The following is a 136660-nucleotide window of genomic DNA, read 5'->3' as shown; positions in this document are numbered from 1 at the left end:
CAACCCCTCCCAAACTCAGCCCACCTGTGCCCCCAGCCCTGTGGGCCACTGGGAGCCACCACAACATGCCAGCCCCACTGCCCAGGGCTTTCACTGTCCACACACGTTGCCCAGGACTTGTGATCTCTTTAATTGCACACAGGAGAGCTGCTTAGTTTGCAGATTAACGGGCACTATTTCTGACAAGGTCAAGGGGCCACGTGAACTGCGACCTTCCCACTGGCAGGTGGAAGAGGAGGAGGAAGAAGAGGGGGAAGAGGCAGCCCCACCTGGCTGCCCGCTGGCTGCCCCCAGAGCCGTTCCTGGAGCGCCTAATCCCCAACCTTCTGTTTGTGGTTCTTCGTTAGGTGCTTAATAAAGCCCTCGAGTCCGGTTCCATTCACAAGGGCTGTGCTCATAGGGTCTGTGACTGCAGTGAGGATGGGGAGCTGAGTTTATTGTGGGAGGCTTGAGCTCGGTTTGATCCTGACTGGGCAGATTCAGCCAGAGAGACCATGCCCAGGTTGGGGGGCAGATACTTCTCCCCACAAAACGATGGCGAGATGGACAGACCACATCCCTTCCCACACTCACGCTATGCTCAGAACCAAGAGACAGGGAAGGAAGCTGGCTGGTGGTAAAAATAATAGGGAAACATGAGAGGCCTTCTTCCTTTTTCCTGTTTAATAAATGGCCAAAGGCTCCTCTGAGCTGCCTCATCCCATCCATCCCGCCAGGTCCGTGTGCTTTGTCTGCAGGGTCTGCCCTCCAGAGGGAGCCTGGCTGGATCCGGAGCCACCGAGCTCGCTGGCACCACTGAACCCCCAGTGCCTTCCGAAATATGAGTGTCCCAGGTGCTGGCCAAGCTGTCCGGTGCTGGTGCATCTGGCACCACTCTGGCACGGCAGCCACATTATGTAAACACCCACAGCCAGCACCACTGATTGCTCAAAGCCCCTCAAAGCTCCTGGTCTTCCTCCCCTGATCCAGATTAAGCGGTGCAGACGGCATTAATCCGAAGCCTGGCGCTGGGGAATTATTGCTATGTTGTTAAATAATGGGAGGGTCTCCAGAGCCCCCATTGCTGTGTGTTCCCGTGGTCAGAGATGCAACTGCTGCTGTGTGGCCCAGAGCCACCAGCCCAAAAGCAAGGGGGCTGTCTGACTTCTTGGTGGCCCCAGCCACATGTTCCTCTTGAGGCCAGGAGCCCAGGGGAAGCCTCGGCAAGGGCTTTTGACATGTCTGGTCTGGTGGTGGGATTGGTACCTTTGTGCTGGGCTCATGGCTGCAGGGGACAGCTTGTGATGCTGAGGGTGGCAAACAGCCAGGAGAGCAGCTTCACATGGCACTCCATCCTCATCCTCATTCCCCATCCTCATCTTCATCCTCATCCTCCTCTGGCAAGAACCCGCTGTCCTGTCTCTCCCCAGAGCAGCCCTGGCACTCCTGAGCGGCCCAGCAGCAGACGGTGGCAGCTGCTCATCTGTAATTAATCGGTGCTAATCACCATGGCACAGCTCGAGCCAACCACTTGCCTGCCGGCACGTGCAGGTCTGCTCCCTACGACCACGAGGAGCAAAACTGCTGGGGCTGCACCCAAGAGCTGCAGGAACCCCAGTGCTGTTTGCAGCTGGGAAAACAGAATCATAGAATTGTTCAGGTGGAAAAGACCCTCACGATCATCAAGTCTGATCATAACCTAACTCTAGTGCTAAAGTATGTCCCTAAGAACCTCAGCTATATGCCTTTTAAACCCCTCCAGGGATGGTGACTCCACCACTGCCCTGGGCAGCCTGTTCCAATGCTTCACAGCCCTTTCTGTAAAGAATTTTTTCCTAATATCCAAAAGGACGTTAGGATGTTTTTCCTAATATCCAAAAGCTTTTTTCCTTCCCTGACCCCTTCCCGGGAGCCCCTGAACTGGACACCCACCGGTAGGGTGACACGGATGTGATGACAGCTGCCCGACTCTCTCTACAGCATCTTTCTCCGTGCGCATCAAACCGCGAAGCCCCGGTGCGGGCAGCAAGTTCCCCGGGAGCGGGCAGCTCAATTGCTGCGAGCTGCCCACCACCTCCAACATATTCCAGGGGCTCGTTGCCGAGCTCCTCTCCCGGGGTCCTGCCCGAGGGACGGGGCTCTCCCCGCTCCATCGCCCCCGGGCAGAGGAGCCGCGGGTGGAGGCAGAACCCCCGCTCCAGGGGCGCTGCCCCCGCACCCCGCCGTGCTGGGCCTCGCACGGCAGCGGGGCTGGAGGAGGAGGAGCAGCGAGGAGGCTGGTCCGGGCGGCGGGGCCGCGGGGAAGGAGGAAGAGCGCGGCGGGAGGAAGAGCCAGCGGGTGAGCCCGGCCGGTGGGTCCGGGCAGGGCGGTGGGTGCTGCCCGACCCCCAGCTGCCGCCCCGACGGGCAGCGGGTGCAGGCAGGGCTGAAACCTCAGCTCGCCGCCCCCAGCACCCCGAAGAGCCGCAGGAGCCCCAAATCATGTCTGCAAGGGACGGTGAGTGTGTGGGGAGAGGTCTGGACGCCCCGTGTGTCCCCAGAATGCCAGCATGGCCTGTCCTTGCCATGCACCAGGGTGAAATGGTGGCCCCGCGGCTGGGGTGACTCCCCCGCGGGAAAGGTCCCTTCGCTGATCTACCCATCTCTGCCCCCCATGCACCCCACAGGCTGGAGCCCCCCAGAGTGAGGAGTGTCTGGACCCACAGCTTCTCCTAGCTTCCCCCCGATCCTGCTCCTGGCCGTGGGGCACCTAATCCCCACGAGCATTACCTCGGTAGCTGATTGTCACCCACTGGGACCTCCAGCTGCAAGCTCGCTCAGGTACCGAGGGTCTGGTCCTCCCATACCACCTTCCCCAGCCCACTCTGCGGGCCAGCCCATGGCCAGTGTCCCCCACTGAGCCCTGATGTGGGGCTGGGATGGGGACAGAGCGCAGCCAGAGTCCTGCGGTTTCGGAGGATGGCGGCAGCAAGCTGGTACCACCGGGACATCAGCCGGGTGGCGGCGGAGGAGCTGCTGGCCAAGGCCGGGCGGGATGGCTGCTTCTTGGTGCGGGACAGCGAGTCGGTGTTGGGGGCATATGCCCTCTGCCTCCTGTGAGTCACCTGCCTGGCTTTTGCTCGCCACTCCTCTCCCTTGTCCCTCTGTCCCTCTCCCCACGCTGGGTTCCAAAACCTCATGGAAAAGCCTTCTGCAGGGATGCTGGTGGGGTGCATGGGGTTTTTTCTTTGGTGTGGGGGTTTTCAAGGTTATTCCCCAAGTCAGACCAAGGGAGAACCCTGTGTCTTTGGGAGGAGGCACCACAAGCCCTTTGGAGCTGCCCGCTGGCCTGGCCCCATGTGTGGGAGAGGCTGATTCGCATCGCCCTCCTTCTGCAAAAACAAATGTCTCCTCCCTCTGGTCCAACCCTCAGCGCGGCCGCATCCGGACCCTGACGCCCGCTGTTAACGTCTCCGCTGCCGGGATGTGGGGGGTCACATGCCCCGCCACCCACGGGGACTCTCAACATCAATTTACAGTCCCCAAGAGCACTGCTGCTGGGGCTGCCTGCACCCTTCCTTGCTGCCTGCACCCTTCCTTGCTGCCTGCACCCCTTTCCTTGCTGGCCGTGCCCCTTCCTGCTGTCTGCACCCCTCCTTGCAGCGGGGAGCGCAGGAGGCGGCATCTCAGTGGCTTTGGAAGGATGCCACCTCTGTTCCTTCGGCTGGCATGGCGTGCGGGGACAAATTGCAAACACATGGTTCGGGTGAACCCTGGCCTTGCTGTGGCCCTGCCCACTGTCTGGAGCCAAGGGGATGCTCTACATCCTCCCCTGCAAACGGGTGCAGATACAGAGCTGAGGGTGATGATTTATTTCCAGAACTGAGAGCTCAGTTCCTCTCTCAGCGGAGGGGTTGGGGTGTTTGGGTGCCAGGCATCCCCCAATGCTGCCACGTGCCCACAGTGTCGTGTGGGGGAGCCTTGGGGGACCCTTGTCTGCTCTCTCCCAGGTTCCAGCGGCACGTCCACACCTACCGCATCCTCCCCAATGACAAGGGGCTGCTCTCTGTCCAGGTGGGTGCTCAGGGGCTGGGTGCTGCCGGGGTGCACTCCCTGCTCTGGTGGTGCTGCTGCCTGCGAGCTGGAACGTGGGCAGGATGCAGGTGCGAAGGGACTGGGGTGTTCACCTCCCCCCGCCGTCCCCTGCACCGTCTGCCCTCCCCGGCACTGCGAGCGGTGCGGTTTGCTCTTTGCACGAGCTGCCAGCACGGCAGGATGCGGGTGCTTTGCAGCCACCCCTGTGCCATGGGGTGGCCGGGGACAGTTCCTCCCCACCACTCGGGTTGGCGCTGCCAAATGCTTGTCCCCTCCCTGCTATGTCCGCTGACCCAGCCTGGCCACATGGCCTCGATACCTGCAGTGTCTGTCCCTGTGATGTCTATCCTGGCTGCTGGCTTGGCTTCACTTCCCCTCTTTTGTGTCACTTCATGGTTTCTCCTGGTACCTGTCTCTCTGTAGCCGCCCCTTCTGGCCCCTAAAAAGAGCATCCCAAGAGTCATAGAATCACAGAGTCACTTTGGTTGGATGAGACCCTCAAGATCATCAAGTCCAACTGTTACCCCACCCCTGGCACTGCCCCATGTCCCTGAGAACCTCATCTCAGTCTGTTCAACCCCCCAGGGATGGTGACTCCACTGCTGCCCTGGGCAGCCTGTTCCAATGCCCAACAGCCCTTTGGGGAAGAAGTTGTTCCCCAGATCCAACCTCAACCTCCCCTGGTGCAACTTGAGCTGATAAGGTCTCCCCTCAGCTCCTGTTCTCCAGGCTGAACCCCCCAGGTCCCTCAGCCGCTCCCATCACACTTGTGCTCCAGCCCCTTCCTCAGCTCCATTCCCTTCTCTGAACTCACTCCAGCACCTCAAGGGCTTTCTTGGCATGAGGGACCCAAAACTGACCCCAGGATTTGAGGTACTCAGTCCAGGGGGAGAGTCACTGCCCTGGTCCTGCTGGCTACAATATTCCTGATACAAGCCAGGATGCTGGTGGCCTCTTGGCCACCTGGGCACGCGGTGGCTCATGTACAGCCACTGTTACCAACACCCCCAGGTCCTTTTCCACTGGACACTTTCCAGCCACTGAGCCTCTAGCGTTCACGGGGTTGTTGTGACCCAAGTGCAGGACCTGGCACTTCACCTTGTTAAACCTCATACAACTCACCTCAGACCACCTCAGATCCAGCCCATCCAGATCCCTCTGTAGAACCTTCCTGCTTTCCATCAAAGTTAACACTCCCACCCAACCTGGTGTCATCTGCAAACCTGACAGTGCTTCCCCCATCTTTGACTCCTCAGACCATCCAGGGCATCCAAGCCAAGTGCTTTCGCACCCTACCTGACCTGATCGGCGCCTACCAGCATCCCAACAACGGGCTGGTGACACCCCTGCTCCACCCTGTGCACTGCACAAGGCAGGCAGCTGACGACGACTCGGGTTAGCCAGGGGGGGGACAGTGGGGACCGCAAGCGGGAAGGGGGTCCCACTGAGCCGGCTGTCCCCTGCCCGCAGACGGGGAGGATGGCCGAGGCGGGGGGCACACGGTGAGCGCAGTGCCGGCCGGGGGAGCCAGGACAGGTGGGTGTCTCAGTGTTCCCATCGCCGGCCGGACCCACATCTCACAGCAGCTGCACCAGAGGCTGCAGGAGCAGATCCACAGCAGGTAATGTGCCACAGCCTGCCCCAGCGTGACAGGGATGATGGGGTGGGCATGGCCACCCCTCCCTCGCCACTGTGCTGCCCACCTCACCTTGCAGCCCAGCCAGCGACTTCATGGGCTTCATGGCCGAGTACCTGAGCCACCACCTGCAGCTGGACCTGGAGGCTCTGCGCCACGGCCACCCGCAGCTCCGCCACCTCAGCACTGCGCTCGTCACCGCCTGCCGGGCACTGCATAGGCAAGTGACTCGGGGATGCGGGGGCGACACAGCCCCTGGGGCCATCTGCCTCATCCCTGTCCCCTTGGTGGTGGCTGAGCGTCCCCCTTGAGGCTCAGAACACCCCACACTGGCTCTCACCTGCTCCTCTCCTCTGCAGCGAGATCGACTTCACACTGGCAGGTCTGGAGACACTGGCCAGGGTGTTTGACCCCTCTGCGTCCACTCAGAGCCTGGCCAGCGAGCAGGTGAGTCCTCTCCAGCCACCCCTGGGTGCTGTCACACATGCCTGTGTGCAGCCACCCATGCCTGGGTGCAGCTGGTCTGCGGGAGAGGCGGTCAGGGTGGGTTCAGTGTGGATCGGCACCCATAGGTGCTGCATGCCCCGTGGTGCTGCTGGTGGTCCTGGGGTGCTGCATGTGCTGGTGTCCCTGCAGCTGGCAGAGGGGACGTGGGGACAAGCAGAGACTAATTTCTGCACCCACTCCTGGATTTGGTGGTGGGGAGAAGCTTCTTCTCTCGCCAGGCTCCAGGGACCGCCACCTCTTGGGTGCAACCCAGACCAGTGGGAAGGAATCTACCTGTCTAGTGCTGCCGTGCTGCTCCAGAAACATCTGTTCCTCCCCTCAGGGTCTCCTGACCAGTGATCCAGACCTTGAGCTGCTCCTTAACAAGATATCCACAGTCAACCATCTCCTCTCTTCGCTGGAGAAGAAGGTGCCTGGTTGTGCCCCCATGACGCTGGACTGGGGACACCTGGCTGGGTGCAGTGCGGGGACATGGCCACTGCTCATGGTGCCCCGGGCTGGGGAACCTCGGTCTGCTCCAGCAAACCCCTCACCCCAATAAACCCCCAAAACCAAGCTGCTGGGGGTGGCACAGCCCTGGGGTGCCCCTTGGGGCAGGGCAGGCTAGCACAGGGTTCTCCCAGTTAACCCAGTACACCCAGAGTGGTGCCCGTCTCCCTGGCAGGTGCTCAAGTCACTGCAGGAGACGGTGTCGAGGCACAACCTGTCACTGCCCAGTGAGGTGACAGCCCCCGCTCCGGCCACCAAACCCCTGGCTGTGCAGAGCTTTGAGGTGAGGGCATGGGGACCCCTGGCATTGCTGCTGGGGCAGGGCAGGTGTGGGGTGACCCGTGAACCGTGTCCCCAAACCACGAACCACGTCCCCATCCACAGGTGAAAGCAGGCAAGTCACAGCGGGCAGCCCTGACAGTGGACGTGGAGTCGGGCACGGTGACCATCACCAAGAAGGGCAGCGGGTCCCCAGAGGAGACCATCCCACAGAACAAAAGTAAGGGGCTGCTGACCCCCACCCCAGCCACTGCTGGGGTGCTGCGGGGCTGTGGGGGTCCCTGGCGCAGGCCTGATGCCAGGGTGATGGGCTGCACATCTGGTCGCACCCCCAGTCCCAACCCATGTGGGAGGGGGATGTCACCATTGTCGCCCTGACACCTGGCGTTCAGTTCTGCAGCTGATCAAGTACCAGAGTGTGCAGAGCAAGGTGAGGCTGGTGTATAACCGGGAGCCACAGAGGAGCCTCAGCAGAGACTTTGTCTTCCCCAGTGCACGGGTAAGTGGCACTGGCTGCGCTCACTGGGAGTTCTGGGGGACACAGATCTGTCACAGAACCACAGAGTCATTTTGGTTGGAAGAGACCCTCAAGATCATCAAGTCCAACCATAACCCACCCCTGGCACTACCCCTTGTCCCTAAGAACCTCATCTCCACATCTGTCCAACCCCTCCAGGGATAGTGACTCCAGCACTGCCCTGGGCAGCCTGTTCCAATGCCCCACAGCCCTTTGGGGAAGAAATTGTTCCCCAGATCCAACCTCAACCTCCCCTGGCACAACTTGAGGCCATTTCCTCTTGTCCTATTGCTTGTTTCTTGGGAGAAGAGACCAATGCCCTCCATGCTACAACCTCCTTTCAGATAGTTACATAGGGACACAGCAAAAGGGTGTTCTCAGAATTGAGACCACCCCTGCAAACCGTGTCCTATGCCTAGCGTGACATTCCCCTGACCCCACCAGTGGCACCTTCTGGGACGCTGTGTCTCCTGGCTCCCCAATACGTCTGAATTGTTCCACAGAAGCGAGAGGCCTTCTGCCAGCTGCTGCAGCTGATGAAGATCCAGCACTCCAACCTGGATGAGCCTGACCTCATCTCGGTGTATGTTGGGACGTGGAACATGGGTAAGGACCCAGGAGAAGGTCATATTAGAAGGTCATATTGTCCTGGGAGGTCAGCATGACTTGTTGTGAACCTGGGTGGGCTTTGGGAGGTGGGGAAGCCAAGCTGGTGGGAGGAGGAGGAGGCTGGAGAAGACCCTAACCTGGCTGCTTTTGAGTTTGTCTGTCCCATCGTGATCTACTTGCCCAGTGTCTTGGGGAGAGATCGGAGGATCTGCGGTACCCGGAGGGTCTGGATGGTGGCAGTAAATCCCAGCATCAGTCTGGGATGTCATGGGGGGACCACGGGGCTGGCACAATGCTTCTCCTGGAGATGTGTATGGTCTGGGGTTGGAGAGGGGATTGAGGAGCTGTCCCCCTCAGTGACCCACTGTCCCCTGCTCGCAGGCAGCACCCCGCCACCCCGCTCCCTAGCCTCCTGGCTGACCTCGAGGGGCTTGGGGCGCACGCAAGATGAGACCACCACCTGCATCCCCCACGACATCTACGTCATCGGCACCCAGGAGAACTCCCTGGGTGACCGTGAGTGGGTCGAGTTCCTCCGCGCATCGCTCAAGACCCTGATGTCCATCGACTACCGCGTGGTAACCCTGGGGCGAAGCCTGGACCCACCCAGCTCTGCCTAAAGCTAAAGCCACCCTCAGCAGTTTCAAGAAGCTGCCACCCCAGGGCTCTCACCCCCAAACACAGGGTCCTCTCTCACCCCAAATTCAGCCCAGGGAACCTCCTGTGCCCCATGGACCTTACGCAGGGATTGTCCCTCCAGGAGCCCCTTCTCAGGGTTGCGTTGCCTCACATTGCTGCTTCTCGGCCGTGGGGCGACGCGGGGGGAGCGGGCAGGCTCACCCCCCTGTCCCCCCCACCGCAGGTGGCTCTACAATGTCTCTGGAGCATCAAGATGGTGGTTCTGGTGAAACCCGAGCACGAGCGGCGCATCAGCCACGTCCACACCTCCAGCGTGAAAACCGGCATTGCCAACACGCTGGGTAGGCCTGAGGATGGGGTGGGAGCATGTCCCAGAGTGAGGGGACATCCCAGGGACCCCCCCGGAGCTCAGTGCCCAGCACATCCCTGCAGGGAACAAGGGAGCTGTGGGCGTCTCCTTCCTTTTCAATGGGACCTCCTTTGGCTTCGTCAACTGCCACCTGGCCTCGGGCAGTGAGAAGACTCACAGGTGATGGAGGGGCTGGGGGAGATGGGGCTGCCTGGGCACAGGTGTGTGTCCCCGGGGGATGGAGGAGCCCTGGGGTGGTGTGGGCTTGTCCCTGTCCTCACCTGGCCAGAGAAGCATGAGGATGAGGTGTCCCTGGGGAGGTTCACATGGTGCTGCTGTCTCCCACCCACAGGCGTAACCAGAACTACAGTGACATCCTGCGCTCCCTGGTCCTAGGTGACAAGCAGCTCAGTGCCTTTGACCTCACCCTGCGCTTCACCCACCTCTTCTGGTTCGGGGACCTCAATTACCGCCTGGACATGGACGTGCAGGTGGGATCCCACAGGGCTGGGGATGGTGACACGCTGGTGGCACCTCAGGGGTGCGAGGAGCCAGGGTCACCATGCCGTCCTCCCCTGGCACAGGACATCCTTGCCCATGTAACCAAGAAGGAGTTTGACGCCCTCCTGGCTGTCGACCAGCTCAACCTGGAGCGGGAGAAGAACAAGGTGTTCCTGCGATTCCGTGAGTGTGGGGACAGGGACACTGCTCCCCCACCAAGCTAATGGCACCAGGGTCCCCGCAGTCTTCTCCCTGTGCCACCGCCAGCTCAGAGGGGTGCCAGGTCCTGATACAGCCCTGCACGGGTGCCCAAAGCCTGGGGGACCTTGATGTGCACCCCCTGGGAGACACTCTGAGGTGACCGGGGGTGCCAGGCATCAGTGTGGGCCCTGGATGGGGACAGTGACACTATGACTCTCCCTGGCTGGCTGCAGCTGTGGGGACAGGCAGGGACACTGTGCCACCTCCATGTCTTGGTTCCTAGGTGAGGGCGACATCTCCTTCCCACCCACGTACCGGTACGAGCGGGGTTCCCGTGACACCTACATATGGCAGAAGTTCAAGCCCACGGGGGTGAGTTCCCAGAGCCTCCCAAGCTGCAGGACATCATCAGAGGATGAGGACAACAGGCTCGGATGGTGCCAGGGGGGCTGGGTGGGAGGGAGCTCACGTTTTGGGGTGCTGGGTTGCTTCTCTGGGCTTGCAGGGTGAGCCAGACCCAAGAAGACACTGGAGCCAGCTGCTTTTCCCATTTTTAGGTGAGGATCAATGTCCCCTCGTGGTGTGACCGCATCCTGTGGAAGTCACACCCGGAGACCCACGTGGTCTGTAACTCCTACGGTGAGTGAGACCCTGGGGTTGGGGAGGACCCTGGGGCTCGGGGACTGTCACCCAGCTGCCCCCTCCCACCATCCAGGCTGCACCGATGACATTGTGACCAGCGACCACTCACCCGTTTTCGCCACCTTCGAGGTGGGAGTGACGTCGCAGTTTGTGCCCAAGAAGGGTAAGGGGTTGGGGGGTGTCTGTCATCCCCCATGCCTGGTTTGGAGGGACCCCTGCCTGCGGGTGCTCGGCCAGAACACGCCGACCCCCCGGTACCTGCCTGCAGCCCCCGGCTCTGGCCCCGAGCCCCTGGCCTGCATCGAGTGGGAGAGCATCGAGGTGATCATCAAAACCACCAGCCGCAGCAAGTGCTACATTGAGTTCCACTCCTACTGCCTGGAGGGTGAGGTATCCCCCTGGTGCCGGGGTTTGGGGGTGCTGGGGGTGCCGCGGGGGCGAGCCAGCCCCGGCTGGAACTGTGACCCCTGCTCTCCACTAGCAGAGGTCCAGCGGAGTGGGGAGAACACGTCCCAGAGCTGCGACATCCCTGGATTCCTCAAGCTGGGCTGGTCTGCAAAGCATCTGCCCGTGGTATGTGCCGGGGTGTGGAGCAGATGCTCCCCCGCCCAGCGCTGGAGCATTGTCCTTTCTCCTTGTTCCCATCCCTTGAGCATCCTCCTCACCCCTTGAGTGTCTTACTCCCTCTTCATCCCCGTCCCTTCCACTGGCTCTGCACCCTGAGCCCCAAGGGGTGTTGGGGGCTGTCACTGTCACCCCCTGGGCCACCCCACCCTGCAGCAGCCCCCCCGAGCACCCCTCTTTCCACACACAGCTGAACCCCATCCTGCCAGACCTGGAGTACCTGGGGGACCAGCACCTGCTTCTCAGTGTCAAGGGTGTGGAGAGCTACGAGTCCTATGGTGCGTGGGGACAGTGGCTCTGGGGTGCTGCTGCATTTGGAGGGAGCCAACACCGGTGTATGCCGTGCCCACAGGTGAGTGCTGCATCGCCATGAGGTCCCTGATCAGCAGCTTGGCCCAGCAGTTCGAGACCTTCCTGTCCCACCGCGGCGAGGAGACGGGCTCCATCCGCGGCTGGGTGAAGGTGTGTGTCCCCACCGACAGGCGCAGCACCCGCGAGAGGCTCTATGGTAACGGCGGCCGTGCCCCGGCCCCCTCCCATCGCCCTGGGCAGGGGGGCTCAGGAACACCCCCAGGCACAGTGTGGTGTGTGCGGTTCCCGGCCGGGAAAGGCCAAACTTTGGTGCCATTGCAGAGTGGATCAGCTTTGAGGAGGAGGAGGAGGATGCTGAGCCGGTGGCAGACACCCCACCATGCCCCACACCCCCCCCAAAGCACCCCAGGTACCCCAGCCAGGCTCAGCCCCCCCAAACCAGCCAGGGGGTGATGCTGAACCCCCTCCACCTTTGCTTCGCAGGAGCCGACCACGGAGCCTCCCAGAGCCGGCTGCCGGTTACACCAACCCCGCTTACTTCATCTTTGAGGGGGTCCCCAGCACCTGGGCACCGACCCCCACTGCCGGTGCAGCCCACAACCAGCAGTCAGAGAGCCCAGCCGGGGGCCAGCGGCACTGGAGCCCCCTTGGGGCACGGGTCCCCTCGCCCTCAGAGGGAGAGCAGGGGAGTAGCCGGCCCCACTGTGTGCCGGGGGGCATGTCCCGTAGGTGCCCGCTCAGTCCCCCTGGCATGGGCCAGCTGAACAGACCCAAATCGGCCGTCCTGATGAGTGACACGGCGGCGCTGGGTGACTGCTCGCTGACAGCACTGCACATGGCCACCTGCCTGAGCCAGCTGGACCGAGTGGCCCTCAAACACGGCAGGGACAGCCAGAAGACCCTCCTGCGCCAGACCCACAGCGCCCTAGAGCCACCGCCACGGCCGTGCTGGGAGGTGCTGAGGTGCACACGGGATGCTCACCAGCATTGCCACCCCAGAGAGGTACCGCTGGGGTCCCCATAGGGCTCTGGAGCTCAGGGAGGGGCTTGGGGACTTCAGGGAGGGGAGGAAACCTGCTTTTGGCCATGGGGCCACCAGTAGATGCCAGGTCCCATCCCCCTGGCAGTGCTCTGCATGATGGAGCCACCATCAGGTGGAAGGTAGAGGAGCAGCAATGTGTCCCACTCGTGCAGGGTGAGGATGTGAAGGTGGGGACATCATGGTCCTACTGTGACACTGCTGTCATGTGTGTCCTTACTCTTCTTACTCCAGTGGCCCTGTGACAGGGGTGAGTGGTCCCATGGCGTTGGCAGGTGCCTGGGCCACCCTGGCTCGCGGCAGGACATGGAAGGGCTGCAGGAGCGCGGCTGGGACCACCCGGAGATGTTCAGGTACCCACAGGCCCTGGAACTCAATGATCAGGGCACCACATGGGCCAGGTCCCATGGCCCTGGGGTCCCTGGCAGAGCCCTACACCCCAACAGCGAGTAGAAGTGGGGTGGGGACGCGGCAGGGCAGGAGGACATCAAGTCCTCACAGCTCCATGGCTGCATGGACTCCCCGCTCGCTCTCGGTGGTTCCCCCAGAACTTGCTTCCCCTCACTCCACACAGAGACATCACAGAGCAGGATGTGCTGGACACGGTGATGCTCAGCCCGACCCAGCCCCAGCTCGACCCCAGCAGCCTCAACGAGGGCACAGTGGTGAGTGTGCCACCGAGACCTGACCTGAGACCCAGCACCTAAGCCGGATGCCAGCACCCGCCTGCACTCAGCTCCCAACGTGTCCACCCTCACCAGTAAGCAATTGGTGTTTCTCGGTTGGAAAGTCTCAGGATGCTCTTACAGCCATCAGGACAGTCAGACACTCTCTGGGTCTCTCTGTCTCCATCCTCCCTCCCCGAAGTGATGGAAGGATGACACTGAGCCTCACCAGAAAGGGGGGACGGGGGACACAGGAGATGCTGAGGCCAGTTGGGAAGTGGGGACTGCTGGGTGCTTTGGACCTCAAGGCTCAGCCTACAAGAGCACAGCGGCACCTGTGGCCAGCCCAGCCCTGCACACCCTTGTGCCTTTGGCCTCAGTGGCTGCTCCCTCCTCACCAGGCTCAGCCCTGGCTGGACACCATTCCCACGGGACTTTCTCCTACAGCAGCTGCTCCTGAGGCGGCGGTGCCGCTGCCTTGCGAGATCCCCTTGCTGTGCCCATCCAGAATAAATCCTCAGGGACACCAGGGTGCATGTGTGCGGGGTCTGGTTCTGCACAGGGGTGAGGAGGGAGGGTGCCCAAGCCACGCCAGGTGAGCCAGGTAGGGGCAGCGCCAGCTCCTAGTGCCTCAGCTGCTGCAGGAACACCATCCCCCACCTTCTCCTCATTTATTTGGGGACCCTGCAACCCCTGACCCTCCTGGCTGCCCTTGCCTGGTGTCCCCTGTGGCTCCCACATGGGGCTGGGCTGGCTCTGCTTTCGGCAGGCGCTGGCAGTGCCATGGGTTCCCCCAAACACGCAGGCTCTGCCCACTCAGCCCTGCACCCCCAGGGTCCCCCACACTCCTCCTCTGTGGCTGAGCATCCCTGGGCTGCTCCCACCTCCTGTCTCTGATCCCCTCAAGCTCTTGCCCACGGTGCCTCACATCTTGGGGTGCACTCATTTGCCCTCTTTGTCGCAACGTCGGCGTGTTTGTACAGCAACCATCCTTCACCCACCTGAGGAGTTAAATCCCGTGGACGAGGTGTGGGGGACACACAGTCCCCGCAAACCACGGGGACACCCTGGCGAGCATCGCCCTGAGTGCTGCCACAGCGAGGTGACCCAGGTTTTGGGGACACTATGCCCAGGCTGGCCTCAAGGTGGCAGTGGCCACCTTTGTCCCCAGGATTGCCCGCAAGACGGGGGTGCCAGCAGGGCAGCACCCCAGGGTGGGAACACCACCACACCCCTGTGTCCCCAGCAGGGCAGGGAGGATGCCCGGGGGGGTGAGGGGCTGTGAGCTCCCTGGGCAGGGGCTGTGGGCCCCACAGATGAGGGACTGTGGCCCCTGTGGTTGAGGGACCATGGTCCCCATAAACAAGGGACTGTGGTCCCCGCAAATGAGGGGTCACAGTCGCCATGGCCAAGGATCCTTGGCCTCTGCGGACAAAGGGCTGTGACCCCATGGGTGAGGTGCCACCTCCTCATGTCTGGGGGGCTGTAGCGGGCCCGAAGCCTGCGAGGGCGATGGAGAGGACGGGTGTGCGGCTGGCAGGGACGCGGGCAGGGATGTTGGCTCGGGGCACCGCGGGCTCCTGCCCACGCCTCCGCCCGCCTCCAGCCCTGCCTCTCCGGGGCACTTTGCTCCCGGCGGCGGGAGCACGGCACGGGCACTGACATTACAGCACGGCCAAGGACAGTCCCCCCAGCCCCCAGCATGGCCCCCGGCCCCACGCAGGACAGGTGCACCCCAGGGGGTCCCCACTCCTGAGAGCCCCCCAGCCCAGGACCACAGGTGAGCCCATGCCAGGGGGGAGATGGTCCTGCCATGGCCATGCAAACCCAGCCAGGATTTGGGGGGACCCTATGGGGAGCAGCTCTGGTCCCCCAAGGGATGGAGATGAGATTCCCAGGGCTGGATGGGTGTGGGGGTCAGCTTGTTCTCCTCATCCCTAAATCCCTCCGTGCATCCTCCTCCCCAACACACCACTGTCTCCATCACCGAGAGCCTTCATCCTTCCTACTGCAGCCACCTCCTTGCCTTTGCCTTTCTCTCTATCCCCACAAATCGCTGCCTCCTCGCAGGGCGAAGCTGCCCCTTGGGTGCTGCACTGTCAGGGTCCTGCCCATCCCCAGGGAGCTGGGGGGGAGACAGGGACAGCCCCCCAACCCTTCACCTCCCACCCCGCTGAGAAAGGGGGGTCACCTCGGAGCAGGGTATGAGGTGGGGAGCGAGGGTGTCCCCAGGGAGGCGGCACCGGCGCCGGGGCAGCTCGTGCTTTGGCTGCTCTTGCAGTCAAATGGAAGGATCGAAAAAGAAATTAGGTCACGCTCCCCTTGTGCAGGGGCTTTGGCTGCACAAACCACGTGGCGATTAAGGACAAGGGTCCTTCTGCAGGATGTTTTGCATAATTTCCCCTTGTTTTGCAATTTCCCAGAGATTAGGCGAGAAGAAAAGCCCTGTTTTTCCTCCGCTCCAGCAGCAGCCTGTCCTGGGCTCACCCAGCGCTCTGTCCCTCGGTGGCCACTCACTCCCCTCCAAAATCCGCTCTCATCCCCTCTCTGAAGCTCCTGCCCATTACACCGCGGTCCCCGACCCCCGTCCCGTCCTGCCAGCGTGCAGAACTTTGGCTCCAGGGCAGAGTTTGCCTTCGCTGCCTTGCTCATTCCTGTCATCCATGCTTTTCCAATACTCCCGTAAATTCCCAGGGCAGGGGGATGGCCATGGGCAAAGGATTCCCCAGCATCGCAGCCCTCACACATTCCCAAAACGGGCAGGGCAGGAGCAAGCACCACCTCCCCAGCTCCGTGTCCTTCCATCTCCTGCTCCTGTAAGGAGCCCAAGCGCTCAGCTCAGACCTCACCAGAGCTACAGTCGGTCCCTCCTTGGAAAGCCCATGGCCAGGGAGAGCCTCAGTGGGGGCGTCAGCGAGGAACAGGAATGAGCTCGGTGGTGACGTGTCCTTGGGGTGGAACGATGTGAATCAGTGCTTTAAAACACTGATTTTGACTGTGATTAAGATGAGGAAGCAGGAAACCTGCCGAGATAAAGCTTGCCAAATGTCATCTTCTTTCGCTTTTTTAATTTTCGGTGGTTATCCTCAAAGGAAGGTTGCTTAGGAATGATTAAATCCCACTGCTGAGTGATGACCCTGCTCGAGCTTTATTCGCTGGCAGACCCTGGGTGCCTGTGCTCTCCTCCAAGTAGCCCAGCACCAGGCAGCTGCTCAGGCTCTTTTTTCTTTATGCATATCTTACACCAGATTAATATTTTTTATGCACTGGCTTCTTCATATCTTAGTTGTTTGTTGGCCTGTGCCATGGGCATTGGCTTTGGTCACTGAACCCTGCGGCACCTCCGGTCTGATCGGGCTCAAGCCTTCATGCTCACTTGCACTTGGAGGTTAGAAGAGGAAAACAAATCTCCTGGTGTCTCGTGTCCTCAGCAGCGTCTTTGGCTTGTGGACAGGCAGCCGCTGGGCTGGGACCAGCACAACCAGCACTGCACCCTGAGGCTCAGGGTTCCCTACCAGCTGGTTTTCACTCCCGATTCTGGGAAAACAGAGCAAATTCTTCCCACTGTTAATGTTTGATCAGGACCTGCCTGTTGCTCTCTGAACTCCTCCTGGCAATAAAGCCAGGCAGCTGCCCGCGCCCGCTGCAGGAACTTGCTGGAGTCTGATGTGAACCCGAAGCTGCGGCTCAGCCCACAACTCAAACAGAGAGCGTGCGGGTGTGTGTGACACCGAGGGACAGGTCCTGCCTGCCCATCTGCCTGCTGCGTCATTTACAATCATCTCTGTAAACCCAGGGATGTCTCTCGAGGCTCCGCAGGGATGGATGCAGCTCGGCTGACCCCGTGGATACACCCTGAGGGATGTTCCTGCCAGGGGAGCTTGTCACGAGATGCCACCAGGATGCACATCTCTGGGGTGAAAGCAAGGGGGATAATGAGGGAGCCAAGGGATGAAGGGCCCTGAGAGGACGCAGCCTTCTGCCCTGTACCACCAACACCAGCATCATCTCCCCAAACCCCGAGTTCTCCTGGTGACATCACCTCCTGGGACCAACAGAAACTGGAGACAGACCAGTACTCCCTCCATCAGATACGGGTTGGGCTACACCCTTGTCTCTGCCTACAGTGCAGCGGGTGCTCCTGCTCCCAGGTTACTCATCTGAGCATCCATCCCCACCACCAAAAGCTCCAAAATCGCTTTGCCAGGAATGGTGGTGGGAGTGGTGGGTCCAGGGTTGGGCAGCCCCACTGGTCCTTTGCTGGACACCCTGATGGTGGCAGAAGGTCCCTCTTCCCATCGGCTCTGAACTCTCAGCATCCCGAGGGTCGAACGCAGCCCTTTGACAGCTCATCCCTGCGCCTCAGCCCTGGGGACTGATTTGCCAGGAGGACGTGGATCCTTTGTCCTGACACTGTGTGGGGACCCATCCCGCCTTGCACTGTCCTGGGCTGGGACTTGGCTCCGGCGCAGCTCCTCTCTGCAGGGCTTAGCTCATCCCTCTCCTGCAGAGAATACCCGGCAGCTGGAGGCCCCTCTCCGCTCAGGGACGCTCTCTCCCAAAGGCTCCTTTTACAACCCCCTGAGGATTTCTCCCGGCCATAATATTCCCCCAGACAAGCCTTTCTTCTCCTCCTGCCTTTCTTCTGTCAAGGAGCCCCTCTGGGACCAGCAGAATTGTCAGGATGGTGCCAATTAGGCTGAGCTGGCACCAGCTGGGGGCTCCTGTTCCTCATAAGGGTCTCATTGTTCGCCGCGCCGTGGGGCTGCTGGCCGGCGGGGCCGGCGCGGTCCGTCTGTCCCCGGCACGCTTCCCGGCTCCCCGCGGCGCTGGTGTCACTGCGAGCGGCTCCAAGGGATGATGGATGGGTGTCACTGTGGGGGCTGCGAAGGGGGGGATTTGTCAAGCCTCCCTCGGCTCCCCTGCGAGCTGAGAAGAAACAGAGGAACCATCAAAGTGGCCGGAGCTCCTGGAGGGAGGGGGGAAATCTGGCATCTTTGGCTCCTTTCCACGCTTTGTGCCTGACAATGGTCAGGATCAGCAACTAATGCGCTTTCATTAACCGCTCCCCTAGATCTGGCTCAGAGAACATGGCCACTTCGGTGAGGACCTTCCCAGTTGCCCTGTGGACACCGACGCCAAGGGGAAACATCACGGTGGTGCCTGAGGCAAATTGCGTCTTCAACGAGGAGTTCAAGTACATCCTGCTGCCCGTCTCCTACGGCATCGTCTTCGTGGTGGGGCTGCCCCTCAACTCCTGGGCCCTGTGGATGTTCATCTCCAGAATGAGGCCCTGGAATGCCACCACCACCTACATGTTCAACCTGGCTGTCTCCGACACGCTCTACGTCCTCTCCCTCCCCACCCTGGTCTACTACTATGCCGACCGCAACAACTGGCCCTTCGGGAAATGGCTCTGCAAGATCGTGCGCTTCCTCTTCTATGCCAACCTCTACAGCAGCATCCTCTTCCTCACATGTATCAGCATCCACCGCTACGTGGGCATCTGCCACCCTATCCGCTCTCTGAAGTGGGTGAAGACCAAGCACGCCCGCATCATTTGCGTGGGCGCCTGGCTCGTTGTCACCATCTGCCTCATCCCCAACCTCATCTTTGTCACCACCAGCTCCAAGGGCAACAGCACCCTGTGCCACGACACCACCAAGCCTGAGGAGTTTGACCATTACGTGCACTACAGCTCCTCCGTCATGGCCCTCCTCTTCGGTGTCCCCTTCCTGGTGATCGTCCTGTGCTACTGCCTGATGGCCAAGAGACTCGGCAAGTCCAGCTTCTCCACCCCCAGCCCCCGCATGCCCTCCTACAAGAAGCGCTCCATCAAGATGATCATAATTGTGCTCACTGTCTTTGCCATCTGCTTCGTACCCTTCCACATCACCCGGACCATGTACTACACCTCCCGCTACTTCCAAGCCAACTGCCAGACCCTCAACATCATCAACTTCACCTACAAGATCACTCGGCCCTTGGCCAGCATCAACAGCTGCCTCGACCCCATCTTGTACTTCATGGTTGGGGACAAGTACCGGGGGCGGCTGCGCCGGGGGCCAGCCCAGCGCCTCCAGCATGTGCCCGCGTACAACCTGGCCCTGGTCTCCTCCTCCACGGACAATGTCGTGGGTGACAGCCATGTTGCCAGTGACACCAGAGGGACGGGGACAGCACGGAGCAGAGATGGGTGCTGAGGGGCCAACGGAGGGTCACAGTAACCTTGCCCCTGGGCTTCGTGGGTCACAGCCCCTCCAGCTCTGTGTGGGTACCCTGGCACCCCCAGGTCCCCAAAGCTGACGTGCCCCTGCCCAGACTCTGTGAGGGCAGAGACCACAGGGCCAGTGGCCACGAGATTTGTCCCAGCCCTGGCATGTCACGGGAGAAGGGTGCTGGTGCCACCAGGGCAGGACAACCACAGGCACCTTGTGGGAACAGGGAGGATGCTGAGAAAGCTGTTTTGGGAACACGGGCTGGTGTCCCATCCCAGGGCACTTCTGGAAACATGGGGAGTCACTAAAGAGAAGGGACACTGGTTCCTCCCTCACACGCACTGCCCTTCCCATCTGCTCAACCATGATGTGCAGGACCAGACCAAGCCTGGGGAAGGCTCTCGGAGATGTCCCCGTCACACTGCTGGCCTTGGGAGAGGCGGGGAGCGACACGGCATGGGGCACTCACTGCCCGTCACTCCCCAATAAAGCCCCTTCCCCTTTCTCTGTGCCCAGACCCGTTTCTCCCCGTAGCAGAAGAAAGAGTAACGAGACACCCACACGGACCCCAAAACACGTTTGAGAGCAGAGAAAAGCCACTGGTGCTGGGGCAGGTTCAGAGCAAGGGGCCAGTACAGTGACACTTGTGGTGACGGAAAAGTCCTGGGGAATCTGCCTTTCTGGGTGTTTGCTTTCCAAATATTTACCCAGCCCTTTTGTTTGAGCGAGTTCCTGCGCAGCGAGGAACAGACCAGAGATTGCCATCAGTGCTGGCGACTCCCCAACACTGGGGATGGGACAGGGCTGTCCCCACCACCAGTCCTCCCAGCACAGCCCTCATCATTGAGGTGTCACCCCAGTCACAACCATGTGGCACCAATCACACCCCACCAGCAGCTGCCCAGGTCACCTGTGGGTCCCCAAGAATGTCACATCTCACCCCGCATCCCCATCCCACAGTGGGACCCCCAGAGCTGCTCACTCACCACTGAGCTGAAAGCAGAGAGAGAAGAGGATGTGCCTCCTCTAACCCAGTTAACCCAGTAAGAGCAGCTGCTGCCCCTCACACCCCGTTATATCTGATGGGGCCCAGCTGGACCCAGATGCTGCTCAATTGCTCCTGAGAGGTGTAAAGGTCCCAGACCCGGAAATGGGAGTGAGGGGACACAGGAGGGTGACACGTCCCCCTGCATGGGGGTACAGTGGTGGTGCTGAAATCCTCCCCCCAGCACACACAGGCAGCAGTGGTTGGAAATCTGTATTGGGTACAGAGGTGGTGGAGAAGGCTCATCTGGGGCCAGAGCTGCTCCTTGCCCAAGGCCATGTGGTCCACAGCTGAGGTCCCCAAGTCCAGGAGTGTCCCCCCTCCACCCCAGGGGGATGTCTCCCCAGCCTCGTCCCACTTGCCATTGGGATGTCACCCCAAAGAGCCCATCTTGTTCCCTCCTCCCATGACACCCCCTCCCTCAGCTCACGGTGTCCTGGTTATCTTGGGGGGGGGGACCATGCCCATCACTGGCCCCCAGCCTCGCACCAGCCCTCCCACACCAGCCCCACATCCTCAGGGGACAGCTGTGTCACCCACAGCCTCTCCAAAGCCCTTTAGAGGGTGACCCTTTCCCAACCCCTCCTCCCCTCGCTTCTTCCTCTCCTCCCACCTCCCACTCAGGATTTTCGGCTGGAGGAGCAGGGGACCAGAGCGAGGACCGTCCCCCGCACTTCCTCTGTGCTGGGCCAGCTGAAATCCCCACCCGCAAGAGCCAGCGCCACTGTGAGCCAGGCCCTGGCCACCGGCGCCGGCCGCGCTCAGACGATGTGCAGCTCGTCCGTCTCTGCCATCCCGTACTTGGTCTTGTTCTCGTTGAAGAGCTTGAGCAGGGAGCGGACGTACATTTCGTGGTACATGTCCACCGTCTCCTGGCTGGGGTCCTCGATCTTGGGGACTGTCACCGGCTCCCCCACTGCCGGGAAGGGAGGAAGGTCAGGACGATGGTGTGGGGACCCACCCGGCTCATCGGAGACACGGGCTTAATGTTGTCTTCCAACATCACCCATTGATGGGTGTCCTCCTCCTCTGCCTTCTGGGGGTCACCCATGTCACTCACCCACGGTGGTGATGGGTCTGGCGTAGGGGAGTAAGCCCCGGGAGTGGACGGAGGTGACACCCCGGCCATAGAACACACAGGGAGCGAAGCCAAACATCTTCTGGAAGTGCAGCTGGATGCTCCTCATCCAGCCACCCTCCTCAAAGACCACCTGGCGGAACAGGTCGTTCTCCCCGAAGGAGAAGGAAGGGACGAGGTTGGCCCTGTGGAGGGGAGGTGGGGGACAGTGACAGGGCGCTGGGACTCCCAGACCCCCCACGTGGGGGACGTCACCCTAGACCCACCCGTACTGCAGGGCCATGCGGACGAAGCCCTTGCGGTTCTTCAGGATGAGCGTGGTGACGCCGGGACGGCAGGAGAGGGACTCGGCCGCACCGCCAATGACAATGGCCACCGCGTTACCTGTGCCGTTCTGGGACAGCAGGTACCCGATGGCGCGACGTGTCACCGGGCACAGGCCTGTGGTGGGGACCGAGCGTTGGTGCTGTGGGACAGTGTCCAGGGACGGGGACCCTGGGAGAGACCTCACAAGGGACCGTGTCTGCGGGGACACGGCAAGGAACAGGGTAGGGGACAAGATCGGGACAGGGCAGGGGACAAGATGGGGACAGGGCAAGGGCGCCCCCTGCTGCAGGAGAGCTCCCAGGGAAGGGTGGGGTCCCCCTGGGCTGCCAGGGCGCAGGCAGCGCACAAGGGGGTGAAGCTGGAGTTCAGGCAGGGCACAGGCAGGGCGCAGACAGGGCGCAGGCAGGGTGCAGACAGGGCACAGGCAGGGCGCAGGCAGGGCACAGGCAGGGCACAGGCAGGGTGCCAGCAGGGTGCAGGCAGGGCACAGGCAGGGCGCAGGCAGGGTGAAGCTGGAGTTCAGGCAGGGCGCAGACAGGGCACAGGCAGGGCACAGGCAGGGCACAGGCAGGGTGCGGGCAGGGTGCGGGCAGGGCACAAGGGGGTGAAGCTGGAGTTCAGGCAGGGCGCAGGCAGGGCACAGGCAGGGCACAGGCAGGGTGCCAGCAGGGTGCAGGCAGGGTGCAGGCAGGGCACAGGCAGGGCGCAGGCAGGGTGAAGCTGGAGTTCAGGCAGGGCGCAGACAGGGCACAGGCAGGGCACAGGCAGGGCACAGGCAGGGCGCGGGCAGGGCACAAGGGGGTGAAGCTGGAGTTCAGGCAGGGCACAGGCAGGGCGCAGGCAGGGCACAGGCAGGGCACAGGCAGCTGCCTGCAGCTGCTCACCCCCGCTCATCAGGTACTCCCTGAAGAGGGGCAGGCGGAAATTGCCAGCCAGGGTGGTGAGGAAGGGCTGGATGCCCGGGAACATCTCCCTGAACCCCGTGGAGCCAGTGATGAAGTTGCAGAAGGCGCCGACGCAGAGGATGCCGTGGGGGTGGGAGCCGATGATGTAGTTGTGGCTGGGGGACAGGTCGTGCGTCTTCACCAGCTGCAGGGACAAAAATGGCAGCATGGGGACGTAATGCTGGTACCACTACCACCTGTGTAGACATCCCATCCTGGCTCCGCGCATCGTACCTTCACAGGGAAATAATCCCGAAAATGCCTCCAGACAGGCCAGCGCTGCAGGCACAGCAGCCTCCTGCCACCTGCGAACCGGGAAGGACGGCGGGAGGTGACACCCAGCCCAGTGTCACCCCCCACAGACCCGCTGCATCCCTCTTCCCACCGCGACGATGATGATGGGGAGAGGAGGGAAGGCGCAGGTGGGACGTGCTATTCCCCATTTGCCACACCAGAGAAAATGGGGGGACCTCGCACCCCATCTGGCTGCAGAGCTGGAGGGAGGGGGAGCGGTGCCCGTCCACACCTCTCTCCGGTGTGTCCCAGTCCAGGATGATCCAGGCCAGGTAGAGCGCGGAGATGGGCCAGAAGCTGGTGAACACCAGGTAGATGAGGAGCAGGAGGCTGACGGGTCCTGCGGGAGCCGGGGGTGAGCGGGTGTGCACCCCTGTGCTGGGATCCCCCGGAGGCTCCCGACTCACCCAACAGCAGGAAGCTGAGCACCCACTGCAGCACGGAGAGGAGCTGGAGCCAGGAGCGCACGTCCCGCTGCGAGGGCCAGGGCACGGCGAGCAGGGTGCGCAGGGCGCTCTGCACACTGGCACGGCTCCCTGCGGGGGGACATGGCGGGTCATCCAGCGGTACCTGTGGCTACTGGGGTTGGGGTACGGGGCTGAGGTGTGAAGTAAGATGGGAAGAATGTAGCTGTTGGGAGAGGAGGGATGGGAGAGAATGGGGCAGGGTGGTAGTATGGAGGGTGTTGGTCTCTTCTCCCAAGTAACAAGTGACAGGGCAAGAGGAAACGGCCTCAAGTTGCACCAGGGGAGGTTGAGGTTGGATCTGGGGAACAATTTCTTCCCCAAAGGGCCGTGGGGCATTGGAACAGGCTGCCCAGGGCAGTGCTGGAGTCACCAGCCCTGGAGGGTTGGACAGACGGACATGAGGTTCTCAGGACAACGGGCAGTGCCACGGGTGGGGTAACAGGTGGACTCAATGATCTTTAAGGTCTCTTCCAACCAAAATGACTCTGTGATTCTGTGTATGGGATGGGGAACACTCGTCCCACAAAGCTCTGGTCTATGCCAGGAGGTGGCCCTGACCAACCCCAGGCTGCTCTGGGCCCCCCCCCGCTCTGGGGGTGCAGCTGGCAGGTTGGGCACCCCCAGCCCAACGTGTCCATGACCCGGGGTGCACCCGTGGAGCCACGCGTGGTGGCACATCCAGCACCTCCCCCGTGCCCGCCGTGGCGTGGTCAGGCTCACAGAGAATTGGGGCTTTCTCAGCGGCGTGGCAGGGAGGTGGGGGCAGAATTCACGCCCCAGCAAGTGCCAAGGATGGTGGCCAGGGACCAAGCCGTCGTGCCCAAGGCTGCCCATCCCCACAGCCATCCCTGCCAAGCCTCATCGCCCCTGGGGGACAGCGCAGCAGCCGCCCCTGTCCCTCCAGCCGACCTTGGTGAACCATTAACCACGCCAGGCTGGGCGCCAGGATCCAAACTCCACGTGCGGCCCCATCCCTCCTCCCGAAATGTCCCGAGGTGCCAGTCCCACCGCTGCACCGCTCCCGGCCAAAGGTCCAGTGCAGCCAGGACCACCACAGCCAGCTATGGCAGCTCTTGTGCCACAAGAGCTTCATTTTTTTGGGAGAACAACCCAAAATCAGCGTGTCGGCCAGAGAGGTGTTTGGGTTGAGGCCGGAGCAGACCCGTCCCCATGGGCCCCCAGGCTGGAGACCCTCAGGGCAGAGAAGAACAACCAAACTCCAGTTTTTGCTGGGGAAGGTTCAGCTCTTTCCTGGTGTTACCAACTTTCCAAAGCCCCTTTTTCTTTATTCCAGTGAAGGTGCAGAGCTCCGCCTGGCACATCTGTGCCTACCAGTTGCTTTTTTCAGTTCCTTTTTCTATCTCCCCGCCAAGCGCTCCACCAATGCCCAGACCACAGACAGAAAACGGAGAAGCCCCAGGGGCTGCGCTGCCAGCCCCGTCCGTGGCCACAGGAGCCGCTTCAAACCCAGAAATTTGGACTCTGCGGCCTGGGGCAACGAGGAAAAACGAGGGGGAATTTGCAGCAGTCTGGAGCATTTTGCAGGAGTAACGTTATCAAACGCATTGTCAGAAATTTCATTCCTGTTGAGCAACTGTATGTTTTCCTCTGGTGCTGCTAACCCCAAATCGCTGCCAACGCCTCCCTTTCCCCTGAGCACTAATGACAAAAAACCACTAATTGTCTGACCAGCTCCTCACGTCGTAAGAGCATCAGAAACCGTTCAAACACGCTTGGGAAATAGCTTACCGCTCAGGTTTTGGGAACAGGCTGCAATAATCGTTTTCATGGTGGTGAGTTCTGCGCCAGACCCCGGTTCAGCAGGTTAAAAGGCGAGTTTGGAAATCCCGGAGCTGCTTTAACCAGCTGATCCAAGGTAAACCAGCCGCTGCGGGAGTGGAGCCGCTCCGGCCCCAGAAGAGCTGGTGGTGCTGGGGAGGATGAGGAGGGACGCTGAGTGATGAAGAGCTGCTGGTGCGAGGGGCGGCTGCGGCTCTGCGGAACGTCCCCGCTGCCCGCGCCGCGGGGGCTCGGCCGGAGCCGCCTTCCCCCGGGAATGGAACCGTCTGGTATTTCACAAACCGCTGTCATGCTCTGCCAGTGTGACTCCCCGCCAGAGCCGCCCGAAAACGTCATCCCGAAGCTCCCGCGGCGCAGGAACAGGTCCCAGTCCGGCACCGTCCCCTCGGAGGGACGCCAGGGTCAGCCAGCCCTGCCAGCTCACCCCCTGCTGCCTGGAGAGGACTGGGGGGGGAATGAGGAAAGGAAACAAGAGCAGTGCAAAAGTAGCAGAAACAGCCCTGAGATGGGGCTTCAGGCCAACAGCTAAAGAAACGGTAGAAATCCACAGCTACTTCTCAGGATGAACCTCTCCAGAAGCACTTGCTAGAAGAGCCGGCTAACGTCATACATAGGAAAGGGATAAATAGACATGTAGGACTCCATGTGCCATTAACATAAAAAAATGTGTTTTGCAGGAGAGCTCTGGAACCCACAGAAGCCCATAATCTGCTTTTGTAGAGACTCAGGCTCCAGCAAGCGTGGCAGCGCTCACCGCAGGGTACGGCTCCCCAGGGCTGCACGAGTTCAGAGGAGCCGAGATTGCCGTGTTTAAATGTCCAACATCTCCCGCAGACTGACTGGCCCCTCAGATGAGCCTGAATCACACTAAAAGGAAGCAAAAACCCCAAATTCTTTCAGAATCCCACTGTCCCCAGAGGTACAGGAGCATTCTGCTGACAAACCCGACTGCGCCCAATCACAGATGGTGAAACGCGCGTGGCTGCTCCAGGTAACGCGCTGCAAGGAGCAGCAATGCCTCATTTGCTTTTTATAGCCACGCAGAGCCCACCTGACGCTGAGCAAAAGCCCAAATATTTCTATCAAGGCATTTGTACTATGTGTAGTATCAGCACTTCACGATGTCGCCCTCGAAATACCTGATCTCCTTAACACAAACAACCCAAACGCTTCGGTGTCCCCGCTCAGGGCGTTCAGGAGCCTCGGCCAAAAAAACAAATGGCTATTTATTTCCTATTTTCAGCTCCCCTGGTTGCTGAAGAGCCCAGGACAAAGAGCAAGGGATTTTTACAGCAATAACAAGGTGGCACAACAGATTTTATTCTGCTTAAAATATAGAGGAAAAAATAAAATAAATACATCCACCCACAATACAAAGAGCGGTTTCCAAATCCGTGTACTTTTCTTTCAAGGACTCCCTCCGACTGCAGAGCAGAGGCAGCCTGACCCCTCGGAAAGCACCGCGCTATCGCTGTACGTGACCAGCGCGCCCAGGCTGACATTTAATGCGAACCAAAGCAAACTGGCCTGTTTACTCCTCTGGCTCCAGCACCTCCCAGAAAAGCCCCGGACACCTCCGCGTATGTACAGTGGATTTACTCCTCTATCTCCAGGACACGGGCGATTCTGACAGGATTTCCAGGCCCCGCTCCCTCTGCAGCGAGAACGTCAGCCCATGTTCTGCCGGTTGCCGTAGCCTCTGGGGTGCGTATCCTTCCAGTCATCCCAGTTCCGGGCTTTCTGAAGAGCTTCCTCATCATCCTCCTCCTCTTTTTTCTCCTGCTGCTGCTTCTGCAGCTCTTCATCAGTGATACCTGCTGGAGAAAAGGAGCGAGGGGCAGTAAGGCCAAGGAGGATCACTAGTCACGGGCTCAAACAGAAGCCAGCCTAGACAAAAAGCTGGGATTACCAAAGAGCAGCCTAGCAATCCAGTTATTCTCACAGTTTAAGTCAGCTCTTACTCCTCCTCAGCCAGCGGGTGTGTTGCACCCCAAACACATCCCAGTTCACCCTCGTGCTCAAGAGACTTCCCGAATTCTCGGTCCCGAGCTCTGCTCCGCGGTCGGTACCTGGGGCTCCGTGGGGCGCGCTCTGGGCCGACACGACACCCTGGCGCCTGCGCTGCTCGTACCAGTCGTCCACAGTCATGGTGGGCAGGCCGGGGTAGCCGGCACCAAACACCCTGCAGGGACAGACAGACAAAGGCGGCGCTTTGCATCGCTACAACTGAGCAGAAACACAGACAACACACAGAACTGCTCCATGCTCCAGCTGGTACGATATAAGGCATGTTATCAAGGAGAGCTTGAGAACAAACACATTTCTACAGCCTGGGCCATCAGCAAGAGATGTGTGACCTGCCTGTAATGGCATTTAAAGAGTTCATCCTGCTGGTTACGGAGGGAGGTGGGGGCTGTTCTAGTCCAAAGACCTTGAATCGCTCCTCCAGCCCGCAGAAGAACGCTCTGTGCTGGCACAGCTCACCAAGGAGGGCCCTGGGAATCAGACACGGCTTGCTGAATAAATATACACAGGGCTCAGGGCAAATAATGGCACAAGCATGACATGAGATCTGGTTTCTATCCCGTTTTGTGGGCCTTCCTGCCATCTTCCTTGCAAGAATCTCATGGTGCCACAAGGGGTTATAATCTCGATTCCCTAGCGAAAGCCTGACAGTTAAAACCCGTAGGATTGCGGCTGATGACTCCCTGGCAGGTATCACATCTTCCTGGGCCCTAAGATCATTTATTTGAATTCACTGAAATCTTCCAGAGTTCCAGATGAAGAGACCACGTGTGCTTGTCACTGCCAGGTTCTTATTTTAACAGCAAAGAACACTCCTGTTTCATCAGGCGGAGGTTAGAGGGGCAGATAAGCCTCGTTTCTCCACAGTGCACCAAACAGCAAGCACGTGGCCTAAAAACCAACACAGCAAGATTTGCTTAATCCCATCTCCTCTTCTGCCCCCACCCCAAAAAGGAGGAAACAGTGTCAAGCAAGACACTGCAGCGGGCTGGGAACAAACAAAACGACAGAAAGCAGAAGAAATGCATCAGACTTTCCCCAAACCCCCCGGCCAGGTGCACAACATGTGCCACCTCAATGTGCCACCTGTCCGAAGGTAACAACTGGTTTTCTACATTTGAAAGAGTATTTTAGGAGATGAGAACAAAGTGCTGCCTCGTGCTGTGTCTAAATAATCAGAAAACCAACATACTTGGCCTGAGCAGCATCCCGGGTAAGAATGAACGGTTTCAGCGGAGTCCTGGGCGGCCGAGACGTCCCGTGTGGTGGTGCTGATGGCTGAAGATGCAAAAATAGTCACCAGACAGCGGTGGAGGTGAGACGCCCCTTCTCTGCTCCCCACCCCCAGCAAGTTATTGAAGGTTTTGTAGAAGGGAAACGCCTCTGCTGCCAGAGCGACGTCCCAAGAGCGAAAACTCTGCTCTTACTCTAGTTTAAACTCCACCTGCGAGCTCCTACCAATCACCTCTCTTTGTGCCTTTGTTACACCTGTTCCGGCCAACGCAGAAACCAGATCAGCTCCCATCGAAGCAGGAAATACAGTTTATATCCCCAGTGTGCAGAACATTCTGCAGCACGTACAGCCCATCATTCCCGAACACAAATATCACCCAGGGCACGGCAGAGCTCTGCAGCGCCAACGAAGGGCACAAACCAGCCGTGCCAACAACGCCGCGCTACGGCCTGTGTCAGCACGTTATGACTTTATCTCTAGACACTTCAGGTGAGTAACGCACAGCCCAGAAACACCATTCTCCACAGGAACTGCCCGTCAATGAGAAGCTTTCCATGTTCAGAACGGGCGTTTATTTCTGTAACATCTGGACTCTTTGTAGACCAGAGAATAGGTTTTAAAAAGTGACAAGGGTCACCTTTTAATTTACAAATGTCCTTAGTTCTTTAGAGTTGGGGGTCTGGCAGGACCCAGCACGGTGGAGAAAAGCCCCCACACGCAGAGCGGTTCCAAAATCAGACTCAGCCATGACCGTCCAGAACATAAGGCAGCTCCAGGCAGTGACTCACCCGAAAACCAGACCAGTGCCTGTTCCAAATTAAACCAAACCCCACCTGCTTGGGCTGTGGTTGAGCCCAGTTTCAACTCCCAGACAATACTAATGAGACCCCGGTAGTGGATTGCTCTGGGCTCCAAGCGCCCGCAGGACCGCTGTTGCAGGAGATGTCTCGCACCTGCTTTGTGCTCCCTCTGCTCCTCAGGATGACCATTTCTTGGTCAATACTTTCAATTTCCTCAAGGCTGGTGTTGATCCATTTCCGGATTTGTAGGGTGTAAAATTCCCGTATCTGATCCTCGTCTGCTTGCCCGCCCTCCACAAAGCTTCTCAGGGAGGCCAACCTGTTCTCCAGCTCCTTCTTCTGCTTGTACCTGTCTCAAAGAGAACAAAACAAGATCATTTAAGTAAACTTTTTCTAACACAGCGTTCTCTAAAAGAAACCATTTCCTATTTATTGAAATTCAACCAATGTAGCTAAAGAGCCACCTCCTGCCCCAATCTCCTTTTAATTGCTTTGCAGAGAGCGATTGCTGAGCGGTGCTCATTAGGGGATGAAAATCCAGACATTCACCAAGCGTCCAGGACTAATCTCCTTGTGCGAGGAGGATCCACCGAGTAAAAGCCCTGAGAAGTAAAGCAGAGACTTACAAGGATTTGACCAATAAAAACTATGTCAATCAGAAGAGTTCCAATCTGCTCAGAAAAAGGCTTTCAAAATGCAGTGTTATACATATACAAAATATTTTATTCCCATCTTCCCCATCATCTGTCAACTCAAAGGTAAACATTAACCAGTATCTTTACTACACTTTGTAAGAGGTTTAACACACTTCCATGTGTTTAAAAAGAAAACTGAATACAAAAAGGGAGGTTCTGATGTTTACTGTTGTAATTTAAGTGGCTCCTGTCTGCTAAAAGCAGCTTAAAGATGACAGTTCAAATTTAGAAGTGCCTCTCAATTATTCTTTTCTTCTGCTAAAAGCTGAGCAATCCTTGACAATTAAGCCTCCCATGTGAAATGAGGCAAGCCTGGCAGCATTAATCTGGAGAACACAGGACTTAAACTCACCAGCTCCTTCAGTGGGAACACCAATATAACAGCTATTTCGAGTTGTTCCTATATGACACCAACATACCAAGAAGCTGCTTAAAAGCCACATTAAGGCATTTTTCCAGTTTGTGTCTCGGGTGGTTGTGTGTGTGCAGGTTGGTTTTTTAATACGATTTGGGCTTTCCCGATTTTTTTTTTGACCTTTTTAGGAATTAGTTAAGAGACGCAGGGCAGAACAGATATCACACCCGCAGCTGAAATCCTTGTGCCCCCGCTTCAGTGAAGAGCAGCAGTGGGAGCCCAGGATTAGAAACCCATGGGAGCCGAGAGGACCAGGGGAGCACAAGAGCCATTCTAAAAACCAAACCCACCCACACCCGCTCCACAAGAACCCAAAACCCGCATCTTAACCAGCTTTGCTGCGCTGGTCCCAATGACCCCTGTGCATCCCTGTATCCCAAACCCATCTAACTCAGGTTACCCTCTAGAATACAAGTAATATTTTTGTATCTGTGCAATTTAAACAGCTCTCCAGCCCAGCTGCGGCCTTTCTGTGCTACCGCAATAGGCAACAACTTGATGGCAAAATCTCCAGCTACAACACAACAAACAGGCACCATCTCTTGTTTAATTATCCCATACTCACAGTGGCAGGCGGGGGGGCTGTGGCTTTACACTGCTGGCAGATTAAAGAACTAATTGTAAGAGCTCTTGTGCAGTTCTTCAAAGACCAGATGCCAAAGACACAAACGCAGCCTGTGCGCCATCCAACACCGTTAAGCAACACGCAATGCGGATCTTAAAATGGATGTTTAACAATCAGAATATTCCACCGCCAGGGGAAGCAGCTCTTTCCTGACAGCCCTCCTCTGCACAATCTCGCGCTGCCTGAGGCTCTCAGCTTCTTTTACACCAATTACAAAAAGCCTTTAAGCACCGCCAAGCGAAACCCTACCTCTCGATCTTGGCTTGTCTGCTGGACGCCATGGCCACCAGGCTGTGCTGGGCGGCAGCAGGGCCGCCCGGGGCCGGGCTCCCCGTGTCCTGCTCTCCCGGGGGGCTGGCGGGGGGCAGCTGGAAGCTGCCCAGCCCATAGCTGCTGCAGAGCTTGAGGAAACGCCAGAAGTGGGTGCGAGCGCTCTCCAGGTGCTCCAGCCTCTTGTTCAAGTCGACCTGCTTCAGCGTCAGAGCCCCCAGCAAGGCGGGCAGCGGCAAGAACTTCAGGTCAGCCGAAGCGATCTCCTCCAGCTCCTCATTCTCGCTGCAAGGGGAGAGATGAGATACAATCATAGACCGTTTTGGTTGGAAGAGGCCCTCAACACCATCAAGTTCAACGCTGGCACTGCCCCATGTCCTGAGAACCTCATGTCCGTCTGTCCAGCCCTCCAGGGCTGGTGACTCCAGCACTGCCCTGGGCAGCCTGTTCCAATGCCCCACAGCCCTTTGGGGAAGAAATTGTTCCCACATCCAACCTCAACCTCCCCTGGCGCAACTTGAGGCCGTTTCCTCTGCTCCTGGCGCTTGTTCCTGGGGAGCAGAGCCCGACCCCCCTGGCTCCAAGCTCCTTTCAGGCAGTTCAGAGATCAGAAGGTCTCCCCTCAGCTCCTGTTCTCCAGCTGAACCCCCCAGGTCCCTCGGCCGCTCCATCACACTTGTGCTCCAGCCTCTCACCAGCTCCGTTCCTTTCGCTCCATCCCCTCCAGGTCTCTCCTGTGGAGAGACGGGTCCCCCCGGTCCCACTCCAGCCGGCTCAGGCCCGGCCCGGCGCGTTCCTCCGCTCACCTGAACAGGTCCAGCTGCGCCACCATGGCCTCGGCCTGCCGCAGCGCCTCCAGCCCCTGCCGCACCTTGTCCTGCACGGCCGGGGCCCCCGAGGACGGCTCGGTGCCGCTGTCCAGCTCCTCCCAGAGCCGCCGGCCGGTCTCAAGCAGCTCCGCCAGCCGCGGGCCCTCCCCGGGTCCCTCCGCCATGCTGGGCCGGAAGGCGCCGCCCGAGAACCGCTTCCGGGGCGGCAGCGAGGGACCCCGCCCCGCCCGCCATCTTGGTGAGGGCGGAGGGGCCGCCGAGCGGCGCGGCCGCCATCTTGGTAGGGGCGGGCGGGGCAGCGATCGGTTTGATTGGAAAAGACCTTTAAGATCATAAAGTCCGATCGTTAACTCAACACTGTCACTGCCCCGTGTCCTGAGAACCTCATCTGTACCCCTGTCCAACCCTCCAGGGATGGTGGCGCCACCACTGCCCTGGGCAGCCTGTTCCAGTGCCCCACAGCCCTTTCTGCGAGGAAATTATTCCCAATATCCGACCTAAACCTTCCCTGACACAACTTGAGGCCGTTTCTTCTCTCTGTGTTCTTTCCATAATAAAAGCAAGATAAGCAGCCTTTCTAATTTTTTCTTTCATTTAGCTCCTCAGTCCCTTCTTCCAATACCTCTGCAATTTAAACAGGCGTAAAATGAGCAAGGGTTAAAGCTGGACTTTTAGAAACCCCGATAATCTACCCAGATGTGAGAAACTGATACGGTGTGGTGATAATAATTCAGGGCCGCCCAGAAGCACCCGCCCTCCAGGAATGAGTCAGTTTACAGTTTACTGCTTGTTCTCTTCATACCCAGGTGAGAGCTCCATTAAAACTCATCAAAACCAGAGCGGTGGGTTTAGTTCCCTGTGCCCTGAGGACCCCCGGTGGTGTCACCTCCCTGTCACCGCTTCGCTGAGGCTGCAGAGGCAGGTGACAGGGGGTGAGGTGCATCGAGGGGCGTCCTGTGGGCGCGGGAGGTGGGAAAATCAGTTAGTAAAACGACTGGAAGTGGAACGGAGCCAGGAACCTCCAGCCGCTTGTTCTTCGCTGGCAGAACGTGCACAGCCTGTCCACCTCCATCAGAGCAGTTCCACAGCATCTCACCCCATCGCACCGTCACCCCGTAGCCACCGAGACTGGACGTTTCTGCAGCGTTTTGCAGGGGCAGAGCCAAAGGAGCTGCTGGAGCCAGCTCTGGCGCACGACCCGTTGTGTTCGCCAGAGTCGCTGAGCAGTTCGCAGCTCACCTTTCCTCACCTTTCCGGAAGATATCTCCGTTTAATCTTTAACAACCACCTCCTTGGGGCATTCTCCTTGGACACCTTCACCTCCCAGAGCGAGCCGGGCGGGTTCTTGGGCTTGATCTACAAGTAATTGTGAAAAGGCTGATGGTGGAGCAGGAGATCTCCCCTTTGAACTGGGGAATGGGGGCAGTTTCGACCCAGATCATCAGGGGCAGCCTGGAGCAGCAAATTTTTCCTATCCAAGAGACTAGGAAATCGTATGAAGCCTGGTTTCCTTTGAGGTGGAGAAGGCTTTACCTCCAAGAGCCAAGCGGGTCAACCTGTTGGCTGGTTGGAAGCTCCTGAATCTCCTGGCTAGAAATTAATCAGCTCCCTGTTTTTATCTGTGGTCCCAACTGTTCAAGGAACGGTTTCATTTACAGAGTGTGGGCGTGAAGTCGTGACCAGTGTCACCCACGGGCTGCTCGTCAGCTGCAGCATGACAAAAGGCAAGGACATGTTGCTCTTCTCCTTCCTGAGGTCCTCCTGGCAGGATGTGGGGTTTTTGAGCTGCCTCTTCTAATTACAGAGCTAATGTTCTCACTAGGAGGGAAAAATAACTGATTCTTTGGAAGGCGTAATTACCAGCGAGCCCCTATTCACACTAGAATGAGCTTCCAGCTGGGGACTGCAGGAATAGTAGTTGTGATCAGTCGCGCCACGTGGGAAAATGGGGAGTTCCCGGAGCTTTGGCAAGACAGGGATGGGTCTCTCCTGCTCCTCAGGTGTCTCAATGTGGTGGGTTTTCAGCACAAAGTCAATGCCTGGAGACCATCCTCAACTTCTCCCAGGCAGTCAGCAATAGGACAAGGGGGCATGGGCTTAAACTCTGCCAGGGGAAATTTAGGCTGGATATTAGAAAGAAATTCTTTACAGAGAGAGTGGTCAGGCATTGGAATGGCTGCCCAGGGAGGTGCTGGACTCACCGTCCTGGAGGTTTTTAAACTGAGATGGGACATGGCACTTAGTGCCATGATCTAGTAAACGGGACTAGAGTTGGACCAAGGGTTGGACTCGATGATCTCTGAGGTCTTTTCCAACCCAGTTGATTCTGTGATTCTGGAGGCTTCTTACCTTTCCACTTCCAGACATGAAACGTGCCCATATGCTTTCCATTATACACGTAGTAAAACCAGGACCGCCGCGGTGTGTTGCATTTAACACATGTGTGTAGAACATCTTGCCATGCACTTCCAGAGGCCTGTCTGGTGCTTCCCAGGAGCTCCAGCATGTTAAACAGACTTCCAATCTTCCTGGAAGGTGTTAGAGCTTCTGCATGGGTTAGGCTGCCCAGAGAGGTGGTAGATGAACCATCCCTGGAGACATCCCAGGCCAGGCTGGACGGGGCTCTGAGCAACCTGAGCTGGTGAAGATGTCCCTTCCATGGCAGGGGGGGCACTGGGGAGCTGGGAAGGTCCCTTCAACCCAAACTGTTCTGTGGTTCTATGTCATTCTGGAGCACATGAGTGGCCAGACTGCAGCATGCCTGGAAATTCCTTCCTCCACCACAAAGCACATGGACACGTACACAGGCTGAGAAAGTCCTCAAAAATCTGCACGGCCCCAGTTCTGGGCTGGTGGGAGGATGCTCCTGGAAAAGCCCACGTGGATGGCAGCGCCAGGGTGGCTCACAGCAGCTTCTGCCCTGGAGAGCAGACTGCAGACTGTTCTGCAGCTCCTTCCACGCTTTAACTCACTTTCTGAGGGGCCCTGGAGGCAGCATCCCCAGGGGTGCTCAAAGAGAAGATGTTACTATTTAGTGATCCAATGAGGTGGCCATGGCAGCTTCTCTGCACGAGCAGAAAGGTGATTGGAAAAGTCCACTGTGAGCAGCCTCCGGGACGCTGCTTGCACTGAATATGGATGAGGGGGAGAAATACGGGCTGGTGAAGGGGACAGGGGTGCTCAAAAATGCCACCTCACTCCTCCCGGTCCCCACAGATGTGATGGGGATACCACAAACCTGCAGGATCTGGGGCTTTTCTACTCTGACGGAGCAACTCGCTGAAATTCAGGGTTCAGAGCTGGAAGGAGTGCCAGCCTGGCCAGGCTTGGAGGAGGGAAGAGGGGTCTATGTCCCCTCGGAACCTCCTACACAACTGGCCTTCAAGCCATGCCCAAGGTTCCCTCAGCTCCCCCTCTGGTCTTCCGGCTGTTACTCACCTATGTTGATTTGTCCCTTGGCTGAAGATCCCCAGAAGGACAATCCCTATTATCATTTGTCATCCTTAGGCCACCATGATATTGCTGAACACCCCAGAAATAAAGGAGAACAGAGATGCCAGGGTTTTCCCTTAAATACAAGCACTTACTCATGTTTGTGTCTTGCAGTGTGATTGTGTGGGCACCAACCATCCCAAAGGTCAAAGTGACAATCCCCAAATACTCACAGCAGCGCGGATGCTGATCAACAGCTGAGCCCCAGCACAGCAGCCCCATCCCCTCCTTTCTCCTTGTTCTGGCTCAGTTTTGTTTGTGAAAAGCACAAGCAAAAAGCAGGTGGAGGTTCTGCCCTATGGCTGCAATCCAGGGCTGTAGGGAAGAAATATCCAGAAGAAACACTCAGAAATATCTTCCTGAACATTCTTCCTCCAAAACACTCATTTGCTTACTGACAGCTTGTTGCCCTTGCTCAGATTATCCTCCTGGAATAAGTTATGCAGTGTCTCTCAATGAATAAAGACATAAAAGAAAAAAAGAAGAAAAACCACTAGCAAACAGTCTCAATGAATGGAGAAATAGAAGAAAAGAAAAAACAACCCACAGTGCTTTAGCAGCAGACAAAAGAATCCATGGAAATCACTCTCCTTTCTCCAGAATTCACAGTCCACACAAGTCTGACCAGCAGGGCACGATCACATTTATGCCAACCTTACTCCTTTAAAACCCAAACTAAAATTCAAGCAGTAATGAGGAGGCTTTTAAGAGCAAACCCTTTGCCTGCTTCTCCCCACATTTCATGCATAAGGATGGTTTCCTATGCACAAGCCATTTTCAGAGCCACTTCTCCCATGTCAGCTCACAGCACCAGAAAGTGAATGAATTCTGCCATGGCTGTGGAGAACTCAGCTCTGGGAGAGTCTCATTTCCAGAGAAACAGATAAATTAAAAGCCACAAGACATCAGGGGAAAATGGCTAATGACAGGAAAGTCAAAGGGGTGCCCGAAGGGCTGCGAAGCCACAGGTGTTAGAGACGCGCTGTGTTTCTGGGACGCTGCTCCTGTCCTTGCCCAGGTTGATTCAGGTCCTGAGGGGCCACCTGCCAGAGCTGGAGGTGGTTGTGTTGGAAGTGGAGCTGCTGAGGGTTAGAGACAAACCCTCCTGCGCGGATTCCTCTGGCAGAGGTGCTGGGACCCACCGCAGGCTGATGTCAGGGTCCAAGGTTTGTCGTCGTTTACCCCAGAGGGTGTTTGTGCTGCCTGGGCTGGGGGGGGCGGGCTCCCCCTGGGACCCTCCTGCTGGCTTTGCTGCCCAAGCAGGGTCACAGAGAGAAAACGCATCCAGGCAGATGGATCCCTCAGCCCCTGGGGCACCATGCAGGGTCTAGTCCTGCTGGATCCATCGTCTGATGCTGCCTTGCTCTGGCTCTGCTTCCTTCAGAGACTCTTCTAGTCCAGCAGATCCCACAAACCTGGTAAACCGAGCTCAACAACCCCTCCAGCTCCAAGCATTGTCACTTAACCATCACCCCCCCACCGCTGTCCTTCCTGCCAGCCTGACCCTTTGCACCCTTGCACTAATCAGTGTTTTCCAATATCCCGCAGGACACAGCCTGAGCTCCTCAGTGCTGACCAACCCCTCCAGTCCTTCCTCAGCTCTTCCCTGGTGCAGCCAAGATGGAAGGAGCAGAGGAGGAGAGGACTCTGCATATTCAGCCCTTGACCCTGCCTTTTCCCAGGCAGAAATTCAAATGGGACCTCTCTAGGAGGGGATCACGACATCTCCCCGGGGCATTCCGAGCCATTGTGGCTCCTCTCCTCTACCCCAGGCGATGTGTGTTTGTAGTTACCAAATGCAAATCACATTTCCCACCCTCCTGGCTCAGTTTCTCACTCCACAAGATCCTTCCCTTGTGTTTTTTTGTTTCTCACCAGCTCGTTTTGCAATACTCTGCGGAGTTCACAGCCCCTCCCGGTTTCACCTCCCTCTGATCCGGGGATGCACAGCCAGGTGGCTCTGGGGAAGGGATTTAAGCAATCTTCCTAATTAAGTACCCGCATCACCTCAGCCTGGCTCTGGACACAGAAACTGCATCTATTTTGCAACCTAGCAGCCAAAGACTCCCTTTTCTGAGGAATGCCGGTGACTAACCCCAAATTGCATTTTAAAAGCAAAACTGGAGATAGCTTTTTGGCCTTGGGCAGCTGTGACGGAAGCTTTGCAGCTGTGGCTTTACTGTCACCCTGGGAAGGCTGGATGTCAGCAGCCAGATCAAGTCAATGGCACGTTAACCACTGATAATGCTAGTTAACTCACTTGGTTAACTACGCAGAATACGCTTCACCCCTGAGCGGTCCAGCTTCCAGCTCCCAGGCTCGTCTCAAGCCCCCTCGGACTCACTGTTAACACAGAAACCTGGAGCACATTAAGTGAAGGGAACGGTTTACAAAAAAAGCTCATGAATTGATTCCGTGACCCAGCAGAGGCTCTTAAAAAATGATTGAATGAACATGGAAATGAGTAATCGGTACAGCTGGACTCGGGGCTGAACGCCGCCAAGCCCATTTAGTGCAGACCACAAATAAACCCAGGCGCACGCAAAGCTGCCAGGGGCTCTGGGTCATGGATGAGCTGCGGGAAGTCGCCCTGATTTCCATTCCCTTTACCTGTCCTCCTTGTGCTGTGCGTTCTCCTCAGCACCTGGGCACTTAGACTTGTCCTTTCTCTCCAAAGGCTGCATGAATCTCTTAACCCATGGCCAGAGTCCATGTTAGGTGACATGGGGGGCCACTAGGGCCCCCATCGCTGGCTCCCCACCCCTTGCTCCAGCCCACGTTCACAAGGATCAGCAAATAACCCCAGACTGCCTCCATTTCCAGCCACCAGTGCCGCTGAACCCCAGGAACTCCTTGCTTGCTGCTCAGAGACCTGAAGAACTGGGCAAAGGAAACCTTCCAGCAGGTTCTCTGTACGCGCGTGGTAGCTGAGCAGAAGATTGTAATTACAGCAGCTGTAATTAGAGGCAAACCTGGGCCAAGGAGCCACAGGAAGAGTTAAAACCAAACTGGTCCCTCGCTGCGTGTGAGGGCATGGACATGGGGCTTCAGCCTCTCCTTACAGCTTCTCTTCCTCTGCAGCCAACTGAGGAGCTGGAGGAGGGAGGTTTTCCTAGGAAACACATCACAGAGAGATATGGTATAATACATTTATTTAAAGAACGCACACTGGAGTCCCACTTTCGTTAAGTACAGCGGTTAAAGATCTCATTTCCCAAGGGCCCTGGAGCTGTGTCCTCTCTCCAGGCCAGAGTGCCAGCATGGCTGATGTCAAGGGGGTGGAAGGAGCAGGCTGGAGACCTTTGTGGTCTAAAAGATGAGCACAGCTTTGCCACGCTGCCCATCTTGGGCAGCCCCAGGGACTGCTGCTGTCCCTACGTCTGTCTGTCTGTCTGCCATCATCCGTCACAGGCAAAGGCTCATTACCGTGAGAGCAGCAACAACCTCCATGTGGGTCGTGGGGAGGATTGATGAGCTCTTGGTCTTCATTTCAGGTGCTGCCAATGGCCCTGGACCAGTATTTGCCCCTGAGGAGGAACATGGTGGTGCTGGGTGAGCCCACAGCAGAAACCTTCCCCTAAAGCAGCCGCCCATGGCCCCCTCACCCAAAGAAATTTTCTTCTCCCAACGGGCAACTCTCTGCCCCCTCATCCCATCCATCACTCCCGGCTTTCAGGCCACTGTCAGAAACCTCCTGCAGAGGGACAATATCAGCCCAGGGTCCCCATTCACCCCCAGAGAAAAGGGCCTGTGTGTGTGAGGGATCAATGGCTTGTCACCAGCTGGAGACCGAGGGCTGGTCTCTCCCCACCGGCCGTGGGAGGGCGGCCCTTTGTCTTGCTCCGGAGCGATGGAGCCGAGGTCTGGGCCTTGGGCTTCCCCACGTGTCTCAGTTTGAGGTTTTCCGTGGCAATGCGAGAGTCCAGGCTCCCCACACCGCACCGTGTTGCCGTAGCTCACGGCATCCCTTGCAGTTGGCGCTGGATCTCCAGCCATGCCCGGTGCAAGAGCCCTCCCGCCTGCCCGGAGCCTCCGGCGTTATTTACAGACGTATCTCTCCACCTTCCGCCGACACTTCTTGCACACCACATAGCAGCACCAGTGGTACTTGCAGTGACATCTCTCCACCACCTCCTCCGTGTAGGTGTTGTAGCCACGGCCGCAGCACATCAGGTTGCAGCTGTCGCTGCCCATGGAGGTCTTGTTGCATTGCCTGTCAAGAGGAGGATGCACAATGGGGTTCTGAGGGATGTGAGTCTGTGCCAAAAATAGGCTAATGGTTGGATTCCATTTTGGGGGTTTCTTCTGACCAAAACAATTCTATGATTCAATGATTCTGTCCACCACCACGGTGCTGGTGCCAACCACAGCCACCTGCCCTGGCCCCCGCCCAGCGCTGACGTGCCCGTGGCAGGAGGCAGCGAGACGCTAAGACGCTAAAGTAGTCTGGAAAGACTTCTGGGGTTGGTTTGTTTGAGATTAGGATTCTAAAATGTGTGTGGAAAAAATCCCCACACATTAAAAACTCTTCTTTGAAAATGTAGTAGGCTATAAAATATTTGAACTAAGAATGATTGATTATATAATTTTATAACTACTTATATTCTTTCCATAGAAATTAAATACATAACATATAGCAATTTTGCTTGCCTTTGCCTCCCATATTAAAAAAAAACAAGTTCAAAAACAATGAGGGAAAAAATACTGCATATAACCACAATTTTAAGGTAATACCTTGCCAGAATTGTACTATGTGAAATACTTAGACAGATAAAGCAAAGCAGCACTGTAGTATGTTAAGAAACACAGGAATCAGAATTGCTCCTGTGCAGTGACACGTTTAAACTAAAATCTAGTTAATCATAAAATGGGAGGCTGAGTCTCTGCAGCAGTTTCTTACCTGTCCTGTGTGCCCAGAGACCCCAGGTGAACATCTGGCGTGCAGTAGTCGGGAGAGCTGATGAGATAAACCAGATCTGTGTCCGTCACTGGCCTGACGTCCGTCTCTTTGGGCACCAGCTGCTTCCTGGGCCCCACGAGCCGGTGGGTCACCTTGACGGCTGCCAGGTACTTGGACTTGAGCTCAGAGGCGATTTCCTCCAGGCTGGGCAGCCCCTTCCAACAGGTCTTCACTGAGCAGGAGCCTGAAACGCCGTGACATTTACACTTGGTGTCCAGGGAGTCGCTCAGCACCTGCAGAGACAGGAAAACAGATCAATTTCCTTCTGCTTTCTCCTTGTACCCACCCTAGTGATTAATTTGCAAAAGTATCTATGGGAAGTTTTGAGAGATGAAAGTGCTCAGGGCTTACTGCCAACTTTAAATGAATATAATGGGGCAATCAAGGACACAGCCCTGCTTCAATCCCCTGCTGATAAGAACTTGACCCTTGGGGACATCCCCGGCCAGGGGCGGGTGGCTTCCCCCACCAAGATGGGTGTGGGATGGCCACATCCCCACCTGGGGAACCGCCCGTTCTGGGGAGCCCAGCTGGAGCTGATGGGCCTCTGCTCCCATCAGAGGGGCGGGAAGAGGTACTGGAAGTACTGGTGTGAAGTGGAAAACATCTTGTTGTGGGAAGGGTGCAAGGATGTTTGGGTAGGGTAGCAGTGGGGGATGGCTCTGCAAACACATGGAGCTCTGTTTTAACCATGTAGTTGCCTCCTGACTTTAAGGACAGCATCCACACAACCTGCCCAGTGTCTTACAGAGGGAACCTCTGCTCCCCGGGCTGCTGGAAGCTGTGCTGGGCTGCAGCACCTGTGGTGGGCACCGTCCCCACCTGTCCCACATCCACCTGTCGCCCATACCCACCTGCCGACCCACTGCATTGTTGTGCAGGTTCATGGCCCTGAGCGCTTGTGTCCCCATCTTGCTGGATTTTGAAGGACTGTCAGCAAAAGCGGCACCAAGCTGGAGGCCGTAGGGCAGGTTGTCCCCGCAGCCGCCCCATCTGAAGCCCGGGCCGGGGAGCTCGGAGGGGCCGGGGCCGCAGGAGCAGAGCGGGAGCTCTCCCGAGGCGCAGGCTCGGGCGATGGAGTGCGGCACGGCGGCGGCGGCCAGGGCGTAGGCAAAGGCGGATTCCCGGGTTCCTGGGAAGCAGAGAGGGATGTGTCCTTCCACCCTACCCAGCCAAACCCTCCTCTCAGAGATCTCACAATGCAAATGAGGGATTTTGGTTTTGTTTTCTTGCAACAGAAAAACACCAAGGCCCAGCCTTTTTCTTGTGCTGTATTTTTAACCTGTGCCAGCTACTGTATTATGGTCTCAGTAAACAGCCTCTGCCCCCACCCCTTCCCGCTTTTTTTTGGAGCCTTTAGCAGCTGTTTTGGTTTGAAATAGAGGTCCAAGTTGCACAGGATTAACACCAGTGTAATGGCAACAAGTTTCTCCAGAATTGACGCCCATCAGCTGAACAGCAGCACTTTATGTTAGAATCATGGAATAGTTTGGGTTGGCAGGGACCTTCAAAGGTCATCTAGTCCAACCATCCTTTCTTATTTTCTCTCTTATTTTTTTTTGTTAAAGCACTGCCTGCCTGGAAAGCTCCTTGGGTCAGACACAGGAGCACAAACACATCAGGGGGAAAACATTCATTACCTTTCAGCAGGTCAGGGCCAAAGCTGGGGGCACGTTGGATGGAGGAGCAGTTCCACCTCATGTCTGCGAAGCTCTTCTGGCAGACGCTCTTGGTCTGGCGGGCGGCCCGGACAATGCTGGGCATCACCTCCAGGTTCCTCCGGCACATCTGGAACTGGTCGGGTACCAGTCCGGCGAGTAGCCGGCAGTGGTGGCTTTCGTTCCAGGCCACCCCGCTGCCACTCTCCGTCAGCCCGCTGTGGGGACAGGATGGGTGTCAGCGAGAGGGAACCACGGGCACCACTCTGGGGACCCAGCCCGAGAGGGGGAGCCCCAAAGAGGGGCACAGGGAGGGGGTGCAGCCCCCCGGGGCAGTACTCACAGCCACTGGATGGCTGCAGAGAGCCCCAGCTGGCAGAGCAGCACAGCGGCGGCAGGGAAGGAGCCCATGGCTGGGGATGGCACCAGGACAGGGGCTAACAATGGAGCTGGGATTGCTTGGGACCGGGATCGGGGGTAGGGCTGGGACTGTGGATGGGACCAGGCAGGACTGGGGACCAGAGCAGGACTGGGACCAGGGATGGAGATGACGCTGGGACCTGGACCAGGGAGGATACCGGGACCGGGGCTGGGAGAGCTGCAGCTGACACCGGGGATGGGACCGGGGATGGAGCCGGGACCGGGAGTCAGGACCGGGGCTGACACTGGGGATGGAGCCGGGAGCCAGCACCGGGGCCGGGGCCGGGACAGGACTGGTGCTGACACCAAGGATGGGGCCGGGGCCGGACCGGATCCGCTCGGCGCCGCCTTCCCCTTTTGTAGCCGCGGGCAGCGCGGTCCTGCCCCCCGGGGGAGGGGAACAAAGGCGGTTTCGGTGCCATTCACAGCGGGTTAGAGCCGAGGGGGAGGGTGGGATAGGGAGGTAGAGGGGGGCTCCAGCTGTTATTAGCTGCCCCCATCCCCAAAACAGCCCCTGGGAAATGCTGAGGAGATGACCCGCTGCAGAACAGGGTGGCTCTGCGCCATGGGGAGGTGGGGGACATGGGGCACGTCACCCCCCTGAGCGTTTGGGTGCCCCAGAACCATTTGTGTCCCTGCAAGGCCTAGAAATGCTGCACACTGCAGAGCTGTGGTGGTCTCCACCTTCAGCATCTTCAGGAGAGGCATCAGATGCGAACACGGATCCACAGCTCATCCTGTGCCTGGCACATCAGTAAGGGAGAGAAGGGACTTATGTTAATTTTTTGGCTTTTTTCTTATTTTCTTTGATTAAAAAAAGCCCATATTTTGACCCAGAAGGAATGAAAGTCTCAGCTTTCGGCCCCCTCTTTCTCTGTAGGACAGCCAGGACTCTGCAATAACCAAGACTCCAGATGTATATATACATGTATAGGAATCAATCAAGGTGTGGACACTGGTCTCACCAGCCAGGAGATGACCCAGCCAAAGGCTGCACTGGGGCTGAAGCCCAGGGAGGCTGTGGAGTCTCCTTCTCTGGAGACGTTCAAAACCTACCTGGACACATTCCTGTGTGATCTGCTGTGGTGAACCTGTTTTAGCAGGTGGGTTGTACTAGATTATCTCCAGAGGTCCCTTCCAACCCCAGTCATTCTGTGACTCTGTGAAGCTGATTGAATTTGGGGAAGTCCTGCCTAGAGACACCAACTTCACAGCTTCAGCCCATTTTCCTATTGACAAACCCTTTTACTGACCCCTCGCCTCAGTCAGGGCACCAGCAGCTGCTCAATAGGTTTTGTAACTGCAGAGAAAGAGGGTGAGCAGAAGGGGACGTGTGGAAACACTCCCACCCTTCAGCCCACAAAACCATTTCAAAGCAACGGGGTTAAAGCCACCTCTCTGCCACAGGAAGGTGCTGGGCTGCAATGCAAGGGCTGCCCTGCCCACGCTGACTCAAGAAACAGCCCCAAAACTAAACGGGCCCATTAGAAAACGTAGTGGGAGCAGGATCTGACTCAGCATGGGGCTATCTTTAGCTTGTCAGAGCTGCAAACCCCAGTCTGGAGTGGGCATTGGGTTTTCTGGTGCCTTCAGCACCCTGAAGTACACGGGGGACAGCTGGAGGACTTTGCCTTGTCTGTTGCTGGGCTTTCTGGACCAGGACTAATGCCTTGATGTGTACAGGCTCTTGAGAACAGCACAACCAGCTTTCACAGCAGTTTGCCTCTCCAGGCCAAGAAAATGAGCCTGAAGTCCCCCGGCTGTCGCACAGACAGCCCCGAGGGGAGTCTGCCTGGTGCAAACCGGTGTGTGCACGGCCCTGAGCCAGCGCCGGGCACGGGTTCCAGCTGCAGAAGTGCCCGTTTCATCGCAGGGACCAGATTACAGCTGGTAGAAATGACACAGCTGGGGAAACGGTGCCTGCTTGGACAGGGGCTGGGGTGGGGTGACATTTCCGTGGCTGGCACATGCTTGTCACAAGGTGGCTTTTTTTTCTGAATCTTTCCTTTCTGTGAGTAGAAAACCAAAAGTGCAACCTTGCTGCTGTGAGGACCTTCAGGAACCAGGTGGGCTGATGCTTTCCACAGTGGGAGGTGACATTTGAGACACAAGCCCAGCTGACACCAGCTTCATTTGGAAACAGTCACAGGTTGCAGACCTGGCTTCTGCTTTCTGCCTTGCCATGCAGCTTCCTTCTTCACTGGAACGGGTTTTCCCTTGGCAGGACACGAGTGGGTGGTTGGTTTGCAGCCGCCCATGGCCTCCCTTTGACTTGCACTAAACCCAGGACACGCAGCTTGAATTGCTGACCTCCCCAAACTGCTCCCCGGGGTTGAAAAGTCCACAAGGTACTTTGTGCTGGAGCGATGGCCCATGAGGAAGGGTCCTGCTAGGAACATGTCGAGGTCCCTCCCAAATCCCAAGCGGAGTTACACGACGCCTAATTAAAGCACAGAGAGAAAAGAAAGAGATGCTGTATTCAGTGTCCCTGGAACCAGCTGGCTCTGATCCTGTTAACCTTCCTCTCCCTGATGCCCGTGGGCTGACACCAAAGGGCTCCAAAGTTACAGCAAGCTCTTGTCAGCTGAAAAATGACTTTTCTTTTGGCTGGAGTAGCAAAGAATCAGTTCCCCAGAGTCCTTGTTGGAGAGGACAAGGGATAACCCAAACCTATATTCCGTAGTCACCAAACCCCATGTTTTGGTTTTTGTCTCTAAAATGAGGACTAAGCTGGTTAAAATAACAACACCCTGATGTAGTGGGCTAAGGTAGCAATGTGCACCCTCTCTCCTGCAGCACATGCTGCTCCAAATCCCTTCAGACCAAGCGTCAGGTCCCAGAGCCCACCAGCACCTGTGGGACATCAGGGCAGGTCCTGCCCAACCGCTGCCCTCTCCTGCCACGGTCATTGCCCCACAGAGGAAGATGTGGGGACATGTCAGACACTGCTAGAGCTGTTTGTGGTCCCCAGCTGTGGGACAGGTGACACAGCCCAAGGGGGGACTGGGCACAGGCATCTTGGCAGAATTCATCCATCGTCAGGAGCACTTGGAGCTTCTCTAGGCTTTCTGGTGGTCCCAGGCATAATTCAAACACTGACTGTCTCCCACATGCAATTTACTTCTTTTTTTTTTAGTGTTACCTTGAGGTGATGCTCATGAAGCAGCTCTCTGCCCCAGAACTGCACTCGGCCTCCAAGTACCTGTGACAAAATGCACAGACGGGTTTGACACACAAGTGTGTGCGAGGGGTTGGAGCTGCACCATGCCATACGAAAGAGCCAGGGGAAGGGTATCACCACTACCCAGCCCACATACAGAATCACAGAATCATTTTGGTTGGAAGAGACTCTTAAGATCGAGTCCAAACACAACCTAACTCTAGCACTAAACCATGTCCCCAAGAACCTCATCTTTTAAACCCCTCCAGGGACGGTGAATCCCACACGATCTGCTGCTAAGACCCTTCACCCGCCACGATCCTGCGCTTGGTTGACACCTTCCAAGGGCCAGAACTCACCAGTGCTGTAGGACAGGAGACAATTCCCTACGTTTTCTGCAAGCCCCTGGGTTGTCAGCCCAACTCAGCCACTCCCCCACCAGCCCAAAGTCTCCTCCAGCATCTCCGATATTTAAGAAAGCTGCTGTTGCTCTTTGTACCTGGGGCTTGGAGCTGCCATCCCGTGTGAGATCCAGGTGGCACATGGCAGAGATGACCCTCACCTCCGAACCTGGTCAGCTTCTAGCGAGGGTTCTGCAGTGAGAAACAGCCCCTGTTAAACCCCTGGAGTGATGGATTTTGCTCATACACATCACAGGACCTGGGGTCCTTTGCCATGAAATTGTTCATTGTGTTTGGTGAGACTGAAATCAGACTGGCCTCACCACAGTGACACGGTTCAGCTTTCACCTTTCCCAACTCAGTTCAGTCCTCACTACATTCTGGAAGTCCCTGATATTTATTTGACATCCCACCTTCCCATTCATGGCTGCTACCGATCTTTCTCTTACCTTGACCCACGATCAGATACCGTGTCCACACTTCTCCCTCGTGCTCCTTTCCCTCTAACCCAGAGGATTTTAATATCATGAAACCATATTCTCTGTAAGTTCCCTTTTCGGCCTTGGGGAATGGGGAAATGCCTTGGCCCCTGAGGGGAGACATTGCGGGGAAATCTGAGCAGCTTCTGGAGGGATTAGGAATTTTCTGAGCAGGAAAAGCTGCTTTTTGTCAGGATGGGGAGGTGACTGGGTGCTTTTTTTGGGGCATCATGTGCTCCGTGGGCAGAGGGGGGACAGTAATTCGATGAAGCAGGTCCAAGGCAGGAGTTGCCAAGCAAACGCAATCCCATGTGCTGGGCATGTCCCACCAGCCACCACCCTCTCCAGCCAGAGAGATGCAGGGACTCCAGTACCTCCCAGTTACCATCGTTCTGCCTCATCTCTGCCAGGCCCAGAAAGGAGAGGGGATATTGCCACCTTCTGGCCAGTGCTTTTGCTTTCAAAGGCCACCATCTTCTCTTAGTCTGGGAGCTGGAGCATGGCAAATGGGCTTGAGATCTGGAATGCGAGGTTACTGTGGGCACTGGGCAAAGTCCCCCAAAACCAGCGTTGGGAACAGTGTCCTGTGTCCCCGTCCCTGGAAGGGTTCTAGGCCAGGTTGGGCATTGAGCAACCTGGTCTAGTGGAAGGTGTCCCTGCCCATGGCCAGAGGGTTGGAACTAGATGATCTTTAAGGTCCCTTCTGACCCAAACCATTCTGTGATTCTATCTTCCTATGATTTCTGATGCCAGTCTCCTGTTCCAACTTGCTGCCTCCTACAAAAGGTGATTTTTACCATGCCCCCTTCGCAGAAAAGTCTTGCCATGACTTAGTGGTAGGAGAAAAAAAAGAAGAAAAAAAACAGTTTCCTTTTATAGCAAAAGCAATCCTTCATTTCATGTCAATTCCTCTTAGTTCAACTCTTGAAATAACCATAGGGTAAGTGCTAAAAATAGCCCTTCCCCCTCTGCGTCGGGTCTCTCTTGGGGAAGGAGGAGGGCAGGAGGGGATCCCCAGCCAGGAGAAAGGCTTCCCCCTTCCGCAAGAGCCACCGCGGGACAAAGTGCAGCCAGGGACTTGTCTGTGGGTGCAGAGCGGAGGGAAAGGCCAGGGGGGCAGGAGAGGAGCTGGGAGGGACACTGAGAAATGTCCCCCCCATTGGGGGTGGCTGCCCTGGGGACACGGCCAGGAGGGGAAAGCTCCAGGAGGAACAGGCAGAAGAAGACCTGACACCGGTCGGGGCTTTCCTGCACACAGAATTTGCTCCTGGGATTAAGGTAATTGGCAGAGAGATATCAAATAGTTGTCCTGGATGGCCAAAGTTTTGTGTCCTCCGCTACTGGGGCTCAGACAGGGGCCAAAGGAAACGCCCACGGGTGTTTTGTGACCTGTGTAACTACACGGGAACCCTCTGCATGGAATTACAGAATCATTTCAGTTGGAAAAGACCCTCAAGATCATCAAGTCCAACCATAACCCACCCTGTCCCTGCCCCATGTCCTGAGAACCTCATGTCCGTCTGTCCAACCCTCCAGGGCTGGTGACTCCAGCACTGCCCTGGGCAGCCTGTTCCAATGCCCCACAGCCCTTTGGGGAAGAAATTGTTCCCACATCCAACCTCAACCTCCACTGGCGCAACTTGAGGCTGTTTCCTCTGCTCCTGTCACTTATTTGGAAGACGAGACTAACACCCTCTGTGCTACAACCCCACGTACCATCCCACCTTGCAACAGCTTTTGGCTTCGAGGCAGCTTCCTACGAGGACATTCCAGGGGTTCCCCTGCCACCAATGTGCTCATTGTCCCCTCAAGTCCTTGGTGACCTCAGTGCTCCCCCACCACCTGAGGACTCACACCCCTTTGCCTGGGAGGCTGTGACAGTGCCGGTTGCGGTGACACAGGTGGTGATGGCACGATGTCACGTGGTGCTGACGTCCTGTTGAGGATGCAGGTCATGTGCTCCAGCCATGTCCCAGAGGTTGTAGACGGGGTCCCTGCTGTGGGCTGGCACCTCAGAGCATTCCATCCCCTCCACAGGCTGGGGACACCAGTGAGCGCCACCCGGGGTACCAGGTGACCGTCCTGCTGCAGATGGCTGCTTTCCTTTAGCGAAACCGTCCTCCTTCCTCTTTCCGACGTCACGCTGACGTCGGTGACCTCACCACAGGACAGGTTCTCCTGGTCCCGTGGCTTCACTCCCTCACCGTGACGCTGCTCCCATGGGCGTCCATAGAGATGTCCCCTTGCTGGGACCAGGGACTGTGGGTTCAAGCTGTGAGGAGACAGAGGACCTGGTGACACCCCTGGAGCTGCTGTGACCTGGGCTGCCTGCGGCTGTGACACTGTCCCATGGCAGGCAGAGTGGGCTCTGCAGCACACCCTGTCCCCAGGGACAGCTGGGCTGGGGCATCCAGATGCAGCACATCTGTCAGCGTCTGCATTTCCCCCAGCAGCCTGGGCAAGCGATGCTGCAGGAGGCAATGGAGGATTTTGCAAGGCTGGGGAGATGTTGGCAGCCACGTTCCTCATCTGTTCCCACCAGAGGCTCCTCTGGGTGAAGGTCCCTGTGCTGGAGGGGTTGGTGGCAGGTCCCAGCCTGGCCGGAGCCCCACCAGAGACAAAGAAAGTGTCATGAATCACATGCCCAACCTCAGCAACCGGGCTGGAAACAGCTGCCGGCGAGTTCTGTTGAGTCACGCACAGCAGCTGTGGCAGCGAGATAATGGAAAGCAGCAGCAGAACGGCAGGGACAGGCAGGCTGGTGGCCCAGAGGTGACACAGGGGGACAAGCCACTGCCACCAGCCTCCTGCCCCATCCCGAAGCTGCAGAGCAAGTGTTGCATTAGCCAGGAGCACATAGAAACCACCCGGCTGCAGGGAGCTGGGTAAGAGGACAGTGGTTTACAAGATCAACTGCATTTAGGAACACACATTGCAGCAATATCAGCAAAAAATAAAACAAATAAACAAAATTAAAATAAAGAGCCATTCTGCTGCTGCCTGAGCACTGATGTGGACTTACCTGAGTTCTGCTCTGGCTGCTTCACGCCTTGCAACAGCCTAAAGCTCATTATCTTGCAGTAGCTTACAACAGAGATTTGGGGAGATTTAGGCTGACCTGTGCTCCCTCTAAACCCAGAGCTCAGGGGACGAGGAGCCCGGGGGACAAGGAGCCGTCTCTCAGCTCTGCTGGGCAGGGGCAGCTCGAGCAGGGATGCCTGACAACCAGTGATCTGGAGATCCTGCAGCTCTGGCTCTCAACTCCATGGAGAAAAAGGGACAAAGGAGAAAAAGAAAGAGTCCTCTAACTGAAGTTAGTTACAGACAAGGTAATTTCCGCATGAGTTAGCGGAATAGCTAGTTGGAAATTTTTGATAAGATCTATTTTTCTTTGAAAATGCAGATCCAGTGAAATGTGGAAGCTTTCCACTGGAAAGAATGAGTTTTGTTAGATTTCTCAATTAGTTCTCTACAAAAATTTGTAAACGGTCACAGTATTTTAACCACGACTGCCTTTTTTTTCTTCTTTAGACCAAAATTTATACTCCTCCTGCCTTACAGCTTGACATTAAAATGCAACATTTTTGGCCTTCCCTGAAGGGCAAAGCCAGACCCAGGATCTCTTATTTTCAGTCCACGCTTTAGAAGATGCTCTAATCGCTGGAGAAAACCTGGGGGCATCAACAGCTCGCTGTCCCCACATGGGTCAACCACCAACTGCTGCTGGCCCATGGGGACTTGATGCAACCCGTGTCAGCAGGGCTGGATAAACACAGCTCCAGAACACCCAGTAAGCCCAGACTAAGCACGCGGTGGTACTGGTGTCCCCATCAGTCCCCAGCCCTGGTGGCTACGAGGCTCCAGCCCTCCGCAAGCCTTAAGGAGAGGAAGAGGGTGGTGGGAACCGGTGAAGAAGCAGCACAAAGGGCAGGAGATCTGATGGTGATGGGCACGGAAAGTACAGCTTGGGAGGGGGTTTAAATGAGGAACAGACAAAATGCATCAGAAACACCCACCCAAGGCAGCAGTAGCAGTTTGGGGTCTGGCCAGGCAGCCCCGAGGAGTGTCCCTGCAATGTCACCAAGCACCCAGACTGGGGGTGAGGCTGCCATGGCTTTGGGGACGGGCTGAGCTCACCCACCTGCTGCTTCTTGGGCACACAGGACAGCACGTCCCTGCCACAGGGAGCTCGGGTGCCACCTGGGGACAGGGGACCCTGCTGAGGAGAAGTGCAGAAGCGATGTGGGGGACACAGTGGCTCCTGGCACGCTACGCCAGCTGGTGACATCAGCTGGGACCTGCACTGGAGCAGGGTGTCAGATCAAAGGGAAACTGAGGCAGGGTTGGAAACACGGGGCCATCAGAGGAGTCCCCAGGGAGGTGGATGCCCAGCAAACCTGCAGCCCCAGCAGTAACACGGGCAGCATGGGGAAGGTGTATGTCTCACAGCAAAAATACCCTTTGCTTCACAGTAAAACCACAATAAGCGTGAAAGGAGAAAGAAAAAAAGAAGTTAAGCAATTGGGATTTTAAGTGACTTCCAAGCCCTTTTGCTCTCACAGCCTCTGACCCCACAGGTGTGCGGCCAAGGACGTGGCCTGGGAGAGCTGGGGACTTCTAAGGTGGCACCAAAGAGAAGTGGCACCAAGAAGAAGGAAAAGCCTTTCAGGTGCTTGTTGGGCATCTGGCTGCTGTCCTGGGAAGCTGGACATGTCACACCTGGGACAGATGGACAGCTGTTTGTGCACAGACAGGGAGCATCACACCACAACAACAGCCATCCTGCATCACATCCCACGGTGACAACAGCCTGGGGACCACAGCGCTTACCCCTGTGTTGAGGACCAAGCTGTCCCTGCTGCCACTGATTCAGGAGTCCAGGCTGGAACGTCCTGCACCCGCTTCACAGAGCCGGGGACAGCACAAGACAGGGTTTTCTCTTTCATTCTCATTATCTCAGGGTCATTTTAAGCCCTGCCAACCTCACAGCATCACTCAGATGACACCTTGGCAGGATGAAGCAGGAGAGAAGCATGTAGAATCCTGCAGAAACTTCCTCTCGCCCTAACCCACCAGCAACCAGCACCATTTCAGAGCAGCAGCAGGTACTTAACCCAGCTATTAAACCTATTTAAAGGCAAATAGCTGGGAAAGCTGTGAAACCCTCAGGTGCTCTCAATGGAGACAATTCCCTTTCCACTAACAGCACTTGGTGGGTTCAGGGGTGGCCAGGTCAATCTGAGCAGCCCAGGCCTTGGTTTCTAGTCATGGGTGATGTGAATGTGTGATGGCAGGGCAGAAAACCCACCCAAAATTGCTTACAGTGCGTTTGATTTTATGCAGGGAACAGAGGAGTTGGGGACATCCTCCCTCTCGAGAGGGATCATCTGTGCCTGGACCAGAGCTCAGCACCAACCACTCTCCCTTTATTTGGTTTGCAAAACACACAAAGGACAGCGTTGAGGGAAGGAGGTCTGAAATACAATAATATTATTAATATTATTAAAAAATAATTAGAGTTTTGACCCATTGCTACAGTTCCTGCTCCCCAGGGCCGGGCTACACTTTGGTGATGTTCTCTGCTGGCTTCACCTCGGCTGGCTCCTCAATTTTGGGATGGAGGGGGAAGACCCTCGCCCTGTTGCTGCAGAGTCCCCCATGCCCCGGCACATTCTGGCCTTTCTTGAGAAGGCAGCAAAACCCGGAGCTGAGAAACAAAAGGCTCATCATGACCACGAGCAGAGCCAGGGAGCTGGTGTCCTTGGGACGTGGACAAAGCCACCAAGGGCTGCTGGTTATTTTGGCTGAGAAGTTCCTGCTCCCGTCCCGGTAGGAGCAGAGGGTTTGGTCCAGGTCCCGCACGCCCACGCCGGCCGCCCGCAGCGCGTCCAGCCAGCCCAGCGAGCAGCAGCCGAAGGGGTTTCCAGCGATGGACAAGTCCTGCAGGCGGCGGGACCAGCTGGCGCCCACCGGCTTGTCCAGCCTCGGCAGGTTGTTATTGCGAATGTCCAGGCTCTCCAGTGGGGAGCAGAAAAGCCCCGCGGGCAAGAGGCTCAGGTTATTGCCAGAGAGGTCCAAGAGCTTGAGCGTGGCCATGCAGGGCAGCTCTGCCTTGCTGTCGTCCATCTGGTTGTCCCTCAGTGAGAGTTTCTGCAGGGACAACTCCAGTCCCCCCAGGGCTTCCTTTGGCACCAGCAAATCCCTGTTCCCCGACAGGTCTAGGGAGAGCAGCGAGGTCCGGTGGAAGGCGTAAGGCTGCAGCCTGCTGATGTTGTTCTTGCAAAGGCTCAGATGCTTCAAGCGAGGCACGTTGTAGAAGGGGGTGCAGGTGCCTCCCGGGGCTGGTACGTGTGACATCCCAGCTCCCAAATTCCCCCCCCGATCGCTCCTGTGGCTCTTGCAAGGCTGGAGGCTGTTGGAGCCCAGATCGATCGTTTCCAGCTGAGGCAGAGAGTGGAAAAACCACGACGGCAGCACGCGGATGGCATTGCCGTGGAGGTCCAGCGACCGCACGGAGAGGACGACGCGCGCTGGGGGTGCGGGTGAGTGGTCGCCAGGCTCAGTGCCACCGGCCAGCGCCTCCCCGGCCACCTCCTGGAGACAGTTCCTGGCCAGGCTGAGGGTGTGCAGGGAGCCAAGGCCGTGGAAGACGGTCAACGGGAACACCTGCAGCTGGTTATTGCTGAGATCCAAGTCAGAGACACGTGTCAGCCCTGCCGTGCCAGGCAAGGTCCTGTTAAACCTCGTAAGCTCCTTGTAAGGAAGCACAAACTCCTCCGGCTGGTGTGATCCTGGGAGCAGGGAAGCAATAAGGTTGTTGGAGAGGTTTAAATGGGTGAGATAATGGGCTTTGGGGAGCTCTGGGAAAGAGAGGAGTCTGTTATGGCTCAAGTCGAGCACTTGAAGCAGGTAGGGCTCCGCTCCCTCCTCCCAGACAAAGAGCTCCAGGGCGTTGTGGCTGAGATTTAAAACCCGCAGCTGCCTGAGGCTGAAGCCAGAGATGCAGTGGAGAGAATTCAAAGCCAAATTCACCACCTCCAGCTCTTCCAGAGACTCAAAAACTCCCTCCTCGATTTCCATGATGTAGTTGTTGCTGAGGTCGAGCTCGCGCAGCCCTGGCGCACTCCAGAAGATGCTGGCTGGCAGCTTGGTCATCTTATTCCCAGAGAGATCCAGCATCCTCAGCCTGGTGAGGTTCCTGACGTACCAGCCTGCCATGTGGCTCTCCAGATTATTTGCCGACAGGTCCAGGACCTCGATGTTCCTGAGCAGACGGAAAGCTCGCCCGTTAGCCAGGTAATTGCGGTCCAGGTGGTTTGATCCCAGCAGGAGAGAGCGGAGCTGGGGCAGCTGAGCCAGGGTCGCGTCCGACACGGCTTCCAGCTGGTTGGAGCACAGGTCCAGGTACTCCAGCTGCCCAAACCCTGGCATGTGGCTGCTCGACAGGTTTCGGATGAAGTTGTCAGAGAGCTCGAGGTACTTAATTCCTTGCCCAAGCTCCTGTGGAAGGTTGCGCAGGCCAACTCCTTTACAAGACACCTTGGTGGGGCTCTGCAGAGAGAGAGGAGAAGCCGTCAGCGTGAGGGGGACTCCAGCCATGCCAGCTCCGTCCAAGATGGGCACGAGCAACGTGGACATGAGCACAAGCCTGGGAAGGGGACAGTCCACCTAAAGCCACTGCTTAGAGACAAGGAGTTTGTCGCCAGGATTAAGGTGGGATTTCCATGACACTGCTGAATTATTTCTGATGGAGCAAGGAGAAGGCTCAGCCTCTGCCACCCCACCCTGCCCTCCCATGCATCTCAGCAAGCAAAATGGGCAAAGAAGTGGTGTAAGCACTGGAGATGAAACAGGCTGGTGGGGCAAACCCAGCTTTGGGAGGGCATTGAGACAGCCCAGGGACTGGTCCAGAGCATCCCTATCCTGTCTAAGCAGAGGAAGGACACCGTCCTGGTGGGATCCAACTTCCAATTGTTTTCCTCCACCTGTTTGGAATCAGGAGCCTGGACGTGGAGCGGATGTTTTTTTAGCCCCCCCCCGCCACGAATGTGGCGGGGGGGGGCTAAAAAAACATCCGCTCCACGTCCAGGCTCCCAACAACCTTGCTAACATCCATGGCCGCTCTCTGAATCCTCGTGAGACCCTGCCCTCCATCCTGCCTCTCAGCAAGCACCTCGAGGTGACATCCCCATGGCAGGGACTGCTGGAAGGTGCCACCAGCACGGCGGGGACACGGGAGCAGCTGGGCGCTGGGGATCGGCTAGACAGGAGAGCAGATCAAAGCTGGGAAGGTTAAAGAGAAGATGGGTGGAGGGAGGCGAGAGCGGTGGGGTGGAGATGCGCAGAGGGATGCTCAGCCCCAGCGGTGCTGCTGGGGCCATCCCAGCCTTACCTGCTGGCACGGCGTAGACCTGGGCTTTGTGTCCCAGTTAGGCTGGGCTCTGAGCACAGACGGGAGCAGCCAGAGCAGCAAACATCCTCTCTCATTCAGCCGGTGTTCAAACAAGAGCATGTTGGGCTGCGGGCACTGCCAGCCCCGTCCTGCTCCTCCAGTGCTCTCGGGCAGGAGCCGGGCTGTGTATAAATAGGTTTCAGGATGGGACGGGGGAAGGAGATAAGGCATGTGGGTGTTTGTAGCTACGGAAGTGGGAAAAGAAAGACATGAAGATTGCAGAGGGGGAAAAACAGCACAGAAAGCCACAAGGAAGGGAAAGAGAAACGGGTGGGATGGGCTGCACCGGCGCTCAGGTGATGGGCTGGACCCACTGCCAGCAATGACATCCAAGGCAGAGGTGGTACTTGGGAAAGCCGAGAGGTTTTTGGGGAGTTCCCCTGCCTGGACCGGCTCTTCCTCCAGCTTTCTCTGCCTGTGTCAGGGCCAGGTCGTGCCTGGTGCCAGCAGCCGGTGACAAGGACACCAGGAGCAGCCAGTGATGGCTCCTCAGCCAGGGACTGAGCTCCTGGTGGCAGCCAGACCGTCCCCTCCAATGCGAAACACCAGATCCTCAGGCTTTGCCACCCATTCCCAGCGGGCAGTGCAGAGCTGCCACCACCTTCCTCCTCCTCCTCCTCCCCGGTGCTGCCCGTGCTGGGCTCCTCGCTGCCACATCCCCGTGTCCCAGGGGGCCAGGCCTGGGAAACAGCCGCCGGGTCACCTCCTCGCCCAGGGCAGGGACCTGCAGGGACTTTCCCTGCAGCAGCTCCAGGTGGTTTCGGGGCACCCAGAGCTGCACCCCACCCATAGGGATATTTTTGTGGGGACATCTCCATGTCCCTGTGCCACCCAGAAGTGGCACACAGCACCCAGGGACATGGTCCCTGCATGCTTCATGGGGTGTTCTGCAAAACACATGCCTTTGGAGCTTTTGGCTTATTGTGGCCAATTCCCTTCCCATCCGATGAGCACCTCCAGGCTGCTGCACAGCTGCCCATGCGTTTTGCTGTAGTTTCAGCTGTAGAGCTGTTGCTCCAGCCCTAGATGGGTCTGGCAGAAAAAAAAAATATATATATATACATATATAGAAAAAAATATAAGTAGAGATATACACACACCTACATACACATCTGGAAGATGCAGCAGCTTGGCTTCTGCTGCTGTTGCCCACCTGACAGCTGGCACAGTGGGGACATTTGTCACCTCCGGGATGTGGTTCAGCCTTGAGCCGCTGTCACCAACCAGCCGGGGCACGCACGGTGGTGACAGCCAGCCCGGAGCCCAGGGCCGGTGTCCTGGGCTGATGCCCACTGTGCTGGACGGGGCTCCGGTAGCAGCGAGCATCCCGCCGTCGTTTTTGGAGGTGTGGGGTGAGCACATCCACGCAGACGTGAAATCCTGCAGGGCTCCAGCCAGGGAAACACCGACCTCCGGATGAACCTTTGCGGTCCCTCATCTCCCACCAGCGGAGCCCCGAAAGTGGAAGGTGACACAGGGAGGAACGGCACCGAGTGCTCCAGCCCCTGGCACCGCCTCGCCCGGGGGAACCCCGGCCCTCTCCTCCCTGCACCCCAAACTGCTGGGCATGGATCTGCACAGCGGGCATGGCCGATGAAATCAGCTGAAAGTCCCTGTTTTTGCTCAGGGACTTCTGCGGAGAATCCCTGGGCATTTGCATCCCAAGGCTGTGAACTCCCTTTGCGGGAGTGGCCGGTGGCGCGAGCCCGGTGTGGACTGAGAGCTGTCCAAGGACCCTGCAAATAAATACCCAGAGGCTTTTCACGGACCAAGAGCCGTCCAAACACCCTGCACATAAATACCGAGAGGCTTTTCACAGACTGTGCCGCAGGTGGGGTGAATCACACAGCATGAACGGGGAGACTGGCTCCTGTGCATCCCGGAGCATCCCATCCTTGCCTCTCCTGGCCTCCAAGCTGGCTCCCACGTTCCAGAGGGGTTCATTAAGGAGAGATGCCTCTGTTCCCCCAAAAGCTTTCACGTCTCCAAAAGACGCGACAAATAACAGCAGGACGAAAGTAGGATAAAGGCACCTGCCCAATGTCACAGCCACACTGGGGGGTGACAGACCCTCGCTCCCAGCCTGGGCATTAAGGAGGCAGAAGTGTACCTGGTTATGTCTGTATATCAGATCCATATTTCCTTCCCAACATACATGGCGACAGCAATGCTGTTTTCTGCGCTTTCCCCTGACTGTAGTGGATCGGGAAGGGCAGACGCTGAGCAGCCCTGAGCCCGACCAGGGCACCGGGGCCTCTCGCATCAGCAGCCACAGCACCTGTGTATCACATAGTCCCCGCTTTGCCTTTCAGCCGCGTCCCACGGCACAAGCACCATCAAAAGACCTGCCACAGAAACTCCTGGTTTGGCTGGGGAAGGAAGTCCCACCCAGAACACCGAGATCAGGAAAAAAAGCTTTATTTGCAAAGAAAATATTGACAATTTACATAAACTTACATCCTAATTTATATACATTATGTATATTTTATATACAGATAGTGTCTGGAATAAAGATGTCGAAGCACAAAACAGCATCATGAGTTTATCACCGTGCAGCTTTGACAGGGAAAGGAGGAGTCGTGTCTCTTCCCACGGCTCCTCTCCCGTTCTGCTTGTGTTGGGGACCCAGAGGCTTCACCCCAGCCTGGGAGGGATGGCCGGGGGTGGTCGTCCCTTCCCTGTCCCCCAAAGCCTGTGCGAGGACAGGAGCCGGGGCAGGTGCCACCGGCCCGCAGGGACGGGAAAGGACACCCTGTGCTCTGCTTCTTACCGGGAAGAGGGGAAGGACCACGAACAAGCCAATGCACTTTGGTCATCTCCATCCTCAGGTGCCCTTGCCTAAGTCAGTGGAAGGATGATGCCAAGTCCCCAGATGGGGACAGGGGGTGGCAGGGAGACCACAACTACTGACCTGGGTGGCAAAGGCGCTGGAGGGAAGAGTGAGCCAGGTAGTTTTGGGTAGGAAGCCGTGACTTAAAGCCTTTACTGAAGGGAATTGTTCCCTCAACAAGGGCCCAGAACACCACAGCTGAGCTGGCTTCCCTAGAAACCGTCTCTGTACAGAGGAGCTGAGGAGGGAGAAGGGTTTGACAATGCGTTGCTGCTCGCCACACTTGCGCAGCTGGAGCCCAGCCCGAAGTTGGGCAGCAGAGCCAAGGCACGTAGGTAGGAGCAGAGGCAAAAGCACCGCCGGAGGGGATGGCTGGCACACGGGAAAGTCGGCTTTGTGTCCACCGTGTCGGATACGCAGACCTTTGTCTGAAATGAAGCACCTTCCCAACCAGAGCAGGAACCGAGATACATCAGCATTCAAAGCCATCGGAGGGGAAGACCAGAGCAAGGCCCTGTTCCTGCTGGGCTGTGTTAAAACCTCCCATACGCATCCCCCTCCCCCCCTCGGAGCCGCATCCAGGCCTTTTCGGCTCCTGTTAAGGGCAAGAGGCACCAAGGATGGTGGGACACCCTCCGCAGAAGCACCATCTAGAAGCAGCTACGCTACAGCCTGGTAACCTGCGCTGGAATACTTCACTAAGGAGAATTTGTCGCTAGAGAGGCCAAAGGGTTTCAAGTGTAAAGACTCCATGGCTGCCAAAGGACCAGTGATCTGCTCACCCCAGGGACAAACACGCTCTCGTATGAAGGCCACTAGCTGTCATCAGGTATTCTCTGCTCTCCAACTCCGCGTCTCCAGCTCAGCTCCACCCAGCTTTGGTGTAACGCAAACACTGGAACAAGCCCGTCGGCACCGCGGTGACGGGGCAGGCAGGACCCGACCCCTCCTGCTCTCCTCCGCGTCCCGGGCAGGTCCAGCGAGGGAACTCGACAGCGACGTGTGGGGCTTCTACAGAAACGAGGTCCTGCCTCCCCGTGCCCGCAGCCGGGAGCACGTCCCACGTCCCACGTCCCGGCAGCGGGGGACAAGGACACAAACTCCATCCACCGCACTCTCCCGACTCACCGCCTTATTCATGCCGGCCCCTAAGCCTTGCTGCTCAGGCTGTATTCTAAAGCAATCCTGTTAATGATTTGTTTCATGTTCTCAACTATACACAGTTGTCCCAACTCATTCTTGTCAGAGGAACATGTCCTTCTTAATCCACTTTAAAGGAAACAAACCACAAAGACTGGGTAAGTGCCCCTAAGGCTCTTGCTAGTCCAACATGTTAAGGCTAGAAAGGAGGAGAACATATTGAAAAGAGGAATAGCAGGCAATTTTTCATGCAGTTATTTTACAAACTGCACGCCTCCTGTGAATAGCGAGGCCGTGGCCAAAGCTGGGTGCCCCCAAGAAATACTTATCTCTCAATAACAGCAATACTTGGCAAGCGAGATCACTCGCTACGGCCGGGGAAAAGCGATGGAGCCAAGAACGCTGCAGCCAGGCCGGACCCTTGTGTCGCTCCAGCACGGGGCCGGGACATGTCCCTCATCCCCGCAGGTGACAATCCTGCGCCACCTCTGCTTGGAGATGGAGCTCATCGTCACCAAGACATCGGTTTGAGACTCGTCCCGTTTGCTACATGGGCTGGAACTTCACTACCCTCTTTACTTTTTAAGGGAAAAAAAAACGCTCGGAAAAGAAATCTGATTAAACAAGAACACAAATGACAATGCGACCAAGCGCAACCCAGGGCACGACACAAAAGAGCAATTATCGCTTCAGCCTCTTCCTCAGCTCCAGCACATCTTATAGCTTTAGGTCTCCCCAGCTGGAGGGAGGTAACGGGAGAGAGTTGCTCAAGAAGCCAAAAGAAACAATAGTGTCCCAGCTCTTCCATTAGTCACCAGCAATCGGGTTATGACCAGACTCAGCAGGGCTCGGAGAAAAGAAAAGTGGTGACTTCATGCTGGACCAGGCTTTTAAAATACTTGGGTTTTTTCTGCTAAAGACTCCATCACCACTTATTAGAGCGTTTTAGGTAGAAGGGTGCCAAAAGGAAAGGGGTGGGAGAGGAAGGACAGAAACCACATCTAAAAGCAGGACAGTTACTATTAAAACAGAAAAAAAAAAATCCTGTTTGAATAATTTTATTCTTAAACATGACAAACTTCTTCAGAGTGTTTCCACAAGTACTCGTGTCTGCTCTAAAGCCTGTAGAAATGTGTTCTGGTTTGCAAAACATTAATTAAAAAGACAACAAATAAAAAAGAACCGAAACAACAAACCCGAACCCGGCGGTAACAGCAGCAGTGCTCCAGGGCAGCCCCGCTGGGGAGGGCACACCCGGGGCAGCGGCGGGGGCTGACAACAGCGGCGGCTCTGCAACCGGTCATCGGCATTTGCTTTGGGACGCTGCGATTTCTGGGGCGTGGGGGCAGTTTCCCACATGCTAAGCCTGAAAATTTCCCCTTCCCCTCGCGCCGGAGGCTTCGCAGCCCCATCCCGCGCCCTCGGGCCGGGCGCTTCGCCACCCGCGCCCCAAGGGTGGACGTAAACACCCCCGGCCCCGTCCTATTCCCCTCCCTCCGCACCCCAGTTCGGACTGGGAAGGCAGAAAAGCAGACCCCCCCTTTTTCCCTTTTCCTTGCCTTTCGTTAGCGTGCAGAAGCAGGAGCGCCTGGGTAGGACACGGTGGACACGAGTCTGGCTTCTCCCGCGACCGCCTGGGATGCTCTGGCTAGTGCAACATGAAAGCAGAGACCCACACCGCTCCCAACAAGCCTCGGTGAAGATCACAGAGCAAACATCAGTGCAGTAATACTTGAAATACTGAGACAAGGCAGACACAACAGCCTTTCTTCCTCACAACGCTTATTTTTTGGTTTTTGATCCAAGTCTCCATGCAAGTCACAGAAGACAATTGTGCTTCCTGCATTCACATATAGGAATAAATAGCTCTGGATCAGTTTTCTTTTTGGCCGGATTACAGAACCCCCTGAAATACTGATAACGCTTATGAACAGCAGCACGGTGCAGTTCTGCGAGTCTCCTTGGATGTGCCCGAGTTCATCTTAGGATGCTGGCGCATCTCCTAGGCGTATGGCCCCAAAGAAGGTTGTGTGCTTGCTCATGTTGATGGAGATGTCAGCATGGACCATCTTCACGGCGATCTTCTGCCTGGCTTTGAGGAGGCAGACCCCGGCCGTGTAGCAGGTGTTGAAGTTGGTCTTGCCGGTCTCGATACTCCGAGTGCATTGCAGAAAGGGCTTTTCATCCACCACCACCTCGTAGCTGGCAAAATCTGTGAAGTTTATGTAGTATACCTGATGTGAAGCAGGAAGAAGAAAGGCATTAGGGAGTGGTTTTGTGCACATGGAACAAGTCCACGTTCCTCTCAGTGTGTACACACACGTTTCTCTCCGCTAGCGATCCCTGCCTTGGCCCGGGACACCTACACCACGGGAGGTTGACTCGTTCGAGGCAGAAAGAACCCCAAGCCAACCAAACACGAGGAAACTCTGTCTTCTGCTTCATACTCACACAAGCATGCAAGTGTCCGCGAATCCATGTATCTAAGGCTGAGCTACAAATCCTCGCTTTAGACCCTGCTTATTGCAGGAGAAAATAAATACAAACCTGCACAGGCCTCGTTACAAAAATGCACAGACAACCTTATCTGCCACAAACAGTTCTGCATCCAACAAACAAACAGAAATAGTTTAACTGAAGTCCTCTTGCACTTACCTGGCCAGTCCTGCTTCCTGGGTCCCATGAGCCTCCTTTAGTGTTGCCATCAAAAATGCCCTAAGATGTACTGGGAGGTGCCTTCTTTGCAATGGGACTCGAGGTGCTTTCAAAGGCATAAACTATTACAGGGAAAACACTCTCCCAACCTCCAGAGCTCGGAAGGAAATGACCTTAGAGTGTTCGCGCTGGTTTAACTCTGTGATCTAGCGCCTGAGTCCACGACTCCATCACTCGTTACTTCACCGCCTCCCACACACTGATTCTGAAGAACTGTGGGATGCCTGAGAAACACCCACCCGAAGAGGAGTCACCCCCGGGAGCTGCTGCTTCCCCCTAGGAGGAAACCAGCCGCTTCGGGTGTACCTGCTAGTTCTTCTTAGGCTACACCTGCAACCACAGAAGCTGCGCAAAACTGAGTCCCCTTTTTGCATGAGGGACTACAAATGACAAAAGCTTCAGAGGTACAACGTTGTGGCCACCAGTTAGCACTTGGGGAAATAATTATACTTTGGCCCACGCGGAGTTATTTTTCCTGTCCCCGTCCAAACCAGGCAGGTGAGCAGTTCTATGCAAGGGCAGCTCCCTCCACACTTGATCCGCCTCGGAACAGTCCCAGTGGGGCTGGCGACTGAACAGAGTCAAATCATGAGCAGAAGGTGATACCAGAAGCCTGAAACAAGGTGGAAGTTGCTTAATTGTGGTTGCCACACAGAACCTCTCTCATATGACTAAAATCTGCCGCAGAACCTGGATGGTTTTTCAGTCACGGGGGGGTGGACACCCTGCCTGCCCTGGAAGGGGAGAGCTCCACGGCTCATAATCCACGGGGCTCAGCAATTCTGCTCAGAGATGTGCAAGACACTGGGAACAGCGCCCATCTCCTGCCTTTTATTTGAATGGGGAGAGGAAATCAATTAGCTGTATACTATATCATGATAATTTATGACTTTGTTTAGCCCATTGTACAGAAGCAGGTCCGTACATCTGAAGCAGCGGCTGGGCCATCCCGCTGCACGATGCGGCTGCTGGCTCATCGTATCGGGCTGAAGCTACGTGAAGGTGGAGGCAAAACGGAGTTACCTGGGCTGGAGTTTGGCCAAGCCACCCGGGGCTGAGAGTCCTACGCTTACAGAGAGTGACATGGCTTCACAAGGATCCCCAGCTGGCCGGCTTTTGGTTCTTACATCTCTTTTAAAGCGCAGAGCCCAGCGTCCTGCTGGGACCCTTGTTCTGCAAGGAGGTTTAGATGGGCACAGACAAGCACCGGTGGCATGCGGGATGTGGCGGGGCGCCTGTGTTTCGGTAACTAATCTCTCGCGGCTGGTGTCACGGCGAAATGTGTGACCTTGCCCTTCGTGACTCTAACATCTTCCTCCGACACACGTCTCCTAGAGCACGAAGCGGTTAAAAGTACATACAAGTTTCTTGGCATTTGCTAGTGGTCTGGAGCCCTCTCGTGGTTTCATGCAAGGCTTCCATTGGAACACAAGAATAGGAGTTAGGCCTAGGACCGTACTCACTTCTACCTGACTATAGATGAAGTATGTGCCGTCCACCAGTACCTCCAGCTCCCCACTGCGGGCATGCAGCTTAAACACCTTGGGGTTCATAGTGATGCGAGACCAGTCATTGAGGACTCCACCTGAAAGATCTCAGTATGAGAAAACGGCAGTCACTCAGTACCCGTCAGAAGGAAAAGCGCAGGAGCACACAAATACAGTCACATCGTCAAGGTTTCATACACAACAGCTGGCACAGACTCAAGTTGAAAAGTCAAGTGACTCAGTAAGAAAATCCCAGAATTAAAGGCTACGGTGCATTGATCTGGATGCCTCCACCATGTCTTGCGGGTGGACACCCGTTTTGTTCAGTGTGCAGCACAACTGATTTGCGTCTCTACTTGTCCTCGTCAAGAGTTCTCATCCTTGAAAAAGAGGCGTATGGCCTTTTGTACTACACTACGCTCATCGCCAGCGCTGGTACAGACTGGCTTGCCCCCTCCTGACACTAAGCTGAGCTTATTATCATATTGGAGTGTTTTACAAGGCCTGAAAACAGGTTCCCATCAAAAGTAAGTGGTATCATCCCCACTCCAGAGCAAAGACACCCCAGCACATGCAAATCAACGCCAGTACTTTAAGGTACTTGCAAAGTTTCCTTAATTCACCTGAGAGGCCAGGGGCTGATTTTTCGCACTATTCCTGTCCTTAGGGGAATGGGACCACCCGTGGCCAATGTGTCTGACCCCTCCCAGTGCTGCTGGGCAGGAGGATGTGCTCATGATGTGCTTCACTTTAAGTCTTGGGATCATCCCTAGAAAAACGCTAGTCCTTGAGGGAAAAGAGGCAACAGTATCATGGAAAAAATCATGTTCAACCACGGGACTAGACCATGTATGTGCATGGAGGTTGGCATTACACGATGGGTTTTAATTCTGGTATTCCTTGACTTCAACATTCTTGACTTTGTACCTAGCCTTGTTTTAACACATGCTTTGTCATTACATTTCCTAGGGGGTTAAAAGCCAAAATAACAAGCAAGTATGAAATTGCACCACATCGCACCCCATTAGCCCCTAACTGCGGTCCTCAGCACGGTCAGAGGTTTATAGATCCACCACCAGTCCTCTGGCGCTGGGGACAGCGGAACAACTGACAACGTGAGTGGACTTCTGCTCTCTGGACGGGCCAACGAGCAGGTCCAGAGGACATGCTTTGCTATGAGCCGGGGACAGAGCCATTCTCTGTAGGTGCCTTGTTCTATTGAAGCCAACCCTTCTCCTCCCAGCCTTCCCCTGCTCCCCAGCTCCCTGCCCCAGTTGCGCACCAGCCAGCTGGACAGAATTAATGGCTCACGGCGTCAGATTGTTCCTGAGCAGCAGGGAAGGACCCTCACAGGGCAATTCCCACTCTCAGGGAGCAGCGTACGCTCTGTCAACATCCAGGCTTCCCATTAATAAAGGGATAATTACTTTCTGAATGTTGAGCAAAGCACCATCTTTCCCCTCATTTTGTTCCTTTCTTGTTTAGGGGAGCTTTCCCCCACCCCACTGTAAGCACAGTTGCTAACTGTGCAAAATCACAGCTCACGTCTGCTGAAAGAGAGAAAACTGCCTTTCGAACAGAAGCGGTGGGCAGCAGAATGTGGGCAGGGGTCCCGCAGCCCTGTCCCTGCTGCCCCAGCGCCTGGGGGGACACACACCGAGGCTGCTGCCCACGCTCCCCGGGGAGCTGCATGGTGTGAATTACAGAATAATAGAACATTTGGGGTTGGAACGGACCTTTAAAGATCATCTAGTCCAACCCCCCTGCAATGATGCAGGGGACAACACAGCCCAGACATTGTGAGCGGCAGCTAATGAATGAGACCCAGCTGTTGGCAAGAAGAGCAGGAACTCGAGCAGAAATTGGAGAGGGATCCGGGGAGGAAGGAGGAGAGCAAAGAGCCGCCTCTGGACGAGAAATGGCTCAGCAGGACTTGAGCTTAGAGGCTTGAAGGAGGTTGGTGGGGTAGAGATGCACAAGGGACCACAGAGGATGTGTGTGCACGAAATGTCAGTGTAACGCAGGAGGAGCTGGTGGCCGTGCACCTCTGTGTCCTCCCACTACAGCTGGGCCTTCCCCTGCCATAAATTACTGGGAAAACTGGAGAAAAACACAGGCTAACGGGGCTGAGACGGGAAAAGGATACACTGAGGGCTTAAAATAGAATAGAGTGGGAAAGAAGGCTGGCCAGCGAGGGAAACTCTGATACAACAGCAGGTTGGGGGAGGCACATCGTGTATCTGGGGGTCAAGAAGGGAGATGCAGCGGGACAGAATTACCGGGATTCACAGGATAATCCAGGAGATAAACAGAAACACAGGAGAAATGGGGATGGAGGCTCAAGAGGAGACTCTGAGGGGCTCTGGGCAGGAGAATCAGCCTGTGACAGGGGAGGCCAACAGCAGGGACAACAGGGACGTGTTTTAGGATGGACTTAGGCCCAGATACGAAGCTATGAGTGCAGGATGGGCTTGCTGAAAAGGAACTGCCAAAATCATGAGATCCTTACCATTTTTCACTTGGATGGCTGAGCCTTGGCCTTGGAGGTGGACCACAGCTGGCTGCAAACGAGACCAGAGGGATCACAAATTAATGGGAAATGCTGCGCCACGGGACGGTCACTCCACGCACCCCACAGCCCGTGACCGGTACAGAGGCACGACAGCACCCCGAGAGCATTAATGCTTTTCATAAATGAAAAGAGATATCAGAGCAGCTGACAACAACATGGTTAAGTGCTGGAGAAGAGGGGAGAAGCCCAAACCAGATACCCAGAGCTTTCTTTTGAGCAATGGAAAGGGTGAGCTCAGGCAGTCACTCTGATGTAGCACATGCAGAAAGGAGGTCTTTTTGTTTCAGAGCTGTGCCATCAAACGCAACGTTAGCAAACATGGCTGGTGGTGCTTACAAAAATACAGCCATAGCTGGGTTTTTTTCGCTTGAAAGAAGATCAACCAACCTGCACGTCTCTGGAGCCGGCCTTGTCCGTGGCACCTGCAAAACGCAATTGCACATCATTGAATGGGAAGCTTGAAAGAGCTGCAGTAAACACTCCCATAAATAAGACTTTTACCCCATAATAACCATTAACCCCCCATTTTTAACAGAAGGCGGACAGCACCAGTGGTATAAGGTGCAGCTTAATGTTAATAAGTACACAAACAAGAAGATTCATCTTACTTTTTCTTGTTTTATTCCTACATTTCTGCCTAACATCATCAAAATTCCCAAAGCTATTCGACCAGTTTCCACTAGAAGGACAAATTGCACAACCCTTCCCCTGATCGGCAGTGCCAATAAAGCCTCTTGGCTGCAAAGATTACAAGTTTCGCTCCGCAGTAGCTCAGGTCATTCATTGCATTCAAGCTACACGCTGAAATCTCTGTTCTCCAAGAGCCCAAGCCCTATGAAAGAGGAGATGCCTGTGGGCAGTGCTGAGGACCTCATGCTGCTCCTGGCCTCTGCGCTGCCAGTTTCTGACATACAAAACTGAGAAGTCAACCAAGTTTTCCCTTGAGAGCCATGCGAGCTAGAGCGTCATAGTCCTGATTTCTGTGAAGATACGTTTTTTGATACTAGGCTGTTCATACGTATACATATAACGAACGACACTGATGTGAACTTGTGCATTTTAAAGAGTTATTAACTTCAGGGATTTTAACAAAATAATTGGCACATGACTCCATGGTGAGGATACAAAGAAACAATGAAAAATGAAACTAAGAACTGTAGGAGAAAACACTCTTTTCGTCTGGCTGGTACAGGAGGCAAGTTCGTGCGGTTCCTGGGCTGGCTCAGCGGCGGTGCTAAGCGCCACCCTTCCTGGTCCCGCTGCAAAGCTAGGCTTTGCGTCAGCTTAAGAGGAATTAACACACACCCCGAGTCACCGCTGGGAAGAGCCACTTTGCACACCCAGAAATCGGTCAGATTTTGGTGGGATGCTTAAGGGGAACCGAGGCTCCGCATGTCTTTGCTGCTCCTTTCCTCCGCATCCTCTGCTGACAGGTACCGCACCGCACCCTAAACCAGCACCCTAAAACCCCACCGTGCAGCACAACTTCTGCTCCTCCCGTGCCCCGTGGGCGCAAGGACCAGCCCAGGAACACCTGAGTCCTACACAAGGACGCTGCACCGCCAGGTTCAGACCCTCCACTGTCCTCAGATGGAAAACCAGAGCTTTTCTATTTATTTGCACATCGTTGTGCCACCATGGCATCTCCCGCATCCCCATGACACAGCAGGGCTCTGAGCAGAGAGGGACAACGCGGTTACCTGAGGGACCCTGCAGTCCAGGAGGTCCCTGAGGGCCTGGAGGGCCAGGGGGGCCGGGTGGTCCCATCACGGTTGTGCCGGGAATCCCGGGGATGCCGGGAATGCCAGGGGGGCCCTGGGGCCCAGGAGGACCTGGTGGCCCTTGGGGACCATTGGGCCCTGGAGGACCAGCCTTCTTACCTGAAAAACAGAAGGTCAGACATTAGTTTCACCCCACGCTCAGCCTGCAGAGGTCTTTGACCTACAGGAAAGCCCTGGGGACAAGGAAAGCAGAAAATCTGGGATGGCTGCTTGCTGGCTGAAGGGCAGGAACAAGAAGGAGCATCCAGCCATGTGGGATGTTCTTATGCATTAGGATATAACGGCCATGGCCTGATCTCCTGTCTGAGGAGGAGGTGCCTCCAGAGGGCAGTTCCGAGCTGAACTGCAGCTCCTTCCAGCAATGGGAGGGATCCCACATCGCTATGGGGCCAGCGGGATGCAATTAATGTGCACCAAGGGCTCTGATGCTACGGCTCCTCTAAATAATTAATTGTGCATTTTGGGCTCTGGATGGGGCAAGGGAAGGAGTAACCCATTCAGGAGGCACTGCCATATTCCCCAAACACAGCTCACCACACGGTCCCAGAAGGAGAAACAGCACAACCAGTTTAACTACAGACTCTTATCAGACATATCCAGAGCAGACTTCCCGCAGGGACAGCCTGACCTGTGCTCTCCCAGTTTTCCAGATCCCCAATAAAAAAGATGTCCTTTTGGGGCAGTTTTTTAAATGCAGATTTGTCACAGCTTATATGTCAAAGAGCTTTATTAACAGCACAAAACTGCTTCAATTGCTGGAACAAAGTCCACTGTAGGACAGAATTAAACGCTTTTTTAGATGACAGCAGCAGACAGGATATGAAATAATGGTTATTGGAATGGTTTCTGAGTACATTCATGTACTTGTTTCTCTACTGACTACCCGTCTTTGCCATGGAACAATGCTGTAAGAAAACCCCATCTGTTCTAGTCAGTGAAGAAGTGGAAATCTCAAGACGGCCACGAGCAAGGGCACATGGAAATCAGTGTAGGACAATAGTGCGGTTGAGCTTCAACGTGCAGAAAACTAAGTTAAAGTGATTAAAGCAACCATGGCATCCTACGAGCTTAAGGGGACAAATCATTCACAGCAGAATTTCCACCCAAATTAGCAGCCGTGTCTCCAAATCTGCGCTGGCAACACGCCAGCTCCTCCTCGGATCCAGCAGCTCTGCTCCTCCTCGGGTTAACGACACGCTTTGGAAATTATCGACCCGTTTCTCCGACAGCACACTCGCTCAATCCTCGTCATCCGCATCCCCGCCGGTCGGGGCCATCCAAAGCGGGACCGCACGCAGCGAGTGGGATCCTGCTGCTGTCGCTCCTCGCTTTCCTTCCCAAGGGGGGTCCGCATTACAGCTGCTTTAACTAATCTGCCCTGCTACTAAAGGAGCTGCTCGTTTAGCGCTAAAACAATCGCACGTAATTTGGATGCCGCACAGGGACGCATATTTTCTGTGCATTCACGCTCCTTTGAGTAATTTCATCTACTTGTTAGCATTGATGGAACCTCACTTATTAAAGTTGCAAGGCAAAAGAACCCAGATATTCAGTAAATATAAAGCTCTCGATTAATCTGCTAACGGAGGAGACCCCAGGCCCAGGAGCACCCAAGTCCCAGCTTGCCAAGTCCCCGTCTTCGGCCACATGCACCAGGCAGGCTCCAAAACTCAAAGCAGGCAGAACCAGTAAGTTTCCCTTAATCATCATTCACCAAACAATATGTTCTAATTCTGAAAAAAATTAAATGTGACAATACCATAAAATTAAAACTGTTTTATACGGCGCTACAGCTGTATATAATACAGCGCTGTGAGATCCCCCTGCTACTCGGGAATTGCTGCGAACACCACAGCCATCATTTGTTATTAGTTCAGCTGATTTAACATGAGTTTAGGGTTTCAGAGCTTTGCTAGGACAAACTTCTCAAACATAAAATTTTATGCTGCTTTCGAGGGTAAATATAAACTAAGTTTCTAACTGCGGCCTGTCTCAACGTCTCAGCCGTAAATCTTGAGCCTGGATCCAAGGATTAAAAGGGATGGGATGTGCTACTGAAGTAGCGCTTCGATGGCTCCGAGGAGCAAAAGTAGGTAACGCGACTGTGCTTGCCCAAAATCAATGCCGCAGCGTATTTTTGAGGAGAATTTTATAGAATGATAGAATCTGATTGATTTGTGTCCTAAGCTGTTCATACTTGAATAGAGAAAGACGACGGCCATCTGTGTAATGTCACTGTGCTGTAAAGGTTGTGTACAGATGCCACGCATACGCTGACAGTAACTTATGCCAGTGTATAATATGCATGTATGTATGTATATGTGAGTATATGAGTTTATACTCACACGTACAAGCAATTCGGATCCTTTCACTCATTGAAGTTCCTGGTGGCAAGTAAGTGTATGAGCGTGAGCATTCCCCAGGACTCCTGCACCACCAGACACCCCATGGAAACACGGGGCTGCCCCCAATAACCTAAATCACAATAACTCATCGATACGCATCTTAAAAACACCCAACTGCAAACAGCTTGAGGAACATAAAGTCAGACAAAGCACCAACACACAAAATAATCCTTCTAAGGTTAATACACAACCATAAGTGAGATGCTGAGTGTATCACCGTTGACTTTGGTGGGTCTGAAGGAGACCCCAACCTGCTTGCTGGGACTGGGAGGAAACCTGAAGCTGTTTGGGCAAATGGCTCCTGAGAGCTGGTGTGTGACTCAACTCCACCCAACTATTTAATTATAACGTCTTCAGAATTACTTCTGTACAATGTAATGAGCTTATTGGAGCTTTTAGGGAAGGCTTTAACAAGCGCCGATGCTGCTCTGCCACAATCCCTGCCCTTCCGGAGACGGAACCTTCTCCTCGGTGTCCTTCCCGTTGGCTAAAGAGAGTTCACAGCTGGGTAACACAGGCACGGGAAGGGAAACTGAATTCAAACTCAACTTACCCTTTTTCTTGTTTTTAACTGAACTTGGACCTACAAAGGAAAAAAAGAGAAAATTAGTGAAATTCGGCAATGATTTAATCTTAGGAAATCCCCGCTGGCACCAGCACCCACCAGCCCAGAGGTGCCTCTCGGAGCTGGAACAAAACTGGCAACAAAGCCAAAAACTGTAGAATTGTCCATTTTCTACAAACAATTACTGTATCATGATTTTACCGGGATCTGTATCTGTTTTGCCTCCTCTCAAACAAGCAACCCATGGCTGGTTTAACAAAAGTCAGCCAGTTTTGGTGGGCACCTCCCCTCCTCATTGCAAAGATGAGTTAAACCAACGGCAAAGCTCAGGTGACGGATGCTCTTCCCCCTTAAGCCAGAGGTTTAATCTCAGGTAGCAGTTTAGTTCCAGCTCTGCTGAGCACGGCTCAGTTTTGCCATAGCTCACTGATGGAAGTACCTTCAGACAGCAGAAATCCTGAGACTCAACAGAAACCATTTAAAAATGCGATCCCTGCACAGCAGTTATTTCTCAATGGATACATTTGTGGGCTGTGCAGCCGTACAGGAATTTTCTCTGTTTGCTTGAAATTGCCCAGCTTAACATTTAAAGCTGACGCATTTGACTTCCTGCTGAGGACAGGTTAGAAGGAAGTTAATGTGACTCAGCTGAGAGCAGCAACCCAAATACTTGTGAGCCGCGTTGTTTAAAAATAACAAAATACTAAAAAAAATCCCCAAAGCAAAGAATGAGTCTGAACTGGCTCATTTAAACAATGAGAATAGAACCCTCCCTAGCAACAAGTGACGATACGTAGAGTGAAGCTGAGAAACTACGTGACTTTCTGAGCAGAAGCTGAAGTGTGAAGTATGTTCCATTGCCTCCTCAAAAATTAACGAGGGATGGGAATGGACCACAAAAATCCCCAAATATTCCCTTGCTGTTCATCAGTGAAATCCCTCTAAAATCTGCATTTAAGCACACATGGAAGACTGAAATCACCGTTGACTGAGATGAGCTTATAATGAACGGAAGATAACGGGGTTGCTTTGAGTCGGCACTGGAAGAGAAAGTCAAATTCCCAATTAGAACAGAAGCGCCACGTTCCCATGGCTGGACGGGCAGAGGAGAGAACGACCAGAGCAATACCCCGCGACCTTACTGACGTCTTTTCAACAGGAATATTAACTTACCTACATTACGCTGTTGAGTCACGGGAAAATTCTGGTATTACCTATTTGTTATTTCTGCTAATTTACTGTTTTTTTTTCCCACTAATCTGTATATTCACAATATTAAAACATGCAGATAGGACAGATGCAGATTGCTAACAAGGCCAGTCCCAGTAACTCGACAGGGAGCACCATGGAAGCCAAACACCAGCACATGAACTGCGAAACCTTTTAGCTTTGGATTATTTGGATTATTTTTGCATTTTCTGAGCTCCCAAGATGCAGAATGAGCCACGATCACAGCGGCGATTTCCATCGACCCTCATCTCAGGCACCAGCTGGTTAATCGCATTTTCAGTGCAGAGAAAAAAAGTGTCTGGGGGACATAATTAAAAGAAAAAGCCAAACAAAACACCAGAGCAAGCAAAATGCAAGTGCTGCGTATGTGTCTCTGCAGACCCCGGAGTCACGAGAGTTTATTTCATGTTATATATATCACACCATTAGCGCCATAACCAGAGTGAAAGTACAAATAGCTGCGGCAAGCCAAACACATTTGAAATGGATGGAACCAATTAGCTTCAAAGATGAATGGGAGGAATGAGAACCACATGGGATGTCAATGTTCGCAGTCTATATTACAACACACGCATCTGTTCCAGGCACGGCAGAGAGAGATGTTACGGCTGTGCAAGTGAATCTTTCGACAAACACAAAAAATACTTCTGACATGAAAAAAACACAATATTATTAGCCTTGGGAGCTTCTGAGTCTCTGGGGTTCGCATCTGTTCATCTCGCAGGAGGAGGGGGTGGATAATTTAATTGTAGCAGGGAGCCAGGAGGTTCATCCCGTACACCAGAAAACAGGATTTTCTTCATTTTTGCTCAAAATGGTAAACTCAGCGGACCTTCCTAAATTTAGTCTAAAACGGTAACAAAGCCTCTTGCGGAGTTTGGAAAGCAGAGCTCCACCACAACGTCAGGACTGTATTTCCTTCAGCACGGAACGTGCTGAGGCACAAGGCTTGAAAACTTCACTTGATATCAGTTGTCCCAACACATATGTGCAGAGAAGGAAAAAAACATGAATGCATATGACCCACGGGTTAGCTGTTAGGTGTTAAATACCTACAAGTTAGGCGATCCTAAATCTTTCCAGAGTCTTCTCCTACCCCATTAATCCCATCTCGCCACCCCACTCCTCCTGCTGGTCTCAAAGCCTTTCACACCACCCACTTTTCTTCAGTCTGGTTTCACGGAGGCCATCAGATGACCCGATTCCAAGGAAGATCTATGAGAATATACTATTGTTTTCTTTCTCCAAGATGCAGACCACAGGCACACACACCGTGTTCCTCTACAGCCTTGGATAAAATGGATAAAAACCCAAGTTACACGATACCTACTGCTGCTCCGGGGTCCACGGGAGCTGTTGTCTGCTTGTAGGACGAAATTGGTTTGACTTGAAGAATTCTCCACCATCAACACTGTCTGCTACCGCTCTCGTCTCTCCTTTGGGGGCGTTGGAGGATGTATCCGAGAGCAGCCTGACCGTCAGCTGTTCCCCAACACCCCTTTTCCCTTCTCAATAAAAATAACCACAGGTTTGTTTTTCTGCACTTTCCTGACATTGTGTCTCTTCCTCATGAATTCCTTAAAGTATCTATTAGGAACCCGCCAGAGATCAAGCTCGTGGTCTGGACTACTGATATTAAATGTGACAGCGACCCAAGCGTAGCTATTTATGTCCAAATCTGCTTGCGCTCAACTTTGGTACTTCTCCCTCCCAATCCCACCTATCTCCCACCTCCTTTCCGCACGCTGTCTGCTCGTGTCTGAGGTCAAACCAGACCCCAGACCTAGGGAGGTCCATCCCCTTCTACATTTCCTGTCTTTCATCTGAAATTAAATTTATGCTTATGCTCTAATCCATCCTCGAAGGAGCTGTCAGCTCCGCTCAACTCTTGGTTTTAGCTTTGCATAGCAGAGGGAGGAAAGGTGACAAGAGCTGTTAATGCAGAAGAGGACCGGGCTATCAGAGAGGACAGGCTGGGTGGCTCTGAAGGATACAACCATACGCATGGCATGAGATTCAGTCATATAAAATGCACAGTCCTATAAATTACTTCTACAGAGGGAATAATAAACTGTTGTGCTGGATGGTGGAGCTCCTCAGATGGAGGACAACATCTGCACCTGCTGAGCTGCTGTCACACGGCCAGGAAAGGCAGGAAGGCAATGCTGAAACAAGGTGGTGGAAACAGCCCTGTCAGACATGGCACAATACCGATGCCACTCGGAAGGTGGGGGTGAAAAACTCTAATCCTGATCCTCTACATACAGAAAGATGAGTTTACGTAAGAACAATTTCACAGAAGGCCAAGAAGTGGTCAAACGGAGCTTGGCTGGTTGGCCATCAGTGCTTGGAAAGAGATGAGAACACCCCTTGGAATGGCTACGGTGATGGGCACGGAGGGAGAAGACCCGTTAGGTCTTGAAGAACAGCTCTGGCATGTCCTTACGGGTGCAAACTGCTCCTCAGGACCGTGATGCTGGCAATGAGAAGGCTTCTTCTAACCTCCAAAAGGAGCAGCATGGGCTGGAAGGGTCTTCTGGCTCAGGGTCGCTGCTGGAAAGTCCCTCAAAAGTTCATCAGCCCCTTTGGAAATTGGAGAGGCTATTTGTTGCCGAGCTACTAAAGCCATAGCTACTAAGCTCTAAGCCTGACTTGAAGCGTTTAAGCCAGCTACCTGATCCTCCGCTAGAATTTATCATCTCTTCCACTGGATTTCCTGTAGGAAAATCCCACGGGCTCCTGCTGCAATATCTCAGGGCAGCTCCATCGCCGGCCAGCCGAGTTCTTCATCACGGGACGGGATTTCCCCAGCAAAGGTGCTGGAGCAGCAATGCTGCACACTGAGCTTCTGCACCCAGACGTCTCCAAAAGCTGATTTTCCACAGCTATTTGGAACATAAAACAATAACAGAAAAGGAGGGAACATCAAAGCAGCAATAATGGTAAAATCTGAGGGACAGGTACAGGAAGGAAAAGACGGCTCTAGATGACAATAAAACTCTCAGAGCCACCCCGCTGGGCACCTGCAAGGGCAATGCCGAGTCCCCACCTCCAGCAGCAGCGCTATGGCCATGGGATTGAGCGACGAGCCCCTTCAGCTGCAAACGTCTCACTTCAGACCAAGAAAATACTTGCAACCGATGAGCTTTTGTTGTGCGAAACCACAGCTGTGGCCCAGCAAGCAGCAGAAGACATCTAAGCGTGCTTCAGGGAGCAGGTTCTCGCCCCCAGCCCCTGCAGCCCCAGCATCTGCTGGATCCCTTCCAAGGGCTTCAGAAAAACCCACCAAACCCACAAACAACAGATGGTGATGCAACTCAAGGATATTACATATGACATGTTTTCTCTTATAAAGATTAATAGAGTTTATCCCCCCCCCCCCAATTTTCTTTCTGCATGCTACACGCTGCTATGATTTACTATAAATAAAAAAATATCAAAAACTTCTTTAGGACATATGCTGATATAAATAGTATATTTTAAAAGCCCTGCGTTCACTTATTAGTTGTGTGTGTGGATTAACAAGAAATAGTTTAAATTCCAGCAAAACGGTTCAAACTGGGTTTATTGATGGGAACAGATCTTTGTAATTACGGGTATTTTATACAAACCTATAAAAGGTTGCCCGGTACAGAAATCATCCAACTGGAGGATGAGTACCTAGGAATGCTGCTGAACTTCCCAAGTTCTCAGCGCTCTGCCCCCACGCTGAGAAGATGGAGGTGCTGGGAAGTCATCCCAGGTTACAAACAGAATCAGAGACAAAATCATGCTGAATAAAGGGACCATAGCGCCTTCCCAAAACGCCAGAGCACTTCTCACTCAGTCATGAAATAAGCATAAGGTCCACAGCTAAATTCAAGATGAACATCTAGTTTTGAAGAGGAAAACAGAAGCGGGGAGCTCTATGTGACTTATCTAATACGCATCTTTTCAGAACCATATTGTCTTTGAGCACTAAAAAAAAAAGTAGCTTTTTATGTGAAGTATCAACTTCTGGCTGTAGTTGGAAGAAGAATATTAGGTTTAAATGATCACTGTTCTCAACAGCTATGGAAATCTGTGTATTTTTCCAAGCCCTGCTAGCCATCTGGTTTAACAGAGAGTCCACTTGCTAAACCTCAGACAAAGCTCTGAATACTGCCCAAATCCACCAACTAACAGAACTGGAAAGGAGTTCCTGGACATCAGCTGGGCCACCATTACTCATGGAGAAGAAACAGAAGCTGAGCACAAAGCCAGGCTCTGAGGTTCAGCTGACAAGTCCTGCCGACCACCCAACCCAACACGGTGCTTCCATCTCCACAGAAAGCTCTGACCACCACGCGCCCTCCAGCCGTCGAAGTTTCCCCCTCTCCAGGAAGGACATTCTCTGCCACCTGGAGCCTCCCAAAAAACAGAGGGGCAAAGTGGCTATTGAAATGTCACCGTTCCTGACCCACACCTGGGAATTAACCAGTCCCGTTGACTTGCGCAGACAGCAAGACCTGCAGGAACCATCACTACGATCGAGAATTAAAGAATTCCTACCCGTTAAGCCTCTCATTGATCCCTCTGTTTTGATCCCTCCCTATTTGACCAATACTAAAGGTGGATGGGGCAGAAAGAAAAGCTCAAGAGCTTCAAGCGACGACGAATCTTCTACCTCCTTTGATGTAAGTTGGCCCAACCCTTCCATTTCAGTCAGACTTCTGAAACGCAGTTGTTTCATTTACAGAACTGGTGTAATGATATTTACTCCATTCACATGGGTATGAGATATGTCAGGCTTTTCAAATATTTTTAAGTGCGGCATTATTAATGCCAGACTATGGTGGAGCTGGGGAAAGGAGGATGTTAGCTCCCAAACACATGCTTAATCTAGAACATGTGGTTTTGGGGGAGGTTTGGAACCAATATGTTTTCAACATTTTCAGGAAATTTGGTCTATCCAGATGAAAGCTTCTTGGACCCTACTGAAACACCAGTCAGCGATACAAATACTGAAACAAGATGAATTTTTTCCCTTCCCTGGAAAAGAAAGTGCTTCTTCACCAATTCCAGAACTCGAAGAGCAGCTTTGCCATTATTACTCTAGTAATAGAATATATCAGAATACAGCAAGTATATGACATAACAGAATAGAGACCTCATAGTAGAAAGCGTGGGGGGGATAAAACCGTGCTGCTTGGTGTTATCAGCACGCAAGGCAGAACCCAGGGCCATTCAGTTTTTCCTTCACCACCATCACTGCTTCTCTCTCTACTTGACTTTCAATTTTGTTTTGAACTGTTCAAAATTCATGTGTGAACACAGTCACCCTTAATTGTCTTTTTCTGGTTACATCTTAAATTGAGATGTTCAATGACAGCATCCCGTAAACAGCGTTCCTTCCTCGTCCTGAGTCTAACGGCATCTTAATTCCACGGCAACACCAAGAGTCAGGCCTGGAGGACACCCCGGCCTCTGCTCTACCATCCTGCACTTCAAACTCCGTGCACGGGAACAATAAAAGCCCTGAATTTCAGGAATGTGCTGCCATCCAGCGGGACCTGGACAGGCTGGAGAGTTGGGCGGGGAATAACCTGATGAAATTTAACAAGGGCAAGTGTAGAGTCCTGCATCTGGGCAGGAACAACCCCAGGTTCCAGTATAGGTTGGGAAATTACACATTAGAGAGCAGTGTAGGGGAAAGGGACCTGGGGGTCCTGGTGGACAACAGGATGACCATGAGCCAGCACTGGGCCCTTGTGGCCAGGAAGGCCAATGGCATCCTGGGGTGTATTAGAAGGGGGGTGGCTAGTAGATGGAGAGAGGTTCTCCTTTCCCTCTACTCCGCCCTGGTGAGACCACATCTGGAATATTGTGTCCAGTTCTGGGCCCCTCAGTTCCAGCAGGACAGGGAACTGCTGGAGAGGGTCCAGCGCAGGGCAACGAAGATGATTAAGGGAGTGGAGCACCTCCCTTATGAAGAAAGGCTGAGGGAGCTGGGGCTCTTTAGCTTGGAGAAGAGGAGACTGAGGGGGGACCTTATTAATGTTTATGAATATATAAAGGGTGAGTGTCAGGAGGATGGAGCCAGGCTCTTCTCGGTGGCAAACAATGATAGGACAAGGGGTAATGGGATCAAGCTGGAACACAAGAGGTTCCACTTAAATTTGAGGAAAAACTTCTTCTCAGTGAGGGTGGCAGAGCCTGGAACAGGCTGCACAGGGGGGTTGTGGAGTCTCCTTCTCTGGAGACATTCCAACCCACCTGGACATGTTCCTGTGCGACCTCACCTGGGCGTTCCTGCTCCAGCAGGGGGATTGGACTAGATGATCTTTTGAGGTCTCTTCCAATCCCAAACATACTGTGACACTGTAATCTTTGCTTAGTGGTAACCCTGTCATATTCTGGAGTTATAGGCTGCTAAGTCCCCAAGACAGGCCCGGAGCCCATTCACAGCGGACAATTCTTCTGACACCCCACCCTGAGCTGAACTCAACTGCCCAATGCTCAAAGCCAGTCTCCTCCAGCCCGAGAGATCAAGGAGAGTTTGCAGCTCATCTCAGACTCTTTTGAGGCACTCCCTTGGCCCCATTCACTCTTTGAGGCTACTCACCACATGTCTCCAGGGAAAGCAACTCGCATTGAGGTCTCCCCCAACACTTCTGGGACACCGTGCCTCTTGGTCGGAGGGTCTGAGAAGAGCTTCTGCATCAACACCAAAGGCTGAGACTCATTTCTCTTGTGGTGAGTGAGGTATGAAAGGGGCCTTCTGCTGCCTCGCCGCTCTTCTCCTCTGAGCAACCCGACAAAGGACAAGCCTACACCCATGTGTCATCCAGATGATGGGATGCTGCTCCAGGAGCTCCATGGCTCGGTAGCCTGCTCCCTCCCTATCCCTCTGATCCCACAACACCAGACCTCAGCTCGAGCCTATCAGTCTGAAAACAAATGGAGAGAAGTCACAGCCCATCCCTGCCCCATCTCGCGTGTCCCCAGAGTGACACGAGATGGCAGAGAGCCACAATCTCTCTTCCTCAGGCAGCTTCAGACGATGTAAGATCCCATCACATTACAGGGATTTTTGCCAAAGTTTTTTATTTTCTCCTGCCAATACTCAGAGAGATTTTTGCCTGCTTTGACACTTACAAACCAGGACTCTTCAGGAAATAACATGGCCAAGCTCACAAAGAACAGGAGGGCAGTTAAATGGAAATATACAGAGATACTGACCAACAGTGACAGCAGGTTGTGATGTACTTTATACTGATCTTTAATCATATCAAAGGGGGAAAAAAAGATCAGTTATTGCAGTTCTAGATGACCAGAACTGAAGTGTGAGCTAAGTGACCACCAGTCAACAACCAGTTCCACTGGTCCAGGTGAAAGTACCTTGTCAAGCAACCACCCTCTGCCCGGCTGGAGCAGGGCAACGAGCAGGATGAACGGAATCGCTCCCATGCATTTACCAGGATCTTCCACCTTTAAAGGACAGTGTGACTCGCAGGTCATCAGCTGCTGTCTGAAGGGACCTGTGCTGGAGCACGCAGAGACCCACCAGCCCTGCCTACCTGTGAATGGCTTTTTGGCAGAAGGAACAACACAGGTGTGAGGTCATGGAAGAAACAGGCTGGAACGGCCAGTCTGTCACTTCTGTCATGGTGTTGGTCACGCTTTGGGGGACAGAGCTGGATCCAGTCACCTTTTGAGGTCCCCTCCATCCTGCAGGACGCCAGCTCTGCTGGGAGTCACAGCTCACGGCTCCCTCGAGTGCAGCCAAGGTGTCCGCACTGCAACGGGAATCCCCACCTCTCTACATGACAAGGAACAACCCGCTGATTTATTTCCCTCATCCCACTCACACCCACTTCGGGCTCGGTGTCGAGGGACCAGGACAACCTGCTGGTACCATGAAGGCTTGTACCAACAATCCCATCTCCAGCTAGTAGGTGCAAGCACACCACAGTGCAAATGTGTTCATGAGCGAAGACAAAATCCTGCTCCCAATTAACTACAGAGCCACTGTTGCTGGCAAAATCATATTGCGCTGCCTTCTCGAAAACACAGAAAACCAGTCAAACATAAATCTCCACACTTCTTAACTCTGCTCCCACATAATCAGTCCCAGCCAAGTTCCTGGGGTTCACACCAGAACCTGTGGCCATCGTATTTCATTTTCCACACTCTCACTGGCTATGGAAGAAGAATATGATGTGCCTTTTGTTTTCCTTCAGGCGTTTAGGTTGGATTCCAAAGGCTGGATCTTTACAGCGGAGCTGACAAACAGTATTACTATTTCTAATTCAAGTACCTCAAGGCTTTTTTTGGCTTGCTGGCTGGACTCACAAGGCTTATTTTCTATACACCACTGCACCCTATTGCTTACTTTATCAATACCACATACTTGAATTCAACAATTTAAAGCGTAGTATTACAGCTGTGTTTTTATTTTGTTTGTTTTATTCGGTTGTTGCTTAACACAAAACATTCTGACATTTTAAGTCATATCCCACTAAGATAAACAACGAACATATGTCATGAATTCCAGCAGAAATGATTCCCAAGTGGTGGAGCAGCAAGGTTTTAACCAAGCGTACGAAAGGCTCTCTTAAATTGCTTGCTGGGTGTTTTAAATGCGCTCCTCCCCACCGCAGCTTTCCATAAGGAACTGAGGGCAGGTGGGAGGAAAAGACTGACTATCACATCCCTGCAGAACTTGACGTGTTTTAAGTAATTCTGCCTCATTGGACTGAAAGCCTCTGTAGCATTGAGCAGCTGTCTGTAAACGGATGGTTTAATTCCATGGAATAGCATGGGATGTATATCCAAAGATATATCTGTGTGCATATACATGCACTTGTGTTTATACGAATCCGAAAAGGGGTTTGAAGGAAACCCAGAAGAGACCCCACCGCTCTTTGGGAAGCCAAAGCCAAGTCATGACACAGCAGAGTGGTGTCTGCCTCAGCCAGCTCTCCAGTTCACCCATTCACAGCATTTCAGACAGATTAACGGACTTCACCAAATCCTGCTCGCGTTAATGAGATCCGCTACGAACCCAACAATGTCGCTATACATCATAACCAACAAAGCCGTCATGAAAACTTGCAACTGCCACGGCTCATTCACAACTTTTTCCCCCAAGACCTTCCTGCTGGTGGTCTTCTCCAGCCTTGTGCAATCGCGCTTTGCTTATGGTTGATGTATCTGGCCTACTATAGCCAAATGGCTTTTTAACGAGCGCCCAGACAGGCCACAACTGAAGACAACCTCCCAATTCCCAGCGCCAGCGCGGCAGCTCTGGGTTTGGCTCTTCAGTCCCGCCCCAGCCCCGCAGAGAGAAAAACCAGCTTATTCAGCCCAAGATGTGCAGAAGGCGGGTGCCCACGGTGGCTGCAGCAGCACCCTGGGCTGGGCCTGGCCTGCCCTCCCTGCCCATTTTGGAAGGTTTATGTGCTCCAGCTCAGCACCAGCTCCTCAGCCACTGAGCTGGACCCGTGGCTGCGGCCAGAGAGCCGGTTTATTCACAGAAATCAAAGCTCAGCTGCAAATGCTTCAGCAAGACAGACAATAGAGCCTCTCATACTGTGGGAAAGAAATCACCAGCTACCAGTTGAGTTCAGCGTTTCCAGCGCTCAGTGCACGGCATCCGTAGTTCAGATGCTCACATAGCTCAGATGCAATCGCATTCCTGCCCGACTGGGACATCTGTTCTCCTCTCATTAGCCCCGGCCATGTTTTGTAATAGAAGAAACTATCTGAGATTCCTGAACTTCAGTATTTGACCCCAGGGCATCATGAAAGCCTCAGTTTTCAGAAGTGAAATTCATACAGAACCACCAGTCACTTCTAATAATGTTGGGCCCTGCTTAACATGCAGCTGTAAAAGAAAGCTTAGAGGTTGAGTCTGAGCTCCAGCAAAGCCTGCGGAGGCACATGCTGTAGACTACGCTCTGAGGATCCATCGCGACAACTCTGAAACCCACCCCGAAGCAGAACCAGGGCAAAGTATCTGAAAATGCAACTGAGATCTGAGTGGAGAATTCCTTCTGAATGTTCTCTACATCTCCAAACCTTCCAGCTGTCATCCACCACCTTATCCAGACCCAGCGGGAGGCACCAGGGAAGGACAAACACACCAAAGCAGCCCTGCGGATGGAACAAATCAACAGCACTTCATCACCGCTTTATAAATACTAAGAGTAATGAAACAGGGTTGTGGTTTCTTTCTTTGGAACAATCCAGATCATGACTGGAAAGGCTGGTGAAGACAACAGGAGGCAAACAGAGGTTGCGTATGGATCAGGACACGTCAAAAATTACCTGGTGAACCCCATGAGCTGGAATGATTCCTCCTCACAGCCACCACACCACACTTGCCTTGTGCGTCTCCCAGCAGGTTAATTGCTTTTAATATTTAACAAGCAACTGGGACAGCAACATGCCAGAAGAATTCCGGACTCGGTCAGTTTTCAGATCTCGGTGCCTTTCTTGCTGGCTTCATGCAGCAAAACCTCGTGGAAATCTCCCCCTCAATGCCTCCCGCAGGAATGAATGCCACTGCCCAGGCTTTTCAGCATCACACCTTTTCTAGGGACAGAAAGCGACTCCAAAAGTCTTTAAACTGAAATAGCATATTGGCTCAAACCCAGATGCTAACACCTCTGCTTTGCTTGGGTGTCCACCACATTGTGCTGCTGGACGTATCACTGTATCCTCATGGCTGAGAAGTGCCCCAGGTGTCAGACCTTACACAGATACCTGCCTTATTATCATAGGCAGAGGTGTAACATGTAGGCAAGGATCTGCAAATGAGCTGTGGTCTTAATTTTACTGTAGCAATAACAAGTACTGACAGCAACGTCACAGGAAAGGGATGGAGATCGTGCACGAAGGTTCAGACATCACCTCAATTCCCCCCTTCTCCCACTTCGGGGGCAAATCACAGAAATTCTGGGGGAATCAGTTAAGTGCAAACACTTTGTGGTGAGCCTTTTTGTTCCTTTTGGGACGGTCTCCTACCCTCCGGTATCCAGGAAACGTTCTGTATTTACTGCGTGCTCATCACCATGGTTTCGGAGCACAATAAGGCTCTATCGCCCTTCATACATCTGCGTTTCTGGGAACGCCGGGGCTTTGGGGAATTGCGCGGGGCCGAGACAAAGGCACTGATTGTTCTGGAGGCCGAGGGACGAACCTGCCCTTTCCAAAGGAGAGGAAGCGGCAGGAAAAGACACCATTGTGATCTGGATATTAAAAGCAAAAAAAATTAAAAGCCCTATTGCATCGTCAGCACTGCCAGGTCAGAATGGGGACGGAGGGAGCCAGGGACCCCCAGACAGGCTCCGGCACCAGCTACCTGCTAAACCAGCCTAAACCCAATGATGAACACTAACCAGGTTCCAGTATAAGTTAGGGAATGACCTATTAGAGAGCAGCGTAGGGTAAAGGGACCTGGGGGTCCTGGGGACAGCAGGGTGACCATGAGCCAGCACTGGGCCCTTGTGGCCAGGAAGCCAATGGTACCTGGGGTGGGTTAGAAGGGGGGGGTCAGTAGGTCAGAGAGGTTCTCCTGCCCCTCTTCTCTGCCCTGGGGAGACCACACCTGGAATATTGTGTCCAGTTGTGGCCCCTCAGTTCCAGCAGGACAGGGAACTGCTGGAGAGAGTCCAGCGCAGCCACCAAGATGCTGAAGGGAGTGGAGCATCTCCCGTGTGAGGAAAGGCTGAGGGAGCTGGGGCTCTGGAGCTGGACAAGAGGACACTGAGGGGGGACTCATTCATGGGGATCAAGATGGAAAGGGGGAGTGTCAGGAGGATGGAGCCAGGCTCTTCTGGTGACAACCAATGGTAGGACAAGGGGTAATGGGTTCAAACTGGAACACAAGAGGTTCCACTTAAATAGGAGAAGAAACTTCTTCATGGTGAGGGTGGCAGAGCCTGGCCCAGGCTGCCCAGGGAGGTTGTGGAGTCTCCTTCTGTGCAGCCATTCCAACCCGCCTGGACACCTTCCTGTGTAACCTCATCTGGGTGTTCCTGCTCCATGGGGGGATTGCACTGGATGAGCTTTCCAGGTCCCTTCCCACCCCTGACATTCTGTGATTCTGTGAAATACTGAACCCACGTAGCCGGCACATCACTTCCAGAGCTCCGCGTAGGAGGAGGGATGGAGACGAGCTTCTGCTCTCGCCCGATTCGGATTTTCATTTCAACAAAAGCCATTTGCCGCGCCGGAGCCCGCGAGTTCTCATCCAGGACTTTCCCCGGCAGCGAGCGCTGCCAAAGTAGTAGGAACCCAATTGTTGTCAGCTTCGGGACAGCCATCTGCTCAGCCTCCTCCCGCCGCCCCGCTCCCCGTCAGGGAACGGGCAGCGAGCGCTTGTGTTTCTCACCAAGCGCAATATGAATAAAATCTCGGAAGGGAATTAAAAAAATAACAAAAAAAAAGAAACCCCAAACCAAGAAGCACAAACCAACCAAAGCAGGAAAGCAGCACCGCAGGGATCTGACTGCGAACAGAGATGAAAGCAGGCAAAAAAGAAACTATTTTTTTTAAAAAAACCCAATGTTTCTAAAGAGTCCTATTGACATCTGCTTTGTAAATGCTCTGTCATTATTTATAACCTCCAGAGCACGGAATTGTCTCTGTAGTTACAACCATGCTACTCTCATATTTTGGCTTTGTTAGCAAAGAGCCAGCAGCATTTTTACTGGTGCTCTGGGAATAGAGATCTAACATTTCATACACAGTTTATTTAAAAGTGGACTAATTTAACATTCTTGATGGTTCCTTTTAGCACAACTGTTGCTAATTACCAGCTCCGGAATGATTTGTTCATCTGGGAGCAGCAGCGGTTCCACAGCAGCATAAATACACCAAGACAAAAAGGAAGGAGACATAGGAGAGGGTCAAGTTTTAGCGAACTAAGGCAAATTAAGTGGCAGGTGGAGTTGGTAACACAGCAGAAAGAACATTGTAAAATGGACCTTTAAAGGGGATAATCCTGGACCTTGGGAAAAAAACAGTGGCAATTCTTAAGCCATGCAAGTGTTGGTTCTGGTGGCACGGGGAGGACGCAAGGCGGCCTGTGCTCCTCAGGACCGGGACAGGCACCGGCCCCCGTTAATGCGGCTGGACACGCAGACAGACACACAGACAGCGGAGAGGGGGGCCCGCGGGAACCTCGGCCAGGACACGACCTCAGCTGCTGTAATTGGTTCCAGGGTGCTGTGCGTGGAGGGACACAAACAAACATGAAGCAAACGCGATCATAAAACATGACAAACGAGCAGGACTGAAGCCGGAGTCCTCCGAGGAGGAGCTCGTGAAATACTGGAGTCATTTTTGGAAGCGCCAGGATCCAGCCGATGGTTTTGCACTTTTGCACACAATCTTTCTTGGGGTTTTTCAGCAAAAAAACCCAAAGAGGCACCGAAGCAGCTTCACCGCTTGTCCTCCCATGACCCATCCCTGTGGCCGCCACACTCCCCATGTCCCCACGAGACCAAACCCACCTTTTTCACAGCAAAACACTTGAAAGCAAATTTTCCTAAAAGAAAAAAAACAACAACCACCAAACTTTTAGGAAAGGACCCATGTTATCTTTGCCTCTTGTAAACCATCAAAGCCACCCCGTTGCGGTGCCCAGAGGAGCAGGACTCGAGCAGGCGTGGAAGGGGACGGAGCAGCCGCCTTCCACGCCTGCATCACTTCGGTCTTTCACGGCATGTGCGAAAGGACTTGAAAGTTCATACAATTAATTCCAGACAAATATTAGCGAGGCCTCAAGTGCAAAGCACAACTCCTTCCTCCTGGGAATTTATAGTTCATCCACTTTTATCTTCTGGAGGCTCTTTGGAGATCAAAGATTTGATCGACTTTCCCTTTGCAAAACTCCTGAAGAAAACGGTGTTAGCAATACCGTGACACGGTTTCATTTTACCTTTTTCTAAATGATTCATCGCCCTTCTCTAAAAAATGAAGATTCCTTCATGTAGGTCTAAAAGACACAAGAGAGCTGTTCCGTTTATTTATTGATTTTACGGTTGTTGCAGGGCCAATTCCTGCGCCGGCAGCTCACACCTGTTAAATACTGTCCTACCTAATAAAACCAAGATGGCCAGACACGAAGTACAACAACTGCTCGCCAACACAGCGCCACCAGGAACACAACCCATCACTCTGGTGATTTTCCCCATCCCCACCACCCGATGGGTTCAGAGCTCCTAATTTACAAAAAGACACATACGATTGGTGGAAAAATGCTACGTTTCTGGAGTCACTCAGGGAACATAAAGCAGATCCGAGAAGGGAGCGCGAGTTAGAAACCTATTATACGACAGGTTTTCACCCAGGTGCAAGGGTGATCAGAAACGCCCTCTTAACTCCGCCGACTTTCAGCATCTATTTCTCGCTGAGCAGCAATTCTCTGCACATCTGGCAAGAGAAAGGCGGCGTTTCGGCAGCCGAACGGACGAGGCTGATTGCAGCGAACATCTGCCTGCGGCACTTCATCGACACCGCTCGCGTGCGGGGGAAACCTGCTACTTCAACAGCCGCTTGTGGCGATGCTGGAAGTGATTTCGAGGAGTCGGCGCAGAAGGACTTGGAGCTGAGCGCTGGAGCGGCACCGGCTCGGGGGACGATGGACCATGTTGGGCTGGGATTGCTCAGGGAGGCTGCACCAAATGCATCAACCCTGTCAGCATTTCGGGGAGGAGGAATCCAGGGAGTTTCACGCAGCTCCTTCTTGGAGCGGAGCCACCAGAAAACGCTTTTCCACTGTGAAACCAGGAAGGTTTCGGGCGAGACGGGAAGCTCAGGGAGCTGGAGAGGCAAAGTACTGATAGCCAAGGGGTTTATAGCGCAGCCAGGACTTGTGCTTAGTGGGCATCAAGCCGCTCACAGACCACTACTCCCTTATTTTTTTCCCTATTTTCCCTGGAATCCAGTCTCCTCCTCTCTATATAAAACATAAGCTGGGCTTTGCTGCAGTAGGAAAGAGCTGGAGCAATTAGGGAGGCAAGTCCTTGTGCCTCAGGGGAGCCGCACAACCACGAAAAGCCAGCGCTGGAAATAAAACAGTTTATCCTGAAATCAGGCCGGGGGACGGGCCTGAAGGTGAAGTTATTTTTCATTATTTTCACACTTATTACTTAAGTTCCGAACAAGTGTTGAGAGTGGTTTCGGTGCAATAAAGGTGTCACCATACATATCCCCTAAGTTATGCTCTACCTAAGGATTTCACCTTAGAATGCTCTTAGAAGAATAAAGGTGACAATACATAACCTCAGGCATGAAATTTAATTCTGGGAGGGTTCATTTTCCATTTCAAAGCATGCTTTACACATCCAAGGGTCAGCCCAGTGTCTTCGCAGCCATCGGGAATGGCCTCCATATCTCACATCCTCATTTTCACATTTATCAAATCAGAGATAAATACTTAGAATCACAGAATCATTTTGGTTGGAAGAGACCCTCAGGATCATCGAGTCCAACCATAACCTGACCAACTCTAGCACTAAATCATGTCCCTAAGAACCTTGTCTAAATGCCTTTTAAACCCCTCCAGGGATGGTGACTCCAGCACTGCCCTGGGCAGCCTGTTCCAATGCTTCACAACCCTGTCCGTGAAGAACTTTTTCCTAATATCCACATATTGGTATTTTGGTCCCTTTCTGCTCTTTCAACACAAGCTCTGTACAACTCTGACTTCTTCACATGGGTTTCGAACCCACCTGAGACTCCACTGCACTGAGAAATCCCATTATAAAGCAGTTACCGTTTTGTGACATGGATGTTCCAGCTGTTAATTAGACTACAAATAGCTACTTGATGGTTTTAAGCAAAGACGAGCATACAGAACAACAAATACAGGCATATAAGCAAAAATTATGACCTTAAATGAGCACAGAGCGTCGCTATTAGAGAAGAAGAGCCAAGGACAAGATTACTAAACTGCATTAACCTGCACAGAATCTCTAGACCTACAGTTGCAGATAGCAGAACTAATGGAATTCCCCATCTGGAAGGCAATCAAAATCAGAAACTATTATAAGCCACAGATGCCAGCTTTTCTTTCCACATACAGAACTGTGTGTGCAACCATGATCTGAAAAAACCCATCAACCTTTTGCTTCTCCGCGTGACGCCGAGCAGCGCCGAGCGGAGCGGGACTCACCGTCTGGCCCTTCGCTGCCTTTACTCCTTTTATTTCGACGGACACGTCTGCCTTCTTCTCCGACGTGCAGCTTTTCTTCGGGGTGAAAGAAGTTCAGCAAGGCCAGCTGGAAGAAGAAGGACAAGGTTTAGCATCTTTGGCAAAGGACGGCTGAGCCAAGCGGAGCGACTGGAGCCTCAACACCAAACCCTTTCCGTGTGAGCCGAGGCGGGGATGCGGGATGGATGCTCACGGATGTCCAGCTCATCCCAAGGAGCTGCGCCACCTTGGAAGCCACCGAGGACTTGGGAAAACTCAACCCAAAGGGTTTGGCGGGGAGAAGCGCCCCCTTGGGACATGGGGGGTTGTGGGCGGCATCGGGGGAGACCTATTGCTGGAAGTAATCAAACAGCCCAAACACCAATGCAATAGTTTCTAAATATCCACTGCAAAGCTTGCTCAACCCTGTAGCTCTTTCAGCAGCATTACTCACTGCCAGTAAGTTTTCCCTCTCTCGAGCTCACTTCTGTGAGCTCCATCAGCCACTGAGATTCAAAGGCCTTCAGGGACCTTTAAATCCAATTCAGTACACCACATAAATTAACACTTTAAACCTAGAGCAAGTACATCTTTATAACACGATATTTTTTGCCAAGAGGCAAAAATTTTATGTAGCGACCCCTTATTCATGAAAAAGTAGTTACTGCATTAAAAATCTGACAGTTATTAAATCAACATCCCTGCTCAGAAACTGGAATTTCGGTTGAGAAATGTGGCCGGTCCTGGCAGCTGCCCCAGGGAGCGCTGGCTCGTCACCAGCGGCACTTCCCCAGGGATTCTAAATCCAAAATTCATTCTAAATTCAGGAATTGCCAAAAAGATCAATTAGGAGCCGAACACCTTGTTCTGTATCTTACAGACCCACTCCCTGCCTCTTACCAGGACGGGTTTTCTTTATGCTGAAGAAACCTGATCGCACTTATTTAAGCCATAAATGTGCAAGCCAAATACAGCCCAAGAAAAGAACTTAGAGGCTTCAAAAAAGCAGCACCAAAGGTTATCGAAGTGCGTTATTGTTCTGAGAACAAAACGTGTGGCATCAAAAGCATCTCTGAGATAGCAGAGGAGAATAAACTCCTTCCCTGAATGGCTCGTTAAGCCACAGGCCATAAAATGCCTTATCAAAAGCAACTATCACTAAAGGTCTCTTTGCTTTTGACACGTCCCCGGGGGTCTCTGCTCCCTCTCCCACCTCTGGGGTGCGGGGGGTGCACCCTTCTGCTCACAAATGCCAATTCTCCAGTTATTGTCCCCGAAACCACACCTATTCCAGTGCTAGAACATCCCATTCCTGCTTCCCCATGAGCAGCCACTGGATTTTACATTTACATCTTGCTTTGCTCCCACAAGCCCTACTGCAGCTTCATGAACGGGATTTGGGAATCCAAAGGGTCTCCCCCCATAAAAACCCCAGAATGTTTCCCAGATTCCCAAACTGTTGCTATTTAATTCCGCTTGTGAGCAGGCAGGGCTACATTTACCACAATTCCTAATATGTTGTCCCTGCAATGATTCCGTGTCCCAAAAGACCTCGAAACGCTGCAGGATGGCCTGGGACTGGCTCACGACACGCAGTTATTCTCTTAAACACGCCTAAAAAGCAAAAAGTAAAAGCCAGCGCTTATCTCCCTAAGGAAGGAGCAGGCACAGCGTCGGGTGGAGAACCAAAGGCTCTTAATTTACAGTATACATTCAGTCAATGTAGAGAAGGAGGGGCAGAGCTCCCCTCTGCACATCCTCCCCACCTCCTGCATCCCACCACGGTGACGCCACATGGACCACGGGATGAGGATGCTGGTACCTGCCCCTGCGCCACAAAGCGCTTATTTACATCAAGTTGAAACATCGCAGAACTGATTGAAGAAACAAATTGCATTGTAACTCAGGTTAAAACTCCAATGAAACCACCAGCGCTGCTTTTGAGTGCTCTTAGTACTTGGCTCTCTTATTTGAGCATTTAAAAACAATGATTGAATAAAAGCTCTGCAAATGAAGCTGTGGGACACCAGCCCGTTCAGATGTGCGGGTTCCTGCCCCACGTTGCCGAGGCTAAAACTGACATTTTTCATCTCGAGAACTCAGATTTTGTAACAGCACAACCCTAATTGTGTCAAAACAAACAGATTTCCTCTTCTCCCTGCTATTACCAACACAATTCTAACATGACATCCACAATTTTGAAAAGCTGCAGCATAATATGAAGCTCACCCCGTGTCACCTCCTTCTGCACATCTGGGCATTGACACAGAGTCTAGGGACAAATACACTGAATTCTTTTCCAGACAAATATAAGCTGGATCCTCACGTTACCCCACGGCCATGGTGTAAAAAGCAGAACTATGGTGGGCTTGGAATAATTCCGAGAAGAGTTTCACCTGGAAAACCCCCAGGATTTGGAAAGGATGAGCCGCCCTGATTTCTCATTTTGATTGATGGGTTTTGTTGTTTCCAGCGAAACAATCAACATTTCTTAAGAGACTTGAGAGCTTTTCGCAATCTGAACAAAACCATTTATGTTTAGTCTCAGAAGGGGAAATACAAGAGATTGACACAATATGCTTATTTTCCTGAAGAGTTAATGAAAATAACCCTCCTACTCCCAAAATTCCAGCACCAGGGCTCTAAGCACGCTTTGGTCAGCATTAATAGTAATGTCAAACCTTAGATTCAAAGGTCTAAAAGGGGGGTCTGAAAGACATTACTGTCCTGGTCCAGCATTTCACTGGAACTCCTCATCCCCAAAGTCACAGAGAACTGACTCCTCAGCCTCCCAGGCTGCACCAGCCCAACTCCTGCTTCTCCTGCTGCCCCTTCTCACCGAGGTTTTGTTACATTTGTTATTTAGGGACAAACTGATCAGTCAGAAAACCACTAAATATTGGCTAAAAGTAATCTACCAATTCAACTTTGTCTTTCTAGTAAGACCAAGTCAGAAAGAGAAACGACAGTAAGGGTAAATGACCTAAATCTACTTTTTACTTAGGAAAAAACTCTATCGAAATGGCTTGAGACAGTCATTGTGACCACACCAGCTATGGGCACATGGTGCTTTGAAGCTGAATCTAACGAGACCAAGCTCTCCTGAAGATGTAACACCAGTACTTCCAGCTCAGCCCGGTCATGGGCACAAAGACAGAGAAGAGTTTGTCCTGGGGTCGGCTGCCTCTGCTGTTTTCATGATGCAATGGATGGCATCTCACCTGTGGTGACCAGCATAGAGGCTTCCAAGAGAACCATTGAATAGCTTGGGTTGAAGGGACCTTCCCAGCCCCCCAGTGCCCCCCCTGCCATGAGCAGGGACATCTTCACAGCTCAGGTTGCTCAGAGCCCCGTCCAGCCTGGCCTGGGATGTCTCCAGGGATGGTTCATCCACCACCTCTCTGGCCAACCTGGGCCAGGCTCTCACCACCCTCAGGGCAACAATTCCTTCCTCATGTCCAGCCTGAATCTCCTTCCTTTAGTTTAAAACCATCACCCCTTGTCCTGTCACAACAGGCCCTGCTCAAAAGTCTGTCCCCATCTTTCTTATTGGTCCCTTTTAAGTACAGAAATACCGCAATAAGGTCTCCCCGCAGCTTCTCTTCTCCAGCTGAACACCCCAGCTCTCTCAGCCTGTCCCCCAGCAGAGCTGTTCCAGCCTTGGGTCATTCCTGTGGCTGCTCTGGCCCCTCTCCAGCAGGTCCATGTGTGTCCTGTGCTGAGGACAGAGCTGGACCAGCCCTGCAGGGGGTCTCACCAGAGCACAGACCTGCTGGCCACCAGGTCACCCCGTGAAGAGCCACGCTGGGGACCGGCCGTGGGCACAGCTGCACCGGCCAGGGGAGCGAGTGATGCTTGTTCCATTCACCACCCCCTGACATACGATTAATACATTCACTTGCAGGTCCTGGACTCTGCAGCTTCTGTCTGGACCTAAGGCTGAATGTTGTGCCTTAAGTTGAACTCATCTACTCCCTGTAATTTGGTGTGGCCGCAACGAGGGAGAGGATTTCCAGAGCCGAACGAGCAGATGTTTGCCACCCATCTTGCAAATTATGATGCAGCCACAGATGCGAAAGGAGAAATAACCTTCAGTGAAATGCTGCTGGCTGGACACTAGCGTTTTAAAACCACCCAAGAAACATTTTGCACAAATATCAGTTGAATCCTCTTACAAAAATGTGGAGCAAACACACTCGCAGGGCTTGAACACTTGCCTGCTAAACCTGGGTGTTCCACACTCCTCCCCTAACTGCAGTTTGTGATTTGTAGGCGCAAGACCTGGACCTTGGCTGGGGCTCCAGAAGACGAGATGGAGCTGGTGGAGCAGGACCAGGGGTGTGGGGGGCTGGAACGAGGTGGGTGAGATGCGAACACACCTGCAAGAGCTGAGCCCCCCGCGCTTGCTCCCTCTGGGGAGGGCTACAAGAAATCACTGTCCTGGTCCACTAATTTCACCAAAATTCCTCATCCTCAAGGTCACGGAGAACTTGTCCTCTCAGCCTTTGCACTTGTAGGGCAAGAGTATTTGTGAGGAGCCCAGCAAGCACATACCTGCTCCCAAAAAAGAAGCCGTATTTTCTCTGTATAGTTACACAACAGCGACAGAAAAGTTTGGAACAGTCACCGTTTCCCTCCTCCCCCAACCTAAAGCCCTCAAATTACCTTTAGTTTAGAAACACCGTGTAAACCCATTACAACTCCAAACGTCTAATCAAGACAATCACTATAGGATGCAAAAAAGGTCAAAAAGCCAAGAGAGGAAAAATCCCAGGGGAAACCATACCTCAAAATAACCTGGGAAACAATAGTAAAGACAGGGCTCACCAGCATGAACCCGCTCTGCCTTGGTTCCTCTCAGCAAAACAGAGAAAAACAAAGGCACGCACACAGAAGCGTTGATTTGCTCTGCAGCCGCAAGCGGAACCCGCTCTGGAATAACCCAAATAACGCAGCCTGCGGTCCCCCCGAAACTCAGCTGCTTTGGAAGGCCAGACATTTCATTCACTACAGAACAATAAAGAGTTATACGTATAGATACATATTTTTTCACTATATTTTTTAAGGTACCATACAATAGAAAGGTGTCTTCAAGCTATGAAACCCAAAGATATCACGGAGCTATGGCTGGATATACAAACCGTGCGCAATAAAAAACCAGTGCTGGGATGCTGACATAACTGCTAACGTTTGCATATTTCATTGCATCCCTCCACAAATGCCCCGAATACCACCCATCCCTCACAAACACTTCATAGGAGTGAAGACCCGCTGGACACCAAGGGAACGTATTTCCAGTGGTAAAACAGCATCAAAGAGAGGGAAGGGGAAAAATACAACCTGACCTATGCAATTATGTGCAAATGGCACTTCTTTTTGGTAGGAAGAAACAGCAGAATTGGGAAAAGCACACAGGCGTTCAGGTGCACAACTCCTGCAAAGTCTTCCAGAGCATATTTATCACTAACAAAACCCCTCAAGACTTCTCTGCGTGCTCTGGAACAAAGCTGGATCCCAATTAGCCAGGAGAAAACGAGAGCAGCCAGCTCTAGAGCTGATCAATAAACGCCACGCTCTCCTACGGCACAACATCTTAAAGCACCAGAGGAAAAGAAGGAGGCATGAAATCATCCTCTTGCATTATTGCTTAATGGTATTGTTAAAGTCAAATTCCCTCATCGTTTGCAGTTTTGAAGATCATTAGTGTGAGGAGGCTAATAACAAGACTAAGCTCTTTGGGGACATTCTTTGCCAGCAATATTGTTGTTTTTCTGGAGTTCAGCTGTCGGAGGCTGCGGTTCAGAGCAGCAGCTACTTCAACATCAGCCCCGTTGTCCTGCATCAGAAATTTGCCTCTGGTAACACGTGGTACAAAGAAGAAATTAAGTAGATTATTTATTTTCAAAGAGACTAGAAAGAAGTTTCGGGAGTAGCTTTGCTTTACTGAAAAAAAATTTGACATATTATAAACCTTGGTTTTGTCATTCTGACTTTTTTTCCTTATAAAAATGAAAGAAGCAAAAGCGTAAACAATTCCCATTTCAACACGATCAGAATTTATACACGCCGCCTTGTCTGCAAGACAAACCATGGCCCTGAATGCAAAGCTCCTGCAACATGATAAATGCCACCAGCCAGAACATGGTCAGAGATAGCGATGGAGGGAGCAGAGATCGTATTTTCTCCAAGCCGTAACTCTCACAACCCGTCTTCCTCCCCTAAATCGGGTGTTTTCAGCCCAGCCTGCCTGTGTGTGTCCTTTCCAGGGGTCTGGAGCAGGTTACACAACGTCCTCTGCAAACTCCTCCACCACCTTCTTTTCTGCATGAAAGCTCAAGTACGGTCCTGTCCTCCAAAACTCTTCCCGTCCCTATTGCTTCAGGACTCTCGTCGCTCCATCACCCCTTTGTTCTCATCACCTATTCCCTATGAAGCCCAAGGTCCCAGGGGACCCCACCGCAATTCCTCCACCTTCTGATCTTCACTTCAGCATCCTCACTGAGCTTTTGAGACCCAAGGGTGAGCTTTAAAAGCTTTTTCCTCCCAAAGCTACGAGGCAAAGCAACTCTATACTATCCAGTTCCTGCTTCGGAAATAAAAGCACCAGAGATGACGAAGAGTTTATCCAAAGCCAGGTGGGAGTTTTGGGTTGATGGGGGAACTGAGCGATGCCTCCGGGCAGGAGCTGTATCAGCAGAGCCACCTCCATCCCAAAACTCATGAGGAGTGATGAGCAAGCAGCCAAGCAAGCATTTGGCCATTAGACAACAGAACTTACTTGGTCTCGCAGATGGAGGCGGACCAGGTAATATGGACCGGTGGCACCGCAGCAGCTCCTGCCCGCCCATCTCGGTAAATCTACAGCCCTTAACACGCCACCACCGCTGTTTTAAGCGGCAGATTTGAGATGCTTTGGATCTGCCAAGCATTTCTGACCCTGGGTTGAAAGGGCGTTCCAGAGCGCACTGCGCAATCCCTGTTTGCAGAAGGCCAGTGAGTCACGCTCCCAGGTCTTCTAGGCACTGTGGTAACAGAAAGCTATTAGACAACAATAAAAGAGGAGGGAGCATATTTTCCTAAGTTTTTATTGGTATTCTAACTTCATTACCCAGGAAAGCCACTGTATTCTTCAGCACAGAACATTAAATCCGACTGCCAGTTATCAGTTCGAGCCTCGTTACAAGTGGATGAACACGGTGAATTAGTTGCCATTGGGGGGGTATAACGCAACTCTTAAACGTTCCTGCAGATCTGAACCCTTTCCAGAAACCTTCCTCCCCATTCCTCCTCCTCCTCCTGTCACAGAGCTTTAAGCAGCAGTCCTAGATATGTGACAGTGCTCTTCTTTTCGCACGCTGCAAACTCCCAGGTACAGCTACCAAACTTCCACTGCCAGAATCGATAACCCAACCCCAACAGAGGGCAACCAGAACACAGCTTCAGTATTTGAAAATGCCATTAGAACTTGGGAAGTAAGCTAGATCAAAGAAACCCACCAAATGCCACTTCGTTTTCCAGAAACAACTCTATCTTTAAAACAAAAGCATTTCCCTGCCTACCAAAACAGAATGGGACTCAGGCTTTCTGCTGGCTTGGGAACGAGTCCAGATCTTTTCCTGTGACCACGCTGTATTGGCCTGGGGCTACACAAGGTTTATTATCCAGGCTATGGCTGCTCTTCCATATTTTCAGCTGCTGGTACGCGACTTTAGCCCAGAGGGAGAGTTTCACCCATGCAAAAACCTCAGCCACGGTAATTAAAGCAGGAGCTCCATAGACACTCCCGAGGAGACAAAACTTGAGGCTCAAGCCAGAGCTGCAGGCTAAGAGCAAGATGAAAGCAGTTCTGGGACAACATCAACATAACGAGCTTGGACAACAACTCCTTGTATTATTTTCATGATTTGTCTTAGCAGCCACATGTGGGCTGCGGGTCAAGGAATGAGAGGTGCCAGCGTCCATGTACAACGTCCCTACGGCCACCTGGCAGCAGGGAGAGCTGACCACAGGTGAGGGTCTTCACCACACATGGATCACTACCGAGGCTTCCACCCAGCACGTCTGAACCAGAAACCAACCACGGGAGAACAGACTTCGATGAACAACTCTATGAAAAGTCAACCATGGGAGAACAGACTCCAGTGAACAACTCTACGAAAAGTCAACCACGGGAGAACAGACTTTAGTGAACAACTCTATGAAAAGTCAACCACGGGAGAACAGACTTCAGTGAATAACTCTATAAACAGTGGTGTTTTCTGCACTTTAAAGAAAAAATGGGAAATAAAAGTGCAAGTGAAACAAAAGCGTGATCCAGCTGAACATACCACTGCTTTCTACTTTCTATCAACTCAGGGAACCCGAAGCAAATGCACTTAAACCCTGACAAGTAAGAACACGGCAGAAACAGCAGGCAGATGGGTTTGCTCTCAGCGGAAGAAGAGAATAATATAACATCAGAGAAGGAATGGTTCTGACATTCCTTCAGCACAGGCAGAATAACCCCTTCAGCCCTGCAGAACACAGCTTCTGCCACAGATCTCCATACGAAATCTATTTCTAGCATAAAATGGAACCAGGTACGCAGCGCAGATCCCCAGCTCACACATGCACCACAGCTTCAACCAGCCTTTAAGAGCACTTGAACAGCTAAACGTGACACCAAACCCAGCATCACCTTGGGCCTAGGAGACTGTGGCTTGGTTTACAAGGTTGCTCGGCCAAAGTCTCATCTCGGGACACCCTCCGTGAGGACGGCGGATGGAGCTGCGATGCTGCTGGTGGACGTGACCTCAGCACTGCGTACGCTCCGTACGGCACAGAGCAAGGGCCGACGGTTCCAATTCATTCCACCTGTTGGCACTGGAAGGGAAAGCTAAAAACGTGAGCCAGATGTTAGGAAGAAGAAGGTCAAAGCTGAGTTTAACACCCTATATGAAGACACCTGTAGTAAATTTTTTAATGGTGGCGAGAGTAAGAGGTTCGTGCTGCAGGAACCCGGCCCTGAGCTGGGAACACGCTGCTTAAAACGCCGAAAAGTATCAATGTCAGTGCAAGGTAAGGAACCTAAATCAGTTCCTTTCGTCTCCCAAGGAAATCAAATTTAGCTGTGAACCAGCGCCAGACAGAGATCTGCTGTCTATTAGCAGGAATTCTCGGTTTTTCACATTTTAATTAGCCTTCGTAGTCTTTTTCAGTCAGCTGGGCCACGTCCCCCTCCAGATGGAGGTCACGGTTTCTTCTCCTGCATACCAACTGCAATTCTTTCCTTATTTTAGCATTTATATTATCAAAGCGTTTGTGCACTTCTAAAAAGCACCATGCTCACTCGCTCTGGGGGGAAAGCTGTAAGTTTAAGTGACTCAGTCTCAGCCGTATTTCTTCCTTTCGCCTGTTTCTCCAGCTGTGCCTTTGCTCGTGCTTTCTCACCACCTGGGTCCTCTCCAGCACATCACCAGGTCAGTAACAGCACGATCTTCCTCAAAGCCATAACAGCCCTCAAAGAAAACCCAGCTCCCGCAAGCAGGCTCTGCTGCTCTCCTCGGAGCACCTTGCCCAACGGAACAAAGAACTGGCGTCTCTCCAGCCTTCAGCCACCCTCGGGTCTCCTCCTTTGGAGAAAGTTTCCTTTTGCTGTGTTTGACAATGTTTTTAAGGACACCTGGCGTGTTCTGTTAGCGACGACAGAAACACTGATCTCATCTGGCTCCCACAACCGATATAACATGAGCCATGATGAGACCGAGAGGCCGTTCCCAGCAGACGCCGTTGGGCCGCTCCCCATGGCGCGGTTCTCTTCCACTCAGCGACTTCAACTTGCACCCATTCCAGATGTTTCTTGTGAGACAGGAGCACTGAAGTCCCAGCAGCTGGGAAGAACAGCTTCTTGAATTAATAGCTGTCATCTTCTCGAGTCCCGTCTCCAAAGCGGACGCGCACTCAAGGGGACGAAGCCACCTCTTGCAATAAACGAACAAGCAGCTCCTCCTCTGGAGCTTTCCACCAAGAATACAGCTGCGGGACCTGAATTTATTCCACTTTTCAGTTCTCTGATATTTGCCTTTTCATCTTGTGAAATTCAACATAAACCCATTGCTTGAGACGGGACTAGTGACAGCAAAGAACAGCTTTGGATTCACTCTTTGAGATGACCCCACAGGAGAATATGTCAGACATTGGAACTGACAGATCTCAGCAAACTTATTTCTGCCCTTGCTATCAGAGATCTACTCCTATCCCCCCTTTTTTTTAATCTTAAAAAAATCTTCATAATTTTGAAATCTTTTTGCTATAAACTGTTCAGATAGATAAAGTTCTAAAAACATCTTTCCTTGCTCCATAAAAAACCACAAAGGCTTCCTGTTAGAGTGCATTTTTCCTTTCAGCACAAGGGTTTTAAAATCCTATTTTCTAAATCTGGATGTTAAAATTGGCCTTCAGCTATGATTAATTTTTATGACATTTTATTGGAAGGAGAAAAACAGAAGGGAAGGAAACAGGAGGAGGGAATCGAGGAGTCCGGATCAAATAGCATTACCATTAAAAGAAAAACAAGTCCACTGTAAATGTAACATCCACGAAATAATGCAACCAATATAAAGATAAAAAGTCCACTGCAGCAACTGGGAAATAATCTCAATTATTACACACTCATTTAAAATAGTTTCCATGCTCAAGCCCTCAATGAAAAAGCCAGAAAAACCGAGAATGAGCTGATTGCCCATTTTTCAGTTGCTCATCCCCGTCGTGCAAGCGGAGCTCCCCTAAGTGCAGGGGCTGGGCAGCGGCACCGCGGTGTGTCCAGACCTGCCGGCGGCACATCAGCCGGCTCACAACCTTGAACTTGACTTGTTTTACACAGATATCTGCTCAGACAGCAACGGCTTTAACGCTGACTCCCGTACCTGCAGGAACGCACGATATCCTGATGGGAGACGGCGGCTGCCAGTTCAATTCTTTAAAATTAATCTGCTCACATCAATTATGCTTTGTTGCCTAATTAATCAGATCCACCGCAATTAGTGTCAAGAAGAGACTGTGATCTCATACAAACAGGATTTGGAGGCTCGGGAAGGGCTCGTTTTGTTGCAGGGCACGGCGACGCAAACAAGTCCCCGCAAGGCAGAGCGGCTGCGGTGCCACGGCCCCCCGGGGGTTGCAAAACACCATGTCCCGCTGGCACGGTGCAAACCGGGACTCAGGAGCAACTGGGACCCAGCACGGGAGCAGGGGAAGGAGGGAATGGCCCCTCCAGAACGCCGGGAGCACCGAGGTCCCGCTCGGCACACGGCACCCGGGAAGCGAGCTGGCTCCGGTTCAACGTCTTTCTTGCCAAAAGCTGAAATTATGCTGCTGTTCGGTCCCCTCCTGGCTTGGTTTCCCCTGGCTGTGTTATGTCGGCCGCAGGAGCTGTCTCCTCTGGAAGTGGAGACACCCGGAGCACGTTCCCACGGCCCCCGCGCTCACCGAAAGCGTCGGCACAAGGGGAAAAAACCCACCCGCAGCCCCTTGCGTACGGCTCCGTCCTAAAGCCCACGGCAGCCTGGCCGGGCTGTGCCAGCTCCTTGCCCTTCCCAACTCGCTCGGTGTCACTTGGGCAGCTGAGGGAGCAGGAGGTGGCACAAGGAACTCGGGTGGGTTGGGGACGGCACCACTCGGCAACGTGCCACAGAGCCGGGCCAAGCAAATAGCGCTGGGTCTACCCAGGGACTTCATAAACCACCATTTCACAGCAGAAAAGCGAGCTCTGAGGGAGCTAATGGTGGCTGATCGGCACGAGGAACACCAGGACGTGCTGGAGAAGTGGAAACTACGGGAAAAGAGCTGGGAAGGAATTCAGGAATCTGAATTTTCCACACGCCGCTATCTCGCGCAGTTGGTCCCGAGCGCCGGCAACGCGCACAGCCCCAGCCGCATGCTAGGCTGAGCTTTGGGGCTGCCAAATAACCCAGCTCCACTTGCTGCTGTAAGGACCAGACGGCTTCATAATTAGAAAAACATTTGCCGTTTACTCTCTACATGGAAACAGAAGGACTGCTTTTAATCGAAATAAAACTGCAACCAACCACCCCACCGTCTGAGCAGCCGTCCATCGAGTAGGAGGTGCAGCTGGCACAGCGCTAGCAAGTGCATTTTGAAGCCGAGCAAAAGAATTACGTTATCTTTTTAGCACACGAACCTCAATTACACCACTCAGCCTCCGGCTGTGAGCAGAGCCGCAGCAGCCCAAGAAAGGAGAGGTGTTAAGTTTTGTGCAAGCCAAGCCTTTCTGCTCCAGACTTTGATGTGACGAACCAGCGAGCACGTCCTTCCACCAGCGACGGCGAGATGCTGCGCACCGCAGCAGCCGGCACAGCGCCTCAGCCGCGAGGCTCCGTACGCTGTCAGACCATCCAGATGTTTCCACCCAGCACGTCAGGCCAGCTGCTGCACAGCTGCCTCGAGCCCGGCTTTGTGCGCTGGGAAGCGCTCGCTCGTGGCTCGCGTACAGGTTCTTATTTTCCGATGGAGAAACGCAATGCTTGTGTATAGTCCTGCTATAGTTTGTCGAGGTGAGCTAAAGTATTTAAGTATTACTGAGGTATTATCACTGCTTGGGCAGCAGCTGCTTTCTCCACCACACAGACAGTGCAAACCAAGGCGCTGAAAAGATTTAAGTGGCTTTCTGAAGGTTGAAAAAAGAAATTCACAAACAGTTCTGTCCATGCCCAATTCCTAAAATAAGCTGGCTTGTACGATTTTCAAGCTGGCTCTCAAGCCCTTCTGAAATACCACTCATCTCAGCTTTTGAAGTTCATCATCCTTTGAAGTTCAATATTCAACTGTAAATGTACACATAGTACACGGGGGTATCCCCGACCTGCTCCTCTGAAGTGGACCCCGCTGAATCATCCCCAGGAAAAAACTAATCAATCCATTTACCATTATCCTCTTCTTTCTACCCAGAAAACTGCTGGGTACCAGGTACGGAAGAGGCAAGTCCTGTCCCACGCCATGTCCCGCTGGCGGTGAGGCTGGGACAGCTACATGAGACAAACAGCTACGTGGCTTGGGGCTCGGCATAAGAAAAGACATGTTTCTAGATGGAATTTTGCAACTTGTCCAGATGTCACTCCAGGTCACGCTTTGCCCGTGACGGGGACACAAAACCTGAGCAAGACTCCGGAGCCTGTGCATCCCGGACACGCACAGGCAGAAGGACCCATAAACCTTCTGAAGGCTTGAAACTGAAGAGGGATGGAAACTATTTAACTTTTGCCAGGAAAAAGTATCAAATATATCCTCACTGGGTTGTTCAGACAGTTTGGTTTGGTTTTGTTTGTTGTATTATTACTTTTTTATTTTCTGAAGCTAAGCAGGCTTTCTAAATCATCCCAGACAGCCAAACAAGCTGGAACATCGCACTGATTCAAAACCCAAAGAAAAATTACTCCACTGGCCAGGTTTTGCTAGAAGTTAAGTGTACCGAAGCCTTTATTCTTCCCACAGCACACACTAAATCTGCCACGGATCCAGCGCCATCGCCTGTGGAGGGCGAGGGCAGGATGGGGCTGAAAGCCCATTTCTGAGGAGCACCAGCACCAGCGCCCAGCTGGAACCAGCACTGTCCAGGTCACATCGGAGCGCTCGGGATGATCTCAGTGTCACGATGTTTTATTCCCCTGACCCTCAGGATCAGCCAAGCTGGGAAAGGCTCCCACACCCCCCAAAAGGGAAGGGATATTTTACCATCACCCTAAATAAACAAAAAGCAAAGGAGACAAGATGCTGCCAGCAACTACAAAGGGCGACTGCAAACACAAGGGCAGATAAAGCAGATGGATGTTTCAAACAATCGTTTGCACCGGAGAAAAAACACATGGGATGTGTCCCCACACCCCCGGGGAACGAATTCACTGCAGCCAGAAACCACGTTACACAGACAAATTCCCATCTATAAACATCACCTGCTGACTCTGAAAAAGCCCACAACTAAAAGCCGGGACAGAAGAAGTTAGTAATAACGCTGTGAGAAAAAACAAATGATTGAGGATCCCACGTGGAGACAACGAGGCCGTAAACCCCGACGCAGAGATCTTAAGATCTCCCAAGGTGAGGGATCTTTTTTTGACACCCAGCACCCAAAAGGACAAGGGCATGCCTGGTCTGGATCACATTCAGGCTCAGTTCTGGCCCTCTTTAGCTTTTCATGCATGGAGAACACAATTTGGGTTTCTATTAGCAGACTGGAGAAGCGCGAGGTTGTGATGGAAAGCAGAGAGAACAGAGCGAGGGCAAGGAACCAGCCCCTTGTGCGAGACCTTATTGTCCTTGCTTAAACAAGAAACCCCCCGTACACACAAAGTAGCAAAGAATAGAAACCACCCATAAAACAGCCTCATGAAATGGATTATTTTGGAATGACACCATCATTCAGACGCCGGTATTTTGGAAGCAGCTGTCCATGGGATTCGTGTCCCTCAAGAGTCGCTCTTGCTCCCCTGGCGGCACCTTCACCCACAGCTCAGCAGCTGAAGGTTTTAACTTCAGAAATTAAAACTGATGTATAATTGATGAGGCTCGGGGCGCCGTCTGCTCCCTTGCTCCCGGCTTCCTCTCCAGGATCTGTGAAATCCATCCGCCAAACGTCCAGAAGCAGCACCAGGCAAGGTCAATATTTAGCTAGACCGGGGCTGATCTTTCTGAAGCGTAACCCTGCTTCTTACCATGAACTCAGCTCGTTGTGCTTTGTTGACACTCAGTATGTCAACAACTGATTGCCCAGCTCAGCTCACATTTGATTTGAGTCCCATCTCCCAGAAGGAGCGACCTACAAAAGTCCTATGGAAGAACAAACCCACCAAGGATTTAAGACGAGGGCTTGAATGTGCAAGGCAACATCATGATGCCCAGGTGTCGGAGCAATCCCAAAAGAAGGCAGGACAGAAAAAGCTGGTCCGTCTACACACTGGGACATAAAATCTGGTCTGTCCACACGCCATGCCAAACCCAGGCTGATCCCACCTCTGGTCTCCAGGCTGGACGTTCCTGCTGGAGAAGCTATGGCAGCTCCAACATGGAGATACAAGCAGGACGCTGAGATGCTGCGATGCCCAGAGGGGAAACACAGGCTGGATCAGAGCTGCCTCTGCCCCGAGGTGTTGGGGGACAGGTGGACGGGCACCTCAGGTGACACTGGGTGACATCCATGGGGCACCCGGACGCAGGTTCTTGCAGGTTTGCTCAGCCAAGCTCTGACCACAGAAGAGCAAAGGGGGAAAGCCAGTGTCCTCGGGCAGCAGAGGAGGAAAGGAGATGTTTCCTTCTGCTTTAACTGCTGCCCAAGAGCAGCTGAGGGCGAGTTGTTAAGACATGAGCATGGGAAAGGCCTGTGGGGTCCCCATCTTCGTGGGGTTTGCAGTGTAGGTCCCCACTGAAGCCATTTACCACGTATATCTGAATGGGTACGGCGGGGGCTGAAGCCTTCACCCCTCCCTCCCCACAGCAACCACGCAGCTCAGCGAAAAGGGAACACCAAAGCCATCCTAACACCCATACTCGTGTCATGACCAACACCCATGATGCGCAGCAGCCCACCCAAACATGCCCAGGAAGGCAGGAGGAGACTGTATTCACCCAGATCGGAGGTAAACTCAGATATCAGATGCACACATGGGACTAATTCTGATACACTCGGCAATCCCAGAATATTCTAGCTCCCCAAAAGGGCACGTTTACCCCTCTGCTTTGCTCAGAGAGGCGGCTCTGCCCATGGCCCTATACACGGGGCTGGCTCCAGCATGGAAGCACATCACCAACACAGCCAATACAGACCCTGGAGTGGATGTGTGATCTTAGTTACAGAAATCTAGAAAAATGAATGATCAGGTCCCCCCGGCAGTTACCAGATGCTCACATACATCACTTGGCAGGGAGAGCAGACAGTCAGACAACTTTATGCAGTAAGGTCACCATTCAAAAGAAGCAGCAACCCAAACCCCCTCTCAACTTTCAGAGTTGAAGAAAAAAGGAGAAAGAGCATCTGAAAGGGATGAAATACATACAGCACCCCAGACGCACAAATGTTAACCCCAAGATAACGTCAGCTAACTCTGCTAAGGAACCAACCACGCTTTGAACGTGCAAACCAGCCTGCACCTCCCCAACTTGCTTTCTTCTGGGATGCTGTCAGTTTTCCATTAGCAAAAGAGAAGATGGATTTCTAAAACAGCTGTTTCTGTGCAGACACGATATCCAGCAGCATGTCCCAACACCTACCCCTCCGGTCACGCTTTATCGTCTCGCCCACACCCCTTAAGCGGCTCTTTGTCAGACACCCGAGTGTTGACATATCCTGTCCTGCAGAATTATGCAAAATGGAAAGCAACAAAAGGTTGGGCTGCGCATGTTTCTGTGGATTAGCTGCTATCATCCTTCTAGCCAGGAGCAGTACTTGTACTGGGTATTTATCAAGATAATTCCCTTACACATGCATTAAGCAGAACGCCAAGTCAAAGTCAGCAACAGCTTAAAGCACCAAAACAAACAGTCGGTGCTCTCGTGCTACCCAGTGAGATGCAGAAATGTTCGTTAAGACCTTCTCTTAAGTGCTTAGCTTAGAATCACAGGATGGTTTGGGTTGAAGGGCCCTTCCCAGCTCCCCAGTGCCCCCCTGCCATGACAGGGACATCTTCACCAGCTCAGGTTGCTCAGAGCCCCGTCCAGCCTGGCCTGGGATGTCTCCTGGGATGTTCATCCACCACCCCTCCAGTGAAAAATCACGCAAGCGCCACGTTCTCACTGTGGGAAGGGCAGCAAGTAAACTGAGGCAGGGGAACGTGTGAGCAGGCGATGGTGGAAGCTGCTCTTCCACTTTGTGTCTCGTTCAGCATCTCCAAATCAGCTTCCAACATCTCACGGGGCCTCAGCTGTGCTGCAGTCCACCGTTCATCTGTGCTCCCGCATCACTTCTTGATGCCACTGTCAAACTGTGTCTTTGACGTTCAGCTATTCACCGGCAAGAAGATTCTGAGACACATCATTACGTGGTACTGGAGTCTTTCCATCGCCAGGTCGGGGCAGGCAACACCTCTTGCTGTAACCAGATTGTGAAACCTATGATCCGGGGAAAAGAAAAGCATTTCGGCAAAACCCTGGGTCACAGGCACTGGAAGCCCAGGGCACAAGATCCATGTCCCGTGGAGATGATGTCCCTGGTCATGTCACCTCACCTGACGCCCCCGGGCCGAGGGCAGACGGTGCCCATTGTCCCCCAAAGCCCAGGCTCCACGTTCCCACGGAGCCATCCCAGCCCTGGGACAGGGACACCACCGCCGAACCCTGAAGAAACTATCAGGAAAAACAAACCAACCCAAAAACCAATCAGACAAAAAACCAAAACAAAACCCCAAAACACAACCAGAAAAACCAACCAAACTAACAACCAATTCCAAATTCAACTCCCGTGCCTCTGACGCATCGTGCCAGCTTGGCGTGCTACCAAACCCTCTAATTTTAAGTTGAAAAAAACAAACAAAACAAACCACATTTATCAAACTCTGGGTATTAAATCCCACGTCTTCCACTAACTGCACAACTTTCCTTTTCTTAATAACTGATTAAGAGACTTAAACTTCAAACCTCACAGGGCCTTGTGTAGCCTATTACATTAAAAAGCCAAATGAGAGGAAATACGGCTTTATTCATGCTCTGCAATCAGTAGTTTGGGCACGACAAGTCCCTTTCAAATCAGAACAGCGTCTGTTAGCAGACACCGTTGCAGCCAGCAAGACGCTCCTTCTTTCCAGTTTATCCTCAAACAACTTGTGCAAAATTAATTGTCATTTTCTGTGGAGCAAGCACTTGGATGCCCCATCACCCGGTGTCTGGAGGGCGGGATTTCTCCGTGCAAATCAGCCAAAAAAGAGACTTAAGGCACAAAACCAGAGCATTTATATAGCTTGAGGTCATCTTTGTGTTTTTCCTGGTAGAGGGACAACGCTCATCCCAAGCGCACCGGGTGGCTGGGGCACACACAGAGAATAAACTGCGGGGGCAAGGAGACACTTTGTTATAACGAGCATAAAAATTAAAATCAAAAACATTAGAATTAGGCGTGGAAAAAAAATAAGCTCATGCAAATGTGAGCACAGGACACTTCTCCAAGTCAATCCAGACATTTTTGGGGTGAGAAGGAACGGCTTATTGCAATGAAATAATTGTAACCGACACGCAGCCATCGGCAGATTGATGGGCTTATCGCTCCTTGTCAGCAGGGCCGAGGGAGCGAGGCCATTGCGAGAATCATTTCAAACGGTTGTAACGCAAACACGCACATGGGTTCGAAATGCGTTTCGCCAGCTTGAAGTCATATGTTGCCTGAGAGGCTTTACAATATAATCTGGAGAAAGAACAGCACATAAACACAGTGCCTACATAAGCAAAGGGCCTCAGAAAAAAAGAGAAGGAGGAAGGTTACAGAATACCCTGGCAGGGTTTGAAAGGGATTCCGTGTCAGCTGACAGGCTCTCCAGATTAACACAGATAACGCAGCCGTACTTGAACTTTTAAAGACTTATTTTGCAAATAGCGAGAAGCAGCCGTTGGACGGGGGAGCGATATGAGCTCGGTCTAAGAACGGCTGTGGATTTGTGCGAAATGAAGCAGCCGATGTCCCTTCCCAGCCAGCTCCAGCCCGGGTGAGGGCGCAGGAGGGGTCACGGCGCTCCGCATCGCCAGGTTTTGTGAGGATGAAAGAATCGGTGAATCGAAGAACAAAAAAACCACCCAACCAAACAGTGGCCATTGAAAAAGCTAATAGTTTAACAGTGTTGAATGAATGAAACCGCCACCAAAGCGGCTGAGAGCACACCTCCCTTGCCTTGGAGGCCAGGGGCTCATCACAAAGGATCCAACGTATTTCTGCACAGTTCTACTTGCTTTTAGCTCAGTTCCTCCAAGTTTTTCCTGTCCTCTCCACCAACAGGTCCTTGCCGGTGGTTTTCACACTGATACAGGAGGGATTTCCAGAGCAAATCCCATTTTAAGGCTTCCAAACCGCCCAGGAGGAGGCAAAGACCTGAAACTTCCAATCCACCAGGACCCACATTTCCACCCTACAAACCTCTGGGACGGACTTTTGGCTTTAACTCCTTGCAGCTTCTTCCAACCCAAACACGTTGCTGAACGTCCCCTCCGGCAACACCCGCCGACCAGGTTTTGAACACGCACCCTCGGCTCTGCAGAGCGTTTCCCTTCATTCGAGGACAAACACCTCGAAGCTTTTTCCAGAATCACCTTACAGGCTGCGCAGCAGATTCATGGATTGCAGGGGTCCCTGTGCCGCCGTCCCCAGCACCACGGGGACACAGCCCAAAAACAACCCACGGCCCTTTTCCATTTAACCTGACCCGATGCTTTCCAGGGAACGCATTTGTGCCGCCCGCAATGGTTAAGCTTCACGTTGACGTTCCTCTGTAAGTGAACGCTGGGCTGCTCCTCAAGCTGCGCTGCCAGCTCGGGATGCCTTTTTTTCATTAAATCACTCGTTCCAAGTCGAGAGCTTTCCGTAAATTTAATTTGAGCTAATCACTTTCTTGCCAAAGGAGAAAAACGAATCAAAGGTTTATTTTAATGCTATTGAATTCAATGCCTGTAAATTTAATTTCTATCTGTACTTTTGTTTAAGCATTTTACAGTGTTAATTACAACAAGCAATGCAAATTAATCTTCCAGTATAATAAAAGGCCTGTTATAACAGATAATAAATAGCTTTGAACCATAAGCTCATTAAGATGCTGCTGAAGTGCGTGCTCTGACTCACAGGTTAAGATCAAAATCTTCATCCCAAAATCGGGATGAGGATCCTTGTGGCTTCTACGAGCCCCGAGCGCTGACGCAGAACGTCACATTCTTTCCAAAGGAAGATCCTGGGGCCAGCGGATGGGCTGAAACCAAAGACACGGCAACTGAAAACCCCAACCCAGGACTCCCACTAAGCTGGTTTAGACAGGTACCACGAAACTCTACTCACTATTTCCTCCTGTTTGTGACCATTTAAATGCCAAGCTCGATGCAAATAAACGATTTATTTATTTGAATGACGGAAATCCTCCGCGCCCTGATCCCCTTTCTTAGGTCTGCAACAAGTGCCAAATAAGTTCATTCCTCGCGGTGACTGCGGGACAAGCTCAGCCCCGTTCTGCTCTTCCATGGGGATGCAATAAGGTCCCACCACAACCTGCAGCCCAAGGGAGAACCACGGACCCAGGAGCAGCAGGAGGGATGGACAGAGGTGCAAGATTGCAGGGGACAGCTCGGAATTCCAGCTCCTGGCCTGGGACCCCTTACCAAAACCCACTGTGCACATGCCCCAGCTGAGGCACCTGGGCACGGGGCAGCAGCACAGTCCCCAAAACATTCTGTCTGCCCAAGAGCTTGCAGAGATTTGGCAGACCCGGAGCCCAGCAGGGAAGTTCTTCTTGCTGGACCCCAGGCTGACTGCAGGATCCGCGGGATTTTGAGGACATCTGGTTGATTCTCCTCTCGTGATCCAAAAGCCTGAGCAAGACGAGGGTTGCCTGCCAACACGCTTACATGCCTGATACACTGCTGACACGAAGCCAGCACACACTTACCACTTCCAACAAGGAGCAGGTGATGGCGGCTGCGATTTGCTGATATGAAATACAGCGGTGCTGCTGCCAGCCAAGCCTTGCACAGGATCCCGCTCTATCCAAGGGAAAACTGGCCAGTAGCCCCGTGCTGGGACACACAGACATCCTGCAGGGACACACGGATGTCCTCCCGGCTAGAGCCACCACATCCCAGGAGACGGACCTGAGCCCTCAGCATGCCGAGGAGCTGCTGCAGCTCCGCATCGGGATGGAGACGTGAGGACACCCAAAAAGCCACACACGTAAATCTAAGAGGAAAACCTCATTCTCACAGGTAAGAAAGAAGACAGAGATATGAACATGAGCACCTTGCTGGTCAGTGGGACGCTGGCCTTGTTCTCTGGACATCACCATTCTTAACCTTCACCTATCTCCAAAGCGTCCAGGGCTGACCATGCGCCACTGGAGACCCCGCTGACGCTGCTCCTCTCCTGCCTTTTGGAGGCACACCAGTCCCAACGCCAGATGCGGTCACCCCCTGGTCCTCACGGTGCCTCTCACGGGACCAGAGGTGACCCAGCCTCAGCCCAAGGAACGTCCCTTTCCTCCACCCAATGCTCGGGGTGGGTCATCCCGAAGGGGAGGATGCGGATCTTCTCCTTGCTGATGGTTTCCAACAGGTTGGACACCAAGATCGCCATCTCGCTTTCTGCTGGATGGAGATACGACAGCTGTTGGCTTGGAGCACCAGCTCCACGTGGACAAATAGCTTTGATCCTTATAGTTTGGTCCTAACAGGAATTATAATTTTGCGTTTAGTGAGGAGGGTAAGTAGTTAAAAAACCCCTATATTGTGAATCAAGAAAGTCTATCCCTGATACCATCACTGGCTGTTCTGTGGATCCAGGCCATGTCCTACCCAAGAAAAAAGACGCTTAGAGAACAAACCTATAATCAATATTAAAGATGTAGCTTTTGCTGAAATGCCAATGCTTTGCCAGCGAGTGCTGCTATCAGATCTCCGTTTTCCTGCCTGCTGTGGCTCAAGCGTTGGCTGGAAGGAGGATTTACCACAGAGAGACGACCACCGCTCACAGGTTTTCAGCCACCACCTCCCTACCTACTTGCCTTGCCAAAGACAAGAGATCCCGGGCAAACAACCACCAACCGCTCTGCTCCCAGGCGGCCACGAAGGAGGCAGATTTTATGACCACACATCTGGCACATCAATGGCTTTTCCTTGATTCCTTCTGTGCGGTGCAAACGACATCAACTCATTGATCTCACGAGTTAATACGGATTGCAAAATAAAACACGCAGGTGTTCTTCTCCGCAGTTGGCCTTTTGTCTCTGTTTCAGATGCAAGAACAGCTAAAGAGAACTGTAGGAACATCCCATAGGGCTGTCTGGAGGTGGTGACGTGGTGTCCCAGCACACCAGGCTGCCTTTCAGGAGATCTGGTTTGAAAACGTTGGCTCAGCCACAAGCTTCTGGGGAGACCTTTAGCCAACGAGGCTCCTCTGCACCAACATCTTCCATTTATGACCCGGGGTGACACTGACCCCAACCCAACCGGTGTCCTCCTGCTCTGCAGAGCTCTTGCAAGGACAAAGTCCACTCACATCGCAAACACGGCTGGAAACCAAAAGCAAAGTCTGTATTTGCAACCAAAAAGGAAGAGCCTCGACCAGATTCTCTAGGTACACAAAACAATCACAATGTGCAAGAAAGAGAAAGGAGCTGAGGCTTGGAAAGACAAAGAAAACGAGGCTAAAACGGAAGAAAAAGCACTGTTTAAAAATGAGGTGCAGAGCATTGCGCCCTTCGGGGGTCACACAAAAGGGCTGGAGGGGGTCTGGTGGTTCAGCCCCAGGGTGCGTGGGGAGGCGAGGTGCCTCTAGCTCCCGGTTCTGGAAACATAAGCCTCAGTTGTTCTTCCTGGAAAAGTATGGGCAGCTAGAAAGATAGCTGGTAAGTTTACACTGCAAAAAGAGAATGGCACAACACAGACGTGAAGGAATTTTCCATTCAGAATTAATTTGTCTTCATTAACACCCAATTCCATTGCTGGCTATTAGAAGAAAAGCTCGTTTGTTAAAATTTCTAGGGGCTGAAAAGGCCAAAGAAGGGCTGAAAATGCTCCTCCCCATAACGACGGTTTCGCTACATGAGACTGTCCACAGATAATAAGCAACATCAGGGTCCATATTCCTGATACTTCTGAGGTTACAAAGTGTAGGAAAGCCCCTTAAAAGCAGAGTTTGGTGCCATAAACAGCTGAGTCATTTTCACTACGATATAGGAATCCCAGGAACCCTGGGAGAGCAGCAGCCATATGGGGATATGAGCATCTTCATTAATAAACTACTGCCACACTCTAGGATAGTTACCGGCATTTAAAGAGAACCCCATAAGGGGATGAAACAAGGAATGAAATCCAGTAGAATGAGATTAAAATTAAGATTAACAGAAAGGCAACTGCCGTTCTTCCCTAAAGACTAACACCAAAAAGTGAAGCGAAATGAATGCTGAGACAGCGCTGTAGGTAAAAACAGGAATAAAAGTCACTTAGCAGGTTCCGAAATCAGTTTTTTTTGGAAGCTAGTGTACGTTTTACAGATTAGAAACCGAATATTGTAATCTCTTTCTACAGAGTTGATGCAAAACTCCAGGAAATCCAGAATCAATTGCAAATATTTACTCCTGATAAAGAGATTTAAACAAGTGAAAGACGATTTCACCGAGGAGTAAAATCTAGCGGAGCTGGAGGATGTGGCTTAATAAAGCTCTAGAAAACCACACACAAAATATGACGAGCCTGCCTGTTTCGAGGTATCATGACCTCCTTCCCTTTGGCTTCCTAAACCCCTTTCATGGCAGATAGGAGAGTTTTGCAGGAATTTCCAGATGAGTTGGTACAAACTGAGAGAGCTGGGTTGTTCAGCCTGGAGAAGAGAAGCTCCGGGGAGACCTTATTGCAGCCTTTGCTTACTCAAAAGGTGACAATAAGAAAGATGGGGACAGACTTTTGAGCAGGGCTTGTTGTGACAGGACAAGGGGTGATGGTTTTAAACTAAAGGAGGGAGATCCAGGCTGGACATGAGGAAGGAATTGTTGCCCTGAGGGTGGTGAGAGCCTGGCCCGGGTACCCAGAGAGGTGGTAGATGAACCATCCCTGGAGACATCCCAGGCCAGGCTGGACGGGGCTCTGAGCAACCTGAGCTGTGAAGATGTCCCTGCTCATGGCAGGGGGGCACTGGGGAGCTGGGAAGGTCCCTTCAACCCAAACCATTCTATGGTTCTAAGTGAAGCACTTAGGAGAAGGTTTTACTGAAAAATTTAATGAAAGCCCCGGCCTTGCTGCCCTTCCCCGAGCTCCGCTCCCTGCAGCAGGCCCGGACAGGAGCAACAAATAAACTTTAACAGCATAAAAGATGAACTACAGAGGAGCAAGGGGATGCTCACACCATCTCCCAGGTTGAGCAATGGCCTGCATGACTTTGCAGCTACAAGACCAGTGACCACAGGACACAGCGACGCACAGAGACTGAACGCGCTGGGCCCCAAAATAACACAGGATTGGAAGATGCACAACCTCACGCCGGCTGCCCTGGCCCCTGCCACCCCTCCTCGGAGGTGTCCCCGTGACGGGGGAGCGTCGCCTGCTCCGGGAAGGCGGCTGAGAAAGGACAGGAACGTATATGAAACGTTCCCCGGCGCGGCCGTGGAGCCAGGCGGCTTTGCTGGGGACCAGCTTTCCACATCGCCCCACGGCTACGAGCGCTTGTGCAGCCCAGTCACGTCTGGCAGCCCGGCAAGAGCTGGCACGGACACTGTCCCCCCCGAAATCCCGGCCTGGGGGGGCACCCACTGCCCCCCGGCCTGACGGCACCCCCAAAAACCAACAAGCTCCCTCCTCCGCTCCCTCCAGCTTGGCATATCCCATATACATGCACTCCGCCGCTGCCCTGCTATACAGCACTAATTCTGCTTTATTAGTGTCTTTTTCTTTTTTTTTTTTTTTTTAATACTATGTTTAAAGTTGTATATTGTTCCAAAGTTTCCTTGTTTCATGTCATTGTTTGTTACTGTGTTTGAAAGTTGGCACATATTTGTTCAATTAAAGATTTATTTGCACTATTTGTTGAATAAAGATTATTCTTGCTAAAAGCTAAATAAAGTTTCATAAAAAACTCGCACAACCCATAAACAAAATACAATGTCCCTTCCAAAAAACCATTGCACAAAACATTTCAAAATCACTCAATTCATTATACAATAAATCCACACACAAAATAACAAGACCCTGCCAGAATACATAATAAAATCTCATTACAACACTTTCAGACCCAAGCTTCAAAGCGGGAACACAAAGCCTCCTCGGCCTCAAAAATCGCCGACGGCGTGGCCGGGGACTCTCCCGAAAGCCTCCGCACCCCCATCAGCACCCATGGGTGCCAGCTCCGCGCCACTCGGCTGCTACCAGCGGCAATAAACCCACGGTGGCTCCCGGCCAGCGCGTCCCCATCCCTGTCCCCCCACCCCTGCCCCGGGCCAGCTCATCACCATTGTGCTGGAGCGGGGATGCTCCCTCATGGCCCCAGCATCACATAAAAGCGCTCGCAAAACCACGGCGACAGAAGGCGAGCAGGGCTGCCAGCGGCACCGCATTGGAGGAGTCAGCACAGAACTGCCACACGAGCCCCGAAAGCAGAGCCCCGCTCCTCATTAAAGCAACAGGCGGAGTTTCTAAAAACCACGGATCCTCACAGAGCCCAGCACATCAATAATCAGGTTGATGACGGTTATGAGCTGGCTTTCCAAAGCCCGGCTAGTAGAGAGAAAAAAAGTCCTTTGAGTTTGAAATGGGGTTTGGGGCAAAAAGCTGTGTTGCAATACGCTTAGGGAATCCCAAGTCATGCAAAAGCGTCCTCTGTGCTCCCGGACTCGGTGACAGCGCTCCGCACCAACTGCAAAGCAACATGGTTTCCTTGCACCCGGCCAAACGCCAACGTGGAAGGCGGCAAACGCGCCGGCAGCATCGCCCCGTGCGCCGGCACCCCCAGCACATCTCCACCTGCCGCAGAACACAACAGCGACATTTGCCACCCAGAGACTCCCCTGCCATTGCTGTGCCAAAACTAGGTTGAGCTAAACCTTGTCTAACCCCCAAAACCATGCTGTGAAAGCTGCGCTGCCGTACACGGTGCTGTCGGATGCTGCTGCATCCCCAGGGCAGCTCACGGCACAAACAAGGGTCTCTGTCCCCAGGCAATCGCTGTCATCCCAGAATCATTTAGAATCCCAGAACCCTCCCCGGTTCTCCCCACCAACCACAATTTGCAAGGTGGAAAGGGGTTTTTCCCCTCGTTTTAAGCGCTCCCCAAGCGCACAGGGCAGCACAGAAGGGTCATCACCGCACACCAGCTGCACCGGCCGCAAAGCGCAGCTTTATGTTTGCGTTTACCTCCTCCCCTCCGAGCAACAGCTGTCCATGTGGATTCAGTTATTGCGGAGCAGCTACTCCGAAACAGGAGGAGCCCCCTGCGCAGAGAAGCCCTTGGCAAATATCAAAGACAGATACGGCAGATCACGAAAGGCGCTGGCGATGCCCAGGACTCGCCTCGCCAGGCACAGCGCGGCTCTCGGGCTCAGCTGAGCAAGGAAAGCTTGGGAATAACGCTCGGAAGACCTGGCTGAGAGGGACGAGGCTATGGAACAGCTCGCCAGTAGAAATGGAAGTAGAGTTGGCTCTGCTGCCCGATGAGTGAAGGGGAAATGAAGGAAAAGAGCAGAACACGGAGCACAGCGGGGATGCCCCTCTGACAAAACAGGTGCTGAGGGACACGTTTTCCATCACCCAGACAAGCTCCCTTTTTAATATAAGCTCCTAGAGATGGTGCCGCAGGCTGGGGGCATGGGACAAACTCTGCTGAAGGACAAGGACCCCTGAAATGGTGAGAGCACAGAGATGGGCCGGGCACGGGTCACCCCCACCCCAAAGCAGGGGTTAAAAACTGGGCTTTTTCCTGCCATTTCAAGCACATAATCACTTGCATTAGTTGCTAGAGACGCCTCCCTCCCAGTTTCTCACTGAATATGTTGTCTCACCAGGCACAGGAGGATGAACTCATCGTGGTTTCCCAATCCTGACCAGGGGCTCTGCGAGCTACTGGCAATACATATAATAAGTTATTATGCAAATAAAAACTGGACTCAGCCAAGGGAAATATGCTGGCTCTTCAAGTCCCATCTGCATCACAGCAAGGATCTCAATGAACTTTAAAATACTTATTGTCACCACAATGGGCAATATTATATTCTAGTTTGGATCTGTTCCTTCAGAGCGTTAGCGCTCATTTGTAGATATTTTTAGATTTTCCTATCCCACTCCTCATTATGAAACACTGAGCTGCAGATTGATTTATTTCTTAAAAGCAAGTTGCTGTTTTCCCAATAACAGATTTAACAAATTTGTTCCACCTGTTCAGTTATGCTTCCAATGTCTTTTTTGTGGTTTCATTGAAGTTTTTTTTAATTCAAACCTCAAAGACTCCAAGCTCAGCATTAAAAGACAAGCTCAGCATCATCGCCACCACTCACAAGTCAAATGCTGCTCCAAATTACTGCAAGCTTTCATTTGTAAGTCGATACAGACAGCAAGATTATTAAGCTTAATGGCTGCAGGCACAAACACACGCTCTTCGGAGGGCATTCGCCTACTGTAAATCCTGGGTTTGCTGCACCCTCCTCAGCATCTTCCTCCCATCACCTCGGCTAACCTCAGCCACAAACAGAGAGCTAGTAAAGAACAATTAAATATCATATATATATATATATATATTCATCAGAGTTCCTCCAGCCCAGTGTTTTTCATGGCTTTTCCGCAGGGGTCAGACGGCAGGACAAGGAGCCTTGGGAAAGGCACCAGGCGATCTCTTGGTCTGGAGGTGACGGATACAGAGCCATTAACACCCCATTTTACTCCGAGGTGCAGGGTTTTGGTCCCGGGGCTTGAAAGAAAAGCTCGGGGCTGCAGTATTTCATTAACGTAATGACAAGCAGCTTTCTTGCACATGCGGCTCACCGAGGAGTTTTATGGGTTAATGTTAATAACTGCAGATGGAGGGTCACCTTACCAGCCACAAATCCCCCATACGGCAACTCCTGGTAACTAGGACGATAACTGGCTTTCTCAGACCTCTATGGCCAGTCCAGATAGTTGCCAATTCTGCAATAACTTGGAAAAAAAAGCAGTGAATGACAGGAAAAATCCAACACATTCAGCCTTTCACGTAAGACCAAAAGTCCATCCTGATAATTGTTAAACATAAGATTAATTACCTTGGGATTTTATTTAAAAGTCCTATCTAGGGAATCCTTTGCTATCAGGTACCACTACAGTCAAGAGCCCTAAATAATGACAGGAAATACTCAGCCATTCGGACAGCGAGAACGCACAAAGCAACAAAAGGCAGCACGAAATTAGAAAGCGATAGAGACACTTGTTCTGCAACACCCAAAAGACATCACAGCTGTGAATGGAAAAAAGCAGCTTCCCAAAAGCCAAAGCATTTTGTAACGGGCCAGTTCTGTTCACAGCTCTGCACAGACCCGCTGGTCCCAGCTCCCCCGCACCGGCCCCACGTCTCCAACGTGTCGCCCAACGCCAGCCTGGACCACGCGCTTCCTCACCAAGAACTCCAAGCTTCGTTGAGCTTCTCCCCGTTTGCCTTATGACCTTTTCCCCTCCAGGCCCGTTGAGCAGCACCTTGTCTGCGGGTCCTGCTGGTGGGTCCTCAAGCAGGTGATGATGCCAGCAATGATGTGCTCAGAGAAGACCTGCTGGTGGGTCTTCTCCTGCGCCAGCTGTGCCAAAAGAGACACCACCCAAAAACAAGTACTGAGCACAAAACCCGTACCGAGCACCCACCACGCTGGTTGGGATCAGAACCAGCACGATGCCTCACGGCAGCGCTGGAGGAAAGAGTCTTTGGAGGAATCTTCAAGACAAGATGCTCACTAACATCAGGGTGGTTTTAACCACTAATGAACCAAGAGTCTCTCCTGATGGCTGAAGGTCCAGAGGGATGGAGTCCACCCTGGCAGGAGCAGAAGGGAGATTGGTGCCAAGGACACCAGGGCACTGACAAATACATGCTTGAATTGAAGAAACTAAACTTGGATGCTGGTCCAAAAAACCCAACAGAACAGTTCATTTGCTTAAACAAGACCCTATTTTCACGTAGGCTTGGTTCACAAACGACCATACAGGAAGCCCAAGTCTACATCTTAGCAAAATCATTTTTAGATTTCCAAAATCATTGCTCAGCAAATCTTTCAGAAGCAACACTTAACTGCAGCGATTCATTGGCAGCACACGCGAGCGCGCAGGTGTGCACGAGAGTCGGCCAAAGAATTCCAGTTGATGTGCACACAGTTGTGCTGTGGAGACATCGCAGGGGAAAGAAGAAAACCGGGCTCCTGTAAGAAATAACCCGAGTCTTTGCAGTCTGAAAATGTCAGCGTTGTGCAACGATAGCAGAAACCTGAGAATAATCTTCGTTCTTAGCATGAGACTGGGAAAACGCAAAATATTTGTATTCACCAAAGGGATCCTTGAAGTGGAAAATATACATAGTGACACGTTTCCAACTGGGTAGCATGACAATTTAAAACTTAATCCGATTTTAACCTAAAGCAAATTTTTAAGAGTATCTGAGCTTTGGTATTATCAAAGTAATACTTGGGAGACCCGAGCCAGGAGCAAGGCTCGCCTCCCCGCTCCCCAGAGACCCACAGCCCAGCCTCCCCCAAATTAATCTGCAAGGCAAAAGTTCCATTCCCCTTGCAGCTGCTCACAAACACAGACAAGTGCTCCAAAAACCAAAGCCAGGGCCCTGCAAACCCGCGGCTGCACCACGTCTCGGGTACGGATGTTCTGGTCCTCACCAAAAGTGCTTTGGATTTGCTGCCCGAAAGAAAGGGGAAAAAATCCTATAAATCCTGCTGCACTAACAGAAAGAGTCTGATTTCTCTTCAGAGCGCGGATGCAGCCCGAGGATGAACCAGCAGCTGACGGCGGTAAATACCGACTCCCGCTGAAAGCCATTTCATCGGGGGCTTGGAGAACGCAGAGAACAGCGAAAGGGAAATCCTGCCGCAGACATACAATTTGCACATGCACTCACTTGCTTTTATCCAACAATTAAAGCAGGAGACCCGACTGAGTGACAGCTTTACAGGCCTGAAAGCTATTTTTTGTGTATGGAATCAAGAGCGCGACACAGCCCGCGCTGTCCAGACACGGCGAATGGTACCCAGAGCTGTCAACATGCTCCGCTGATAGAATCAACCAAAAATGTGTCGAGCTGCCTGGAAAAAACATCCATGTCGCCAGTGTGACCCTCTCCACGGCCTCCGACCGAACAAAACCAGTTCTGAAACGTGCCAGTGTTCAAGAACTTTCAACATGTGAGTGGCTGGAGAACAGATCCAGGCTGCCAGAAGAGCAGCAGGTAGTGCCATGTTGGTGGTGAAAAGAGGAGTGTACCCACAAAAGTAGGCAAGGCTTGAAAAAGTACACAGCGTCTACAAGACTTAACAGCTCCACCGAGAAGACAACTTGTCTTCCTTTCATCTTTTAAACGTTTATTTTGCTCAGAGGTTCATTCAATGGGTTAAGAGCCACCAGCCTACAGGTCTCAAACCAATTTTATGTCAAAGGCTCAGTACTGCTCAGAATGACCCGTCAGGCCACCCCAAGGGTGACCCCCCACGATGACTCTGCTGGACCTCTCTCCAGTCTTGGAGGTGGAGCTGACAACCCAACCTGCACCACTGTCATCATTCCCACCCAGTACTCAACCCATTGCTTCTTGGCTTTCTGCAACAAGAGGTTGCGAGATCAACTGAAACCCAGCATGCCATTGAAGCCTCCTTAGGAGCAAAGCCCAGCTTTGCTGATCTTCTGAAGATGCAGCCATCGGCTCTTCTGAACAGATGGACACCTCTCTCTTCCCCATGGGCTACAACCCTGGCAGGTCATCTTGGAAAAGAACCTTTGTGGATGAAGAGCCCAAACTCAGCCCAAACCAACCAACAGTTCTCAGAAACAAGTGGCGTAATTAATTGTACCAACAGCTATGAATGAACCATACGTAAGACTGTCCAATCTTCCCACAACTCAAGCTGTATAACACACGTCTTCACCAGCTTTCAGTCAATCTATGTCAATGCAGGTTCCTACACCAGTTCTGAAAGCCGTTAGTACCCCAAGCCTGGTTCTATCAACCAACCCAAAAGCCACCGCAACAGCAGCTGCCTGGGACGTGGGACCAACAGGGCATCGCTCACCACGTGGACAATCTCTTCAATCTCTAAACTGCTGGTAACCACCATAAAACTTCCCCACAAAAGTCCTTGATATTCAAACGCAGAGTGCTGGCCTTAAAAAAAATAATAAAAGACAAGAAAAAAGAGAAAGAAATTGTCCTGGGTTCTGTCACTGTTGTCACATCGCAGGCACCCATCAGCCTGACACGCAGCGACACGAGAGCCCACGGGCGACCCAGCCCCACGAACCACGGGTGGTTCTCACCCCGTGGCTCCGCCGGCTCTTTGTTAGACCCTCCCAAAGCACAACCGATCTGCGCTTCTCCTTCACCATCAAGCTCTTTACCAGCATGAACATTCAATTTGGGTCCGTTTCGGGGCACAACCGAAAATAAAGATGAGAGGAGAAGAATTTCTTGGAACAGCAAGAACTCCAATTCAGTTCTGGAGACGTAAGGCATATTTCAAGATGTCATTTGCTCACATTTAATGCTAGCACTGTCATTTGCCCTTCAGCTACAAGAAAGGCATGTAAGCAAGCCTAACTAAACCGAAATTTCCCCATTGCAAAGCATTTCTGCCAGGAATCACAGTTTGAGTGTCATGTTTCTTATGCCCTTCTTTGTACAATAACCCTCCAAGTCCAGGCTTAGAGACAAGGGTTTATTAGTGGGTATTATACATGCCAGCGTTAATGGAGCATCCTAGATGTCACTTGGACCAACTTCATGCCAGTGTTTTTCTGTAGGATACCAAATAACATTGAAATAAAGCAGAACAGCTGGATCAGAACTAACCTTAATACTTTATAACCAGAATTATGATTACTGATTTTGGTTTGCTCATTTGTCACAAATGCAATTTTGCTTCATTCTCCAAACAAGCAGAAGTCTGAGGACACCGGGGCGGCAGAGGGACATGTGCCACGGCATCCCGCCTCCTCCCAGTGACATTTCGGGCCAGTCCCAGTCCCAACGCAGGGAAAAGTGGCTTTTCAGGTGACATTGCTGCAGCAGCCGTCCCCGCAGGACAGGCTGCACAAGCTGTTCCCCTCCGTCCTCCCACCCCTTCCAAACTCAGTCTTTTCCTGTCCAAAGCAAATGTTTGCTTTTAGACGTTTCTAAAGCCCTGCCTTAACAGCCTGACAGGCTAACATTAAAAAGCAGAATGCAAAAACTTTCGGTTCCAGGGCTTTTAAAACTTTGGTTTATGATTTAACAATACTCTGCCTCACTCTAATTAACCACTAAATGCCAAGTCGTCAAACAAAGAGCAAAAAAATAATCATTTGTTATCTTGAAGCTGCATCTGCTCACAAAACCTACAGTGGTTTTCGTTGCTATTGTTCTCGAGGTTTGGGCTGTTTGAGAAAGTGTATTTAATGATAACAAAATTGCTAGGTAAATATGTCAGCGAGGCCTTCCCTGTCGGCCGCCGCCTCGGGGCGCGATTGCTGTTCACGACATAAAAAATTCGTGCTATTTGCCAGATTTCAGATAGCAAAGCTGGATCCCCCGGAAGGTACCTGGCGCTGCTCCGCACCCGGGGAACGTTTAACTGCTTGAGGACCTGAGCGCAGAAGTTGCGTGAAGCCACACGGGACCTTCGCTGGGACCTGGCCCAAAGTTCAACTTCCCCAGTCGCCCCAGTGACTGTTGTTATCAGAATTACCATTTATCCAATTGGCCCGGCGTGGGAAGAAGAAATGGTTTTGAGGCAGGAGAGACCAACAGCAGAGCAGCTCATGGTCCACGAGGTGGGGGGACACCAGCCTGGGGGTCTCTGGATGTCTTCTGAGCCCAGCTGGGCTTGGAAGCCCAAAAGTCCTCATTCAATGGGAATGAGCTAGTCAATATTTGAGCCAAAAATGTCCTGTTGAACACTTTGGTACAATTTTTAGGTACCAGAGGTGAAGAAGTCGAGTTATTCTCAGCTTGATGTGAGCCTCAGCCCCCACCTCTGGGTTTGCAGAGGGTCCCTTGGGGTGTTTCTGGGTGCATTGGGTGGCTTTGGAGACCACGAGGACTAAGGGAAGGAGACGGGGCCTTGCTGAGCGAGAAGCAGCATCACTAAGCACCAAGACATCCCAACTTCCACATCATCTCCAAACTGACCGGTTATTCCGAAAAGCAAGAGAAAAGGCAGCCTAGGGAGGAAAGAGTCGACAGCTCTTTGCTGCACCGAGCGTAGTTTTCCTTGGCAAATCCAGCCTGTTGTTAGAAACGTGCGCCAGGCGCCCGACCGGCAGAGCAGAGCGACGCTTTGTGCTTAACGCTTCAAGACCTCAATTTCGGAGGGCTCGTCCCACCACCCCACACATCGAGGGGCACCCACGGAACAAGGGGTGAAGCCAAGGGAGCGATTCAACACCAGGTCATCAGAGACTAAAAACACCAGCATCCACGTAAGCGCTCAGCATCGAGGCGCTCTACATCTCCTAAGGAAAATCCACCCCACGAGCAAAAGGTTTTGGGATTTCTCACTGATCCCATGTCTCGCCAGACACAGAGGTTGAGTGCAGCTGAGCACAATTAGTGCTGAGCCTCCACAGGCTCGGCTTAGGGCTTTAGGCAAAGGACTTTTCCTGCACATGTTCCCTTCTACTTCGAACGAGCCCTCAGCATCACCACTGCTGAAAAGTGAGCTGGGATCCTATCACCCCACCAGCAGGGGCAAGGCCCTGCTGCAAAGCCCAGCTGTGGCTCACCACATCTTTTGCTGAAGAAAAAATGAGAGAAAACTCATTCATGAAAGCACACATAGTCTAGAAGAGGAGCTTGCAGAAGGAAAGAGGCTTGTGTGCATTTTATTGCAACAAGAGAATGTCTCCATCCCCCTCCAAGCTTTGCTACCCGAACGCCTTGTTTGCCAGCAGCATTTCCCACACTCAGAGTAAAGCAGAGCTAAATAGAAACAAAAGACAAAAAACCCCAAACTACCGAAGCCTCCAAAGCCCCCAGCGATCCCAGAACAGCACAAAAATCACCGACCCCTAGATCTGAGTTTAAACCTTCCAGGTGCCGTTAACGCACGCGTGGGCTTTCAAAATGAAGCTCCATGACCCGCAGAACACAAGGGGCTGCGGGAAGGGCCACGGGTGGGTTTGCAGCACCTGCAGCACAACGACCCCACAGAGCTGGAGTTAAAGCTCAGCACCACCAGCAGAACAGCTGCACTTTCTGCTGAATAGCACCAAGTCCTGCACGCCCAGGAATCCGCGCACGAGCCACGTTCCAAGTCAAAACAATTCCCTTTCGACAACGGGGGAAACAAAAGAAAACTCCGAATCGGCAATAAAGACATTGCTGAAAAGAAGATACAATAACCCTTTAAAAATGACAATTAGCACCTTTAAACTCTACATTTCCCAGCGCACAGAAAAGCTCTCCTTTCCATTTGCAAAGGAGAAAATGTCAGTTTGCTGGCGCTAACGGGGCTCGGTGCGAGCAGGGTTAACGCCGCAAACCCGGCAAGCGCCAGCACGCCAGCCCACGGCCCCAGGCAGCCAACCTGCTCCTTCACCTCATTATCACTAAAAAGATGGTAACAGCTGCAGGGAACAAACAACTATTTGCTTTATGGTTTTCGCCCTGCTCTCTGGATACACCTCAGCAGCAGCTCCCATTGGATTTTCTCGGCCATAGGGGATGTTTTATGGGGGAGCACAAGGTTTGAAGCTTTCCGGGCAGAACCAGCACCTCTCCTCGCTCCGCCGGCCCTGGCTGTCTTAAACCCTGATCAGACTCCGGGTGAAACGCACCGACAGGCAGCAGCAAAAAGGAAAAATAAAGCTTAAAATCTCATTTTTGAGTCTGAAGCATTCAGTGTCCAGCAGGCCAGCAGCAGTCGCAGCTAATGGCTTTAAATGGTTTCTCCTATTTTCCTGCCCCATGGGAAAACTCAATAAAAAGAAGTGCTGGTTAAGGGTAGCGGTAGCTCAGTGACCTGCAAGATTGAAGGAAATAATTGCTCTAAAATTATTTCCTGGATTAACTTTGCTGAGCCCGGCACATGGAGGAGACCGGGAGGACCACGCGAAGTCTGCTTAGACCATTAGCACCTGCCCCACGGCATTTCTTTGAGACACAAGGCTCGTTCCGGGGGTGGCACTGGTGACAGAGGGTGTCCTGCTCAGGGACCACCGGCCACCCCCTGCTCCCCAGGCTGGGAGGAATGCCAGCCTTAAATCATTTAAAATAAGAAACAGAAAATGGAGGAGGGACAAAAGAAGAGGACAGTTGAGCACAAAGTGCGATGAGGTTTGTCCAGCAGGCACCCAGCTTAACTATAGTGGAGAAACCAGAAAAGCCACGAGACACCCCAGAGCAGGGCCAGGAGCACCAGTGACGGGCCCAGTGTGGAGCTGGAGCGACCACGACGCGGCTCAGCCTGGGCCACGGTGGAGATGGGTCACCCCAATGTCCCCAGGAGACCACAACCCCGATTCACCAGCTCCTGCTCCATTCCACCCATATAAACTACAACTACAGCCCCGTTACATGCTCTGAGGTGGATTTTACTTCCAGTGCTGGCTTAAAAAAAACATTTCACTGTTTTCCCCCTTCCACCTTGTTTTGTGCCTCAGGGGGATTTAAGGCACAGCAGTGGAATGAATTGCAAAGAGGGATTAAAGCCGGCAGACAAAGGCTGCCCAGGGCGGGACATTGACCCAGCTTTGTCCCCTGGGCTGCCAGGGCTGGCGGCTCCTGGGGCACTGGGCTATTGTAGAGAAGGCACAAACAGGAGACAAGGAGGGGCTGATCCTGCTAAGCCACCTTTGCCACCGCTTCTGCGGCTGGCAGCTCTGCGCTGGCCCAAGTTTTGCCCCCGGTACCGGCAGGACCGGCAGGGAGGGGGAGACGGAGCCTTCGTCAGGCCGCTGCTCCTCATCGCACCAGCAACCAGCCAGCAGGTTCCAGAGGTTGCTTTGCCAGCCACTGCATCACCAGGCCACGCAACGCTCGCTGCTGCAAAGCCACGCAACGCAACAACATGCAACGCGCTCAATCCCCAGCAACACAGCACCTTGCCAAGCAAGGTAATTCCTGCTGCAACACCATGTCAAGCAATGCCCACCGCGGCAAAGCCACGCAATGCAACGCCATGCCGCGGCAAAGCCACGCAATGCAACGCCATGCCGTGGCAAAGCCACGCAATGCAACGCCATGTCGCTGCAGAACCATGCAATGCAATGCCATGTTGCTGCAAAACCACGCAATGCAATACCATGTCGTTGCAATACCATGTCGTTGCAATGCCATGCAATGCAAAAACACGTTGCACAATGCCATGCAATGCAATACCATGTTGCTGCAATGCCATGCAATGCAAAGCCATGCAATGCAATACCATGTCGCTGCAATGCCATGTAATGCAAAAACACGTTGCTGCAATGCCATGCAATGCATATCCATGCAATGCAAAGCCACACCACGCCATCCAGCACCCACCGCTGCAAAGCTGTGCAACACAATCCCAGGCCATGCAACATCTGCTGCTGCAAAACCATGCAATGCAATCCCACACAACGCAATGTTGCTGCTGCAAGGCCATGCAATGCAACACCAGGCAATACAACGCTCACCACCGCATCACGCCACACAGCGCTCACTGCTGCAAACCCACGCAACGGAGCAACACGCAACGCTCACAATCCCATGCCGCGTGCTGCAACGCCCACAATGGCAAAGCCACGCAACACAGTGCAATGCAGCTGCAAAGCCACAACACGCCACGCAACACCCACCACTGCAAAGCCGTGCAACACAATCCCACGCCATGCAACACCTGCTGCTGCTAAACCATGCAACGCAACAAGCCACGCAACGCCCGCTGCTGCAAAACAACCCCATACCATGCAACACATACTGATGCAAAACCACGCAAGGCAAAGCCTGCCCGGTATCCCACACTCTTCTCGACACATTCCCACCTCCTGACGGACCTGACCGAGAAGCGCGGCCGAGCAGGGTCGGGAGCAGCTCCAGCAGGAGGAGGCTGGCACTGGCCATGTGGAACGTGTTACGGCGCTGGCATCCCATCAGTACAACCCTGCATATTTAGTACTTCACACTTACAACAGAATTTTACTCGGGCTTATGGAAAGAGTTCATTTTAATATCCACCCATCTGCGAGTAATTATTTTGGTTATAGTAGCATCCAGGCCCAACTGGCATCAGCACCATCCGCGTACAAAAACAGCGCGTTTCCCCCAGAGTTTAACAAGGCAGCGCTCACAATGGCGACATGCAACAGTCTAGGCAAGAGCTTTATTTTGCTCTCCTATAAAGGCCGTTAACTATTTTAGAATTGCATCCAAATCTCGCTGTCATTCTGCACTTGTGCACAATGAATCGTGACAGATGACACCTCTTCAGAGACCCACTCACCACTTACTCACTGCCCGGCGTCTACTCAGTGCTTTGCATTCACAAAAACCCCTCAGCTCACCTTCCGCAGCCAGACACCTCCAAGAATAACATCCTCTCAAAGTGTTGAAAGACACTGAAATATAAAGTCATTAACATAGAATAAGAGTGGAATGAGAGCGTCGCATGCTCTGGAGCTCTCAGGGTTTGGCTCCCAGTCAAGAAAAATATATTGGATTAGTATGAGAGCAAAATTAGGGTAGTGTGCAGTTTAATTAGCATTACAAGACACTACATGTGTATGGAAGAGCAGGGAAGATTTATAGTATTATGCGGTAAGAAAAATAAAGTTAAAAGGTTAGAATAATATCAGTTTGATAAAGCACTATGTAGGCTGAGGTTAAGTTAAAGATAACTTTGGAATGCCACTGAGTGCTCTTAAAATCCCGGGTCTGAGTGTTCGCCAGTTCGCTCGTCTGGAAACGGCTGCAAAACCCTACGGCTTGGGTCACGAGTCACTCAAACACTCACTTTGGCAGCAACGGCCTTCTCCATTACGGAATTCAACAAACGCTGATAAAAAGTCCCGGTCCTCGCACAAAGTTGCAGTATTTGTCCTCCATGGAATGACCAGAAAATAAAGAGAATATACCAGGGAGCTCAGCTCAGGAAGGGGAAGGAAGAGAGGGCAAAGCCGCTCGCGTCATTGTTCCTATAGCACATACCGGCTGCTGGGGCCAACCCTGCCACTGTTATTCGCATTTTCCCATATCCGACAGGCCACGAGCATCCCCATGTTGCAGCCTGTCCCCCTCCCTCCCCACGCATCGCTGGCTTTATTTCTTACTGATTCCCCCCAGCCGCTCCCTCCCCGGGTGGATAATCCACCTGATGCCGATACAAGCTGCAAGTTGCAAAATAGATTTAGTATTTTCCAACTGCTTCTTCCATCCTACATGTGAGGTGGTTTCTTTCAACCTGTTCACTATCCTCACCAGTATCCCCAGCACTTCGGGGGTTTCCCCGCTGAGATGTGCCTGTGCTGGGAGACCACAGAGCCGCAGCTATTGGGTTTTTAAACCCTTTTTGACCATTTCCCCCTTTCCAAAGCAGAATTCCTAAGCTCAGCCCTGGCGGGCGAACAGCTCGGGAACGTCTGTGTCGCCTGCTCGGCGCAAAACAAGCAGCACTGTAAATAAGCAGAAGGCGCCCAAAGCCCGGGCCGCTAAGGAGACAGGAGTTCACTGGCGGCACAGGGGCGCACCCCAAACCCCCGGCAAGGCGCACGCCGCACTCCATTGTCCCATTAATGCCCCATCCCCGGCCGATGTCCTGACGTGCTGCACCATTTCCTTTTGGAAAGAAGGAGCTGGTGGATTTGTGCCATGTTTTGCACAAGATATTCATAGACATAGTAGCAGGGATATGTTTCCTATTTGATATCAGGTGATCCCGCCGCAGCGCCCTCACCCCAGCAATGTCACCCGCTCCAGCAAGGGACACGGATGGCGGTCACCAGAGCCCTGACGTGTTATTAGCCATTTATTGCACTTACAGTCTCCTTCTGTTGCCCTGCAAGAGCTTCCTTCAGCGGCAACCAAGACCTGCACGTGCAATACAAGGGAACACCTACCCCGACACGCATCCCTAAACACCATCACCTGGAGCAGCTCGAACGCCTCTTAGATCCTGCAAATCCCACCTAAACGCTGCCTTTTGCTCTGGAGCTGGAATTGAGAAGAAAGAGCAAAATAACTGCAACTTCACACTAGCGAGGCAAAAGACACCCAGGTGCCCTCCCGGCTGAGCACCGACACCCTTGTGCCTGTACACAAGGCTTGCCTGGCCATTCGGAGCAACCTCCAGAACTCCATCCAGCCGCTTACACTAAACTGACCACATAAATATCTTCAGAAACACTGTGTAATTATTTGGAGAACAGAGGCAGAAAACACCTGGCCACAAATCCCTATTTTCAGTTGTGACCCTCTGGGGGCAGAAGGTGGACAACTGTGAGACAACGTGACGTCCACCTGTCCCTACAACCCACAGCCAGTTACAGGCAGCATAACCCTCCTCACGGTGAAGCTGCCCCAATGATTCACTAAGAACTACCCCGCCACAGCATCCCGACCAGAAACAGAGAGAAACCTATACGGTCCTTCCTAAATCCTTCCCTACCTCCCCCTTGAGTAAAGCCAGCTATTCATTTTTAGCAAAAACAACAAAAAGCAGCGTGTATTTCTTTATCCACACCTGCAAGCAAAATACTGCTGTGCCTCTAAAGCTTTACTCCTCTGTTTCCTTACCAAATGAGCAAGCAGGCTTTTAGGAGACAGATATAAATTAACGAGGTTGTGCACCGCTTAATGACAGCTGGAACGAGACCCTGACTGCTCCGTCAGGGATACGGGTGGGAAAGGGATGAAAAGCAAGCAAATGAACAATCAGGGCGTTTATAGATGTTGATATTGCCAGGAATGCCGATGTTGGAAAGCAGGTACACCCCTGGTTATAGAGGCAAGCGGTGCAGCCCCAGGAACGGGCCCTTTGGTGCTGATGTGACCAAGTTCCTGCTCAGCACAGTTTTTCGCCCCCCGCCCCAGCCAGCCAGGAGGTTGAGCTGACATATCTGATGGGTATTTGATCTCATTTTGGCAGTTCCTAAGCCCGTCTCGGGACACTCACAAGGGCACGCGCTTCACCCAACGTGTGCGAAAAAAACAAGTTTTTGCAGAAATGTGGCTCAGAGAAAAAGCACAGAAACGCTGCTCCGCGAGGCGCAAATATCGCAGGGCTGATTTCTTTGACAACAAACCATCACCTGCTTTAGGCACCAAATACTGTAACGAGTGGTCCGCAGTGCCCTGCTGCCCGTTCCCTGCGAGCCGAGCCACCAGCAAAGCGCCTGCCAAGCGCTAACCAGCCCATCCACAGCATCGCTTTGTGTTCCACGGCACGGCCAGCCGAAGCGTTTAGGTTTTATACCCGCGGTCCCGCAGCCCATCGGTAAACGGGCTCCGCGAAGCCGGCAGCGCGTCCCGGGGACGGCGAGAGAAGAGTCGCCGCGGTAAAGCCGCGTTAACCGGCTTTTCATCCCCACGCCAAGGCGGTGATGCAACACCCCGCGGCTTCTGGGACAAAGATGTGAGCCGCAACGCCTCAACCTCTGCCATGAGAAATCGCCCTCGTAGCTTAAATGAGTTGCATATTTGAATACCCTGGAAGACAGGGAAGCGGGGCGGTATCGGGCTGCCAAATCTCACTCCTGTCATGAGGTCATTTCTGGCAGGCGGCCAGGCCGGGTTTCTGCCAAAATCCCGGTGCTTGACCATCGCTCCCCCAGCTCCTTTCCCCCGCCCCAGGTCAGGGAAAGAAAGAGAGAAGAAATGGTCAGGGTGGGGAATGTGTTTTGTTTGTACAATCGCAACACACGCAGTCATCACTCAGCCTACTTACCGAAAATACTTTTATAGCAAAACACTGTGCACGGGCCGTTTGAGGGCTCATCTGTTCATTGGGACGCGGGGTCCCCCCCAGTGCACCCCAACTCCGCTCACCCTCAGGTCCCTGGGAGGGAAATCCCACTGATGGCAGCTCTTGAAATAATTATTTAGTAATTTCTCCTTAATTTCTGTAAACATCTCTCTGCCGATACACACGCCTGGAAGTGCACTGTGGATTTACCAGCAGCACAGGCTGCCAGGGGTTGGAAAGCAGCTTGGAACCCCCCCCGCCCCACACCCCCCGAAGGCTTTAACATGGCTGATATTAACTTTTTAAACACGGCTGTTTGCAAACACCTCGTTCCATGGCTTTAATCACAGAAGGGATATATTCACAGCACCCGGGGACGCAGAAGGGGGGTGTTTTTAGCTGAGCAAATGGTGAGGCAGAAAAGGCAGCGAGGAACAGGAGAGCGGCGCTACTACAAATAACATTAATTACACGTTGTCACAGCAGCAGTTTCCAAGCAGCGCGCTGGCGGTGCCAGCAGCTGGACGCGGCCCATGCCAGCAGCTGGACGCGGCCCATGCCAGCAGCTGGACGCGGCCCATGCCAGCAGCTGGACGCGGCCCATGCCAGCAGCTGGACGCGGCCCATGCCAGCAGCTGGACGCGGCCCATGCCAGCAGCTGGACGCGGCCCATGCCGCTCAGCGCTCCGCGTGCCCCCACTACAACGAAACTTTCTCTCACAACCAACTGCTTCAATATGCCCGAAAGGATTTTTCATCTGACGTCCGACTGGCCAGATGTAAAACAAAGAAATAAATAATTAGCATTACCTTATCTGGAGTATGTCAGCTGCAGCGAGCGGCGCTCGGATCTCTGTACGCATCCCGAGACAAATTATCTAACGCTGTAATTTATGAATGCCTGAACTATTTACCCTGGTATTTCATTTTACATTTGCTAGAAAGAAGAGCTCTGAAGACTAAACAGATCCAGCACGACAACACGAAAGGAACTTCAGCCGCATGCTATCACAAGACAACCTAAATTCCAACACGACATCAAGCTGCTCCGACTCTGTGTTAATACCGCTTAAGTACTGAGGAAAACAAAAAAGTGATGTCTAGATAGCACGGGTTCTCTCCAGCTCAACATTTACTTAGACTTTATTACGGAGAGCTGCAGAACACAAATACTTGCTGGAAGGCGTGAGCCCGGCGTTCCCGGAGCAGCCGAGGCCGCGGAAGGGCCGCCCCTGCCAAGTACGGGGAAGAGTTTCCAGACTTGCAGCTTTATCAAAGCTATTTTTGTGTCTCCCCCCCCGCTTCGCCCATGCATTGATAACCAGCAAGGCAAGGACTGCCAGGGTGCTTAGGCTGGGCTTTACACCCCTGCTTCCCCCAGGACCCCACGGCAAAGCCACCCGGCACTTTTGGGGAGCAAGGCCATCCGCTTGCGAGGCTCAAAGGGGAGGAAACTCCTTCCTCCGGCTTATCCTGCTTGCAGCGAGGTTTTGCGCCTGGAAAAAATGAGCTAAGTTTGCGAGCGGAGGCCCCAGCTCCGCTCCTGCTCTCCCAGAGGCTCCCGGGACAGGGGAGCCCCTCCGGGCACCGCTGCTCCCAGGGGCTCCTCGCACCAGCGAGGGAAAGCGGAGGCAGAAACCAACCTGTCCTGCACGGTTCAGACTTACAAGGTCCTGTGGGGCTTGCTGAGCCACCAGCCCAAAGGCTGAAGCATCTCGGTTGTGTGGCAGAGACGGAAAAAATAACCAAACCCACCAAAAGCAAGCACGGGGTGCGCAGTGAACAGGATTTCCACCGTAAAACACGGTGCGCTGGAGGAGCGGGTTTAAAGCTGAGCTTTGCAGAGCTCTGCAGCTGCACTATTGCCTGCCCGGGTTTAAAGCCGAGCTTTGCAGCTGCACTACTCCCCTCCTGGGTTTAAAGTTGAGCTTTGCAGCTGCACTATTGCCCGCCCGGGTTTAAAGCTGAGCTTTGCAGAACTCTGCAGCTGCATTCTGCCCCGCCCGGCGGGAGACCCCGCTACCGGGTACCGGGCTGCCCTCCCCCGCACAGGGCGGGCTGCGGGAGCGGAGCCGACACCGCTGGGCTGTCACGACAGAGGGAAGCGACAGATGGGGCTGTCACGACACACAGGAAAGCGGCGGGCAGCAGGTGGAGCCCCTCGGAGCCCCGGCTCCCCCTTTACATTCCCAGCCAAGGCAAAGCAAACTCAAGTTCTCTGCAAATTTAACTCCCGCCAGCGGCACTTTGGGGCTTTCTAAACAAACAGAAGCGAGGTTTGTTTGTGGCTACGGGAGCGGCACGGCCCGAAGCCCACGGGCGGGCGGACGGAGACGCCACCGCCGGGGGGTGCGCGGGCTCCGCGACAAGTGCGCTCCCGCCCGGCCGGACCCCCCGCCGCCCCCCGCCCGGCACCCACCTGCTGGCGCCGCTCCGCTCCCTCGGCGGGTCGCTGCGGCCGCCCGGCGCCCGGGGAGCCCGGCGCTGCCGCCGTCCCGTCCCGGCGCGGCGGGGCAGCGGGCTGCGGGCCGCGGTCGCGGCGGAGCTCGGAGCGCAGCTCCAGGTAACAGCCCAGCGTCAGGACGTGCAGCGCCAGCGACAGCGCGAAGAAGCCGAGGAACAGCCGCCAGCTGCCGCCGCCGCCGCAGGCGCACGCACCGCGGGGCGCCGCCGCCTCCCCCCTGCGCTCCGCACCCATGGCCGGCGGGACGGAGCGGCGAGCGCCGGAGCCGCTACTGCTCCATGCTCGGCCGGGAGCGCCGGGCCGCCGCGGGGCTGCGCGGCCGGGGCCGCCCCAGCGCCCCGCCAGGGGGCGGGACTCCGCGGGGGCGGGACGGCAGGGGCGGGGCTAACCGGAGAGCCACGCCCCCTGCGGGCAGGGCCGGCTGCGGAACCGCGGGGGAGCGGGCGGGGGGGGCAGAGGGCTGGGATATCCATGGGTGATGGGGCAGAGGAAGCGGTGCCTTCAGATGATCGTCAGGGCCACCAAGATAATCCGAGGCTTGAGCAGCTCGGACAGGCTGAGAGAGCTGCATGTTGAGCTGGAGAAGAGAAGCCCCGGGGGGACCTTATTGCGGCTTTTCCGTACTCAAAAGGGGCCGATGAGGAAGATGGGGACAGACCTTTTAGCAGGGCTTCTTGCAACAGGACAAGGGGTGATGGTTTTGAACTAAAGGAGGGAGATTCAGGCTGGACATGGGGAAGAAATTGTTGCTCCTGAGTGTGGTGAGAGCCTGGCCCAGGTTGGCTAGAGAGGTGGTGGATGAACCATCCCTGGAGACATCCCAGGCCAGGCTGGACGGGGCTCTGAGCACCCTGAGCTGGTGAAGATGTCCCTGCTCATGGCAGGGGGGGCACTGGGGGGCTGGGAAGGTCCCTTCAACACAAACTATCCTGTGATTCTATGATGGGGCAGGGGGCTGGGATGTCCAAAGCCACCGCCACTCCTCCAGGCAGCCTTTGTTTTATAACTGCATGACACGTTGCTGGTTGAATGTGCAGTGTCCTGGCACAAGGTGCAGTGGATGCTGAGAGCTCGCAGAGGCTGGGACATGTGCAGGAGCAGAGCCTGTTGAAGACAGAATACACCCAGGCGTGTACCCACGCTGCACGCCCTGTGCCACATCTCCCGCTCACCGGCATCCTCTGCCAGCCTGTGGCAAGCGCCCGGTGTCTTTCAGCCCTGTCTTTGTTCTTTTCTTTAAGCAAATTGAGCAAAGAGTTGCAGACTGCAGCTGAAGATCAGCGCAGGCTATAGACATCACTAGTGTTGGAAGCAAGCGAGACAAGCGTGGAAACCAAGAGCTCATCTCTTACAAAGGGCAGTTTTGCTGCAGCCCCAGTGGGACCTCAAACACCTGAGAGCACGGTCACGTTAGGCAAATAGGCTCTCAAAATGAGTTTCATCGCCAGGCAGCTGCACATGTGGGGGGTCCCCTGCAATGAGAAACCAGAGGAGGATTTCTGAGAGCAGACAAAGACACCCAAAGCCCAGGGCTCAGCAGGCTGACTTAATTCTGTCGGCACCGCTTGGAAGGCGAACGCAGCCGAGCACGGGGCACGCAGCAGGTTTTCTGGTGTTTGGGGGTGTCAATAGTTGCCTTCTCCAGCTTTTCTGAGGTTTGGTTCTGACTGCTAGAAACAAATCGAAGGTGGAAAGCAAAAGTTAACCAGAAAGAAGCGCAGGTTTTGAGAAGGAAGACTGTGACCTTCAAGAAAGCAAGCTTGAGTAAACTATGAGTTTGGGTACATACCCCTCAGAAAACAAGGGGTGGGGGAAGACGTGCAGGGAGCTGCTGCTTCCTTATTGGAATTAGGGGAATGGCGCATACGCAGACCATCCCGATCCAGAAGTGAGATAGAAAGAAGAGCATGAGATTGGCTTGGTCACCTCAAACGCAATAAGGAACACTAGAGAGAAATTATATTAAGAAAAACAATCCAGCTTCAGTCAGGCGACTGCAAACAGCAGCAACGGGAAAGGCTGCGGGGGGAGGCAGGGGGAGATGCAAAAATGAGGACTTGTGCAAACAGCCGGGCCTGCTGAAGGTGATGCTTTAGCCGAATCGTTCGGGGTTATCATGGGGAATTCCCAGGGTCAGGGAGGGCCTAAAACATTAGGACATCGTCATAGAGGCCACGCAGCTTGGCTGAACATCCCCAAAGCATTGCAAGTAATCAAGGTGTTCGTTAGCACCCTCGTGGTGAGGCGGCTAACGGGGATTTGTTAGGGTGACCTCGTCAGGCCAGTGTCACCTCCTTGGTGGCCACGAATGGCAACTGCTTTATCTCGCTTTCCACATTCCTGCTGCTGCATGAAATCAAATGGGAGGCTCTGTTTTCATTTAAGAAATGTTTCCCTATTATTTGTGAAGAAAAAGCTGGGTGCGTTAACCACTGCCAACCCTACAAACTCAAGAGCAACAAGCACATAAAAGCAAATGGACCCTCTGTACAGAATTGTGTAATTCTTTTAGGACAATTTATAATATTTGAGTGCTTTGGGTTGTTACTGTTAGAGACAGAGACCCAATTTATTTAAAAACATTCATGCATCAGCCTACTCAGACTTGCAATAGCCGAGTTCCACTTCCAAGAGTAACTTATGATGAATTTTAGAGGACAGTTAAACCCAGAAGTCCCTGAAATATTTGGTACTGTGTGTGTTCCTAGGGTCTTAAAGACAGGCCCGTATTGCAAATGTCTCAAGCTGGGTCAATCAGTTAATATTAACCATTCATAAGAAGGGACTTCACCATTTCTGCTCAAATCTCATTAGGCACATTTACCAAATGGAGGTACTCATGCCTCCTAGAGCAGCTCCCACCAATTAAAGAGAAATCCCATCTGATGCCATAATTAATACATAAACCTCACAAACGAGGTGTTGCGCTGTTTCTCCAGTATTTGATTTTGATTTCTTTTGTTGCAGGCGCTGCTTCAGGCTCTGGCAATGGAGAACCCTCCCCTGCCCCACACGTTTCCTTTCTCAACCATGAGCCCTATTTCTCTGCCCTTTCATGACCAAATTTCGGCCCTTTTTACTGCACCATCCCAGAGGAACTTTGTTATGTGGTTGCAGAACCTCATCCCGGTCTGGAAGAGGCAGAAAAACTTCTCGCTCGTAACAGAAACAACAGAGATTCGCAACGCCTGGATGGGCTGATCAAAGGCAGGTTCCACAATAGGAAAATCAAGAACAGTTCTTTTCAATCAGGAAGCAGCATTGCTTCTTGCACAAGGAAGAGGTCCCCGCACCCAAATTTTGCCTCTTTATATCTGCTGGACTTTATTGGGGCCAGCTGCCCCTGCTTGCTTTATTTTCTTCTTAATCCTCAGGAACAATGGAGAGAAATCTAGGAAAAAAGGAAACATTCCCCAAATAAAGGCATTGCTCCCTGCGGAGCAAAGCGGGACGGGGTCCTCCGGGGGCGGGCAGAGCGTGGAGAGAAGAATGCTCGGGGGGAACGTCCCCAGTGCCGCGGGACGTTTTATCTCGATTGCTAAACGTGTGGGGTTTGTTCTTTTTCCAGTATCGCAGTGCAAGGGATCCTCCCGGTCCGAGCAGGATTTGACCCAAGGTGGGGGGAACAGCCCGGAAGGTTTCCCTTCCCTTTGGAATGGGTAAAACTCTCTCAGCGTAACACAGGGCACTCTATGGCCCGTCCAAGTGCTGGTTGCAATGCAAATCCACAGCAGTGAATCTCTTAGAAGGAAGCTGTAAAGATGATTTTAGCCCATTTTCCATTCACGTTTTGGCGACAGCTGTAATATCTGCAGCAGCAACAGAAGAGATTTTAACATATGTGACCTAAAAGCTTTGGAATTCATGACTTTCCTTTGAGGAAAGCTCTGCTAAATTGCGGGAAAGCCATCTCTTGGTCTCTTGGAGATGTTAGCAACAACATCAATACAATAGAGCCTCCCGAAAGCTGAAGTCCCATCACACCGACAGCGCAGGGCGCTAGGACAAGGATCCTGGCTTTACTAAGCTGCCGTACATCACCACATTTGCCATCGTTTTTCTCAGTGAGAGCCGAGATGCTTCATACAATCCGGTTCACTTAGGATTACCTTTTCATAAGCACGAGCTCTGCCTGCGCAGTGGAGGTTGTTATTTGTGTCCGACTGCTTCTACAGGGGCACGGGCTGAACTATATATTCACGTTATGAGAACAACATGCACTAAGCAGTTGCGTGCACGGGGTGCACCGGGACCATCCCGCTCCCCCACTGGAGCGGCAGCTGCAGCATCTTAAGCCTGAGTTATTTTCTCTCCCCACAAGCAGTGCTCACATGCACACAGCACTCGAGGGCCCGTTTTACACCACTAAACATTCAAAAAGGAAAAGCAAAACCTTCCACTGCGTATCAATGGACTTTTTTCTTTCTCCGAGATGCACTACTGATTATCAACAAGCAACAAATAACAACCAAAACCGACATATGCTTGTGTCCTTTTTAAAGAGAGGGAAAATAAAAATGGGTATTTTGCCTCCTGCTGTGCTTCTTTTCACATGTTCTTCCCTCCGCGGTACCGACTTCTGAGAATTAGCAGCACATTGATATCTGGCTTTCCTGTATAGACAAGCCTTTACTGTTTTAGAGGAAGATGGAGGCCTAATTTCTTCAGCAGCTTTGCTATTTCATTCCATTACAGAATATATAAGGAGAAGGTTTGGCCAAAGGCAGCTAAGCTAAGCCTGAAACACAGCTCCTAGAGGGGGGAGTTAGGATGTTGCTCTTGGTTCTGTTGTATGTTTATTTATATGTTATTTGGCGATAATGAAAAACAAATGGTAGGAATCTATTCAGTTCTTACAACTTTTATAGACTTATTGTCTTGTATTTTCAACTGTGCAACCGTCTCTCAGCCTCCCCCTCCCTCGGCCACAGGGAAGTGCAGTCAGTGACCAGGCTCAGCTGGGCTCTTACTCATCCTGGCTGGGACAATGATATTCCACACCGCGTTATACAACACCCCCGCTCCTCGTCGTCCCGCCACCCCGACCCCTCCGCCCCCCACGGCCCGGGTGGCTCAGGCGACACAGGAATCGCCCAAGTGCTCGTGCTGGAGCGCTGGTTCTGGGATTTGCTGTTGCCGGTGAAAGAGGAGATGAGCTTTGCCTCGAGGAACACGTGTGATGTACGAAAGACACCCCTGCAGGGAGCCCAGAGCCCCTGTGAAAACGGGGAGGAGGAGGAGGGAGCTGCAGCCTTCGGCTTGGCCAGAGGACCAAGAGGAATCACAGAATCACTTGGGTTGGAAGAGACCCTCAAGATCATAGAGCCCAAATGTTCCCCCACCCCTGTCCCTGCCCCATGTCCTGAGAACCTCATGTCCG

General features: G+C 53.2%; 7 protein-coding genes across 18 annotated transcripts; 2 read left to right on the top strand and 5 right to left on the bottom strand.

Annotated features, from left to right (window-relative positions):
• The first annotated feature begins 2002 nt into the window (after positions 1 to 2002).
• Positions 2003 to 13593, top strand: LOC102085697 (phosphatidylinositol 3,4,5-trisphosphate 5-phosphatase 2-like). Of its 4 annotated transcripts, XM_013369323.3 has the most exons (29): positions 2005 to 2476; positions 2646 to 2799; positions 2908 to 3074; positions 3969 to 4032; positions 5310 to 5448; positions 5524 to 5674; positions 5769 to 5909; positions 6049 to 6136; positions 6519 to 6605; positions 6861 to 6968; positions 7070 to 7184; positions 7357 to 7463; positions 7985 to 8087; positions 8472 to 8668; positions 8953 to 9070; positions 9162 to 9258; positions 9431 to 9569; positions 9663 to 9762; positions 10064 to 10152; positions 10338 to 10419; positions 10496 to 10585; positions 10691 to 10807; positions 10907 to 10995; positions 11237 to 11324; positions 11399 to 11554; positions 11680 to 11767; positions 11842 to 12361; positions 12632 to 12750; positions 12972 to 13593. In XM_013369323.3, the coding sequence occupies exons 3-29, from the start codon at positions 2938 to 2940 to the stop codon at positions 13102 to 13104; spliced, it is 3462 nt and encodes a 1153-aa protein (XP_013224777.3). In that variant the 5' UTR covers positions 2005 to 2476; positions 2646 to 2799; positions 2908 to 2937; the 3' UTR covers positions 13105 to 13593. The 4 variants fall into 4 exon arrangements, with proteins under 4 accessions (XP_064933417.1, XP_013224777.3, XP_064933415.1 ...); XM_065077345.1 differs by lacking the exons at positions 12632 to 12750; positions 12972 to 13593 and having other exon boundaries at positions 2003 to 2476; positions 11399 to 11508; positions 11842 to 12328; XM_065077343.1 differs by lacking the exons at positions 2908 to 3074; positions 5310 to 5448.
• Positions 13021 to 19784, top strand: P2RY4 (pyrimidinergic receptor P2Y4). Of its 2 annotated transcripts, none has more exons than XM_005509348.3 (2): positions 13021 to 13157; positions 18137 to 19784. In XM_005509348.3, exon 2 carries the CDS (start codon positions 18153 to 18155, stop codon positions 19263 to 19265), a length of 1113 nt encoding a protein of 370 aa, XP_005509405.1. In that variant the 5' UTR covers positions 13021 to 13157; positions 18137 to 18152; the 3' UTR covers positions 19266 to 19784. The 2 variants fall into 2 exon arrangements, with proteins under 2 accessions (XP_005509405.1, XP_021152766.1); XM_021297091.2 differs by lacking the exon at positions 13021 to 13157 and adding an exon at positions 14716 to 14842.
• Positions 19785 to 20520: 736 nt separating this feature from the next.
• On the bottom strand, positions 20521 to 25656 carry LOC102085339 (diacylglycerol O-acyltransferase 2). Its single transcript, XM_065077347.1, has 8 exons — positions 25185 to 25656; positions 23376 to 23504; positions 23201 to 23308; positions 22909 to 22979; positions 22615 to 22819; positions 21670 to 21844; positions 21386 to 21588; positions 20521 to 21241 (listed from the first exon to the last, which is right to left on the bottom strand). Exons 1-8 carry the CDS (start codon positions 25222 to 25224, stop codon positions 21087 to 21089), a joined length of 1086 nt encoding a protein of 361 aa, XP_064933419.1. The 5' UTR covers positions 25225 to 25656; the 3' UTR covers positions 20521 to 21086.
• Positions 25657 to 26531: 875 nt separating this feature from the next.
• On the bottom strand, positions 26532 to 32327 carry IGBP1 (immunoglobulin binding protein 1). Of its 2 annotated transcripts, none has more exons than XM_065077348.1 (6): positions 32106 to 32327; positions 31279 to 31584; positions 29448 to 29643; positions 28453 to 28538; positions 27305 to 27417; positions 26532 to 27052 (listed from the first exon to the last, which is right to left on the bottom strand). In XM_065077348.1, exons 1-6 carry the CDS (start codon positions 32291 to 32293, stop codon positions 26904 to 26906), a joined length of 1038 nt encoding a protein of 345 aa, XP_064933420.1. In that variant the 5' UTR covers positions 32294 to 32327; the 3' UTR covers positions 26532 to 26903. The 2 variants fall into 2 exon arrangements, with proteins under 2 accessions (XP_064933420.1, XP_064933421.1); XM_065077349.1 differs by having other exon boundaries at positions 26532 to 27049.
• A 6413-nt stretch (positions 32328 to 38740) lies between these two features.
• On the bottom strand, positions 38741 to 49037 carry LOC102085160 (protein Wnt-11b). Of its 2 annotated transcripts, none has more exons than XM_065077341.1 (8): positions 48416 to 49037; positions 46319 to 46412; positions 45802 to 45861; positions 42583 to 45099; positions 42222 to 42457; positions 41436 to 41713; positions 40522 to 40814; positions 38741 to 39834 (listed from the first exon to the last, which is right to left on the bottom strand). In XM_065077341.1, exons 4-8 carry the CDS (start codon positions 42648 to 42650, stop codon positions 39660 to 39662), a joined length of 1050 nt encoding a protein of 349 aa, XP_064933413.1. In that variant the 5' UTR covers positions 42651 to 45099; positions 45802 to 45861; positions 46319 to 46412; positions 48416 to 49037; the 3' UTR covers positions 38741 to 39659. The 2 variants fall into 2 exon arrangements, with proteins under 2 accessions (XP_064933413.1, XP_064933414.1); XM_065077342.1 differs by having other exon boundaries at positions 48424 to 49037.
• Positions 49038 to 52104: 3067 nt separating this feature from the next.
• On the bottom strand, positions 52105 to 55251 carry LOC102089009 (transforming growth factor beta activator LRRC32). Its single transcript, XM_021297094.2, has 2 exons — positions 55092 to 55251; positions 52105 to 54250 (listed from the first exon to the last, which is right to left on the bottom strand). The coding sequence occupies exons 1-2, from the start codon at positions 55209 to 55211 to the stop codon at positions 52259 to 52261; spliced, it is 2112 nt and encodes a 703-aa protein (XP_021152769.2). The 5' UTR covers positions 55212 to 55251; the 3' UTR covers positions 52105 to 52258.
• Positions 55252 to 57553: 2302 nt separating this feature from the next.
• Positions 57554 to 131626, bottom strand: EDA (ectodysplasin A). 6 transcript variants are annotated; one of them, XM_065077339.1, is made up of 8 exons: positions 131236 to 131626; positions 88024 to 88129; positions 70635 to 70664; positions 67596 to 67775; positions 66283 to 66317; positions 65833 to 65884; positions 63342 to 63430; positions 57554 to 61355 (listed from the first exon to the last, which is right to left on the bottom strand). In XM_065077339.1, exons 1-8 carry the CDS (start codon positions 131512 to 131514, stop codon positions 61104 to 61106), a joined length of 1023 nt encoding a protein of 340 aa, XP_064933411.1. In that variant the 5' UTR covers positions 131515 to 131626; the 3' UTR covers positions 57554 to 61103. The 6 variants fall into 6 exon arrangements, with proteins under 6 accessions (XP_064933411.1, XP_064933409.1, XP_064933412.1 ...); XM_065077337.1 differs by having other exon boundaries at positions 63300 to 63421; XM_065077340.1 differs by having other exon boundaries at positions 63342 to 63421.
• Positions 131627 to 136660: the final 5034 nt, after the last annotated feature.

Source organism: Columba livia, chromosome 12 (assembly GCF_036013475.1).
Source record: "Columba livia isolate bColLiv1 breed racing homer chromosome 12, bColLiv1.pat.W.v2, whole genome shotgun sequence".
Classification (NCBI taxonomy): Eukaryota; Metazoa; Chordata; class Aves; order Columbiformes; family Columbidae; genus Columba; species Columba livia.
Note: the sequence above shows the minus strand (reverse complement) of the source record. Positions and strands in the feature narration are given on the sequence as shown.

Coding starts and splice junctions, on each gene's coding strand:
- LOC102085697 (XM_013369323.3), top strand. CDS start 2,938: ATGGCGGCAGCAAGCTGGTACCACCGGGACATCAGCCGGGTGGCGGCG. Junction 6,137..6,518: donor AGAGCCTGGCCAGCGAGCAG/GTGAGTCCTCTC, acceptor TCCTCCCCTCAG/GGTCTCCTGACCAGTGATCC. Junction 8,088..8,471: donor TGTTGGGACGTGGAACATGG/GTAAGGACCCAG, acceptor CCCTGCTCGCAG/GCAGCACCCCGCCACCCCGC.
- P2RY4 (XM_005509348.3), top strand. CDS start 18,153: ATGGCCACTTCGGTGAGGACCTTCCCAGTTGCCCTGTGGACACCGACG.
- LOC102085339 (XM_065077347.1), bottom strand. CDS start 25,224: ATGAAAACGATTATTGCAGCCTGTTCCCAAAACCTGAGCG. Junction 22,820..22,908: donor GGGATTATTTCCCTGTGAAG/GTACGATGCGCG, acceptor TTGTCCCTGCAG/CTGGTGAAGACGCACGACCT. Junction 21,589..21,669: donor CGCATGGCCCTGCAGTACGG/GTGGGTCTAGGG, acceptor TCCCCTCCACAG/GGCCAACCTCGTCCCTTCCT.
- IGBP1 (XM_065077348.1), bottom strand. CDS start 32,293: ATGGCGGAGGGACCCGGGGAGGGCCCGCGGCTGGCGGAGCTGCTTGAG. Junction 27,418..28,452: donor CGGGATGCTGCTCAGGCCAA/GTATGTTGGTTT, acceptor CTGTCCCTGCAG/GGTGTTTGGTGCCGGCTACC. Junction 27,053..27,304: donor CGCGCCCCACGGAGCCCCAG/GTACCGACCGCG, acceptor CCTTTTCTCCAG/CAGGTATCACTGATGAAGAG.
- LOC102085160 (XM_065077341.1), bottom strand. CDS start 42,650: ATGGGCTCCTTCCCTGCCGCCGCTGTGCTGCTCTGCCAGCTGGGGCTC. Junction 41,714..42,221: donor TGGCCCTGACCTGCTGAAAG/GTAATGAATGTT, acceptor TCTGCTTCCCAG/GAACCCGGGAATCCGCCTTT. Junction 40,815..41,435: donor ACAATGCAGTGGGTCGGCAG/GTGGGTATGGGC, acceptor CTGTCTCTGCAG/GTGCTGAGCGACTCCCTGGA.
- LOC102089009 (XM_021297094.2), bottom strand. CDS start 55,211: ATGCTCTTGTTTGAACACCGGCTGAATGAGAGAGGATGTTTGCTGCTC. Junction 54,251..55,091: donor GGTCTACGCCGTGCCAGCAG/GTAAGGCTGGGA, acceptor CTCTCTCTGCAG/AGCCCCACCAAGGTGTCTTG.
- EDA (XM_065077334.1), bottom strand. CDS start 131,514: ATGGGTGCGGAGCGCAGGGGGGAGGCGGCGGCGCCCCGCGGTGCGTGC. Junction 70,665..88,023: donor AGGCAGCGAAGGGCCAGACG/GTGAGTCCCGCT, acceptor TTTCCTTTGTAG/GTCCAAGTTCAGTTAAAAAC. Junction 63,431..65,832: donor AGCCATCCAAGTGAAAAATG/GTAAGGATCTCA, acceptor TCTCATACTGAG/ATCTTTCAGGTGGAGTCCTC.